Source organism: Amphibalanus amphitrite, unplaced genomic scaffold, assembly GCF_019059575.1.
Source record: "Amphibalanus amphitrite isolate SeventyFive unplaced genomic scaffold, NRLGWU_Aamphi_draft 000802F_arrow, whole genome shotgun sequence".
Lineage (NCBI taxonomy): Eukaryota > Metazoa > Arthropoda > Thecostraca > Balanomorpha > Balanidae > Amphibalanus > Amphibalanus amphitrite.
The window spans coordinates 120832-265010 of record NW_024882296.1 but is presented as its reverse complement, the minus strand read 5'-3'; the positions used below and the strand labels follow the sequence as shown (position 1 = coordinate 265010).

Genomic DNA, 144179 nt, shown 5'->3' with positions numbered 1-144179 from the left:
CACAAGCGATACGCACCAAGTGGGAGGACACACAGTGAGACATTCTCCGGGTAGCGCTGCCGAGTTCAGGGTCACTGAGCCCCAGGCAGCGGCCCGACCGCCGCGCCGGCTGCCGGGCGCCCGGCGCGGTTTTATCGGTAAACACGCGTTAAACATGGTAATGTTTCTAAGAGCCTTGATGACTCTGGAAATACTTTGGGTAGATCTGATCAGAAAAGAATGTTCTTTCGATGTATGGTAGTTTGATTGGCGGGCCACACGCCTACATTATCAATGCATTGTGACTGTGTAAAGATGAACATGTCCGTTGAATGTAAAACTTGTTATTTCTAAGCGTCTTTTTATTATAAAGGTGTGCACGTGGGTCGTGGATGACCAAAAACTTGCTTTTCTGGAAAAGCCACATGTTCTTTTAGTCTATGGAATGTATCTCATCGCATTCCAATGCATTGTTTATAAATGCTGTTTTCCTGAAATGTACCAAAAATGGCTGATTTCTCAAGATATAGACTATTTCTTTCCACGTGACACGTGATTAACAAAAATGCTTATTGGATACGATGTCTCTGTTCTATCGATCGAGCTGGCAACCCCGTGTCACTGCGGCCCTCTGTTGCCGTGATGTAAGTAAGCACGGGAAGCGAAGAATATCGGGTCAATATTCGGCCGGTCGCCGCGTTTTTCCGCGCCCATGTTCTTTTCTGTGCCCTGCTCCGCGCCCCATCACAGCATTCGTACACACGCACGGCTACAACTCCGTATACGAAAAGTATAGGGAGACGTTGGCTCAATCTACACAGTCCATTCAGTAGTGGCTCCATCTCGACGGAAGTGGCGGAAGACGTGGGTATATTCGTAAATATTGAATGTGCTTGGGGCTCAGGCACATGGGAACGACGTGGTCAACACCTGTGGTAAACAAAAACGGTAAAATAAATCAATCACAACTCAGGCATTTTGCAAAATGCCTGACCCGCCAGGCATTTTGTAAACTGCCTAGGCAGTTTGCAAAATGCCTGGTGGGTCAGGCAGTTTGCAAATTGCCTAGGCATTTCGCAAAATGCCTGGCCGGTCAGGCATTTTGCAAATTGCCTGGGCATTTTGCAAAATGCCTAGCCGGTCAGGCATTTTGCAAATTGCCTAGGCATTTTGCAAAATGCCCGAGTTTTCACTTTGCCTGTAACATATTCATGGAATGTCTAGCAGGATTTTCTCCATTATAAAAGCGCTGGCGCAGTAAATGCCACAGCATTGCTTTAATTTCTGGCGCTACACTACGCAGGCGCATTATTTAACAATAACTTTAACGCGTAAAATGCGAAAATCCCGCTATGTCTGCCATTAGCGGCACCCAAGTGGCGCACAACGCGGTGTCACGCAAAAACTCTGTCCAAAATAGAGCGCAGCCAAGCCGGCAGCTGCTTTGCAATGTAAATTGCCATAATTTCACCGTATAATTATCACAGCAGCGCACGAATTAATGGGACAGCACTGAAGGTAACGTGTTCAAAGCTCGCAGACGGCAGCTGAACAGCACAAAGACCACCGAACTCATTACAGGCGCGTCAGCGCGCAGTTCTCTGCGCGCCAGAGAATCCCACGCGCATGATGCCACGTGCATTGTTCGGATTGATTTAAGCGCTCGTTTCTGGACCGCCGAGATTTAGCCCGAGGCGATATGTAGCCATGTGTGTGGCCATTCTGCGACTAATTTGGGCCGCGGTGAAATAAGGGAGCGGGCTAGTGCACGCGCATGGGGTGTGTCCGCCTCTTAAGAGTAGGGTAATTTGGAGGGCGGTTTCACAGACCGCACAAGTGGAGCTTTTTCACTGCATGTAGATGAGTTTGAAACTTCCGTGAAGGTAGCAAGCAGTGCCGTTGTTCAGAATAGCACGGGAGCAGCATGCGTGGCGAAATAAGCGCGCACACCGGTCCGCCCACTTTTAGTAGGGTCTCGACGGTTTGATTCGTGCCAGTGCACTATCTCCTCTCACCAGCTCCCCTGGTAGCTTTACTACCACTCCTTGGGTCAGTGACCTCAATGTAAATAATACCCGGCTGCAGCCATGCATCACAGCAAGACATTGTTGATATAAATTCCGATAGCAAAATGCAAACACTCTGGACATCTGCCTCGGTGTTAGCGTGTCATCTCGAGCACTAGTAATTTGCACCGAAAGACCAGAGGCGCCAAACAAACCGCCTTCAAACACGCCACTCTAATTAAGCTGATTGTACGCTTTGCAGGCCGTACTACCGATAGATACTTATCGAGTATTTGAATTAAATTAGCGTAACCTTCCATGAGAAGCTAACTTTGCGAGGGGACCGATTTTCCTGAGCGGAATGGGCCGCCAGTAATTGGGTCTATCGGTGGGTGTTGACGGGCACCGAAGATAAACCAATCGATGAGGTTCCATGTTGCCATCTAGTCCAGTTTGGCCATGCAAATCGCACCTTCGATGAGCCGTTAGTGAGAAAAACGGTCCGAGGCTGGCTCCGTACTCCGAACCGACTAGTTCGGGTGGCTTTGAGCCGCCAGCTTTCAGCTCACGTCGGAATCTATCACATGAGTGTCAGGGCAGGGTACGTTACATTTCAATTTACATAATTGATTTGCATTTGCCGACCAGCCGGTGACCGCAGGCAGTGTTCAGGATGCAGACATGGTTCGCTGGGATGGTGGACGCGAGGCTTCTGGGCCTTCGGGGTTCAGAAGTCCCCGCTAATGTCTTAGACTCACGCGCAGATGAGGTGAAGCATCCTCCGTCAGCAAAATACTCACCTGGAACACAAGGGAACACAGGCTAGCACTCCAAACATAACGTCACAAAACATACGGCTAGTAGAAGATTTGATACGGTGAGAAGAATCATGGCAATACTTGATTTAGACTCGGATTCTAGCTCGAACAGTTTTGCGATGTAATACAAATAGCTAATCCATCCCATCGGGTCATCCACGCTCACTGCATTCCTTTCTTTTTAGTTCATTGTTTTCTTCTTCTCTCTAGCTCCCCTATTCTGGCGGAAACGTTACGTGTCACCCAATTGGCTCCCATCTGACCCTAGCAGAGGCGCGATCGGAGATATTTCTCGGTCCCGGCGATATTCCGCCCGATAACATTACTCTCGCCGAACGTGCTCGTATCGTAATATGCACGTGCGTGGGGGATAATGTGCACGTGCGCAGTGACAGATAAGCTAACAGCGAACGTGGGAGTTTTGAATACGGAATAGTGAGGGAGTTTCTCCATTCTAATGTCACGAATGGTTCCAGCTTTATGTACGGTAATTAATTTGCCCCAAAATAGCAGTTCGTGAATTTTGCTTTCCTTTACGGTTTTCTAAGAGCGCATAGAAGGTTCCATAACCGATATATTCATCTACGGTTGTATCCTTTACCCACGAAACACCCAGCCTGTATAAAGATAAATGGAGCGTCTGCGGCCCAGCGTGAGTTCAGATCAGATCTCCTCTTCAAATACAGACTGTCATCCGATCTATTATAGCCATAACCGGGCAGCCAATCGTGTAGGAAGTTCAGCACCCGGCAGTATCAAACACAAACCGAAGGACCTCGGCCTGTATTTCGCACGTGATGTGTGTTTGTATTGGTATTTGTTCACAAGCTGTGCACTCAATGGCTCCTAGTGCTGCTAAAGCAAAGTCATCTATTTTCGGCTTTAGATGCTATCGGGAGAGGACCAAGCCACCGAATAAGAATGCCTGAGCCGCATGCATCATTCCATACTGTTTATATACGCTGTGGTCGTTGACACACAAACCAGCAAAAACTCGTTGTCAATTACCCACCAAGCGTCCCTATTTCCCCGAGATGAAACTCCCGTAAAACTGATCGCGGTCATTATCACAATGATGTTCCCACCCGAGATGCCTTGAGCCAGTTCCCACACACACTGTGTCTCATTTCAATGCGTCATGCTTCCCAGGCTTAGGTTCATACATGGCCTATGAGATACGGTAGACTCCTGTCTCGGCCTGGCTTTGCCAACAGCTGTGGTGACGGATGGCGCGCCCCGGGGGCTTACTCTGTCTGAGGTGCCGACGGAGGGGTCGCTACCCGTGGCCTTGACCCCATCAGCTGATCGAGTGGGGGAGGGGAGGGAAGGGAGGAGCGGACCAGGGGCGGACCGGGCTGCACTGGATAGTCGTGAGGTGTGTAGGCTTTCGCTGGTCAGTGTCGAAATTGGAAATTGATTTTTCGGATCACGAGTATCAGCTCGTGACTATTTCTTATCAATACTGTTTTGTAGGAGGCATATCTGAATCTAAATCACCCAACCACACCCAGACTTTGCTTGATTAGAGAATGCACGTTTGCTTTCCATTGGAGGCTTTCTCCTAAGATAGCGACCACAGCCAGCTTCAAACGATCTCAAGTGAACGCCAATCGAGCCTGAAATAAATACCAGGTGAGGCGAACATCCACTGAACACCGCTCTTTTGTCGGATAGCTCCAAAGGAGGAGCGCGAACCGTTTTCACGATCGAGCAGGTGTCGGTGGCGGCGGCGCTAAGAATTCATCTGATCGGCGGTCCGGGGCCGGGATGCGGCGCGTGATTTATCGGGGTTATTTATTTTTCTATTGAGTCGGGCAGCTCCCTTACGCGAGACTGGGATGCCTGGCCTGATGCGTCTGATGTTCTGAATGTTGGGTGGTAACTGGAAATGTCTTGTCTGAAAAAAAAACTAAAAAGACTGCGAGCGTATCTAAGTGTTTGAAGATGTTGCGATTTTTGTCGTCTCTTTACAGGTTCCCTCGTCAAATAAAGTGTCAATACCGTGTAGCACACAGTGTTCATCGCTTGAAACAGTGCTGTATTTCATCGCTGTGTTTTAGCTCCACGAAAAAGGGTGTCCTGTGATGTTATATCATCTGCGCTATCTCGCCTGTCTCGTTCAGTGTCAATGCTGGCTTGGGTTGAACCAGCCAGACCCAATACATAGAGGATCGATTTACAGACTCCCGGTGCAAGCATTAGTCATCTCCCTCTCAGGGTGGGTGCCAGCTCCTCGAAATGACGTCACTGAATGAGCTGGTCGGCGCTCCTCCAAAAACAACAGCCCGTGCCCGGGAAAACCCCCTCCACTTCGCACAATTACTGTGAATGAAAACAGCAAAATCGCAGGCGACGCTCTGCAAATTAATTATTAATCAAACAGTAACGATGACTACGCAAGATCAGCTAGTAGGTTTCACTGTCGCATTTTGTTTATTTTTCTTTTGACTTGTTTCATAGTTAACAACAGTGTCGGTTCCGCTTCTCTACCCCTGTGCTGACCGCTGTCTAGGTTTCGGCTTTACGAGTTTCAGAGTGCTGTAAAAATGTCGTCTTTCGTCCTCAAGCACCAATGTTTATTCATTCACATTTGGTTACGTCATCAGCTATTGTACAGATCGTGACTATTTGGTATTTTTGTCCGCCACTGTGGAGAGCGAACAACACAAAAGAAAATATATTTTGAACAGCACTACCGCCAGCTGTGGCCAAATGCTGGGAATTCCAGCCAAGGATGAGCCTCTAATGCAGGACTTGTGTCAACTGATATAGGACAAAATTTACTCTGTGCAGGTATCAACCATCGCTAAAATTTCACTCTAGTGTTAGAGTGAGGCACTGCACAGTGCACACCGGTATGAATCATGTGCAGATGTGAAAATCGTGTTCGCTGCTTTTTACAGTGTTCAGCATTAGGGAACCTGCCGATATCGACCAATATTAGCGAACATTTATGTATCGTAAGCTTTGTGCGCTACATTGTCTATCACGCAATCCATGTACTTAATTGATAGTATATGCACGCTCACGCCCATGTTCCAAACCGCTAAATTCTCTCCACCCAATTTCGTTTCAGCCATTGAGGCCCTGACACTTCTCGGAGTGAGAACACTGGCCTCCTAACCGTTTGACACTTTACGGAGGCGCTTTTGTAACGGATTTTGTGGAAACTGTGCTGCTGAAACCAGTTCGATTGGTTTTACAGCGTGTGAATGGTCAATTTCGGTGGGAAAGAAAGAAGGCAGTAGCGTTGTTTTCGTAAGCAGCTAGCGACTTAATTCAGCATCCTGTCGAACCGAAAAAAAAACGATTTTCCTAATTACTATTGTTGCAAGATACAGGCTCCAAAAATAAAGAATATGAGATTTCTAAAAAGCATGCTTAGAGGAAGCGACCATTAAAAATATAGCCTAAAAAGCAAACTCATGTTGTGGTTTAAGGCAGAGATGAATCAAATAAATGGTTAGAAGTACAGTTCGAATAATGCAGTAGTTGTATACTGAGCTGTGCATCAGAGCGCCCATCCCACTACTCCGTTTGACCCTGCCCCCGACCCAGTAGCTCTCTCTGAACAAGCCCCGCGCTGGCATACATCTTCCAAGGGCGCAAATTATCCCAACTAATCGGCCAATGCACTGCTGATATAGTATTCTGCTGGCCGATGGCCGAACTGCAATTAACAATAACAGCCATCAGTTGCTGATGCAATGACTGCAGTGATCAGACTGAAAATGCATTCATGAAAGGCAGCCTAAGTGCCGGGTAAATGCTCTGGGTGGTCCCACACCAGCTTGATCACGTGCACCAATGTAAATGTCCTGTGAGGTGGTTTCAATGTTTCGCTGCATAGCTTCAGAGGTCGATGATCTTGTCTCATTGGCAGTGTATGGTAACTGCACTGTAGTGGATGCCCCTGACCTGGTGTGACCTTCGAGATTGGCGACCAGAATAAAACGATCCACCAATAGGGTATACCTACCTCTCGAGTGACGCCATCAGAGGTGATTAATGAAAGGAAAACTGATGTCCAAGGCGCATTATCGGCGCCGCATTGCTATTCTCTGTATGGGACGTGCATCATGTGTCTGACGATTAGGGATAGATTAACCAGCTCAAAGAAAAACCGAATTGGCATGATGTAATTAAATCAATGTAAACAAACAGTTGAAGCTAATCGAGGAAACTCAACACAGTATTCTTATTGCTTAGCCATTTGGTCATATTTTTTGCCACATTTTATCTCATTTAACTCAACATCATACTGTCATATTAATTAATTCAAATATCAACTAACAATATAAAGGTGATCCAATAATTTCGTTTTCCCTGAAACTACACAAACCTCTTATTAGCTCCATATCTAGCTACCCCTAGCTACCACCCAGCCCCTCTACCGACCACTCCACGGCCCTGCCTAACATATGACGTCACATGATGACGTCACGCCGGCTGTGAGGGCGACGTCCGCCGGTGGCCATCACACCATCTGTCGCTGTAACGTCGCCGGTGTAGCGGCCGCCGAGGCCGGCCACTAAGGACGGCCGCCGGTAGCGACGACCGGCGACAGAGCGATCGGTGGAGAGAGAGAGAGAGAGAGAGAGAGAGAGAGAGAGAGAGAGAGAGAGAGAGAGAGAGAGAGAGAGAGAGAGAGAGAGAGAGAGAGAGAGCGATCGGTGGAGAGAGAGAGAGAGGGGAGAGAGAGAGAGAGCGAGAGAGAGAGAGCGAGAGAGAGAGAGAGACAGAGAGAGAGAGGGGAGAGAGAGGGATTGAGAGAGAGAGAGAGAGAGAGAGAGAGAGAGAGAGAGAGAGAGAGAGAGGGAGGCTGAGGGGGAGGTGTTAGGAGGGGGTGTTGAGAGAAAAGAGGAAGAGGTCTAGGAAGTGCTGTTGCTAAGGATTACACATTAGACCAGGGAAAACAATATCACCCAAGATTGAAATGTTTTAAATAAAATAACATGAAAAAATGTAGCAATTTAGTGCCAATCAGAAAAAAAGAAGTTGCACTCGTACACACATATCTAATATTCCTGTTCCACAAAATAATGTGCATTACATTTCAAGAAATACGTTACAATTCAGCGTTAGGAGGCGACCAATTCCATTACAACTTGACAAACACAATGCACTAGGCAGTAGGCATGGATATATCCGAATATTTACATCCCCGACAAGGCATCAAGCAGCCTAACGGAGTCGCGATAAGCTCTAGAGAGGATACAAAAGATATAAAATCACCATAAAACGCCTGCACCATGATAATCAACCAGCAATCTTAGCTGATCAGACATGATGACACCGATTAAAGGGGAAAGTAGAGAGAGCAGTAATTGCTGATTTAGCACGAGATGTTGCTGAAAGTCTCACCGTCAAAGAGGCAGCGACGATAAAATTTTGCATACAAATGACGAAGCAAATCAGACTTAGAAGAATTGATCAACGTGATTGAAAGGTATTTGAACCGTACTTCAACCTTATTTTAAAAGCTGGATACAATTTGAGATAAAAACTGAAGCACATGGTGTCTCCGTTGCAATGAAAAATCATGTGAATTATCATACATGCAAGTTAATTTTTTGGGCGCCTCGGTTGGCACTTGGCAGCCGTCCAACTCGCCTCTGCCGCCCGCTGGCTCGTCGCTCGGCCGCTGATTGGCTGTGGCCAGGTCACGTGATGGGTCCTCCGGCCCGCCCGGGGCGGTGGCCGGGTGGCCTGTGATTGGCTGTCGCTGGGTCACATCACGGCGCCTCAGGCGTCTCGTGACAATGGACGGCCGGCGCAGCGGAGAGGGGCCGGGCCGACGCAACGTTATTACAATATTTTAAAGTCAGGAAAGTTTTGAAGAAAAAGTAATACAAAGGATGGAAGATAGCTTGAACGCATCGATTGCGATTTCTACAAAAGTTGAAACATTTTCATGTTTTATGCCACATAATGTATGATAAACGTTCAATTAATTTTTCCTACATTCTATTCGGAGTTGGTAGAATACCAGATAGATCAAAACTGGCACCCTACCAATCAACAGAGCGGGCTCTACAACTCACATTGCGTCCCTTCCTCGGCAGTGGCCCTAAGCGTCGCTCACAGACTCAGTGGCGGACAGTCGTCCTGACAGGAGGGTGGGGGGAGGCGAGGGGGAGACACCCCAGACAGTGACTGGTGTCTGGGAAGGACCCACTAGACGGCACAGACAGCCTGTCTAGAACACGATGGATAGCGGACATTGGTGCGGATTTCGCGGGCAGCTCGGATGGAAGGGAATGGGTTGGAGGGAAGGGAGGGGTGGGAACAGGGTTGGAATCTTGGAGTAGGGAATCGGCATGCTTGGATCGAGGGGCATTTGAAACTGGGGGTGATATATTCGGGTTAGAATACGCATCCAATATCTCCATGTCAATAAATATGCACCTAGCCCTAGCCACGATGACTTTGTCACAACCAACCCCGTCACCCCGGGCCATTGCACCCAGTCACCGATGCCGCTGCCGGCAGCAGAGTGCCACCGCCGGGCCAGCCACGCTGACCAAACCCGCCCCATCACTGCCACTGCCCGCTGCTGTGAAAGGCTTCATTACCGCGGACAGTCGGGGGCCGCAGCGCGGAGAATGTCACATGACAGTCATGTGACTGGAAGGGGAGATCAATATAAACCGTCACGTGACCAGGAGAGCCGTGGCATAACCTTCACGTGGTCAAGACCAGTTTTCTCAAATGATCGTCACGTGACCACAAGTGGAGCCCATAAGACCGTCACGTGACTAATGCAGCTCCAGAGACTGCAATAAAGCGAAGGGAAAATAACCCGGAGACTTCAACTGACAAGTCGAGAACAGAAAGATAACACCACTGAGTAGGGAGACTGCAATTCAAAACAGCACGATAACCAGGGCGACAAGCAGCGTCGCCTTAGCTTCGGGAAACGATACCGCTTGGAGCGGAGACTTCAACGCTGAGTAATAGGCCAACACGGAACAGAATAAAACGCAATGCCTCAGTAAAACCAGGGGACCAAGGACGTGAGAGAACCCCAGCCACTTATTTACATTTTCACTGACTGAGTCAGGTAATGCCTCACGTGCATGGACGTTGTACAAGGTCACAATTCACCACGGCGCAAACCCTAGTCCAGGCAAGAACAAACTAAACTTCTGTACTAACCAGAAGCAAACCAAACTCCTTTGCTAACCAGAAGTCATCCGTCACCTTGCAGGCGATTCTCTCGAGCAAACTCATCGTGCCATTATCCATTCAGCGGCGGCCAGCCTCCTCAGAAGCAGCGGCCGACCTTTTTAAATCGGTCCGCTCTCGGCTGCTAGGCAGCAGTAGACGACAGGTGCAGTTCGGGGCATACCATCCCCCTCCCCTCCCCTCCCCGCCCCCCCGCCTGGTCAGACGCCCCTGAACGACCTCTCATCACAGAGTCGGCGGAGCGCCGCATGGACAAATATCGGGGTGATGCTATTACAAATGAGGCGGGATGCTTCTGGTAGCGAACATGTGGCACTGGGAACTGGCGACTCGCATTGGAAATCTTGAACTTTTCATAACGCCAGGGAGAAATAAACCAGCAGCCAATATTAATATTAATCTTGTGTTATGTTACTGGAGGCAACTTAAGAAAAAAAAACAGCCAACAGTTATCCCGATGTTTTTGTTCGCTCCGGTCATAATAATCCCGTAAGTGTTTGACAGTCAAATCACACCCTGGTCACTCCTCCCTTCAGTGTGAGCTGATCGAACGGGGCCCGTGGCGCTCCGTACACGTCAGAAGCCGGGTCGGCTCAGGCTGTCAGTCCTGACCACCCCGCCCTCTGCCCAGCCGCCCCCGCCCTCTGCCTGACCGCCCCCGGTCTCTGGCCTCTCCGACGGCACTACTTATCAGAACGCCCGCGGCTGACGGGAGCAGGAAGAGAAGAGGAATAGAATGAGAGGAGGGCCCGAATATTATCCTTACGAAGAAGTCAAACAACTAAAAGTTGCCTCTGTAAAAAAATATTACCAAGTTGTTCGTTTTCCCGCAGCAGTATGCAAGGCAGTAGCAATTTTGAAGAGCTCTTTAGAAACAGCACCCATTCTAATAAGTTTCCGACTGCAATTATGGGCACACGTCTGCCATCACCTAAATCACCGGGCCCACTAACCGGCACCCAAACGACCTCTCATGTCGTCTGCACGCTACTGACCGGGGCTAAGCGGTGCCGCCGACACTAAGTGTGCGTCTAATCGCTTATCTCCGGCCGGCCGGCGGATTCGCTCGGACACTCACCGGCACACGCGACGTTCTGGTCGTCTGTCTGTTCGGCAGATTCGGTGATCATCTCTCCGGTGGCGGCGTCCAGGATTTCGATGGGCTGCGGTGCGGGTTTAGCGCGTCGCTGGGAGCTCCTGGTGCGCCGCCGTCGGCCGGGGGGAGACGGAGCGATGGCGTCCTCCCCGGTATTGGCAAAAGCCATCTCGGTGGTTAGGGCGGTGGTCGTTTGAGGAGCCAGCTCGGAGGATGTGGCTGCGAGAGCCAGATAAATTCTTCAGTGAGCTCCTGTTCCACAGCACTAGAGTTCAGAATGCCACTTCTTCAGTAGACGAAGACGGAAGTCGAACAGTTTCCAGTTGCGGCCTTGGCAAATCACCAGCGGCAAATCAATTAAACGCTGCGGTAAGCAACCTTCACCGACCACCCAGCGGCTCTCCTCAAAACTACCACAGTCCTCTCTAGTCCAGTCCTCACTCCCAAATCTCCTCCAGTCGAGAGCACAGCTCCTGCGCTCCGCACGCACTCCCGGCAGCCAGCAGACTGTGCCCGGCCGCCGCCGCCGCCGCCGCCGCCGCCGCCGCCGCCTCCGGAGGACCGCTGCCCGCGGCGGCGGCGGCGGCGGCGGCCGATCGCTGCTACCATTATACTGTCCGCCGCCACCGGATGCGAACATTCGCCGGAAGCCAGCGAGCAGGCGTATGGCGATCACTGAGAATTGTGTGAACACAGTCGTGGATCAACAGTATCCGCTCACAGGGGACGGCCAGGCACGTCCTCACGAGCTTGTCATATTTCGGCTGATTGCTGGAAACGCAAACTTTGGAAACACGAGCGGTGGTATGGATTCGTTTTTAATCACTGAATACCCATTATTGACAAAGGAAGTCTAGCGAAGCAGCTGTTTGTAGGCCACTTTGGGAGCGGACTTTGAACAGGCGACTGGCGTTGTTTGGATGAGCGTCTAGCGATAGACTCCGGCTGGAAGGCTGCTGGGCATTGTCAGCTTTAATGAGACATGTGACTGTCATGATTTGACTCGGCGTCGAACGCTGGATGGGAGGTGGCAGAGACAGATGGCGCACGTGATTGGATGAATGTGAGACGGCAAAATGAGACAAAACGCAGCGGCAACAAAGTAAATTGGACATCAAAGAGGTATTAAAAATGATGAAATGTAATATTCATGATCACCGATTAAATAAAACCACATGAAATAAATTATGAAAAGAGTGGGTACGTGTTTAAGCATAGTCATTCTTACAAGAACACGACTTTTACAGGAGGACCAGTCTGTGATTTCGACTGAAATCTGTACGAAGCCGGGCTCACGTCCCCGTCCAATGAGACACCACCGCCCTAACGATAGTCCTGGGACACTGAAAGGCGCCGATTTCGCCGCGTCCGCCGAGCCTGAGGCGAGGTTCGATCGGAAAACTCACACGACCGATGGCGCGGGAACGCAGCCGGGGACTGAACGAGGACAGCCGACGGTCCGCGCGCGGCGGGCGTGTAACGCTAACGCCAGCTACAACGCGAATATATCCCGGCAGTTGCTGGGGTATTTCGCCACCCACCGTTTGCTGGGGGGGGGGCGTTAAACGCCCCCAGCCGATAACTCGAGAACCAATAGGCGCAGCGAAACGCACGAGGCGGCAAACGAAAGAACGCGACGAGACGCTTCAGATGAGTACTTTAAAGTTGAATTTTGAGGTCACAGGTCAGGTCAAGGTCAGGTCAAACACCTGAAATCGGGCTTTCAGTAGCATGGACTTCAGGACTTCGCAATGGGCGCCTCTCGTCATAAACTCTGTCAAAACGGTGCACAATCCATCATATAAGGCCTACAAGAGTGTCAGCTCCATGCAGGGGTCAGTCAAGCATAGGTCAGGGTCAAGGTCAGGTCAACCGGGCAGGCACATATCCCCGAAAATAAAAACTGATATTCGCAGCCTGTGACACATGTTTTATGGGTAATTTGGGGCGTAGAACACGATGGTGACATTCATTTTATCATATGTGTACGTGTTTGGCTAAAAAAGTTCAATTTAAGAAATTCATGTATCATGGTCGTGAAGTAGTCACGAGAAATTGCCAAGATTCAGTTCAAGATTTTGGAAAATGCGGAACGATAATCAATAATCGAAGATAGCCATTTGATTATCCATGGTATTGGCAGTCTAATGGCGTTTACGGCATGTCTATATGTCTATTCTGTGATTTTATATGATTTTTTGAACATATGCTGTTTTTGGTCGAAAACTCAGAAATCATGACGTCACTAAAACCTCGATATCTCAAAAATTTTCCGGCCGATCTTTTTGAAACTTTGTCACAATAAACTTCAATCAATTCCCTACAGGTACCCAAAATTTGGCGCGCCTGCGGCGCGCCGTTTTTATGCTATGGCCCGGCGAAAAAAGTGGGGGCGTTTAACGCCCCCCCCCCCAGCAACTCGCGGGATATAACGTGTGTTATAGCTGCTTAGGATTTCTGGCAAGCAGAACGCCAGGGCTGTTTACTATTTTATAGATGAAGGACATAGCAGAGTTGAGCTTGCATCGCCAGAATCTTGTAATCAGTAAACTGGTATCCAGCAGCACTCAGCAGAAAACATATGTCTGACAAAAAGAAAATACTACAATGGCAGAAATTGTACGTCCAATTTTCCCTAGCGATCACATGATGACTATTGTAGCATCGATGTACAACAGAAAACAATGGAAAATTACAAAGGTTAAATAGCCACAAAATCCAGAAGAAGATCTACCAGAAAATCATCCTAACGGAACGGACAATGATGTGCTATTAAATCTCAGGTTCATCGATTGTAAAACCGCTAGTTTTCCCCCAATAAAGCGCTGGGCTGCCGGCCGCAAGCCCAACTGTCAGGCGCTAAAACTCTGGTCGGCTTCCCCGATAATTTCCTGATCGGGGGTCGATTATTATGTCATAAGAGTGGCTCGTGGTTCTCTGAATTTGTGAGACGTTCGATAGCTGAACAGTCGAACGCCACCGCTCTGCTCCTATCGCCCAGTGATCAGCCAAACTACTAGGAATCACACATGGAGAAAGTGTAAATTCACTTTACGTGAACACTACTTTAGTAATCTGTCAAAGATGTAAGAATCTGGCTTCTGCGAACAGCTTTACATAAAGGCGCTGGCTCAGATGCATTGCGTGAAATGCACTTTTTCACATAATTTAAACATAACTTTACATAAACGTATGTTTGTTTGTTTAATATCTGAATTGCAACAATGCCAGTACATTCAATAAATGCCTAACCAATAACTGCGAATCTCTGAGAAATCTCCAAGAGTCGTGCTCTACAGAACGCTCGTAGGTGTTTGTTTCACCCCAAAACAGCCATCCCTGGAAGCTGGCCACCTCAGTGTAAACTCCCTCCTGGAGGTCAGTGATGTCCAGCGGTGCTGTCAATTATCAGGGTACTCCCGATAAGGGGATAGTTGTTACGCACGGCGCGGGACGGCGGACACACAATTTGGCTCTCGCGGCGGGCGAGCGTCTGTAGGTCCGCCCCCGCCCCCGCCCCCGCCCGCACTGGTGGCTGAGCTACCCGGCAGACGAGATTGACTGACCGAGGACTGAGGATTTGATGCCAAACAGACTTGATCTCACCAGCCTCATTGGGTGTAATTATCCGCGAACTTCAATAACAAACATGAAACGCTATAAGAAAGCCTTCCCAAAACTGTAAGAGCTTTCTGGTAGTTGTCACCTCTTATTAACATGAGGAACCGAACAAAAAATGTGGGTAATGCGTACAAGTAAGCCCCACCTACCAAAATCAAGGGCGGTGACTATGCGACCAGCCCACCCGCGAGCTACCGACCTTTACCGAGACAGGGTCCCCATCACCTCCCTCCCGCCCCTGCTGAGAGCACTCCCGGTCCCACGGCGAGAGATCAACTGTTAATTACGAGATCATCTCACCGAGGATGCAGCAGTCAGTTCGGTCGTCCCATTCCGTCAATGCGGACATCAGGAGCCCGAGTTACGACAGACCACCCTGATACACGTCACTTCTGAAGGCCGGATTTGGCGTCAATCTACAGGCGGACGACGCGCGCAAATGAGCGTGGAGGAGCTACCGAAGGCAGCGCCGTGTGGGGCTGCTCGTGTCATAGCTTGGAGCCGAGCTTCTCGTCTCTCGGTTGTTAGATGAACAGACTTCACCGAGCTAAGGAGCCCGGCGTCCAGGGTAGAGCCCAAACAAAGGATGAAACTGGTAACTGGTCCGGACGTTTTGATTTGATGTCAGAACGGAATGCGTCAGAAGTGTATGTCTGTAGATAAATGGACGTAGAATGTCGGCGTGGTTGATTGGAGGTCTTCGTAATAGCTACCACCAACGATGGTATGATTTATAAGATGGGATCAAATAGCAGAACGCGGCTGAATGGATTCGACACCGCTACGCCAGAGGCTGAAGTGATTAATGTGTCCAGCTAAAGCTTCTGAGGATAGCTATGAAACACACATCGTTAAGCAAATCAATGTCATAGCTTCCCCCTTGCTGGCATTGTATATGTGTATCTCGAGTACTCCCTAGCCTTCCAAGTAGCACAAAGCTGACCTAGCATCACACCATTTTCCCATAAGCACCCACAATGATAACTACCCAGCACCAACACCTCACGACCTTGGAAATCGCCGGCCCGTGTAAACGGAGTGTGTCTCAGGGCTCTGGCGTCAGTGCTGTTCGTCCAAGGTCAGTTTAAACCGCCGGCCGCTGGCCAGAGCCAACTGATGCATGTCGAGGGGCAGCAGACCGTGCCCGGTCGACTGGGGCACTGGACCAGCCGTCACGGACCAGAGGGGACCAGAGGACCATCGCGGGCCCAGGAGAGGACCAAAGAATCTGAGATATCCGACGGGCCATGGCTAAGCGCAGCGAATGGCTGCCCGAGCGGAAGGGAGGGTGGACAAGAATTTACGGCGCATAGGAGTTGAGGTACCGACGCCCAAGAACTAACTGCAGGCAAAGACATGAAAGCCAACTAAAGCATCATCACACCGAATCCTGCGCACCCCTCCCACTACCCTCTCCCCCCCCCCCCCCCGAGGTTGTCCAGGACGTGTTCGCCAGCCGGCGGGGAAATTGGCCGCCGCCGCCGCCGCCGCCGCCGCCGCCGCCGCCGCCGGGACTGCCCGCTTCCTGCAGCTGACGGAGCGGCTTCCGGCGGCTGGCAGAGCCGCTCGTCGGGGCCGGGTTTTGTTCGCGGGGCGGGGCGGTCGCCAGGAGTGGGGTGGTAGGGAGGACAGCGTCCTGTCTGGTGTACCCCACCCTCCCAACTAAGGCTATTAGGCGTGGGTGGGAAGTGGGAAACGGGCGTATTTTGCGCAACCAGCTTTTCAAATCAGCCAGTATTTTCCGTCCTAAGAATGTCTTACAAATAATAAAATGTAATACAAGTTCCATAATTACATTACTTGCAAATAGAAAGTCCAATGGGACATACCCAAAGACTGCCGACACAGCAGCATCACTCGCCCGGCCATCGTCCCCATGCAGTAATTTCCAGCCCCTCAGCTGCAGACTGACGGAGGGTGCTCCACGACGACCATTCGACCGGCGCTCGATCGTCTTCACCTGGGAGACTATCGAGAGTGCATTAACACTCGCCGTAGAGGACACACTCCCATTGTATGATCCGACAAAGCGGTTGGTTTGCGCCGGCGCTGGTAGCGCAGGCGATGACTGCGATGACAATGATGACGCTGGAAGCTGGCAGGGATGGACAAAGCTCGTGACGCTATGACAAAGGCACCTCCTCGACGCCACGGCGGCGCTCAGAGCTGCCCGGCAACGAACTTTCGTATAGTGACTTTAGCTGCATCCTGGTTCTCGAGTTCTACAGAGGATCGACCGGTGACGATTGAAAAGGTGGGGAATGGGGATATTGAGGATGGCGGACAATGGATGACAACCGTAAGACGACGGATTAATGGCGGACGGTGCACGGTGGACGGTGGATCATGGACAGTTGATGGTTAAGGCTAGAGGGCTGATGACCTACGGTTGACGGTTGTGTACGAATCCAGGATGGTGGACGATAGACGGGGTAGGTCATGCGTATGAATGAAACGTGTTTTTTATTAGAGGGTGGAGCCAAACTACGGATAACACGCAGAGAGTAGTGAGTGGTGATAAAAACAACAGGAGGCCTACCCGCTAAGGCATCGTCCAGCGGCAAGGCCGGGCCGATCGTCCGTCTTCCCCACGAATTTAGCCCTCCAGACACCACAACTGTCGCGTTCTAACACCACCCTGAGTAGTGGGTAGCTCTGGCACACTGTTCTAGCTCCCGGGCCGCCGCGCGGACTCCCGGCCTGCCGCGGACTCCCGGGCCCGGACGACAGGTGCGCTGTGTCGGTTGGCCGCCCCGTCAGACCGCGGCGGGGCTTAGTCAGCGCACCAGGCGGCGGCGGCATCTGAGGGCCACCTGGCCGCCAGAGTCCAACGACACCCCCCTCCGCGGACACCACCCGACAACGGCCGGCGGACGACCGATATAGGCTACAAGGTCACTGAGATACCGTGTAGAGGCTATGGGGGAATGTGGGGAAATATTTTTAGTCACCGTGATTTGGTACAAAAAGACCTGCTGCATATTGGTTCAGTTTAAAGCATATCGACTAATCTGCCTGTCTAAAATACCCTTATTATTGCTGGCCAATTACAAATTACACGACTATCATTACACGCAATTCGCCTATCGTTTCCCATTATGCCATACTATCATACAACCGCATCTTATACGCTAAAATATCGCGTAATAATTGCGTAATGATAAATTAGTGTCCGAGCTCAGCGGTCGCGGGTTATCAGCATGCAAGAGGGGCGCGTGGCTTAGTGGCACACGACCAGCGGGAAAAACCGCACATTGGTGTCTGCCCAGGGTGCCCTAACTGAGCGATAACAAACTCCAGTGACGTGTACATTACGGTAATGGAGTGCTTTAGTGACGTCATCGGAGGTTAGTTGCCACCTCAAATGCCGCAGTTATTTGTGTCGAGTATCTGGTTCGTAATGGTTATATACGGAGGTGCTTTATGGTCATAGAGCTGCGCGAATCGCTCTATAATTTCATTTCAACGGCTTTTGTTTTCTTTGCAACTCTATTTAAGTGCATTACCATATGTGGGAGCAACTTGCACCTTCCCAGTAACAATGCTTACAAAGCCTACCTTGTTATAAACTACCTTGTGTTCTGAAATGAATTCATGAACCATGTTGAACAAGTCACAAAGCTCACCCAACAGCGTCATTACATCCCCAGTAACAACCAAGCATTACAACCATACATTTGTCCCGCACAACACTTTGCATCTCAAGGTTTCGGTCGTCAATTTAGCAGCCAAGCCACCACAGCCATTAACACAGCCATTTAATCGAGACCACACAACCAAAGTCTAGCCCATTTCAACCCAGGCACAATATCTCACAGTCTAACTACCTGCATACCAGAAACCTTAGTCATTCGGCACCTGGCTAGTCCAGCATAGCACGGCAATACCATCACATCTTATCCCAGCCCAGCGCAGGCGTCCCAACCCAGCTTCACAGCGTTCTTTCTCAGCGCTCGCTGCCGCCTCTCAGACTAGCGCCAGATGGTAGCCAGCCGACCGACCAACGCGACCGACCGGCCCCGCCTGGAACCCCGCCCGGCCGCGCGCCGGGAACCGTCCGACACAGCAGACCAGGCACCAGCCAAAGGAGGAGGAGGAGCTGTCTTATTAACGGCCAACGTGCAGCACTGCTTACAGAGTAGCCGAGGTGAATACTGAATACACAGGTGACGTCATGAGATGGTATGTGTGACGTCATGTGTATACTGCAGACAATTGGTAACGTGCGATTTTACGAAGAACCGCGGGCATTTGCATTAAAACAGTAAAAATAAACCTACATAATGAGTCGTATTTTTTACATTTGTTCTTCCTTTCTAACCACTTTTTACCAAGAGTCCCTCCCCAATTAAAAAAACATATCGTAAAGAAGTTCAAAACAGGAGCGCCCCTACCACTATTCATGTTCCATTACCTCTTAACACACCCCAACCACCCATTAGACCCCACATACAACAGTTCACGCCCTGCCTCCCTCCCTCCCTCCCTCCCCTGACCTAGCAGCGGGTCCAGTTCCACGGCGGCACGCGCGGGCTTATCTCCAGTTTGCTGCCGCCCCACCTCTCCAAAGGGGTGCCATCAGATAGTGGGGCGCGGGATGAGACGCCCGACACGCCCCATGCGGACGGTATCGCAGCTTTTAGTCTTGATTGCCGGCTCAGGCGTCAGGAGAGCGGGTGTGGGGCTGTTGGGGGGGGGGGGAGGGTGGGACCATGTGCCGGTGGCACGCGGCGGGAGGGGGAGGGGAGGGGAGGGGAGGGGAGGGGAGGGAATGGGTGTGGTATCTCCGCTACATGGGAGGAGCGGGGAATTATCACGGGCTACCGCGCGCCCGCCGCGCCCGCCACCGCTGCCGCCGCGGCTAGGCTTTGGTGCCGCACTGGACATGATAATTAGTGGGTGGGGCTCACTATCGTAAATGCGCAATACGATAACTGCCCTAGGTCATAATTTTCATAGACATTTAAGTGTTGAATGTTTGATCCACTGTTTCAAAAAAAGTCAGCCGGATGAGCAGTAGGCAGCTTGACAATGCCTCTGTTACGATTACCTATAAGCTTCTGTGCTACCAGGAATCACAGAACCTAGATAGAACACCCAGTAACGCGGAGAAACGCCACGGCGCCGCCGCCACATCTATCCATCTATACCCTCAGGGCGCGGGTGCCTAAGTAGCTGCCTCCCGGCCGACACCTCCGATTAGGGGAGCGCGCGGGCGCCGGCGCCGGCCGGCCGGCCAGCTCAGTAGCCGCCACATCCAATTGGTCCCTGTTCGTGTTCAGGCCGCGATTGCTGTGGTTAGTCGCTCGAATTTCGGTGAAAGCGGCGCTCTGCGCGGCCTTCGGTAGCGCGAGGGTCGCCGTTTGCGGCACAAACGGCGCAGTGTGGCGAGCAGTGGCGCGCCGGGGGAGGGGAAGGGGAGACCAGTGACTGCAAGTCATCGGAAAAGGCGGGGATATGGAACGGAGCTGGGGTTACCGGCGTGGCTCTGTCATTACGGTGCAGAATTACACAACCCTCAACTAACGGGTTGAGTTGCCAACAACGGGTTGTTTTCGGAAACAATGTTTTATTTTCCATTGCCATCAACAAATAATTCCATTATGCTTTATACCCTTGTTAACCCATTCACAACCCCATCTAAGCCATCCTGATCCTCGCCTTCCAATCGCGTTACATCTCTAAGCTCCTGTTGCTGTGTCCGTCCCTGCCAAACCCACCGCTCTCTGATTTATCCCTGCATCGGTCGACCACAAAGCGGCACTTCACTGAGCTGCCCTTCAATCGGCGTCAAGCAGGGCCCTATGAATATGCCGCTCACATTAGCCGGACACTGTGAGCGTAATGTGCACAACGGCAGGCCACAGTCTGCCGGGCCGTCAGACGGCGGCATTACCATAGCCGGAGGCCGGTCTGAGAGTAGTCTGAACCGAACACAGGCTCCAATCGGGCGTCCAGTGGTGCCGGGCGGTTAGATGTGGTCCGACCCTGGCGTGGTCCCACCCGCCCGGTCCCGGCTGGTCTCCTGATGGTCCGGCGTGGTCCAAACGGTCCCGTTTGGTTTAATTCCGTTATTTGAATTGTCACCTGCGAGTCTCACATTGCTCTCCGATGGGATGAATTGATCGAGCAACGGCATGACGCCAACCACAGAGCGAGAAACAAGGAGACGATGGCACGTGACCCAGCTTCCCATTGGAACCTCCGCTGCCAATATCCGGCCAACGACAGCCGAGAAATCCAGCCGCCAAATGAAGTCATTTCGGGGCGCCGTTCCTTTGAGAGCCGGCCGAATCTGCGCGCCACACGCTGAATGGTCAATGGTCATCCCTGCTGACGTCATCAATTATGTGTGACGTCACGGGGGTGTGTGCCCGCTCTAGCGTGAAATTCGGCCGAGAAGTAAGCCACTGTTCAGTGAACCATGGCTCGGACAATGGGCAGAATACAAATGCGCAACGGGTGGGCTACTGGCTTTATCAATTAGCGCAGAGTTATTGGGCCGATTCAGACAGATAGACGAGTGAGTTTAACACCGGACCTGTGACGTCATAAACACACCGCTGGTGATGATTAACTACTGTTGATTATCCCAAACACCGTGCATAGCTTCCCTGCACAGGTGTTGGCCAGCAATTTGTCACCAATTCACCGGGCCCATCTCAGGATAAACAAGCGAATTTATGCAGCCAGCGCGGGTCATGGCGTTCACTTTGGCCCGTTCGTTTGCAATACATCACCGCTGAGCCGAGCTTTTGATAATAAGAGCTCGTATGGCTGAGCAGCCACCGGTTGACGGGAGCAGTAATCAGCAAAGGACGGACATTGCATAATAATGCGCCGCGGGAGCCGTTCTGAGAAATATCCGGCTGCATGTGTCCCATGACCTCAGCTCCGTTCGGTGAAACTCTCACGATGTTTAGTTGCTGAGGCACTCCCACTTCAAAGACACAGAGGCGCCGCTTTGACACAGAGCCAGTCCGCAGTCCGGGAATTTCGGAGAGTTTTTGTGTCAGGGATGCAATGTGTTCAGAAAACATACAACAGCCGGACCATGATATCCACATTGGTGTCGTTAATTTTGTCGCGGCGGTGGCAGCGGCGGCGGTGGCGGTGTAGGGCGCTGGGCGGTGGCGGCAGAGACTGCGTCTGAGGAAGCATTGGCAGCCACAAGTTTATAACCACCTCAGAGCCGTTCAGATTTTACAGCACACCGTTCGCGCTACCGTGCAAACGTCCCATTCTCTGCTGCACGCTCCAGGAGCACTCAACGCACACAGCCGCCCACGCCGCTCATCCATTATTAAACACTCGCTCAGTTATCTACCGATCGCGTGTTTTGCGTTTCGATCTGCGCGCATTATATTTGCGGGCACGTGCGGTTGCCCGGTGCCGCCCCCTTTTAGTAGCAGACCATGATCAAAGTCGGAGGGATCATCAGGCCACTTACCGGCCCAGTGGAGAGGCGATCAAAGATCTGCTGCCGGGCCGATCGAAGATCTGCTCCCGGGTGACCTGACCTCAGTGCTGACCTGGTATTTGCAGAGTTTCTCTGTGCACATGTCCTCAATAGCCGGAGACTGGATACGCTTCGAAGGGTATATAGGCACTCAACTGCTACATATTGCATGATCAAAAACATCCATCACACATATGCCGCCTTTCCCCTTGAAAGCTATCCGTAGCGTTTCTTATAAGTCTTTGATTTTCACTTAATCGCTAAGCTAAATTTGTGGAGCCTTTACTTCAATCCCAAAACCAAACAATTTTGTTTTCGGTTGTAAACGTTTCTGTGGTTTGTAGCTAAGTTTGTGCTTAGAATGGCAGAGTGAAGCCGATAGATTAATTTGCATTTACAAATACACTGTGCCAAGATAAACAGATTAACCGAAGGTCAACGTGTGCCTTCCGTGGGTCTCTGACCTGCAATGTCCTGTTTCGCAGGTCGCTGACCCCACACCTACGATTCCCACCGCCCCCGCCGGGCACTCCGTGCAATATAACTCATAATCAGCGAGATCATAGTAAAATCGTTCCACATGATTGAGTCTCGGTTCTGTCCCTCCTCCCCCCCCCCACGGCTCTCCGGGAGCGTTACAGCCACACCCAGGCCATCTCCGCTGTCAGGAAGATGAGATATCCTTGGTTACTAGCGGCTCAAGGCGTATACAAAAATAACGCACGAGGTAACCGCTACTTTTTAGGAAGTGCAACTATCCGTCCCCCAGCCAAAGGGAGCGAAGCCTAAAACCCCTAAAACTGTTCAGTCGGAAAGGTCAAAACATTGCTTTGCTCGTGATTAAGAAATGAACTTTGCAGCCAGACAGCTGTCATATGTGTCAGAAGACTCTCCTGTCATATTCTGACGTAAATGCCAGCATCATGCAAACATTTCTCTTACCCTCCTGCTTACAGCAAACTGTTTACATAATTTGATCGTTGAACTGGGAATCAAGATTATCATTTTCCTGGTCGTATTGTAAATCGTGACCACCCATCTAACCTGCCATCAGAATCCTGTCAACACTGTCACCAAACTGCCGTCTAAGCTGTCCGCGTACCGTGCCTTTACTGTCACCCCCCCCCCCCCTCCCGGGCCACCCCCGCGTCCTCCTCGAACTTCTTCACGGTTGAACTGCCGGGTCAGAATCCGCAATCTGTCGACGGGTCAGCCGGCTGCAACACGATATTGTTCTGAGAACAGGTGGTGGACACAGGTCTACATCCTAGCCATATGGGTTATTATAATACCACCCGCTGCAGATAAACCCTAAACCACGTCACTCGGACAGGAATACAGCCGATAAAATCACTCAAGAAGCCCGGCGTAGTAAGATACGGGTTACTGTTTATTACGTTACAGTTTTGATCATTAACTGTTTGTGGGAGTAGGGAGAAATTCGTAGGGTTATTAAGCTTTTACGCTGCTCATGATGAGAGGAGATAGCCCAGCGTTATCGGTTGGTAGTTAAATCAAGCATTTCGCATAAAATCGCCGCGAATGTGCTGCTGCATGCCAGCTTTGTCATATCTCGTACCAATCAAAGTCATCAAATCGAACTATTGCACGTAATTGCATATCCATAAAACACTAAACAAAGAAAGCTTCTTGTTGCACACAGTACACCAACTTCGCCACGAAGTTTGTTTCGGAATACCAGTAGCATGTTTCCCTTCCCATAACTGCGACCAAGGTGCTCAGACACGTGCACAATCTCTAAAAGGACCTTCTTTACGCATTGGTGGGCGTTGATCGCAATGCGAATCGCCTGTCAGCCCTTCCTATCTTCGATCGTAAATGTCCCGTAAAACACACCAAATCAGCCAATACATGTCCATCTCGCTACCAAGAATACCACGAGAATATAGCCGCCAAGGGTCGGAGCAGAGATGGACAGCTGAAGACAACTGTAGACAGCTGATCGATAAAAGAATGGAGGCAGCTGGAGAGGATTGATGGAAACTTTGTGTATGAGGAGAGGTAAAGCGGCAAACGGTTTGTTCATCGCTCGGACAGGTGGAACTCATCGAGATAGCGTATCCCAGATGAACAATGCAGCGGTCTAAATTTAGCTCGGTGGTCAAGAGGGTACATCTCGTGACCCCTTGATAGCTATGTTGTGCACGAAAAAACAACAACAGCGAAAATGCGTCATGGAAACGGCTAATAAGTCATCAGTAAGGTAGCTAAAAATGCGTAAAGATTTAGATGATTTATCGCAAACACGTAACCCTAATAAATGGGATCCAAAGAGTCTCTACCGCCACCGACCTCCCCCCCCCCGCGGTGTCCAGTCTACCATGGCGACGGCGCCAGTGTCAGGATGTCATGGGACGGCCCCAGTCGAGATGCCGACCCAGATAGGCGCGGAGACACCGTGTTCACATGATACTGGAGGCGGTGACACCGGGAGACTTCAAACTGAGGCGGGAGTTGTTTTTTCGGAAAGGTGTTAATTGGATACATCTAGATTGTACACGATCAAATCACTGGGGCTTAACTTGAAATTTGATACGAAGGAATCGCATAACTTGAAATTGTTAAAATTAGACGTTCTTGAAAATGGACGAAAAAATAACGCTACACTCCTAAATAACAAACCTTATCTAATATCTAACGTGAACTCGTCTCTCTTTCATCGCCAGCACTTCACCCAAAAGTCATCTGCCTATCCCCCCCCCATTCGTCGTCATCAGAGGCCGTTTCAGAGTCCCCACACCTACCCCGGAATGCGCGCACATCTCCTGAAAAGCGTCACCGCCGTCGACACCGGTGATTTGTGAGTTTGCCGCCGCTCCGAACCGCTAAATACCGACAATGCCAGCGCCGTATCGGCTGAATCGGGAGCGCCCGGGTGTTTTCTTCTCGTGACATAAAAGCTCACTAACCGCGCCGGGCCGCCGCCGCTCGCGTTGTGCCCGCGTTGTGTCCGCCGCTCGCGTTGTGTTCCCGTTGTGTCCACGCGCTCTGATGCTATGCTAATGGCTGCGCTGGGTCGTTCTCATGGCTCGTTTGGACTCGTCCTGAAATTCTATCGTCATGCCGGAAGTCAGGCTCGCCGGCACCTGGCGTTGGCCCCTCCCTGCCCCTGACGGGCCTCACCACCGGGCCGGGCAGGGCCGGACCGGGCCGGGCAGGGCGGCAGGTGCCACCCGGGCTACATCCGGACCGCTGCACTACTGCACCGGCCGCTCTGCAACTCACCCTGCAACATCCCCGCCGCCCGGCGGTGGACGTGGCACCGACAGCAGAGTCCGAGAGTCCAGAGCATCCACCGAGCCGGCCGACCGGCACCTGACCTCAGCAATCAGTCCACCAGACATGACCATTCATCATGGGTGGCTAAACAAATAGCGCCAGGGGCTGCCGGTAGCAGAGGCCGGCCAGGCTATTTGACCGATCAGTCGGTCGGTAGGTTGGTTGGTCGGATAGTTGGTCGGTCGGTCGGTTGGCCGGCCTACCACCCAGATCTAACCACCCTTGAGTGATCGGTCGGCTCGGAATGCACCTCGTCAGCCTGGGTGAGCTAATTGAGCCCCCGTGAGCGGCAGTAATCACCCTGGTGAGACGCGCGCAACGACGGTGATTGTATGATACCCGCACGTGAATTTATAACGTTGCATCTTCTCTGATGAGTTGAATGAGCGGTGTGTTTTGTAAGAGAGGTTTGAATCCGGCTTGAGACGCGAGAATGCAATGAAGAATTTGTGGAGTCCCCAAAGTTTGCTGACCGGGGGTGCCAAGAGGCAGACGGGTTCCGAGTCCACACTCAAACATGAGCTGTTTGCACTCGACAAACAGTAAACCCTCTCGCTAATATTTTCACCGACCAAGCTGACACAAGCATCCGCAAACAAAAGCACGCGCGTGTTTTAGCGCAGCGCCTTCTGTTCCAGAGAAACCTCACCTGTCGTCGCCAGAAGGCGGTCGCCGGTCGCGGGGCGGACCGGCAGCGCCGGCAGCGCCCCACTCGGCTTTGTTCGACCCATCTTCCCCCGGCGGCACAAAGCCGAGCGACGGCGACGCCCTTCCGGTGCATTACCGCGGTGTGGGGCGGGATTTTACTGCGAAAATGTCATTCGTTAGTCGGGCCGGCGGCAGTGCCGCGGGCGGTGGCACGGCGGTGCGGGGTGGCGGATTAACGAGTTACAGCGGAGCCGGCCGGCCGGCCGGGGTATCTGTCTGTGTGTTTGTGTGTCGGTGTGCCGAGCGGAGGGCAATTTTCACCTGTTGCTCGCCAGGGAGCGATCCGCGCCCCTCTGACGAAGCACGTGACGTGACCAGGGATAATGATGACGCATCACGGCGCGGCGGCGATTTGGATTGACGCGGCACGTCCTGTGGTCGCTCTGCGGAATGATTGGGAGCGCCTTGCTTTGAGAGAGCGCCAACAGCAGACTCGGGCAGCCGTGGTGTAGAATTACCTTTGATGGATTTCATTCGCACCGTGCCACTACTGGAAGGTTAGGATGTAATCAGGCGATTCAACGCGCGCTTAGGACTGAGACAGATTATCGAATTAGTCCAGAAGAATAACGGTGCACGGTCGGGACCTAAACAAACCGCCACTTAGCTGTGGGACATCAGGATGCCATCACGCGCTGCTAAGTAACCTCGGAAACCACCAACACCTCATCAGTCGCTGGCGTTTGTCACAAATGACAACCGGCCTCCCCGGCCGGCCGGCATCACTCAGCGGTCATAAACTGTTCACCTCTGACCCCGGCCTGCTGCCGGCCATCACAGGGGTCAGAGGTCAAGCAGCGGTAGCCGCGCGGCGCGGCGCGGGTCGCAGGTCAACCCTCATCGTTCAAACGCCGGCCCACGGCGGTTTCCCAGCGCCCCTTCGAGCGTTCACGACTCAACAGAGGGGTTTTTGTGGACTGGAATGTTTGTCCAGCAGCCTGATGTGCGCACGTGTTCTGCTTTTTGCAGACTCTTCACCGGATGAAGCTATTATAGCTCTTCAGAGATCAAACGACGCAATGACTGAGCATAGACGCAATCAGTGGCCTGGTGATGATGATTGCATATTGCCTCCAGCACTCAATAATCACTAACTCCTCCAACGGATACCTCAGCGTCTCAAATCTTTCCAGTCTGAGCTCTGAGCTATGAGCTCTGAGCTCTGAGCTCTGAACTCTGAGCTCGGAGCCATCCCACGGTGGCGGGCTGAGGGATGGTCGCTCTGGCCTCCATCCCGCTCAGCTTTCCCACTGAGACGACCAGCGTGGATGACATTCGTGAGAGTCGCCCCGGCCGTAATAGCCGCACGGCTAAGAGGAACACCTGAGGCCTCCGGACGCACAGAATGCCGAACGGATGCCGCAAGAGATCGATAGGCCGTGGTCGCAGCGAGTCAGACTGCTCAGTGCGTTAATGACCCGTGTAAATCGACACTACTGGAACAGAGAACAGAGGCATTCGTGGCAGCTCTGGTGTAGGTAGCTTCGTGAAATTAAAGCAAACCCTTCCTCCAAACTGTTAGTGAGCCAGATGAAAAACACATGAGAGTTACGCCACATCTCTCACCTACCATCTCTCTCCCTCCCCCTCTCTCTCTCTCCCTTTCTCCCTCCCTGTTCATCATCCCTCTCCCCACCCCTCTAAAATCACTGCAGCCACGCCTACCTACCGTTCCCACGCCACAATCTGCGCCCCGGAAACTGCGAACATCGCTCCAGCCGGGAGCGGCAATCACTCTGCCCATCTGCCGATAACTTTTAGGCCGCATCCCTCTCCCTCCCCGCCCCGCCGGAGATTTAAATCCCGTGCAGAACAATCCACAGCGCAGTGGAGAGGGTCAAAAGTTAACCGCGAAAGGCCTGCCGAATTGCGTTCATTGATTCATCCACGCTAATTGTGCGATTGCGTTTTGAGGAGCCGTTAGCACTTGGGTCACGTGGGCCGAGTGAAGACTTCCGTTGCGTTCACTCGGGCTACTGCGCCTGAGCAGACGGTCATTTGCGATGATTGGTAAGCGAACGACACGGAATCGTTTTTCGATTCGGCATTACACGAGCGTTAACCACTGTGATACCTCTGAGAGAAAATGTAACCGCCGCTCATGGCGGCCACAATCGCGATGCAACTGCTAATGCCGTCGATTTGCCGTGCGGAATACGAGCCAATGACGTCACTAATCAACGGTTGGTGATTATTCCGGTCACGAGCCGGCACCAATGGCGGCTGAGCTGACAGTCACTGTCAGCTCTGAGCTGGGCTGACCGCCGAGCCGCCGACCTGACCACAGCCACCGCAGGCGTCGGCGTCGGGCACCGAGTCGTTTTTACTGAACTCTGTGTGCCGGTTTATGATTGGACAGTTTTTGTTGGTGGTTTCTGAGCAGTTTTCTGATTGGCCAACAGGTCGGCACGTGAACAAACAACTCTTCAGTTACTGGCAGCAGCGGTCTATAGAGCCTACCGCACAATCCAGCGGTCTCAGTGGCGGCGCCCATAAATTGTCATATATCGACACAGCGCTATAAATGACCCTTTAAATAAATATTACAGCCGGAAAATATCATAAAAATGTAACAAGTTTCCTGTTCATTGAACATGCTTTCAATGGAAAATATCCTAAATCAGTAACTAAATCAGATTTCTTTAAAGCATTGTAAGAAACGCAAAATTAGACCTAAAGTAGCCAACCCAATTCACAGCATCACTAAATAACAACGCACCAAGCTAAAAAAATCCTGCGGCCTGGAACCTACATCACACTCCCGGCTCGCCTCACTCTATTGCACCGCCCTGCCCTGCCACGCAGCCAGCTCATCGCCCGGCCGGCGGGGGACCGGCTTACCACGTGCAGCGCTGCAGGCGTCCCGATGCGCCCATGACCGCCGAATTCCGTATGCAGCCGCGCGGGGCTCGGACGCGCCCCGCCCTTGTAGGGATGCATTACCCGTTCGGCTCGGCTCGCCAGGCGAGTCTCTGCAGACAGCTATCTCACCGCAAGGTCGCTCAAGGCGCTCAGGTGCGGGGGGTGGAGGGGGGGGGGGCAGCGCGGGGGGGGGCAGCACGTGACGAGCGGCTGGACGTGAGGTAATGGATGGGGATGAGACGGTTACTCAGCAGGTGGAAGGCAACGGAAGGGAGACGAGGATAAGGTGGATGACCAAAAGGCGGCGACGGGGAGTGGAGTATTGTGAGAACCTGAAGCAGAATATGCTAACTTCTTTGTATTAAGTAGTTGTAGTAAACCCTCTAAAATATCAGCTTGATGAAATTTAAATGGAACCTTTTCGTCAGATCCTGTTGCTCTTTCTGTCCGGGTGTTATTCATGCAGCTACAAAAAGTGCAAGAAAAAAAAGAAATATTACGCTTTAGGTACATAAAATGTACATTCATAAAATGTACATAAAATGTACATTCTCCGATTACAAATGACAGAGATTTATCAGACAAACGCCTATTTCAACAGTAAATTGATGGGATTTTTAGCTTGTGTACCGACCATTTACGCTTCCTCAAATTACATCAAGAAGAACCGCAAATGAACGACTAAAATGTGTTTGTTCACAAGCCACGGCGACTACTTCACTCATTTTTGAATCGGAACGGTGTTAAATGCCACCTGACCTCTTCTCATGCTTTGTCCAAAGGTCAGTGACACCTTTCCACACCAGCACTGTATTCACGGCATCAAACTCGGCGCCTATTAACCCCGAGTCGTCTCTGCCGGTCCCACAAACCTCAGATCTCTTCATCAACCGTCTCTCCCACATATCCGGAAATCCCGCCAGCCGCCTTTGAGTCTTCAGCTGAGGATTTCTGAGAGTCGGTGTCCGCCGCTGATCGGTCTCCGCCACAACACACCGCTAAGCCACACCGCGCCGCATAGAGCACCAATTTGGCGGCAAAACGGCACGGTCACCGCGCCAAATTGGTCTGTATTCACGTGCGCCGGCCGATTGGCGCCCATTGCTTCCGCGTCTACAGACGGCGCCGGTGCGGCGAGCTCGTCGCCGCGGCTAGCGCGCCGTGAATGTCGCCTTTGAGTGGCGCTGTTGCGGCGCCGCGGCGCTGGCGGGGCGTTTGTGGCGCGGTTTCTGCGAGTCTGTGTCGTGGGTTCCCCGCTGGGTGGCTCTAAGGCGCGGTCCCCCGCGGCGTGGCGCCCAATCCAGGCCGAGTGACGGCGAAGAGACGATTTCAATCGACTTCGGACCGCAATGCTCGTTAGGCGAGACGTCCAACTTAGCTGTGTCACAGGTGGATGGGACTGGCCGCGCTGATGGCTGGGAGACCGTCCAACTGACCGGTCAACTGTCCCGTACAACTGAGCCATCAACTGAGCCATCCAACTTGCCCACCGTCCCGTCCAACTGACACACCAACTGACCCATCCAACAGTTCCATGTAGCTGATCAACTGTCTCATCAAGCTGACCGGCTGACGGCTGTCCAATGTCCATCCCATTGTCCCAATAACTGACCCACCGTCCCATTCCGTCCCATCGTTCCACCGTCTTCCCGTCTCCCGCCTCGCACCGTGTCTCCTTCCCGTCTCCTCCCTCTCTCCGTGGTGTCTCCTCCCTGTCTCGTACAGTGTCTCCTCCCCGTCTTGTACAGTGTCCGCTCCATGTCTCCCTGTCTCCGCCGCCACCACCGCCGACAGATGCTGTTCAATTCGTCACACCTCCCCATCCACTGACAGCCCGGCTCGGCTTTGGTCATTAGCGTTGACAGCTTCAAAGCCGCGCCGGCCTCGGTCGGTGTGACAGCTGTTGTCGCTGTCTGCGGCTCTCGGCTGCCGGTCTAACTGGGCTAGGAGGAGCCACTGCCGCCAGAGCGCGTGAGAAGAAACTCACTTCCGTTCAGACTAAAAACGAAATCCACGAGCTAAAAATCTCTGATATAAGCGCAACTTGCTAATATGACAGAATATTCCCGAATATGACCGAATATGACCGAATGTGACGATATGACCGAGTATCTACACAACATAACATCTAGTTCTAGTTATCTGTCTTTCGTTAGCCACCTGGCCTCTAACTACCAAAACGCCAGCGAATAGTCGCTCGATGCAAACTCAGTCCCATCGCTCTCTGAATAAAGCAGCGATGGGTTTTCCGATACGCGGCCTGAGAGGTCCAGAAGCCCGCAGGTGGCTGACAGACGTCCACAACAGAGACGACGGATGGCAACGGTAGCAACAGGCCGGTCAGTCTGCGTTCGCGGCGGTCGGTTTTAAGGAGTGGAGAGCGTCGTCGGCTGAGAGCGGTCAGCTCAGCTCAGCAGCAGCCAGCAGTCAGCAGTTGGTGGCCAGAGCAGCAGCTGGTTAGACAATGGATGCACTCGACGGTGGCACGTTGGCATGCGACGGAGCAGAGCAGCACGGATTTAAATGTCATTAGTTTATCGCTGGAACTCAGAGTGCAGGGTAGTGTAGGGAAGTTCGCAAAATCGTCTGAATTTGAACTGCAAATGAATGAGTCCTAATGCAAATAAACCGTAAAGGAGTTTGGTCTTTAATGCATTGTTTATGAAACATAACTGGATTTTGCTAATTTTCGTGAACATAAACAGCTTAGGAAATACAGGCAATAAATTGAGCATATAAATATAGCAAAAAATGTTTATAATTGCTAAGAGGCGCGTCGATAAAAATATTGCACAGTGTGCGCCATAGATGCACCAAACCCCCTGTCACAACTGACCATGTATCACGACCCCCTGCAGGAGAGCGGCTTCTCACAGCGGGCTGCCCTGTGTGTGGTAATTCGCCGGCCCATCCCGCCCTGAACCAACGGACAGTTAGATAGGGGCACCGCTGCACCTGTGGTGAATCCCCGAACAATGGCACTGTGATCACTCATCCTCACTGGCAGATACATAAAGGACAGGTGATCGGTTTCTAATTTGAACTCGTTTGTTGCTGACTGCTAGATCATATTTATAATAATTGCCTGCTGAGCTTGTAAGGTGTAAATCAGTCAAAATTGAAAATGAAGAAACAAAATGGAAATATCATTAACATGAAAATAAATCTTCTCCACTCGAAAGGCTGTTGCTGTGACAGTCTAATATTTACGATTTATATTCTGTTATACATTGGACACCATCAGCAGGTGATAATTTGATAAATGAATAAAAAGCAGCTCTAAACCCCTACTCCACTAAGCCTCTAACCCCTCTACTACACATTCCTCTCCCGTTCGTAGCACCCCCGGTCGGTAAAAACAGCAGACGGTAGCGGTCCGCGGCTACCGCGCCAAACTAGCGTCACATTGAGTGGCGCCGCGCCGAATCAGCCACGCGGCGCCGCCGCACGCCTCACGGACGGGTACGACCCCCCAGGAGACGGTGCATTGACTTTACTCTAACTGACCGGTGGACGCGTGCATATAGAGATATTTGCACGACGCCCTTCTCTAGAATACACAGCATTATGAGCTCAACTCAAAAGGCGCGCGTATGCATACAATATTGTAGGTATGGGGTAGTTGTCAGTCTCGAGAGTGATACAAGCCGCTTCCGTTAAGCATTCACTTAAAATGCATTCCTCTGGATGTCTAAGAATGTTTTGCCCTTTCTTGCTGCCTCTCAATATCTGCAGAAATTTCAGCCCCAGTTGCCGAGTCCAGTGACACTGCACAGTGCACTGACCCCCTGTACATTGGTGCAGGCTCGGCCCCAGTTCTCGAGTCTAACAGCCCTTCACCGGCACACAGCCCGGCTGTGTGCGGCGGTGAGGGTTTTCGCCCCACTCTCTGGGTCTAACGACCTCAGCGAGAGACCACCTCCCGGACCAACAGCTGCGGGACGGCCGCGCGCCGGCGCCGGCGCAACAATTACCCAACAATTACTCACACACGCTGCACTAATTGCTCGGCAATGGCTCATCAGTTGGCCATCAGTTACTCTAACAGTTGCCCATATCACTTGCAAAAGTAGTTTGCCAAGTTTGGGACTTCCGACACTCCAGTGTTTAACGTGGCTCGAACGCTCCTGATTCGTCCATGGGTTTAACCTACAATTCCAGCTCATAACGGTTTTCTCCCCTCCCCAGGGTACTTCACCCGAACGTGCTCCTTTCCGTTTCCCCCTCTGCAGCTGTTCTTCCCTCTGGCAGGCCCCAGGTAACGTCCACCCACCCAACCACCCCCATGGTACTCCCAACACCTCCCCGGCCCCACACCAGACGTCCAACACTGAACAACCTCCCGAGCCAAGCCTCCGAGCCGAGCCGGGCTCCATTCGTGGCAGCACGCTATTAGCTTCCCTAACCACCTCCCAGCCGGTGATCTGGCTCTAACCGCCTCTCGGGCCCTCCGCTGCCCGCCTAACCGGCCATAGGCGCACCGCTTCCTTTGTCTTCACCGCCGCCGCCAGCGGAACATTAATCCAATTTATCGATACTGCAGATATATCAAGAACACCTAGGTTTTCGCCCGGGGGAGAGTCTGGTGGACGGTAAGGAGTGCGCGCAGGAGTGCAGTCTGCCGCAGAGTGGAAGACGCCGCCGCCAGCCGCGCGCGCGGCTGGTCGGAGCCCGAATTTATCGCCGCGGAAGGGTATTAGTGTCTGGGGATCAAATTAGGATTCATTACCGGGTTTTATGGGCGCCGTAGCTCGGGGGAGGTGGTTCTGCGGAGGCGGCCCGCTCTCGGGCCGGCCGGGGTAGCCGCGGGTGTCGTCCCAGCCCGCTCATGGAACCGAACCCTGATCGGTATCAGACCAGTGGGTAATCCGCCACATTGGGATGTCTCTTTTCTCCCCGCTGTGGCGGAGGGCCTGGCAAATGGTCCTGTTGGATCCCAACCGCTCCCAGACTAGTGTCGTAAACCGGCGAGCCGATGGTCCGGACCAAAATCAGACCACCAATCAGAGTCGGGTCAGCGACCCTGCAGGGCGGCCGGCCGGTCAAACGGTCTCCTCAGAGAGTATGACATAGTGGGGCCATACGGAACCACGGGGTTTGGTTTACAGGGGCAGCGGGACCCTGGCGGCGCACTCGAGCGGAACGGCGCCCAGGGAGGTGCTATGGGTGATTCATGTCTCACCCTGTGAAATCACCAAACGGCCTCCATTTCTCACACAGATATTAGCCTCTAGACGTGGACTGCAATTCAACACTGACCTATAGCATTGCTACAGGTCTTGTTCTTCTCATTGAGCTTCAAAATCGAACGCATGATGCATGGAAAACCAAGCACGAGATATAGCAAATCAATGTAGAAAATCAACGCATTGTAGTTTCAGAATTGTCACACATTTTAAGCGTATTTTCAATGGATGAAATTCTTTTAGCTAGTGCAGTGTTAGCCACACATCTTGCAACAAATATTCAAGCAATTTTCCACCCAAGACTACCTTCTCACAACAGCCACCAACCACCGCGCCCAGCTCTGATTATCCCGTCGCTGACCTCCTGGAGTTCTATTTGGTCTCCCGCCGGCAGCGTCAGGTAGCGATCAGCCGACGAGCCGCGCGCGCAGAGCGCTCGTCGCCCGACCCCGCCCCCCACTCGGCGCCGCGCATATCATCGCCCAGAATCACCGGCATCGTTCATCAGTGCTGGAGGATCACCGAGACAGGCAGCCACGTGCCGAGGGAGGAATGGATGAGAAGCGAGGGAAAGGAGGGTGGAGGCAAGGGCGGGGAGGAGGAGGGGTGAGTTGATGGGAGGGAGAAAGGTGAGCTAAATAGGGAGCAAAGGTGGGGCGATGGATAGAGGAGAAAAAATAGGGTAGGAAGAAAAAGAAGGGAAGAGAAAGGGGATAAAAGCGATATAGATGAGTACAGATAATGATAAGGAAGCCAGGATTTTGGGGACATTCAGAAGGGACAGTGCATAAATGCAAAAGACGTCCATAATTTGGGAGGCGTAGGTCCGATAATAGAAAAATGGTTTCTAGACTACGTCATAATCGGCGGAACGTCAGTTTTCAATTATTCATTGCCCTCCGCTCATTCCAGTAATTTGAGTAATTCATTTGTCTCGAGTAATCGGTACATCTTGAATATGCTTTGGAACACTTAACGGCCACGACTGGCCCGCTTTAATTGTTCACTAGCAGCAGAGTCGCGCCTAAATCAGCGGCTATCTAGCCATGCATCTGCTCGGCGGACCGTCAGCGTTCACTAATAGTGAGCCACTCCACTAAACACGATTCAAGACATACCCCGACCGGGACCCCACGCCGCGCCTCGGAACAGCGACGTATCTGGCGCACCGCCGCGCCAGAAGCGGCGTATCCGGCGCGTCAGTGAACGGCGCGCCCGGATTCCCGGGCTGCCGACAGCGCCACAATTGTCGCCACAGTCCAACCGCGCCGTTTGTGGCGCATTCCGGGGCAGCGCCCGAGCGGCACAGCACAAACATGACGCGCCGCGGCGACAGTGGCGCGGCGCAGGCGACAAAAGCGGCGCAGTGATGGATACGGGAGCGGAAGACTCAGAACGCTATCCTCCAAATACACACCGACTTATGTCAACAAGGTGGCAGCATCAATGGCCCAACGAACATATCAGCAAAGCGGTATTTGACAAATGTGACAAATTTGATAATCGAGAGATGTGTTCGTGAAAGCGCACACAAACCCCGAGCGTCTGGTTTGGCGGTGATTGAGTCGCTAAGGGAAGCAGCGGGGCGCGGCCGGGGGCAGATCTCTGACATACGAGGACCGCCTCCTTCAAGGTCAGCTGAGGCCAGCGATCGAGGTCACTGACCTAAGAGAGGGAGCTCCCGCGGTCTAATAAAATTAAACGGTCTTATAAACGGAACAAGGCCCGGGGACAAGGCGATTAAATATAAATTGTTTACATGTTATATGAATTCAAGTGTACTGACGAGAATGCTAGAAAGTGATATCTTAATAGTTTTTGAACCCTTGCAATAGACATTAGCGAATGCCACAATGTCCTAAAACATACCACTGTCTTTCAACACAGCCAAATCGTCTCCCCTGAGTAAGTCGGGATTCCAGAAGCACGACAATGCCTGCATTTTATCGTGGCAGCGTGCGCCTCGTGTCAGACCGCTCCCGATGTGAGGATTTACGGCGGCGGCGGACATTCAGTCGTGATTCAGTTGAGGTGGGTCAGTTGAGTGGCTGAGAGGTGCGCCAAGTTGCATACAGGGGATGTCCCACGGCAAGGGTGCTCCTACTAAAACCGGGAAATCCTCCCGTAAAAGAAGATTCACTTTATGACATATGGATGCACCAAGTGAACACTGAATAGACTCGGTTGCATGTGATGCCCACTCATCTAAGCTCTACTGCTATACTACAATCGTTTTCTCCCTAAACAGCTAAAAATTATGGAAGTGAAAAGCTGTACCCTCCTCCCCTGTCTGTTTTTGTCGAGTCAACTCCAGCTTTCCCTGTCCCTCCCCTTTCCTGACCCATACCCATCCCATGACTGTTCGTCCCCCTCCCGGCCCCACCCCTCCACGGAAACTGCCACGCCCCTGGGGCCTGCGCTGCGCTGAACCGGGCGCCCAGTTCCAGCTAATGGCGCGCCAAATTGTGGATATGAGCGGGAAACAGGGGCGGTGGTGGCGCCGGCAGGGGAGAGGGAGGTCAGAGGAGGGGGCAGGAGGGGCGGGAGGGCGAGCGAGGGTGACGGGCAGGAGCGGAGAGAGAGAGAGAGAGAGAGAGAGAGAGAGAGAGAGAGAGAGAGAGAGAGAGAGAGAGAGAGAGAGACTAGAGAGGAAAGAGAAAAGGATCTGCCAAATCTAATATAACTTCTCCTAATATAATTCCTCCACGGAGAAGCCGCAGAGTCCATCCCGCTACCACTAATAGACACTTTAAATGCATGGCCGGCGCTCCGTATCTGATAGTGTGGAGCTGTTGTGGGAACTGGTCAAAATCTGGGGACCAGCCCATAAAATGGTAATGCACCGGGCACCGTTGTCACTGGGCTGATTATCAAGTCCCTAAACGGACAACACAAAAAAGTCACAAAACGAAGCACTTTGATAGAATGCGGAGTGAAAGATGGTAGAAAAATAGCAAAAGAGAATCGAGAGCCAGAGGAGCCACTACGATAACACTCACGTTTACGCTTTGAAGACTCCTCGCTCATCTGCATAAACTGCTGCTGCTGCTGCTGCTGTTGCTCATGCTGTTGCTGCTGATGGTGCTGTTGTTGCTGCTGAGAGGCGTTCATATCCATGACGATCATGGGGTTTTGTGTCGGTGCCGGTGATTGGTCGTAGTCGCTGTAAAAGTCCTCCTGATTGGACGACAGCGTGGCGCCCGGAGAGTTCTCGGACTGCACGGTGGGGGCCAGGGTTGCCAGCTTAGACTGAAACACAGAGATAGGAGAGAAGTGTAAGCTCAGAGCGCACGGTGGGGGCCAGGGTTGCCAGCTTAGACTGAAACACACAGAGAAAAACAGAGGGAACTGTAAATGGCAGAGCAATCAGATGTACAATCAGATGTAGAAGTGGAGAGGAAAGCTGCTATCCAAATTATATTTAATTTATTTAACGCAATCACTTAAAATAAAGAAGATCCACAAGCCAAAGATCAGTTTACTTTTATCAAAAAGGTTCAAAAATTGCATTTTTGTTATCTCGACTGAATCAAATTTCCGAAATGAATTAAATGATAGCATACTTCACGACTGAAAGCAGCTCAAAGCAGGCACAACCATGCAAATATCTCGCTTGGCACCACCCAGAACATTGCCCAGGCGGCCAGTAACGAACGAGGTATCATGTTCAAATAAAGTCAGACGAGCTCCGCCGGAGCAGCGGCACCGAGTCTCATTAACACCAGACCGGCTCCCTTTGATCCGCGCTGCTCCGCCTCATGAGCGTATTAAAATAAGCGCCCTTCTGTCACCGAACAGAGGCCTCCCTATCATTTGGACACATACATTGCAGTCGGCTAAATAGCGGCTGCGGTAGAGAACAAATGAGAAAGCTTAGCCGTCTCGAAAAGACACAGGTGCGGTCCTAGGGTGCGATGTGGTATAGTAAATCGTTCTGACACCACCCGCGCAGCATTGTTCTGTTATTTGCCACAGCTGTTGTGAAATTAATGGAATGAATGGAAACATTCATTTTAGTTTGCTTATTTACAAAGGTTGAGCTGTAGCAAGTAAACGATAGCAGTTCAAAACAAGCGCTAGGTGCTACGCTCACATTCATATCTAAGAGTACGATGTCGTCCTGTGCCGCAATGAAGTCCCCAAACGTCTTCCATGTTACTTTTCTAGCCCGCAATGCAGTCACCGGCCGCCTTGGTGTTTGTGTGCTACTGTATTATCCCGCAATGCAGTCACCAGCTGTCTTGGTGTTAGCGTCTTGTGCGAGACTGCAGTTCCCGGCGAGTCTCGGGCTAGCTTTCTGTACGAAACTGCAGTCTCCAAGTGAATCGTCCATTCATTCATTCATTCATCCATTGAATTGGACACAGTCGTCAGGCAGAAACTAACGCATTCCAGCGCATAAGTCTCGCGCTGAGTATCCAACGGGCACTTTCGATCCAGAAGATCACACCTGCGTGCGACAGAGCCGACGCCAGAAAATAAATGGCGCCTCGAACTGACGCGTCTCGGAAAGAAACGGCCGCAGCCGCCGCTTCCACTAACTCGGCACCAGATGGCGGACGAGAGGCGCGTTACGTCACGGACCGAACACGCGACAACGCACGCGCCGTGCGCCAAGACGCGCACGCACCGCTGTGAAACTGCGCTAATCTACAACAGTCAGCGGGTGTTCGAGCAGCAACCCATTATGGTTTACACGAGAACAATAAATGTAATGGTAGTGTATGAGGCTGTAGGTGTATTTACATAAGTGCCGAGTTACATGGATTAACATCGGCATTAAAACTGGATTATGCTCTAGTTTTTAATGTTGCTGTTAATCAAAGGTTATTATCACAGATGTGCGCATTGTAATTATGATTAGTAGTAAATCGAGCAGAGTCATGCTGAAATGGTTTTTAATATTGAGCAGGGTATCGCTATATAGTATAGCAAAGTATCGCTACACCATTTATTGCGACGTAAAATCACGGGTAGATATTATAAACCGCACTTGATCCGCCTACGGGTAATTCCATGGATAAAAGAAATTTGTCGCACCTAGCTTTGATCTTAGCTACTATCCAGCATTTACACACTTAGGAACAAACTACTTTGCAACCAAAATTAATATCTTTTTAAAGCATAACGCGCCTTTGAGTCCCTTTACCGGCCTCAATTTGAGCTACACAGTACAGCAAGTCTCCAAGACAGACAGCCGGCGTCATCTGTTCAGCGGAGCAGTTGAAACGGCAGGTGAAGATGACAGGAACTGACTCCAGGGGGCCACCGGGGGAGGGGGGGCAGGTGCGGGGGCGGGCGGACGGGCAGGTGGACCGCCGCCGCCGCGGGCGCCTCTGACACGCGCCCCGCAGTGGGCAAACAGCCACTTGAGCGGCGGAAGCGTACCGGAAAATAGCCCCGCCGGTGAAAGGGGAGCAGCGGCAGCGCCAGGGGCGAGGTCAGAGCGGGGATCGGAGGGGACGCGCACGCAAACTTTGAGTCTGGTTTTGGATCAGCTATTTCTGTAGATGTTACCTCCTACAAGGTTTCTCAAGCTTCTAAAAAGAATCGGTTTCGGCCATTCTTCAAACTACTTAACAAACACCCATCCTATCCACCCGTCTGCCTCCCAACATCCTCCAGCTGGAGGCGCCTCTGGTACTGTCTCACGCACCCCGTCTGTCAACAGCATAACAAACGATTACTGCAGCGGCGGCCGCGGCGCCGTCTGCCGCTGTATGTGTGTGTGTGTGTGTGTGTGTGTGTGTGTGTGTCGCGGGCGTCCCGCCGAACTTCTGAGGACCTCCGGACGATGGGAGGCCGCGGTCAGCAGCGCGTGACGCCCCAGGGAAATCAGGCCAGTCTCCGGCGCACGCGGGCCGCTCTGAAGGGTTGGCGGTGTCTGAAGTGGGGAGCCACGCGCCGGGCACACCACCGCCGGATGTGGGCGGCACGGGCGGAGCCAGGTGTGCAGACGCGGGGGTGCAGGGAGAGGTGCCAGATAGTAAGACTACACAATAATGCGCCCCACTTTCTCAGTACTACTGTCTGAGAATACCCCTTAAAACATGGTTACAAAATAAACATTAGAATGAGCATCGTTGAGCTAGATAGCGCTCAGTGAGTCAATGCCATAAAATTCATTGCAGACCCGTTTGTTTGTTGGTTTGCAAACACCGATGCAGCAATGTTCGACACATCGTGTTTCACCAATGTGATTGGAATGCGCCGGGCGCCGCCGTTTCACATTGTTTATCAGTATAACGTGTTATGATTCGCTACAATACATTGCGACACTAATATCGTCAGTTGAAGTCCCGAGTAGCTGGATGAATGTAAACGGCCATCATAATAGGCAGTAGCTATGAGCCAGTTCGACATCAATGGCTGTCATAAACCACATTAAGCGTGGTTCCCATCATTATTGTACACATAAGTTGTTGTTATCATCTACTGGGACGAGACTCTCTAAATATGGTAGCACTACAGCAAGTTTATCCTCGTGTTGTGCCTCCTGTTATTTTTAGAAGTGACTTTACACGTTATGCCATCGTCACCGTGCCTCTGTTGTCTCAATAGCTGGCTTTATGGGCGGAAAATTGCGCACTTTCGCCCATCATCTCGCACCGGGGGCCTGACGCGCCGTCTCCGCAGATGTCTGGACGGTTTAACGCGGTCCCCGTCAGCCATAAAGCAGACAGCGCCATCTGTCGGTAGCAGAAGACCACGCCTGCCAATCACGAACTTTTAAAATGGTCCGCGCAATAGGGTGGACATTACTGGAGTGCTGTGACATGATGGCAACACGGCGAGATGTCGTCACCTAAATGCATAAAATTTAGCGGCACGAGGCGGGTATTCCCGAGTCTGCCGAGCCACGGGGCGCCAAAACGGCGCGCCAATTTTGCCGCGGTAATGGGGGCAGCTGGCGTACTTTGCGGCTATCTAGAGCGGCCGTAAGCAGCCAGTGTGGCAATCACCGGGAGCATTTACGAGGCCACGAGACAAGTGTTTTATGCGGCCTGTTGGCTGCTTAGTTTGGCGATGATTAACGATCTCACGGTGCTGGGAAACCGGAAGGCCGGTCGGCAGATGCCGCGGAGAACTGGTCGGCGCCTGGCTAATTTATCGTTATAGATATTTATCACGAATGGTAATAAAATCACCTAAATGGATAGTCATACCTTCAGCTCCAGAGAAGACCACCGGAGCGCACACGTCACATGCTGCTATTCCGATTTTGCAAATGTAATCAAATGTCAAACATAAGCGAGATAGCCAATAAAAAACGACATCAACCATTTAACGCCGTCACGCCCTGTTGAGACGCATATTCTCAGAGCAGTACCCTTGGCGACTGGTTACCAAGGCAACTGTTCCCTAACGAGCTCGGTCGGCCGTCAACTGACTCAACATAAATCGCTGAACAGTTCGCTGGGAGCAGATGGGTTGCCAGATGCGCAGTAGCGGCCACTAAGCTCTGTAACTGGCAACCGAGGTCATATTGCTGACAGTGGCGCCGAAAAGGCACCACACCTGTCGCGCTATACATGTAAAGGAATACGCAAACTAACTCTATACACTGAGCTGCTCACCCTGAGGTGGTAAGCTTCTCAGCTCACCCCGATGAGAAACTGAATGCTCCATATACTATTATGTGTCACAACCCAGTTTGAACAGCTCCGGCAAACAGCGATAGCCCACAACTCCGATTTCATGCTTCAGGTCGGTCACATGTTGTCATGCGTTACCTAACCTAAACGTGCTATCAATATGTGTCACGTCAAACATCCGTATGTGTCAATCGGAGAAGGCACTATCATTTCTTAGCGTCACCAATAGCATATACCATAATCCATGGCAGAGCACCACCTCTATACCACGAAGACACATTCGGTGTCATGTCTGAAGCACCCTAACCAAGCTACCAGCTCTGTGTGAAATCGACCGATCCATCTTCCTCGACTATCTGTCCGCAGTGAGATGATGGTCACACCGGTTTGGGGCGACCCAGACACCCAGACATGCACGCAGTTGACCGAGCGTCAGCGTGTGCATATGCTCCCCGATACGGCGAGCAGGGGATGATGGATTCGTGTTTGTGTCGAACCCAGAGATCGGTAAAGCCCGCCTGGGAAAAATTCAACGGTTTATGCAACACAGGTATGCCACTGTTTGAGGAGGTCGGGTGCGACGTCATGCTTATTTGAACATATCGCCTGAGCCCACACACCATAGAGAATACGCTGGAATGATGGATCTTTTCACCGGGTTTGTTCAACCAACAAAATTCACGGATAACTGAGAGGATTTATCAAACACGATCTGGGAAATGATATAAAGATTACCATAAAGGCTTTGAGCGGGTAGAGAGGCAGGCGAAAGGGCTCAACGAAAGGCCGTGACTGCCGGTTTGGAGCTCACACTAACCACTTATATGCGCGACTAACTGTACACGACACCGCTTCCATTCACACAGCTGAGTCTGGGAACGACGAATCAAGCGATCCTCATTCAATTCCAACGCGACTCCCAAACCATCGACAAAGAATCCCGGCACAAAAAAACATGTCCCGTTCACACCCGGGGCTGTGGAAATATGGAGGGCACTTCAGCTTGTATCAGCCTCCATTATTCGCCTGTTTTCTCAACATTTCCTACTGCTATTATCTTTTTATCGCTTCCTCCCACCTCCTCTTCTCCATTATTACCAACGTTTTCCGAGAGTCCATGTTCGACGTGTTGAGGAGCACCGAAGATTGGGGAACACTGTAGACTCGGCGCCGAACTTCGAGCTAATTTCTCGTCCTCCGGGACGGAAGAGTCCTAATCGAAGACGCGTGTGCATTCCTGACCATGACCGATTCCGTCCGGCCGATCCGTGGGAAAACATTTCGAAGATATGCGGAAAATTTGCGAACAGATAGATGCTGAAGAACGAGAAGACGCAAATGGTCACAAGTAGAACGTTGGTAATCACCACCGAGCCCATCCCAATCAGTTAAAATCATTTTTTTACTGGAGAAGAAATATGGCCTTGTCCTGCATAAAATGAAAGCCAGCAAATAAAACATTCTGCTTAGCTCTACTCAGACATTCCATTACACATCCCACCCGGCCTATATGATCGCCTGGTGTCCCTGCCGCCGCGCTCGCCGTCCGTTCGTCCGTCCCCCGGCGGCAGGTGCACCGTCCATCCACCGGGCGACACACCACGCCGCCGCCGCCTTGGACGCCAACAATAGCCCTGTGACGCGACTTCCGGTCAGCGGCGGCCGCCGGTGTTGCAGCCCCTCTAATGACCCGCCGCCGGAAACGTGCAGTAATGAACCAGCGCCGCACCGGCCACCGTCCACCGGCAGCGGCGCGTCCACACACGGTATCTACATCCGTCCACAGGAGGTCCACAGCCGTCCACAGGAGGTCCAAGCCTACCCACGGGAGGTCCACGCCTACCCACAGGAGGTTAAATAACCCACAGAGTTACCGACATATTCTATTTCTAGCGACCTAACTGAATTGAAATATAAGGGGCCACCGTTTTCTATTTTAATTACATAGACACTCTGGATAATTTGTCGCCCTGGATCATAAGCATTAGATCAATTTTCTATTGAAGCTATCTCACGTCATCTCTGTGGTGCTCGTCAGCTGACCGCACTATCAGCTGACTACACTATCAGCTAACGTCCGTGAGATTTATCTCGCCACCAATCGGCCCAATTTAACCGGAGACTCGGGGGCGTATCCTCTCTAAAGCTCCCTCCGCCATGTGTCTGGCGGCGGGTCTCAGAAAAGGAAGATGCGCTGATAAAGATCGCACGTTCTCCGTCAAAGTCACACCGACCGTTTGGTGTCGGCAACACAATGCCGTGTAATAAGACGGGACCAGTGATGCCGCCTTGTGATACTCTCGGGAGCGGTTCGAGCGATTACTGGCGCCGGCAGATGCTGCCAAATGAGCTGCCAGATTAGCGGCCACCACAAAAGAGGCCGTCCGAGCGCGGGTGCTTACCGCTGCCGACGTGAGGAGCGTGACTCCGACTGAACCAGCCGAGAACAGATGCGGTGGGCGGGTTTCATAATTGACGGAGGAGCCATGGTAACTAATCAGCGTGTGGCTGTTCAAATTAATCCACCGCTAATTCTCATTGAGCTTATTGGCGTCGCCGTCGACGGATTGTCTGAGAAAGTTATGTGGTCAAAATGTCGTTCGCTGATGCAATGAGAACGTTCAACAAAAGCGATAGTGTTCTAGCGTGCTACCGCGAGCCTCAGTGACATTATCGGACCAAACAGAAGGGCGTCGGCTCGGTCGGGCCATCAGCTTGCAATTGCTAGCAACACAGCTACGAGGAATTCCGATAACGAGGGTGTTGACCAGGGGTTAACATTAGGTGTCGTACTACTTCTCAGCGATAATGTCCTAGAAAACGAGTCTTGGCAAAGGCAGCCGCCAGCCCGGACGGACGGATGCATTGACGGGCGACATAATTCGACGTCGGTTTTATCGCTCGTCGAGTGTTGCCGAGTCCTTTGTGAGCATTTAGTCGCGCTGCACTACCAGTGTTGTAAATTTGTCACAACTAATGCAGCCTATAATCAGTATGTAGAGTGCAGCGCTCTCGGCGCAGAGGTCGCTGATAAGACATCCCGCCACATTACTCAGCAAACTGTTATTATATCGCGCTCCTGCACAAGCTAGACCTCGCAAATCAAGCTGCACCCATGTTTTGACCCCTGTCGACCACCTGGGTGCCTCTGTAACTCTCCCTAGCCTTCTCACGTCATCATCTGAGTTTCATCCTCCCGGTGACAACTCGAATTTCTCATGGTGCCCGATCGACACCTCAGCGGGCGGCCGAGTATTTAAACCCGTCGGAGACACTGAGACCGGTTCTACTGTTGACAAAGCACCGACCTCGAGCGAACACCCCTCAGCACACACAGACACGGGCGTCGGCCCCCGGGTCGCGCATGGTCCATTAGAGCCCCGAGTCGGGATGTGCCGCACGAGAGGTCAAACCGGCGCGCGAGAGAGCGGGTTACAGAGCCGTGCCGGGACCGTCGGAGTATGAGATCACTGCGCAAGTAGGATTCATCGGTAGTTCTGGTGTAACGGTGGGCCAGGTGGGCGGTGGTTTGGAACTGTTAGCAGAAGAAGACCGGGGCAAGGCATGGTATAAAGTGCCGTAATTGGACAGAAAATGATTATTTATGTCCCAGCACGAGACATAATTGCGAAGCTACCTTTATCATTATATATGCATTATTTTAAGTAGTCGACCGAAGGCTCGTGCACTCCATCTTTGGGGTCACGCTCTGCAAGTTAGCGCGACTGCAGGTTACATTTGACCACCTGCAGGCACTCGGGTGTCATTTAAACGGACACGCGGCCAAACATAACTGCAAGAAAATATCATCATTACTGTTGCAACCGATAATTTAGAAAGCTGAACTAATAGATGACACAATCAACAACAAAATGTCTCCTTTTCATATGTACTCAATGCATAATTAATGAACTTCCTTTAATGCACACTCCCCAATAAATACCGTAGATAAAGTCAATAAAACCTTAAACCAAAACTAGCGAAGCTATTGTAAAAACTAATCTAATAAAACCAGCAAAGCTCAAAGCACCGCCACAAACAGCCGCAACAAAACACACTCGAGCACCTGGCGCATCCCAGTGACGTCATGTGAGGACAATCAGCTGACACATCCCGGCGAGGAGCCTCGTTCGGCTGTCAACAGACGAGCGGAGCTCCGCGAACAATCGGCTCTGTTAGATATGTGGCCGATAGCGCCGGCACCTTGGTCGGGTCGTGAGCGGTCGCGCTGTTCAGCTGGTCACAGGCGGAGGGGTGGTCCGGACAGGTCACACTGCTGGAGATTCCCGAGCGGGGGGGGGGAGAGGTCATAGGACTGAGATTGGTCTCAGTGGTGGGGCCTCTCGTGGGTTAACCTGGAATAGTAAATTGGAGAGGTCCTGAAGGGGATAGTAGATAAATTGTGTCAATGATCAGAGATTGGTAACCTGAGAATAAAGTTGGTGTTTTATACTTCCCTATGTTCAGCATTTCCCATCAAACGCCATAAGGATCAGAACTAAGACAAACATAACTTGTTTCAAGTTTCCTCGCTAGTTTTCTTCAGAACAAACTGGAAAAACTCAAACAAATAATCAGACAAGACCTTGACCTTTATGTCTACGGGCCAAAAGGTCAACTCCGTCTCAACCTTATTTCTGAACGTCCTTACCACCTCGGCTACAGCCATTTTGGGCATGTAAAATCTGCCGATTCAGCACATGTATAGTCAAGGGCTTACCTGCCGATCACGGAGCTACCTTCTACGTCACAATAATCAGATAACCTGGGGATTAGGCCCGGCGCCAGCTCATTACTGCAGGAGCGAGTGTCAATGAGAATCGCCGCACAGCCACCACGTGGCCGGTGGAACCCGTGACACAGGTCCATAAGTGGACCAAAATTGCTGTACTTTTCCCGCGACCTTTGACCCTCATCTGCAAATGAATATGCAAGCTAATAAACAACATTAGCACATAATCTCAGGCGGTGACCCCTGCAGTTAGATAGACCGCTCTCCGCTTGCCGTGACGACACTAATTTAAAACCCACGACATGATCTTTTGCGGCCGACCATCTTCACTTAGGGCACAGCGGGTGACCACTAACTCGGATAACTCCTAACCGAAATCAGCACGTGCCACTGTGGCTGAAGTCTCTGCCGGTAGAGACGGGTGAACAGTGGCCGGCCGCAGTCAGCTGACCGCTCAGCTGATTGCCACCGTTATTAGAGTCGGCAAAAGTGGAGCGCCGCAGCGCCGCATCTGCCCCTGCTACCGTCAGTGAATGGGACAGCGCCTAGACAAATGGGAGGGTGGATAGTTTCGAGAAGCAATTATAACTCAGACAGTAATGATGCCATGAGCTCAGCTTTGCAGCGTTTGGAAAGGGAGATTAAGTAAGGTAAACAATTAGTGTTTACGATGAAAAAATTATCAGAGATGACCAGCACATGCAAGTTGAAAGTTTCTCCTTCATTGAGCAAACTAATCTCGATCTCATGAAACATATCGACGTAGAAACAAAAAGAAGCACCAGCCTCCACCACGTCTGGAGCTCAGACCGGCGCCAGGCCGCGCCAGAACGGCCTCCAATGCGCCACTTCTGCCTCCGGATGGCGGCGTCGGGCGTCTCCCGCCCATTGATTTATGGCGCGTAAACCATTGGCGCCAGCTTCTGGTTATTCTCCGACAGCGACGGACAGGAAAGAGGATTGAAAGAGGGACAGGAAAGAGGATTGATGGAAGGCGGATCGTGAGGGAGCTCGTGAGAAGAGCCGGACGAAGGTGAAATTGGAGCGACGTGATGTCCTTCGGGCGCTCGAGTTGAGTTGTGAGAAGATGTGAAAGAAGTCGAGGAGGATGCGTTGGAACGAGAGAGAGAGAGAGAGAGAGAGAGAGAGAGAGAGAGAGAGAGAGAGAGAGGGAGAGAGAGAGAGAGAGAGAGAGAGAGAGAGAGAGAGAGAGAGAGAGAGAGAGAGAGAGAGAGAGAGAGAGAGAGAGAGAGAGAGAGAGAGAGAGAGAGAGAGAGAGATTGGTGATAAGGCAGTAGGCATGCATCCGTGCTACGTTGTGGCACACATCACGTGCCATTACTTTTAGCTCCCTCCCACGAGATGTGGGACAGTATGCTACTTCCAGCATGTCAATCCCTATCGTTGGAATGATTGAGCTGCATCTAACTCTAACTCCTTCATTGGAGCTCGGCCAGCAAACCGTGCCAAGTATTGCACCGTCATCGTGCGATCGGTATGTCTCCAGACTGGTCAGAAACTGCTCGCGCAGCCGATCGCTGGACATTGTCGGCTGTCCTGGGACAGTCCAAGAGCTGAGCTGGGGTGGCCCAGTGAGGGAGATGGTTGCCGACTGAGTTGTGGACTAGCGAGCAGACCATCAGTTAGGATCTGCAGGGGAATACCAGCACAGAGTGATGTGGGGCGGGGCCATGTAACGTTCGGTGAGCGATTGGCTGGGGTGGAGCTTTGAGTCAACTTATTGGTCAAACGAAGAAAAGGATGCTGGAAGGTGTTTGACTATCTCATAGCAATCTAGAATCTTAGAAGTTAAGGTGCTTTTCGTACGATGCATCAATACCCCTAATGTTTCGCATTGCGAATATTATTACGAGCGAGCGAGCGCAGCGAGCGAAGCGAGTCTTTTCAATATAACGGGAAAATCTCAGTATGAGCGGCCCGGCTCGGCCCGGCCCGGCCCGGCCCGGCCCGGCCCGGCCTGTAACGCTTTTCAGAGGCTTATATCTCAGCAACCGCTGGACCGATTGGCCTGCGGTCTTTTTTGCTGGGTAGCCCCATCCCTTCTACCACGTAATTGACTACTTTTGATACATCTCAGTGACCATCGTGGCACGTGCCACGTGAAAAGTCAAGGGTGTTCAAGCTGTTTTGCAAAAGTAGTGATTTTAAGAGGCTCATATCTCAGCAACCGCTTGGGCGATTGACTAGCGGTAATTTTTATAGGGTAGCTGCATCCTTTCTATTAAAAATAGGATACTCTCGATGCATGTGGGTCACCCCCAGTGCACGTGCAAAATACAACAATAAGAGGTGTCAAATTTGTTCCCATTTTAATAACTCGGTAATTACTGGGGCGATTTCGCTGAAACTTGGCATACAGGTAGGCACCCACCAGGCAATGCATTCCCATGTGTTGCGGTTAAGGTGCTACTGCACGTGCGCACGTGCAGGGGGCGCTTCCAGATCTCGAGAACGGCTGGGCCGATTGCGCTCAAATTTGGTACACGGTTGGAGACCGGTTAGTAGGGTGCCGTGCAAAAGTCAGTTTGAACCCCGTTTGCACGTGCGCACGTGCAGAATGCCGCTTCCAGATCTCAGAAACGGCTGGGCCGATTGCGTTCAAATTTGGTACACCGCTAGCGACCGGTTTGAAGGGTGCTTTGCGCAAGCCCGTTGGAAGTACCCTCTCGCCCTTCCGCACGTGCAGGGCTCACTATCTCGCTCGCTCGTTCGTAAAACTCTGGAAACGAGTTCTTCCGATGCATCAAGATAAAACATACAGCGTCCTCAAGTGCTAGGTCAATAGATGATCGACGTTAAACGACCCGTCATGTTTTCATATCCGTCCTCCAGAGGCGACCACACACATTACGTCACGATCCGTTTGCTTGAACAGCAGTTAACAAGCGCTCGTCATCCCGCTCTGCCGTCGGCATCTAACGACCGCACGGATCAGTCTCACGGGTGCTCTTCTCAAAGCCACCGCCGCACCGTCCCGCAATGAACGTCCCGCTCGCGGTAGCCGCTCCGCACAGGGGCTTCCTTTCACTGCGCGCATATGCTCCACTTGTCGATCTAACCGCCAGCGCCGGGGGCGGGGCGTCTGAGATCCTGCAACTCATCGCGTCGTCTCGGCGAGACTCAGCTCGTCTGCGTTCGTCGGCGACTATGCGACGCGCGACATTAGTGGAAGATGGATGACGTGATGACATGATGACGCGACATGTGGAGTGTGCTGGCGGACCGAATCCATCGCAGGTCCGGTTAGGTAGTTAGGTATCCTAATTACAAATGGGATGCGCAAAAACACACACAACGGTGTCCATCTATCTAAGAATGCGCGTCCCACTGCGAATAGGAAGGTAGATTCAAACGGTGTTCGCGCAACTTACCAAAACTCCTTACATCGGAACGAGGCTCCTCAATCAGCACCGTCACGCCTGTCCATCTGCCGCGGCGCTGTGGATCGCTCGTCGTGCCATCACGTGCCGTTTCCATCTCGGGTTCCTCTGGGCGGCGGCGCCACTCGGCGACAATTCATTAGCGGCCGGCACGTGCTGCCGACCGGTCTGCCCGCCGGCCATCCCGAATGGAGTACTCGTGACGAGCATGGGATAAATACGCGAGCATGCGGGCGGGCCGCGAGGCGGGGGCGTCACCCTTCTGCAGGAATGCAGGACAGAGACGAATCGAGCCACGGAGCGAGCTACCGAGCTACCTCGAAGGAGCTACAGTGAGAGGGCTAGCTGCTCGTGCAGCGGACGGGTGCGATACGAGAAGGAAGGACGGACGACAAGGGTTCCGTCAAGGCTGCTGTCGACTGAACACTGTCTCCACGCGGCGACGAGTCCAGTGATTGACAGTTGTGATCGGCATCAAGTGGTGAACAAATTCGTGCCGAGTTTACTCTGAGTCCGACTCGATGACCGACTCGCCATCGGCCTGCGATCCGGCTGTGTTTTCGGCTGAAATGCACTTTCTCACGATGACTGGAAACCTCGCGATTCTCGCGCGGTATGTATCCGTTCGCGTGGTGTCGTCTCGGCTCACGTCGTGGTGTTGTCAGCTCGTTTTACGTCTCGTCGGCTCGTCAGTCGACCAGAGGATCTCTCGGTCATCGAATCCGTCCGTGTGTCCGTCCGTCGGTCCGTCAGTTGTCGGCCCGTACCGTATGCAGACTCGTGGCGATACGGGGCGCCGATGGGATGCCTTCTCGTCTATCAATCAATGGTAGTGGGCCCGACATCGGGTGCGCACCAGGCACCTGGGAGCTCATGCCTTAACCAGGGAGAGATCAGGGTGCCGGTGGCCGGTGTGTGACTACTTAACGCCCGTCACAGATAACACGGCCAGCGCGTGAGACTTGCAAATCGGGCGCCATCTACAAGTCCAAGAGGTGGTCGGTTTAGCGACAGGGCTTTTAGGGCCTGTTTGAAGTGACGGATGGTGTAGATTTGAGCCATTTGGACACTCACAATGACCCGAGATTAGAAGTTCGACAGGGCTTGTAACAATTACAATCAGCTCCACTGCTAAGGCTACTGAAAATCAAAGAATTGTCCGGTATTACCCATTCCTCCAAAGGGGCCATTTTCCAGTCGAGGGCAGCTCTAAAATACCCGAACTGGACATTTACTTCCCAGTCAGTATGGGTTGTTGGCAATAAAAACCTGGCTGGTCTAACCCAGTAGCAACCGCATATTTGAAAGATAACGGCGTGGATCATCATAAACTAGTTCATAATGGGGTAGATGATTCTCCCTAAAGAAACCTCGCCATCAAAGTCAACATGAGTCTATGAGCCACATCAGCACAACATATCAGGAATTCCTCCGCATTGGCTCGGATGAAAAATGTCAAACTAAAAATACCCCGTCGGTGCGGGCGCCACTGTGGCACATTTCACGGTTCCTCTTAGCCATCTGGTCCGGCGGGAGATACATAAATCAATCCCCGGCGCCGCCGCGTCCCTCCGCGTCCCTCAGTGACTCCGACTCGAGTCATCACAGTGACACCGACTCGAGTCATCTCAGTGTCTCCCGCCAGAGGAATCCGCCGCAGTTGAAGTTCGAAAAGCGACGCGCCAGGCGCGCCCGGCTAGTTATAAATGACGCAGCGTGTTCTCAATGGTGCGCCATGTCGGCCGCAGTGGCGAACACGGCGCGACGCTCCTAATGGCGCGGCGGCGGCATTGACGACGCGCTTTCAGCCGCGCCGCCACTGCCGCACGGCGCTCGAGCTGCGCCACATTCGTGTATTTACAATGTTCAATCAGCTGAATGTCGATGCCCGGCCGAGGCAGAAAGGTCGACGGAGATGGCTCAATTAGAAATAGAGGCACCGTCAGACGTTGGGTTCGAATCCCATAGGACCATTTTTTCATTGTTATGATGTTCTTCTGCGGAATTTATTCCATAAATCACGTGGATCTATTGATGTCATCCTCGCAAAATTTGAAGTAGAATACAATTACATAAAACATATTTCAGTCCATGCCCAGCATTTAAAAAAGTGACCCAAATTCGGGCTAACTTATAAATCAAATCAAAGCCAGTTGTGTTTCACCCTCTAACGGTAAGTATAATGCCCTGACGTGAAACGCCGGCCGCCGCGGTCCGGTCCGCGGCAGAAGGAGGCTGCGCAAAGTGGGCCTGTGACAGCTCGCACTCGAGAGGCCCCTGACCGCGCCATCGAAACGCCACAGCCTGCAATTACACAGGATGACACATAATTTCAATTACTCGTCACCAGAACTGTTCAGTTGGCACCAGATAACTCTTGCGGCTTTCGCACAGCAATTTCGCTAATTAAATGAGCAATTTCAACAGCACTATCAAAAGGCTATTTGAATACGTAATTAACCAACTTCAAATGCTGCTCAGGTCTGACGCACCATTTGCTCTTGGAGTGCCGACAGCTGACAGCGCGAGAAAGACAGAAAGACAGACGCACCGGCAGACAGACACTCGGATGGACAGACAGACGGACGAAGGCGGGCAGTTTTTCTACAAACTTGTCGTGTGCGCGTCCAAGAATTACTCGGCCGCCCACATCGGGCGCCCACACAACATCTTGGCGACAGCGAGACGCCCCGACAACCCATCAGACTCATACCGGCATCTGTCGTAAGGGTGACATTGGCGCAATTTACAGCGCCATAACGACCCTCTTAGCATTCAGCCAACAGCCCACACTGAGCCATTTTCATTTGTTGTCCCAACACGGCGGTACCCCGTCGACTTTTGCACGAGGAATAGCAAACGGTTGGCTATTCGTTTCGCGGCATGCCATCGAAACTAAGAAAAAGATCTCAGAAAGGAGAAATAATGATACCGTCGGACATAGACGGAGTGGCGCACGCGGCGGGACCGCGCGTCTGATAAAAATCACACAGAGGGCCCGCAGTGCGCGCGGCAGAGTTACGTCTCACTCCGGTCTCACGGCGCGGACAGGTGGTCACCCACAGACAGACGGAGATTCTCTGCCACAATGGAGACACCTCCCGGTGACATCTGTCAGAAATGGGATCTGTTAACGGAATGGAGTCTCAGATGTTTTAGTTAAGTTGTTTATATTCTGTAAGGATGTTGTGACAAGAATGGTTATTGGTTGCTCTACATTCGTAGCAGACTGACCAATTAGAGTCATTGACCCGAGCAGCCGACAAGGGAATAACTGCCCCAATGGCAGCAAACGCGTCTTATCTCATTCAAACTATCACATGAAATAAACAATTAAATTCTTATCACTTCGCCAGATAATTGCATGTCATTATTCCAGTGCAAAATCGGGGCCAATAAGAGTGAATGAACATTTTCCTTATATTCTATTGCGGCACATCAACGCTTTGGCATAACGAGTTCCCCACCCACCGAGCCTTCCAACCCGCTGACCCTCAATCCAATTCCGTCTCGTGCTCACTGTACCCGGGCACCCCCCGTTCGCCGCCCTGGCTGCGCCACTGACCAGCGCCTCTCCACATCTAACAAACAGGCCAGATGGCGGACCGGCGCCCGTGCCGCGCTAAATGACGCCCGTGCCATGGTGGCCAAATTGCCTTCACTTGCCACTAAAAGCGGGCGACAGCGCCAGCGTCTAGCGCACTGCAATTAGAACAGGCGGCGGCCGCGGCGGCGAAGACAGCGCACCGGCGGCGAATAGTCTCTGAGCGAACGACATCTGCCCGGCAGGCGGCCCGCCTCAGGCTAGAGAGGGCGGGCCGCCAATACATTCTCGGCGAGACCGAGCGACAGAAATTGGCGGCCGGCGGACCCGGCCGCGACACAGCACGTGTCAGTGAACCAGCAGAACAAAAGGAGAGAACTGACTGGCAACGCCGAGCGGGATTCATTAGGATAACGCCGAGGGTAAATCGTGAATCGCCACTTGTTGTGTGTGACGAGATGCAATGCATAGAAGATAATCGCATTCCTTCGCCTGTTTTCATGAATCGTGCTGCAGTCTGCAGTATGCATTTGGGTTACCTTCTATTTATGCGGGGACATTGTCTGACAATGTCCGTCATTATTCATCTTCAAAGTCGCAGCGTTGGCCTCCTAGTGTAGCCCAAACTCGCAGGACATCGGTACACTGCCGGTCACTGCCGACACATTCGTCTTATATTCTTCTCACCACCCGTCGGTAAAACAAACAGGTTGACTATGACACCTGATGCCTGCGGCTGATGGCTCAGTATTGCTATCGATTCTCTCACACCATGCCTTTAGGTTAGCTCATACCAGCGCCCATTATCCTAGAAGTGAACACTTGGACAGGGCCCACATGAATCTCACACCTCACCAGCCTCTCACGCCGCTGTGCGCCGCGCAGTCATGTGCGCCATTTTTGCCGTCCGACCCGCCCACCCGCTCGCACCGTGGCACTGACAACTCACGTAGAGCTACTGGAGCGTCGTTTTTGCCATCCTCTGGGCGCCTCCGTAAACCATTGAAGGAGCTGAGGCGTACTCCCAGCTGAGTCTGATGAATGCACTGCTCGCAAAAACGACGCAAACGGACTCGGGTGGGAAAACAAGCGCCGGGGCGCGAGACGGTGATCTAGAGAGGGTTCAACTGAAGGACTCGTGACTTGAGAGGACTCGAGCGTCGAGAGGGCTCCATTACAAGAGGACTAGATGTGAAGAGATCTCAGTCGTCACTCAAGTGTGGACATAGTCCGGCTCAGTGTCACATCACCTGTCATCACAACTGTCCACAGCGGACCGGCCGCGAGGGGGGGGGGACCTCACCCTCCTCACACCGTTCCAAATTGGCCGTCATCGCAGCCGCTCCACCACACCTCCCCAACAATACACCGGTGCAGCCGGCGCGCCCCAATCTCTGTCATTGTTGTGATTATTTATCGTCCCATGCAGCGGCGCCGACCAGCGGAGGCCGCCGAGACGCCCCTACCGCTGCCGGGCCGCCGTCCGTCTCTACCGGGCCCGCTCGTACTGCTCGCTCCTACCCCGGGTGGTCCACGGGGCCGCCTGCGAACGAGCTGATTGCCTCTGCAGCTGCGGAGAGCGGCACCATTCGCGGCGAACCAAACTGGGCTGGTATCGGCCCATAAACTGGAGGTAGGTGGTATATGTGTCGGCTTCTTACATCTTGTTTGTAGTGTATTACACATCAATTGCGTCTTCGTTTGAGAAATGAGTAAAACTTCTGACTCTCGCGCTCTCTGCGCTCGTTCTCTCTCTCTCTCTCTCTCTCTCTCTCTCATTCCCTCTCTCTCTCTCTCTCCATCTGTCTCTCCCTCTCCCTCTCCATTTCTTCTTCACCATCCCTCTCTCTCTTTCCCTGTGCTCTCCTCCCATTCTTTTGCACCCACTGCCCTGCCTCCTTCGTCTCCCCTTCCTATTCTTGTCTATTCCTCTCTTCCCCCTTCCCCCTTCATCCATCCTGTCCCCTACATCCCCTCCGTCTCTCTCTCGTCTGTCCGTCGCTCCGTCGCCGCTGTCGTCGACTCGACTGCAATGAGATAAGCCTGACAGACGGGACGGCAGAGCGAGTAGAGACGCGTCACCGATCCTGCCAGCCCAGTGGACGGCTTATTGGTGGAGCCGAGACCAACTGGTCACGAGCAGTTGTCGAGCAAACGCCGCGGAAAACCGGCTGATCGGAGAACAGTTCCAGGATAGGGCGCTGCACTGACAGAACGGTAAGCATGCATTTGTAGACGGGAATAATTCTGCCGAAGTGCCGAACGATTGATTGTGTGCAGGCGTTAGTTCGAGGAAAATGAGTGATGGAGGAGTAGTACGATACTATAGGGTGCAGAGTAAAGCACTAAACCTTCCGCCAAATATCTATCGCTTGGAGAAACGAGATCATAGGCAAGAAGAAAAAATATAATTAGGTATTAAACTGAACCAGTTTAAATACGCTAACATGCAGGGATAAGGAGGATATATCTAGTTCGGCTCGCTGAGGCGTTAAATGAGGTGTATAATATCCCCACCCGGAGGGTTTAGCAGTGTAGATCGTACTGTGATATCTACAAACAATAACCATCATTGAACAGCTAGGTGAGATGTTCCCGCGAAGACAGCGACTGAAAAGCTGCGAAATCATACATTAGAGGTAGCTTCTGGAATAATGAAACGGCCAGGTGGCAGGTCAGGTGATTGAGAGAGATAAAACAGTTCATATTAGATGATGAACGGGCCGGCCGGAATTACCATAACAGCTCATTCACGGCCAAAGCTCGCGGCGAAATTCCGAATTCTGGAAGACCAACCCGGTTTAGGTTTACTGGAGTTCGACGGAATCAGAGACGTTACGTGCTACTAACAGACAGATCTGGGAAAACATTATCTATTGATCCCTTCACTGCAGCCCTTCACAGCATCCGTGTTTTGGTTGCACACGGCAGACTTCATTCCGCGTCCGGACCTCATCCCTCGCGCCTACTGTTCTATCCACCCACCAGAGGTCGCATTCTCCCGGCGCCTGCCCCGTGGCGGCCGCGCCCGTGTCATAAAACAATTACGCCCGGCCCGGCCGGCGCCCAGTCAGTCGTCTCCCACCGGTTTAGTGTTCGCCCTACCTTCTCGGATTAGGGACGGAAGAATAATGGGAGGCCACGCCGGTTAGCGGCGGAAAATCGACACACCGCGCCGGAACGCACGCGTCGGACCTCACTGGGGTCCGCCGGCTCCACGGAACTGCACTGGACCTCAGCGGTCCCACGGGTCTCATAGCGGAGTAACTGACTCCTCTGAGCTACACCGAACGCCAATGAGGTCCAATACGACTTTAGGTCATGCTTCTCTGCCAGATTTCGCTTGACGATTCAAAGCATTAAAGTTACATGAAAAATTGGAATAGTAATTTAGGCGGACATTCAAAAGCAAACGGAACTTACTTGTACCCGAATTGAAACGCAAACAAGGTGATAAGTTATTAATGTGACGAATGCATCTGAACATCTGCTTATGAGATGCTGGCCCGGCCAGTCCTAGCTCATACAGTCGAGCCCATATCTCCTGCGATCTAGTGAACTCCGGCGGACGTCAAAGCCATCCAGGAACCAGAGCAGAGTTTCGTCACATCGTACCAGCAAGGTCACACTCATCACCATACCAGTTGGCAGTGTGCCAGATTTTCGTCAGATTCCCGGATGTAGCTGAGCGTCACCAATCAGCCTTTGTTTGTAACCATGGCGACCTCGCCGCCCGAGGCAAGATCAGGTCGCTGTCGCCTGTCGGTTTGTCTAAGCTTACACCGACATACTGGTTCAGCCATCGCAAATTTTACCGACTTCCGGAGTGTCACTTGTTTGGTTGGCCAATGTCCAAATGCATGGTTATTGGGAGGCGCGGAAGGTGATGCGTCTTGATCGCTGGGTGGCAGAATAAGCTTATACTTTACATTAAATCAATACAATGCAAAGGTCGGCTACACTGAAGGATGTTGGTTTGCGGACATCCGTCCCAGCTCCTTCACCAAGCCCCAGTAGCACGTCCCACCGACCGGGAACCAGCCGGGAGTGCTCTATCGGTATGTCGCCGACCAGGTGCACGTGGTCTGAAGCGTTTTGCTGCGGTGTCCGTCACGTGTTTTGATGCAGCGGGCGCTTCGTCGAGCACGACTGTTGTGTAATTGAGTTGAGAACGCCGGGTAGATCTACTGTAACAGCCACAAATGAGCCTGTTAGAAAACATATTGAATTTAAATTGAACCCCATGTTAATTGTATTCAAGGCCTTGTGTTTCATTGCGGTCGTTTATAAATTGCAGTACTCCCTAGTACTTCAGATAATAAACATCAGAAAATATGAAGCTGGTGTCTCTCCCCTCTTCTCTATCTGTCCCTACCCTCCTCTCTCTCTCTCTCTCTCTCTCTCTCTCTCTCTCTCTCTCTCTCTCTCTCTCTCTCTCTCTCTCTCTGTCCTCCCTCCCTACCTAGCCCACACATCACCGTGGCGCCACTCCGATCCTATCCTCACCTCATGTCACACACCCTGTGGTGCCGCAGGAGCCACTGCCGTCCCGACCCCGCCCGACCGACCCGACCCGTGCATCGCAGCCATCTCTCTTCTGCGGACCTCCCGCGCGCGAGGACACGAGTCCGAGTGACACGCGAGCACTGTGTCGCCGGCGGGAGGGCTTGTTACACTGCGCGGGAGCATGGTAAAACGACATGACACCGCTGCTGCTTGAGGAGTTACAAATTGGTTTGTCAGAGAGTCATGGCGGCTTCTTGGGGAGTCAGGGCAAATGAAGCACGCTCTGCAATAGAGTCATGTGGAGTCACTGTGAGCGCTGACTCGATATTGAATACACTTTCAGGAGTGGCTATTCAGTGGAGTCGCAGAGATGCTAATTCAATCACCTGCGAGTGATAATGGACTAGGCGTGAAAAACTTCAGGTAGCGAGGTGCCGCCGCGACATTAGCATTTAATTGAACTGGCGACAGCCAGACAGAGATGAGAAAATGTAGCCCAAGTGACGAAGCTGACGAACAGTTCCTCGTCTGGAACGACGTCACGAAAAGGTCACCATCATCGTGTGACGCGCCGTCACGGTGAGCGTGACACGGAGAAGGCTGACTCAAAGACGCCGGTCCGTCTGAACTCCGCTCCCAGGCTTCTCAAGAAGCCTCTTCGCCTCATCGTGACACACGCTACCATCTCTCTCGGTAAATTACCCTTAATCTCGGCACAAAGACTGCTCTAAGACGGCGTGTTGATTCAAACAGAGTATACGACACCTCAAACATCGCTCTGACATGTCGGCAAACGCGAGATCGTCCGGTGGCTAGGCTGGACGCGCGCGGCATACTTTATCGGTGTAGGGGTAGCTCCGGAGTCGGCGGCGGCGGCGGCGGCTGCATCTGCATACAGGCCCGCCGCCGCCGCCTGTCGGGTCAGTGTGCGGAGCAATGTTCGTCGCGCATGGCTGCCTCCGCCGGCGTTCCTTACTGCGGGGCCGCCTGCCAGCCCAGGTGGAGTACAGGGCGCAACCTTGGCGGCCTGACCCAGACCCGTGCCGCCTAACAGCACGACTGAGCAGCAGCCACAAGGCCAATTTGGCGTGTTATGTAAACAGCAAAACGCACGTATGAACAATGAGTGATAAGGGTGAAATTCGTTCGTCGGTTGTTCATGAACGAAGGCTGTCCAAGATTGAGATGCACGTGCGCTGTTTGCCAAGGCTCCTGTGTCGCTACCTGCCCGAGATACCAATGAGCCTAATGATGCATGAGTGAGTGTTCTGGGAACCAGTGCGCCTCAGTCGCGGGTACCTGCCCAGTGGGGACAGGTCATGCAATTAATCGATCCCAAATTATAGTTGTCGACCAGATGTGGGTCTTTGGCCGGCGCGGCGGACCGGCGGCCGGCTCCTTTCTCGGTAAGGCACGAGGTAGATACACATCAGACCTGTGGTGGCGGGTGGCAATGACACGACTCCATGATTCGGCGCCTGTCGCGCAACCAGTCACAAACATTAATTATCCTTACGCTACGCTTTTCGCCAGCACGAGCACGACACTTTCCCAGTGAATCATGAGGGGCTACGCCGGTTTGGAGGGCGGCGCTGTGGCGCAAGCGGAACAATCTCGTCAGCGCGAGCCACGAGCACGGTCCGTTTAATCAGAGCGTGTCTGTGGCTTGGGCGTTGACTCAGACTGGGTGATTTCCACCTCAGACTATACCCAGCGCCCCGCATTGCGCCGCAGTCCGTTCAACTAATGGCTCCAAGCATCCTTGCCGGGGGCAGTAGCGGCGATCGCTGTCGGGTGAGAAAAACCTCCGGCGCGTTCTCAAATCAGTCCGCCCAAACGCCCCTGTTTACCTGGTCGAGCGGAAGGACGGAAGAATCCATCACGGACCGACGTGCTTTCGGCGGCCGCTACACCGACCCAGTTCGACGCGGCTTGCTTCCGCGTCGATATTCCGAGCTCAGTCGATTGGCGTGGGGTTTGTTCCCACACGATAAAACGCCGTCTCGCCGTGGTCGATTGGAGAAATGAACACCGCAGTTGGAGTGCCTGGCCATCAGTCATTCGTACCCAGGTGTCCAGTATTAATTACAGTCGGAACTACAGACTCACACCGGCTTAGTTAGCCTCGGGGGATGAGCCACAGCGTCGCAAATACGCGTTGACGAAGTCAGTAATTAGATCTGAAATCAAATTTTACTGACATCGTTCTATATTCCATGAGAAACACTATAGCGCCTTCCCCGTAGTTAACTGCTCGGCCATCCGGTTTCCCCGAGACATGGACAGTCTTGGCTAGACTCTTAGTGGCCACAAACATGCACACAGGAGTAGCTGGTTGACCTGCACACTACAAACCCAGTTCCTGCAGACAGCGCGCGGCTCCCCAAAAGGCAGCGCCCGTCCCAGTATGTCCGGCCATTATGCAGTCGCGCGGGTTCAGCAGCCCGCACGGCGGCCTTGGGCCGACCCTGGGCGTTTCCCCGTTCGCGGCGCGTCCCCCGCCCGTCCCCCACCCCTCCCCCGCGTGCTGACTCCGGACAGAGTCATTATCGGCCGGACAGTCACGGATTCATGGCCTGGAAACTCGCAGCCATAGACGTGTTGGGGTGATACGTGGACTGCAGAGGTGGCATACTTGGAGAAACGGCGGTCAACGTAGATGTCACCACCAACAAGAATTCCTCCAGAAAGAACAATCACGCGATTCGCCATAACCTTTAGTCCCCTGACATCTGGGTGATGCCATGAACACTACTGATTACAGAAAATACGAATGGATGAGTAGACGACGGAACGTCATCGCAAACATGGGTTCCATATCCGCCAGTTTTGCTGCACCCAGCCCAGACAGCCTGTCGCCTTCTGCCTTGCAGTCTGGGCCTCGCAGTGACCCACCTACCACCCCCTGCACGGAACACCACGGATACACCACTACCCAGCGCCCGTGCCCCTCCGCCGCTCCGGCTGGCACCAGCACTCCCCAGCGCTGTATTTGGCCGACACCGGTGTAAGCGACGTGTTGCGGCGCGGCGCGGCGATACCGGCGCGGCCAGGTGCGCCACTCTGTGAGTAAGAGATGAGGCTCCGAGCAACCACACGTCCGGGTGGCGGCGCATATTAACAATATCGTGGTCGGCAACGTGTCACAGACCGGGTAGCGTATATGATTAAGACAATTCAGAGTGTACATGCAAATGAGGCTACGACACACAGTGTTTAAAGATGCAGCAGGCTCGTGCTGGGTACAGGAGTGGTTTTCATTGTTGATAAATGTTTCAACGGTTATCCTTTTAGACGGTGGTGTTTGGGGTAGCGGTCAATATTACGTCACCATTCCGCAGATTCTTTTCGAGTTACGTCTTCGCCGCGCGCGCCTGACGCGGTTACAAATGTCCTCACGACGCATTCACAACAACCCATCACGATATCCCTACCATTGTCGAACGATCGCTCACTCAACTCTCCCAAAAACCATGAATCCCAAAGGTTCACCGTTCAGAAAGTCGTCGACTGAGCTCATAAAGTGTCGATATGACAGAGCTGTGTGCATTTATCGCTCGCTGAAACGCGCATTATATGCGGCAGCGCCTCCCGTCAGCAGACAGACAGTCGTAAAAACCAACCACTCCATCGGCGATACATAAGAGCACAGGCACGAATGAATCTCGACTCACTCAGACTAGGGTGAGAGCCTCAGGTCGAAGGGCAATGTTCGGGGCAGGTGTCGGGCGGCTGACCCTCGGGGGGGGGGGGGGGGTTGGCAGTGTTTGGGTGGAGCGGGAGGGAGCCTGTTGCTACCTCTGCATGATACGGTGGGCGGAGACTTGTTGCACGAAGTTATTGAGCGGTGACGCGGGGTGGCAAATGAAGTAGCTTTCGCGCTGCTACTGATACACGATTAATGTGTAAGTCGCGGCGAAGACCGCAACTCATGAATTAAATGTTTCATATTTTACTTAAGTTGTTGGGAGCATTTAAGCGTTATTTTCTACTCATAAAATGTACATATTAATTTGTTAGTGCTTGCTATTCCTTGGGCAGTTTTGCCTCGTTTAAGTTAGCTTAAGCTTTAAGTTCAATGCAGAGCATCCAAAACCACTTCGATGATATGCACAGTGGACACAGTTACCCGAAGCGTGTCATATTTTCCAGGAAGAGCGAGTCCAGAGCTGCGCGAGCCAGTTTCCATTTGTGGATGAATGGCATGCTCCACATGTGTCAGCAAATGCTAATGCTTCATCTGCTTAGACCCTACACTGAGAAAACAAAAAACACCCTTAAGACACTCCCGGCCAAAGTGTCCGCCCTGAAACCCCTGTAGAACACCTTTCTCGAACACCTTTAATGGTGTCAGGCTGTTGTACACCCCATGGGTGTTTATCAAGTGTCGATTACACCTTATTGGTGTTGTTCGGGTGTTTTGGTCAATAGACACTTCGACAAGTACCCATGAATCCTGTCTTAAATCCCTCTAGAATTCCCGTGGGGTGTTCAGTGGGTGTCAACACCCCATACACCCCACAGGTATTAATGGGGTATTTCCGGCCAAACTGTCCGCTATGAAATTCCCGTTGGGTGTTTAATGGGTGTCAACACCCCATACACCCCACAGGTATTACTGGGGTATTTCCGGCCAAACTGTCCGCTATGAAATTCCCGTTGGGTGTTTAATGGGTGTCAACACCCCATACACCCCACAGGTGTTACTGGGGTATTTCCGGCCAAACTGTCCGCTCAGAAATCCCCGTTGGGTGTTCAGTGGGTGTCAACAGTACCTTTATTGTTGACACCCACTGAACACCCAACGGGGATTGCAGAGCGGACAGTTTGGCCGAAAATGCCCTTTAGTAACACCTGTGGAGTGTAACAGTGCTGACATCAATTCACCCAACGGGCATTGCAGAGCGGAACGGGCATTGCATAGCATTTCAATAAGGGCATTTCAGACAGTTTGGTCGGAAATACCCTTAACGTAACACCTGTGGAGGACAAGGGTGTCCCGAACACGCATCAGGTTTGCGACGTTTTTTGATCAATGGCTCATTGAAAACACTCCGTTTAAATTATACTTTAGAAGTTTCCTTATGGATCGCATATGTTAGCGTAGCCCGTCACACAGCTAAGCGTTTCGGCTAAATGATCACTGCATTTCCGGCGTTATCTTCTCAGAGGGTTGATGGATCAGAACGACGATTCGAGGTTTGAATGACATTTGGCGATGACACGCAAATCCGTTAGGAATATATCGAAGAAAAAAATCACGAAAGGGGTGCTTGAAATTGTACTGGAACATATCCACCGGTAACGCACTTAGCTTGATGGTAACTTGTCGTTTATGGGAAGCGGTCCAAGCTGCCCAAAAAAAGAATGCTCCGCGTTTGATAACGTATATTTAAGAACAAACAATCTTGAGTAAGAACGGTGGTCATTATGAACACAAAGCATTCTCTAGGCTCTATCCAACCACCTCTCCACTTTCCTCCGACTGCACATCAGTACTCTTCAACTATTTAACCCTCGCCCGGCCAAGGGGTTGATGCAACACCCTAAGAAAAATGGCAGTGCTATACGTCACCAGGTTTGGCATACTTTATGGAACATCCTTCTGGCATATTCCCTGAAAATTAAAGTTCCAATTCAATAATTTCAGGTCAGGTCACCAGGTCGCAAAAAAACGTTATATTGTCAAAATAGCCATGAAACTACACTATATATTTTCTATGAAGCCTGAGTTTTCCATTGATTTCATTCAAAGTTGCAGGGTATGCTAAGCTCACCGAGTACCATAACATGTATCCTCGTTTTTAAAATTGTCTTAACCTGAGATCATCCAAATTCTAGAGCCAGGTCATGACGAGTTATTAAGAACAGCCGCCTCGAAAGATATGTTATACTGACGCATTTTAGTAAGCCTGTGAACTTATGAACTTGCTCGTATATATTGACTTTATGAACTTATATATTTTGGGTGAACTTTAAAAGGCCACTCAACTGGTGTAATAGTAAATCACTCTATGTAAATTGACGTGCTGAGTTCACTGGTGCTTTTATTTTTGCTCTAGCTTTACTAGATTCAAGTTACTCGTATAAGCGAAAAATTTGTTGTGTTTTAGCGATTTTTTCATTTATTTTATACACCCATACGCACTAAAAATTGATCTGGAGTAGCCAAATTTTAACGGGGCTGAGATGTCCATATGGTTCCACCTACTCTGTGAATTTGGTATTCCCAAGTGCCATAGGAGTTAATCACCAGGGGTTCGCACCAACCCCCCTTCCCCTGGCCGTCCGCGTTATGAAAAAGGCCCTGGCCGGGCGAGGGGTTAAGTCCCTCCTCCCTCACACTTCACAGTTGGCACTGCAGTCTGCCGTAAGCTCAAGAACGATTTGTCTTGAATGATAGCAATCGCCAATAAAACAAAAACATGCTCTCTTGGATCTCTCCCAGGTCCCTGTCCTCCTACCCAGTTCGCAGCAATATTCTCTCAAGCTCTCTGGGATCCTTCCCTCCCCTCACACTTCGCAAATCACTGAATCCTGCCGCTAACGCTGAGTTTACGAAGAGCCTAAGCCACACATGTGCACGGATCCGAAAAAAATGTATCTGGGATCTGATCCCACGTACCTTGACCTGGAATTTAAAGGGATCATAGATAATAGATCCCTCTCTCAAATTTGTCGAGAAATCATCAATTGGGGTCTTAGATCCAAACCTGTTTGCCTAGAGATCTGGTGAGATCATAGATCCGTGTTCACTTTTTGTCAACATAGACATATTCTAGGATCACTTGTAGCAATTCGCAGTGGTTCTATTTCAGAGATATCATGTGGTCACACATCACAATTCATAATTTTATTTATGGCACTTATTTGTCATGAAGTCGCATGGAAACATGGTTTCATTATAGGTTGCATGTGGTGGGATTCAATCGGATCTCAGATCCTGATTTTGGTTTGTTATAAGATGCAATGAGATCATAGATTCAGAGATTCAGGATACATTTTCTACGTGGGATACAATGGGATTATAGATCCAAGCTTGTCGTTTGCTTTAAGATCCACTGAGATCATGGATCAATCACTCGGATCCATGCACATGTCTACTACATATCAGCCCCCCTCCTCCCTCTTAAGTCCGTATCAGTTCAGTGTTCACCGAGGTCGCCGTAGGACGCTAGCTCTCTCTAGCCCTATTCACACACTTCGCAGTTCATAATCGCCTGTCGTGCCTACCCCCCCCCCCTCCCTCGCCACACACACCTTTTACAGCTCTGTTCACTTCAGCGCGGCCCGAAGCTTGATCTCTGAGCCCTTCTATCTCTTTGCCCTTTGCTTCAGCTCTTTGAAAACGGAGCGCACTTGAGTGGGTACATGGCAACTGAGCTCCACTTCGAAGACCGTTTGCTCCATGAAAATGTTTATGTTCTTGGCTTTTGGAGGCATATTCTGGAGAAACACGAAAGGACGACACTTAGAAATAGAAACACGTACAGACTACAGAAACAAGTACAGGATGACTCCGCGGCGGGCTTGAGGTGTTTGAACATGAACACCACTCCCCCTCCTCCGGTATTTCGCAGATCTTAAAAAACGGCGGCGCCCTGCCCACTTTTGTCCAAGATTTTTGCACATGTTAAAATTCATACCCAGGTCGCTCAAGGTCAGGTCACCAGGCCACATCAAGTGACCTCACCTCATCCCAGAAAATTAAGAGTTTGTTCGCCAATGCTACACTAACTGAGTGATCACTTTCAAATTTTAGGCGATTGATAAGATTAACAGCATGAATAAATACGTATCTCTGGAGCTTGATATCTGTAACCTGTAAGGTCAAGAATGCAAACATTATGCATAAGTCAACGGGAACAAATTGAAATGTGTTCTTTTGGACGAAAGTCATACTTAACGCCCCCACACATTGAATAACAGAGAAACATTACACACTGAATGGGAAAATTGCACCCGTGACTCTATTTATACCCAAGACGTGCTATCAGGTCATGACATGTATCCACTATCCACTATTCAGTTTTTTTTTTACAGTAACTTTTTATAGAGCTAGAGCGATGAAAACACATAAGATGTGTTCAGCTCGACAATACTAATCGACTAATTTGTAACATGACCTTTCTGGTCGGGTCATCACCATAACCCTTGGTCAGATTTTCAAAATCACATTTGACGGTCATATTATTTTTTAATTAGACGCGTCTCAAATCGAGGAACACGATGCCGGAACATTAAATGTCGTGTCGGTTTTGAATCAAATGAATTGCTGCAGAAAACAATTTCTGTAAAACCGTTTATTTCATGGGTTTTCTCCTCTGTAGGGCAATTAGTTGATCTTAGATCAAATCTGAGGACGCATTTCACACCCACAAAAAAAAAACGTTGAAAGAGCTACTGGGTGTACTTTTCGGCGGCGCTGTAGCTCTATTCGTTCACAAGTTATTCGCCGATTCGTCAACAAGTGGCGTAAGAGGCAAAATTTGTCCTTCGATGAACTTTAATGACCTGACCTTTGACCTAATCTAAGGCTCCCTTAATATCAGCTTCGGGTTACGTTGTTTTTAACGCCCTTTGGAATTTAAGCTCATCCTTCAGGCGTCCATTAAGGGTGTACTTCAACACTGTTAAGACACCCTAGTAACACTCGTAACGGTGTAAAATTGATAACAAACACTGACATTGCAGGGAATGACGCTCACATGTGTGATAAACTGAACACCCACTTTCATCATTGGTGTTATTCAACCTTGTTATTACCAACAATTCATTTAAACTACCAGTGATACATTTGTACTTGACACCCTGTACCCAATGGGGGAATCAATAAGTTGTATGCATACCTATATGATACAGCGTTATGAAATTACACACAGAATGTAGGTTGCAGGGAACAAATGCCACCACATTGCATCGCAAATCAGTCTAGCAGCACGGATACGCGGAGCATAATAGAAATAAGCAGAATCCAACCCCCTCCCCCTCTCCAGTGGGGTTACGAATTCGGATAAATACCCAAGCAGGGTGCGTGTTAAATTGCACACCAACACAAGAGAAAAAATCTGAGGATATATTTTTCGGATATTAAAGAACCCCTATCGGGAGTATGCCGCCATCCCCCCCCCCCTGCAGCGGCCAGTACCATGTCTTTCGGAATCCGCAGCAGTGCCATTGCTAGCCAAGAATAGCTCACCTTTGCTAAAACTGGAGCTCTTCGAGTACCAAGACACCACTCACGATCACTTCTAACTCACTTGCACACACTTATACTCCCAACACACCGTAATCCCACCAGCGCCTCCGCCCGCAGTCGCGCACGTTTCAAACTAGTATGGCGGCCGGCCGCATGGAAGCCAACGCGGTTGAACATGGGCTACTAGGGCTGCATTATGTTCCCAATATTTTCCCGACGCGTTTTCTTTGAAGTATTGTATATGAATTTATTTATTTATTATCGTGGATTTGTTTATTTGATGTAGTTGAAGCAAATCCATTAGAATATAAATGCAAACTCTGTACACCATACAGAAACTCTGTATAAACTCTGTACGCAGCGCCATCTACCCAACTGCACCCAAGGGAATTTCAAGGGTGTCTGACACTGCAAAGACAGGCTGACGAAGAAAGACGAACGTCTTTCGAAAGCTCCCGTAACTAATAAACGAAGCTGGTGTTTTGAATATTTCTATGCTAGAATGTCTCTGTCCCAGCTAACCAATAACATTTATAACTACATGAAGTACCAAGAGAATACGAACGGTGTTAGTCATCCCCGAAACACCATGCGCACTATAAAAAATAGATTTTGTTTCGGAATCTTTCCATGCACCTTCCAGATACCCGTAAATTGTGTGGATACTGCGGATAAGTTACATAGGTGTCATTCATCGAGCCGGAATATCCATGGGGAGTCTAACACCCCAAATATCCTCCTGGGGAACTCTTAAGGTGTCGGTATCGGCAGAACGTACACTATTTGAGGTGTTTCAGGGGTGTCTGACACTGCAGATGTTCACCACAAGTGTTTTACCATTATCTTTTGACACCCTTCATGGGTGTTACCAAGCGATTTACACCTATAGGTGTTGACACCAAACAAACACCCCGGGAACTCCCAATGGGAATCTTTTGTTTTTCTCCAAAAAATTTCAATTGGGAATTCACGGGGTGTTTGTTTGGAGTCAACACCCCAAACACGCTTTTAAGTGTGTCAACGAGATAATTGAACACCCCAAAACACCTCTAAGACTCTGGTGAGGTGTTCCCGAAGTGCATAATGATGCATAATGATGCACTTCGGGAACACCTCACCAGAGTCTTAGAGGTGTTTTGGGGTGTTCAATTATCTCGTTGACACACTTAAAAGCGTGTTTGGGGTGTTGACTCCAAACAAACACCCCGTGAATTCCCAATGGGAATTTTTTGTTTCCTTCAGTTACACTTTGGGAACACTTCACTGGAGTTTTAGAGGTGATTTCGGGGTGTTCAATGATCTGGTTTACGCACTTAAAGGCGTTTTTGGGGTGTTGACACCAAACAAACGCCCCGTGAATTCCCCATGGAAATTTTTTGTTTTTTCAGTGTATAAGGACTGTGTCCTTTGCTTTTCATCTTAACCGTTGCGCATGACTTCACATGAGGTGTCTTTTAAAAGCATTGGTTATTTCTTCAGCCATCTAAAATTACTTAGCGAGAAGCGCTGAAAACATTACAGGCTATTAACAGCAGGTATTTGTGACCTCATTTCCTAGGGGTACTTTTCGTGCTTAAAATAAAAAATGCATTAAATGTCTGCGTGGTAGTTACGTCTTTATACTTTGAATTCACGTCTTACGTGACATTTAACAATATTTATGTTACCTGTTGCTTCAACGCCTGTTACAGAGATGTGTCACTGGTCTTGTGCAGGTGTCTGGTCGCTCATTTGTCAATTTCAGCAAAAGAGGCCATCGATTCTATTTACGATAGGATTATTACGCTTCCATTGTGTCTTATCTAGAGATAACAGTATCTAATGTAGAAGGCTCGGTACTTCATCCTTCTTAGCGGTGTGAATTTAATAGGCAACACCTGGGTATCGTCTTCACATTAGATCTTCATCTGAGCTTTTGGCATCTCAACATCTTAATTACTGCAATGAGCGCCGGTGTCGTACAAACTAAATCCAGTCCATAGCTGCATTTTTAATTGCCAGTGACTGAGCGACGCATCATTTTGAAATGTGTATTTTGTGAAATTTGTGTTTCGTTTAGGGCATAATGGCTCATTGGGGGTTAGGAAATAGCACCGCTCCGCACCATAGCCAGAACGCAGGGAGGTGATCCCACAAACATAACAAATCCGCCACCGGAAAAAGTCAAAGTTCACACTCACCGCTTGTGGAAAATCCGTCATCAACCTGAGCGCTGCGCTCTCGCCCCGCTCCGACACTGTCCGGCGGCAGCCACAGTCGCTCGCGCGCTACGTCCCTGTACGTCTCTACCACGTCTCTAGCACGTCCTGCGCACGTCCTCAGCACGTCCTCAGCACGTCTGGGCGACACGTCCGTCGTCGGCGGCACCTGGGAGCGGTGTTCGGCCACGCGTGGCACCCGGCTCGGTCGGACGACTGAGCGGCCGCGACGCCGCCGACGGCAACCCTCGGCCGCCGGCGGGCCGCACCGCCCGCGGCGCTGCCTCGGGCGCCGCCGGCCCGTCGGCACGCCGCCGCGCGACGAGCGGGCGTGCCGCGCCGCCGACACGCCCATTGGTTGACGCCGAGACGTCACGCGGCGGCCGTCGCAGCGCGCGTGGTGATTGGTGGAGCGCGCACGCGCGCGGCGGCCTGCGGGTTTTTGCGGGGGGTGATCAGTTGACCCGCCGCGGCGGCGGTGGTGGCACGCGGGGTGGCGCGCCGTACGCGCGAAGTTGGGTTAGATGAGGGAACTGGCGCGGAAGTGACCCGCGAACAATGCGCGCGCAGTCAGCGGGGCGCGAACAATGCCGCGAAGGGTCGCGGGTTGTCCTGACCGTAGCGCGGCAGTTTTATTAGAAGGAGTTAATTGGAGGCGGCCGGGCAATCCGCGACCATTCATTGATTGTGTGGGTTTTGTGGCGAGCTGGTTAGAAAGGGATCGGCGGCTTCCCCTTCTTTGGAAACACGAGCCACTTGCATATAAAGTAGCGTAAAGCGGTGAAGTTAAATGAACGGGTGTCAATGCTGGGTTTAGGTTTTATTTCGGGGTAAGGGGCCTATTCATAAATTGGAAAAAGCGACCGACTAAAAACACTCGAACGTGTCAGAAGCTAGAAGGACGCGCTAAAAGCGCGACCATTTCTGTTAAATGTGTTTTTAAAGCGATGCCAACTTTAATGCGTCTGAATATACCGAATGAGTGAATAACATCTACTTTAAATGCTTCCTTTTTCTCTTTGGTTCTGGCCATTTTGTACATCATCCTTCAATCACTATGACTGCAAGGATGCGCCCTGACGGCATACAACATTTCGTCAGAGGAACGCACTGATAGAAATTCCCACAGTTACATTACACAACACGAGACGGCAGACCGAGCTGAAAATTGCTGCCGCATCAGAAGCTGCGGGAAAACGGTGTGTATTCCCAAGTTCTCTGTACGCTGAGTTACGCAAATCTCATTTCCACTCAGTTATCCACGCATTTATAAAATCGCAGTGATTAAAGGAAATTAGTAGCGTATAATGCATGTTTCTTCACCTGCTGAGTAAAAAAAAAATATTTCAAATAGAATTTAGAATCAGCTTCATCTAAGTCATCGACCCCCTCCCCCCAATTCTTGCGTAAGTCACCCACTGTGTGTTTCAATGTTATCATTTCTGCAGTCAGAGTGATCTTCAGCCACCTTTGGCGAAGGACAGACCGATATTCAGTGTGGGACTAAACGAGAATGACCACTGGAGTTCATCCTCTGCGCGTCGCCACCCATGTCGGCGGCGCCTCTCGACAATAGCCGCCCATAACTACGGTCACCTATAACTCCAAACCGCCCGGGGGCATACCCACTAACGGGCACCGCGGCCACCCAGACAATTAGCGAGGGCCTCTGCTGCGTCTTGTGATTGCGGGCCGTCGTTACGACGCGTATAACCGCCAGATAAGCGCGCCTGATGAGACGCCGCTCGGCGCGCTGCACGATAGGGTAGGGTAGGACGATTTGCATATTTATTAAGGATAAGGCTCAATGATATGGCGATAAAGGACGCAGGTCTGTTGACTTAGCCGTTACATCGCTTATTTGAGCTGTGCGCACTAAAATAGTGAATGCACAGTCAGCTGAGAAGTGGGTAAATAATTTGATTACATATAACATCAGCCGATATTCTTCAAGCGGTGAAGAGCTTCTGGTATAGTGATAGTGCATCACTCCGGCGAAGGCATGCGCTTGACGAAAACAAATACGGTCTTCGGAAACAGTGATGCAACCCTTTGCACAGGTATTTTTGATCATGAACAGAATAATCGACCGGATTGTTGAACGATTTACTCGCTATGCATTCTGATAACGGAAATCGATCAGGCCTGGTAAACAAGTCAAACCAGAAATACAAACCAGAAAAACAAGTCAAACCAGAAATACGGGTTTCGACCAGCTATTCCTTTTTAGCTGAAGGTTGTAAATGCCTTCATGTAAAACTTTGAACGGTCATGTGTATTTCAAAGGAGATTGCAAAGAGTCAACGAAGCACAAAAGGCATTGAGACCCTTGTGCCACATCTCATTCACGCTTGAAGGCGGTCATATATTTTCCAGTACAAACCCTCGGTGTAGTTGTCAATCATTCCCTAATCACACGACATAATTGTAAATGAACGTAAAATAATAGAGCCGCTTATCGAGCCCATCGAACCTTTAAAGGTTGCATTTAGAAATCAAAGCAGCATTGTAAAAAAAAACTGCCACCAGGGCTAGGTAACCCGTCATCTGCGAGACAAATCAAAGCAACAATGATTCATGAAACGAACAAATGTGATATTTTTTGGGGACAACTTTTAAGCTGCATATGTAAATATGTCCAACAAACCTATCGCCGGTTTCTCCTTTGAAGTGCAAAAACGGCAGCCGTACGGCAGGTGCTCCTACGAGCCGACAGCGGTGGACCTTGCCATCTGTCCAGACGACCAACGAAAAAGTGATGAATCGATGAGCTATACCATTATTTTTCATATCTGTCCAAGCACCAAGGCAATCTGTCCGTCCTCCACTCTGCATTGCTGTAAAACAAAGCCAACTAAATGTAATAGCATTGCATTATGCTGGTGCTCACGCCAGTGAAGCTGATTGATGGTTTAGTCAAAACTCTGCCACGTGGTACATTGAAGAAGCAGCTGAATTACAAAATAAATGCAACCCATCGGTATCTCGGGTCGATTTTCTTCTGAGTCTGAACGGTGGATATCCAATGAACAGCACGTGCCAAGCTTAACAAATATCCGCCGTCATTGCTGTATATTTCTTTAGATTTCAGCAGTGACGGTGCGATAAAATGGCAGCCAATCGGCTTAGCTCGCGCTGGTATTTTGTTAAATAAAATATACTGAGCTGATTACAATGTAATACTGTTGCGTTGCTCGAGTATAACGGTTTGCTAAGGATCCTCCAAGTCCTGTAAGGATTAGCAGACATTGATCAGTGGCGGATAACATGATCCTGCACCGGCACTGCAAAAATATAAATAGAAAATAAATGACCGATGTACCTGAATTCTTCCCTCGGTGAAAACGCTATGGAAGGTTTTTTTAGGTTAAAATTGTCATATTATGATAGTTTCAAAAGGCCTTTTGTAATTCAGCATGCTATATAGTAGAGTTCTTCACGGCTGCAATTTTCCACAGCCTAGCCACCCCGCAGCCGTGGCTCCACAGCCACAGCCGCCCACAGCCGTGGCAAACTGTGGGCAGCCAGCCGTCAGCCGGCCGTGGATACTTTCAATGAAATGCAACCAAATAGTATATAATAAGTTGTTTTTAGTTGAAACATATAGCCAAAAGCACATTGCAATGGGCTATAGGTTCTCAAGCTCATGAAGCATCATAGGTTAAGTGGTTGTGTATATGGCTTTAGGCCGAAGGCCTCAAGCCTGATCCACAACGCATGCCTACACAAGCCCTTGCAAGGGGTTAAGAAAGATGGGTAGGTAGGTACCTACATCAACAGAAGACATAAACAACGAACCAGAATAGAAGCACTAGCAGTGTAGACATCTAGGTAATGCCAAATCCTGAAGCATGGTTGGGGGACAGAAAAACAGACCCTGATGCTTTTCATTATCAATGTTAGGTATGGAAAATGAAACTGAAGTTGATGGACTGTGAAACAGAGATTGTCTAGTCAAAACTCTTGCTTCTGTCATGTTCTTTCTTACCTTGCATATTTTCTGGCGTGTGATATGCCAGGCTTGAAGCAGCCTTCTGAGCAAGTCTCAAACTAATTTGATATGCAAGGCATCAAAACACTAGTGAGCATCCAAGAAAGAAAAACGTACATCTATTTTGATTTTTCCAAATAATGATCTTCGCTCAAATCCCCAAGGACGTGCGAGCCACATTTGCCTCATTCAATACAAATTTTACTTGAGTTTTTAATGACGTCAATAGCAAAGAAGTGGCAACAAATTGTTTTTTATCACTATAAACAGCCATCAAAATATTAATTAATAATTAATAATGTTATAAATTAAAAAAATTGCTCTCAAACAAAGATTGTGTATCAAATTTTTACATTTTCCGAAGAAGACGTCATTTTATTAGTAAAGTCAACAGCTCGCGTAAGAAATATTGTGTTCAGGGTTTTCATCGTCATGTGAATTACGTGTTCAGGGTTTTCACCATCATGTGAATTAACCGTAAGTAAGGTTCATGCTCACTTATAATCTAATTCCATTGGCTTCGTCGATCAGCATTTTCTGTCAGCGGTCACTCACACACCAGTTAGAACATAAAGCGCCAGTTTTATATTATGTAATTGGACTTGCCGAAAATCCAGAAATACATCTAAGAGTTATTTTAGATAATATTTATGAAGCCTTTACCTGCCTTTACCTAGGCGTGATTTCTTGTTCTATTACCTGAAAGAGTTACTGAATGCTCGTCTTCAATAGCTGTCAGGTGCTCTCCTAATGACCAGGTGAGATTGATTTGAGAGGGATGTGACAATGTAACATGTTGCATTTTCTGAAACTGTCAAGCTCTTGATGATGAAGGAACAATTAGTACCTATAATTAGTATTCTGTACCAGAGTGCAAACTCCCCTACAGCAAATGGTAAAACCATTACAGGTTTTAAAGGCTTCACCACTTTCAATGTTGCTGGGCATCCTTTGCATGATTTTTACAGGCTTGACTGCTTATCAGAATGCAAGATTAAGGATTTAAAATTTTATATTTGAGTACTTAAGATTGAGCTTGAAATCTCACAGCCGTGGCTACAGCCGTAGCCGTGTTCTTGGAGATATTTGCAGCCGCCCCGGCCCACAGCCGTGGGGCTGCAGCCAGCCGCGGCTGCAGCCGGCCGGTGCAGACCTCTACTATATAGCAAATTAAAATACAAATAGTGCTTGAAAGAAAGTAGGGAAAAGTATCGTCAGTTAAAGCAGAAAAGTTCATGGGCCAGTTTTAGGGAAATAACCTGCCTGAAATTTATTAGCATTTGGTGTAAACTCAAGAATAAATAGTGACTGAAATGGCCAACAGCTTAACCCTATTAGTGGCAGGCTCCTGGCTACCCCTATTAGTGGCAGGGGGGGGGGGGGCTGTTTACGACCCCCCCTGATATCTCGAGATCTAACGGGCCGATTTTCAAAATTCAAACGGCATTCGATTTCGCTCAACGTGATCTACATTTCTAAAAAATAAAAATTAAAAAACGTCAACAGGGGGTAGAGGGGGGTAAAAACGGGCAAATTGCAGATACATTTTAGACTGTTTATCACGGCCAGGTTTCTGAACCAATCTTAACGCAACTTTTGCCGATCGATAGAGAATGAACCAGGAATTCACATGGATCCTAAAAATATGCATTTTCAAAAATCATAGGCGGATACAGATAATTGAGATTGGGGGTACACAAAAAGTATAGTAAATAAGGTTTTTGTTGGTACTGTTTCTAAAAAGGGTGGCAATGGTCTTGTTATGTTACAATTTTCTTATGAGAGAACGACTACAATTGTATTGGTCATGCATAGGCGGTGTCAGGGCACCTATGTTGGGAGGTAAAACATAACCCCCCTTTTTGGACGCCTGGATCCGCCTATTATAGCAAAAACGTGTCAAAAGAGGATGCACAATAACTTTGTATATGTTATCACATGATACCTTTCATTCACTGTTCGTAAAACTGGTGCATACAGTTATAATACATCAGCATCGTGATCTTCGCCCGAATGACTCGCTTCACGAATAGAACCCCCTAATTCCCAGTGCTCTGGAGCCGTCCCTGGTAAAGTTATGAACTTGAATTTTTCAGGGAATGTGCCCAATTTAGTTTTAGGAAAAGTCAGAAAATTTCAGCATCGTAGCTTCAGCGGTTTCGGAGATATTCCCGAAAAACCTGAGGGGTGGATGAAAACAACCCCCTGCCACTAATAGGGTTAACATATTCTGTAATCGTTCGGTTGATAATGCGTGCTCTTTTCCGTGGCGTTACTTTTGAAGCCAGCGAAAAGATGTGCAGAGGAGGCACCTGTGGTCGGGATAAAACTAATCTAATAAGTGAACAGAAATAACAGTGATGTACACAGCGAACGGTTCATCAACACGCCTTTAGGTAGCACTCGGTGGAAATATATTTAGTTGAAGTGATCATTGGCACCTTGGACTACTCATTGACCACTACCTAGGACCACTTATGGCAGCGCCGATGTCATAATTGGCTCTGACCATACCCTGAAACCCAATAACCGATACGCCCGACTAGCTCCGATACTACAATCCAAACCATAATCGCCCAGGCAATGTTATACTAATGATCATCGCTTTTAGCTAAGAAATCGTAAACCCGCTCTAAGACCATAGCTTCTTGCTTATCACATCTTTTATAGCATAGAGGAATGCCGGTTGAAGGTATTAACCCTGTCATATTCGCGATATAAAAATATCCATAAAAGCTTGCAGATAACGAGTTCTTAATGCGCCCATTCCCGATATTGTAGCGAGCACATTCAGCAGATCCATGTAAATGGTGCATAAACAGGATCAGAATCTGAGAACCAGACCAAAGGCTCATCAGACCGCCGAAATCTGACACCGAGTTAGCATGCAGGCTGAATGGTGAGCCGGCAGCTGAGGTAACCATCCCACTCGTTATCAGATCATTGGAGGAGGTGTTAAAAACGCCGCAGCACGAGCGAAATCGTTCAGATTCACGCACGAAGCGATATCGATCACGGGATTGTATTGTTTTATCACACATTTTAGATTTTAGGTCTATATTTAGTCAATATTAATACGGTACAATTAGGCTGCGTTCTCCAAACGTGTGATAATGATCACATTGGCTTATCAATGAATCAGGCTCACGGCTGGTTAGAAGCATACACGCAATTTTTTACATTCCTTCATTATAAGGCAGCACGATATTCATTTTCATTGTTGACAGTAAAAGCATACGCTAACGCATCTAACGGTAGTTTTCATTAGTAAGCCTACTTTTCTTTAATGCAATACCAGCAACGCAGAGCACAACTTTACGTTATAACTACAACGCTCGAAACTCTGAAAATATACTCAGCGGCATCATGTTGCATCTGATCGGCTGCAAATGTCAGCCTGCATCTGGCAGAAACCGATCACTCTGCAGGCATGTCTGACATCTCAGCAGATATTTGAGCGGTTCAGGGAGCACATGCTGCATGGCCTGAGGATGCAATGGGTACGCCTGTAGCAAATCCTATGTGAGGAATATTGATGAGCCTTGTAAACATCCTAACTGACTCAGAGACAGCAACAAAATGTCATCGAACTTTGGCGCACAGATGTGGTCATGGTATGGGATATGAAATGCCGCCATGTCATGGAAATTCCACAGCGCCAGGTGTCCTTAGAGTTGAAGGATGGTATGATGCCTAGGGATTATATCGTGCTAACCAAGAAATGATGTAAATTGTCTACAAATTAGATGATGGATGTCACACAAATCAAACAATGCAATACCAATATAGCATTGCAAAATCATAACTCGAAAAAAAAAACACTCATAGTACAACGAATTATTCTCAAGGTCGCCTTTGCGTCAAAATTAGGAGGATAGATGAGCAAAGTGATATGCTGCAAACTCAACGCAAGTTATTTGAACCGCAGCTTACAAACAGGGGTCCAGATATCGAATTCATTGCCTTGTTTTACGACTGCTTCTATACAAATTGATGCTGGGCATGAAAAGCAAAATTGCAGCGCATAAAGTGCAAGGCAGACATCACACGCTTTAGGTTATGTAGTTAATGCGTCATAAAAGTCACTTCATCAATTAGTTGTTATCTTTAAGAAATGTGCGATAATGTCTATACCGGCCGCTTATCAACCAGTAAAATTCCGATTTAAGCAAACCATGAACCATTCTCCGAACCACCATCCATATAAAAAAGGCAGATGCCAGATATGCCTACAAATAAATGCCACTACGCGAGTCAAGCTTGCAATAGGTATGTTGAATTACTTTTGACGACGCTCTGATTCTTTTACAGAGGTTATCCTACTGACTACATAGCAGGGGCATTGGATATCCAAATGCCAGTAATTTGTGTCTGCTTTCGATTCAACAGATTGAAACAGCCATCACACAAAATTTGAATTCGTTTCTCAAAATTGTACACATGCCACCTAACAATTGTAATAACTTGGCACATGACCCTTTCTAAACAACGTCATGAAATTGCCAGAATCAGAATTGCAATAAGTGCAACTTTGCTCCATAACGAATGCTCACCGTATAGTTTTTCTCACACCTAATTAGAGCGAATAAAAGATGTATACAAATTATCCAACAAACCGCAGATGCTATCCAACCAAACCGCACGTGCTATCTTACAAAACCGCAAGCATAGTTGCTGCCAATCTAAACACCGTGCCGTTCTCTTCAAAGCACCTCTGAGTTCGGGATCTCCCCAAGACTCCTTCACATGAGTCGCAGCCCATTCAATCAACACCTCAGCTGCACATCAGGTAAATTGAGCACCCAGAGAGGCCGCGTCAATTGCGGCCGTCAATTATGACAGATTGGGTATCGATAAGCACACTCGTCTCGTCAGGCCGGTCAAACGTCCTCTGGTCAGCGATCTCGGCACATTTTCGATCAGTGGTAGCCCGTTATCTGCGTTTCGTCTGCCCTCGGGGTATTCTACTCCTTTCGGCGGTCGGTTGCCAATGATGTGCGCCAATTTGGCTGACAGATTAGACGTCGTTATGGGCGGGTAAATGATCGACAAGGTGTGCCATTAGAGCTATTTTGACGCCGAGCGCCGTGCGAACGTCCGACCCGGCGCACCCTCTGAAGGGATCATTGCCGCTTCCGACGGGAGTTCAGAGCAATGCAGCCGCCCTGAATTGACCGAATTGGTTAGCAGATGTCTAATTGTGTGCTTTAGAAATGTGTATGGCAATGTGCTTTAGAAGGTTGGTATTCCCGGGCGGCAAATCGGGTTAGAAGCATGTGAAACGGTCGTATGTCTTACCAGATGTGTTTTCCTACGCCTTTTTGTTTTCTTTTTTATTTCAAGAAACAACTAAATGGACACGTGTAATCGTTTGGGTAGCAAATTATTTCTTAGTTCATTGCTATTTAACCCGCGCACCGACGGGGGTCTGCGCCAACTTCGCACCAACGGGGGGGGGGGGGGCGGATGACCGCCCCCCCTGAGATCTCGAGAACGAAGCAAGATAGCGACAAGCGGTAAACGGCATCGGATACGCACGGTCAAGATCTACAATTTTTACTGAGGTCATTTTCAGGTCAGGTCAAAGATGACGTCACAGGGGTCGAAAAATTCAAAATGGCGGCGCTAGATATGGAGAGTTTTTCTCGAATAACTTTCGAATTAGTCAAGATAGGAGCAAACTAAGAGCATCATCGTGATCCTCTCGTCAATCCGCATCGAATGATATATATGTTGACCTCGAAAGGTCAAGGTCAAAGGTTGACCTCAGGTCACGTGACCTCGAGGTCATCATGTATACCATTCGATGCGTCTTGACGAGCTGAACACAATGATACCATCCACGCGGCTGTATCTTGTTCCTGTACGGAGTTATTGGCCAAAAACCTTTGGTGACCTTTGATGACGTCACATGACCTCACAGCTGCCCAACAGCAAAACAGACCTCAAGGTAGTGAAGGTTGACCGTATATGAAGTCATGTATGGTATATGGGGCCATTCCGACCCGTTTTAGTGGTAAAAATAGGGAGTTGATTTTTCCCCCATCATTGACTTATAATTAATGGGGAGGTCGCGAAATTGACCTGACCTTAGGTCACCGATATCAAAATTCCGAGATATACAAATTGTAGCTACTAATGACCTTATAACATCCTACGACTTTCAAAGGCCTCCGCCATCTACTGTAGCTCTGGCACGGTGACAAAGTTGCAAAAAAGTGACTTGAGGTTGGGTCATTCAAAGTGACCTGGTGACCTAACCTTAAAAGGTAGGAAGTTCAAACTTGCACACCATATGTAAAATTGATGAGGAAATAGTCGTACCAAATTTCGCGGCGCTACGCGCCGCGGTTTTCCCGCTATTCGCGAAAAACCTCAGGGGGGGGGGGGGGCGGATATCCGCCCCCCGTCGGTGCGCGGGTTAATATAGGTATAACAAAAATATTTTAGATATAACGACCGAACAAATATCTGCAGGACATACGTACTTACATATATATCTACGTAAGATCTATTTATATCTACGTATATATAGTACGAGCCTTATCTTTGTCGATCCATTTTGTAAGAACGGCGCAGACCGTGGGAATTACACATGCCGTCTCAAATATCATCTTGCCTCCCCCCCACCCCCAGACCAGACAGACCAGACAGACAGACAGACAGACAGACAGACAGACAGACAGACAGACAGAAAGACGACCTGTCTGACAGAAATGCCCAGCGGGGACAGGCTGTCGTAGATACTGCGGCCAGTCGGGACTCTGCTCGCAAAGCGGTCTCAGGAGACACTAGCCGTTTTCACGGCAGGTTATCCGGCGAATGCACCTAATTTGACCAAATCCGCACCTAATCACTTTTACAGCAAATATCTTTATTTTATGAATTTATTTAAGTGTTTTAGCCGATGATGCTCTCTGATAATATGACAAAGAAGGCATATAAGCAATTAGTGCAACCCTAGCTGATAGCTACTAAGAGACACACTGAACTTAGTTTGACCAAATCTGCACCTAATCTGCACCAGATGTGCACCAAATGTGTACCAGATGGCCGTCGTGAAAACGGCTTCTACTGGGAGGGAGAATCGATGGAGACAATTCGCGAGACATTGCTCAGAGACATCTCGGGGGATTACAGACAGACTGTGAGACAGTGTTTGAGACACAGCTCCGAAGGAGCCAGTGTAACAGCTAAGACAGCGAAACATATGAGGCAAATCGAGCGATAGGTATAGTTCAGGCACACGAAGACAATAGAGCTGGAAACACATTGATGAAGGCTGACATGATACCAATGGATGTGTTCCACCAGAATAGGCAGAGTGACGACAATTTTCCTTTAATTCCCTCGGCCCACTTCACTGATGATATAGTGACTTTCTAGAAAAATGCTGAGCTTTCAAACAAGATATAAGAATGTTTTAGAATATGACCAATATACTGCTTCCCTCACACAACCTTTCCACACTGTGCGATCAGCTATATGTGGTCTGGATGGAACACGAGCAAACAACATTCCAGCCAAACCCGTCTGAGCAGATCAAGCCTGATCATTCCGAGATATCATACATCATGGCTTCCGACCGCGGCACATTTTTCGCCGCTCACTTCTGCGCCCCGGTGATTACAGCGCAGGCATAAATTCATCGAAGGCATTTAGTTCAATTACCAGCTTTGAGGGCTGTATATAACTCACACTGGACAGGTCGATGAAAGCAGGGCGCTTTAAATGCCCGGCCATCGATGCAAATTATCGGATAATCTGCATTAATTTTACACGATTCATCCGACACCGCAGATGTTGTCGGAGGTTTTCGCATGCAACTGAACAGTTTCGTACTACTTCTTTAATTTAGATGTTCACATTGGTCTACTTTATCAGCCATTGAGTGTCAAATAATACGAAAAAGGCACAAGACAAAAACTGTTGGAAGCAAAAAATTAGAACTTGTGCTTACTAGGCAAAGGTGAAGGTGGAAACTAAGGGAAAAGGTAGCAATAAGAGACTGGAGTCAATAGGCATCAGACCGGAGCGGGCGGAGCTCATTCCATATCTGTTTATTTTTTTAGGTAGCTGCATGACAGATGGTGCCATGCCCATCACTCAACAGAGAACCATTTTGTTGTGTCTGCTTTTTTTACCCGTTTCCATGTCGAAGAAACGCATTTCTTTGTCGTAACTCTTCGGAGCTACGCTCTGCCCTCAAGTCAATCATTGAATATTTCTATTTGCTACGGTACTATTGAAATAAATTAAATTGACTGAAATTAAAAACAATTAATGCTAATTAAGCGAGAACTCCTCTGCTCCACATCTTTACGGCAAAGTATCACGCGAGTTGCCCGGTGCGTGATAAACTATATCGAACGTAGCAATTATGCTTCATAACATTCAATATCAAGCCGGAATGTCTTGTAAACATAGGCTGTTCAAAATAATGCCGAACAATTCGAAAAGCTTCGCTGAGCCGGTACAGACAACTATCTGGGTGAGCCGTCTTACAGTGCACAGAACATGCGGCGTTTCAGCCATCTGCAACATCGGGAGAGTCAAGCCATCAGTCAGGTCACATGTCGGGGTAGCGGGGTATGACTCCGGTGGTCGCTGCAGGTCAGCTGAGTTCTGCGATCTGTGGCGCACGCGGCGCTCGGTACACCTGTTTCATGACACCTCACACAGCTCAGACATACAACGAGCGTGACCGAGTTGAGACCCGGTCACGACACGCGCGAGCCGCCTACCAATCACACCGGGGCAGTCCGAGGGGGACTGTCTCGTGTGTGACACCGGGTCAGGCTCGCGGGAAATGTCTCTTGTCTCTTGACGGGCCGGGAGGCAATGTCTAGTTAAGGACAACGGGTCAAGATAGGAGGGAATGTCTCGTGTATAAAAGGCTAGGAGGTAATGTCATGTGTATGACATGCTAGGAGGCAATGTCTCGTATATGACGGGCCGGGAGGCAATGTCCTCGTATGTCACCGCGTGAGAACAAGAGGTGCTAACCCATCCCGGTCATTCAACGTTCCAACGAAGCCGGGAGGTAATAGTCCCTCGAAGGACGCCACCAAGCCCCGTTTGGCTATCAGAAATGAGCCTTCTCTGTGCCGAGAGCACATTAAATCACAGGTGTATCCGGCGCCAGCGCTGGTGATCATTTACAATCCGAAAATGGACACCACGTATCACCCATCGTCACTAAGGACGACGATGAAATATATCCGTCCTGAGTTATGACCGGTCCGTGATAAATGAGGTCTCTGAAGGCTGAATTGAAAACAGGACAAGAGTTCAGACAACGCCTCGGCAAGGACAACTGAAATGCTGTAAAATCGCCAGATATGAGTCCCATGATCATGTCGCTTCCCAGCTAGCATTTACATGACTTATCTTTTCCTCGCCATGTTAACCAGTTGTTTACATGTGTCTCCCTCCAGCCACAACTCATTTTTCTATCACCACATCACAAACCTCGTGATTTTCACTCGGTACCTCCGGTCACCGAGCTCACTCGATCCTGTTCCCTTCACTCAAACCACCTGTTCTCTACGAACTCCCTCTAACCGCAGGGAACTGGGTCCTTTCGAACGAGCCCATCATTCAGTGGCGAGTCGCGCGCCGGGCGCCGGACAGGGACGAATGACCGCCGGCCCCCACCTGGGTGACACGGGAACCACGTGTTAATCGCAGTCACGACGGCTGCGCAGCGCGACACGGCAGTTCATCCCTGCCCACACCCCAGACTCAAGAGAGGGCAGCCCGGTCACATTTCGGGGAATTATCGTGTCGTGCAAAGGCAAGGCGCCTCATAAACATGTGAGTTAGCGGTGGTTTATTAATATTTGATTCGGAGAGGTTTTCAATCGGTGATTGGGAATTTTCGGTCGATGTGAATAAATAATGCGATATCAAATGTGGCAAGTGGGTGTACTGGTATGTGGATTAAATCGCGGACATCCATACAGCTTGGGTTGGTTCTAGGGTTAATGTTTAAACATGATGTACCATAATGAGTCCTGCCAAGGGCTCTTCTGCAACGAATACATTTAGCATGACAAACGCTTGTCTTTAGACGAGAAGTTCAGGAATGCAGTCCCACTTACTGGATACTATTCAGTAGGTCGTTATGCTAAGTTAACGAGTAACCAAACATGCAAGAATGTAAACAAGGAACAACTCGACCTGCCACGATTCATCCTTTGGCGGAATACAAACTCTATAGATGTAAGAACATAGGAAGCAAGGATATAAGACATTCATGGAGCGTAAAGTCAGGAGACAATCAACCGGAATGCAGCCAGTTCACATGAGTTGCGTAGCGACTGACATACGTCAATTAAAATTAACAAATGTTGCCCCCTAAGGGCCTATCTCCTGAACTGCGCCATCATTTACGAGGGTCTTGGTAGTCAACCTTTCCTGACCTTTTCAACATACTCAGTCTAGCAGCCATCTCAAAGTCGATGCTTCTTTTTGCACCACAGCTACTTCACAACTGCTTCGATGGTCCGTATAGGACAAATGTAGGCTGACTGATATTATCTCTAGTGCAGTGAAATCAAGGCTGCACTTCAACCTTTGATGGCGCTAGAACTAATGCAATGCGATGCAATCTATAAACAGCTGGGAGTGGAAAATGTTGTTGTTGCTGTTTTGTGCCCTCTCTAAGAAAGGTCAGTAAACCTGCAGGAGAAAGCCTGCCCTGAAAGCCACATCCATCTATCTGCCTCAGAGTGCTTGTTTTAATTAATAATTAAACAGTCCAACCTTGCACTTACCAGAACAGAACCAACCTTGGTTCTGTTCTACCTTGTAACAGAACCAACCTTGTAGAGAACGGTTCAGATAGCTTCACGGTGTATTAACCTTCGCCCTGGTGGGGGGGGGGCCATTTTGGCCCCCCCTGTGGTTTTTCAGCGATAACTCAGAAACCACTTGAGTTAGCGCCCTGAAACTTTGTATAGCTGTTTATTCAACATTTTTACATCATGTCCTTTTTTGGGGGGTTCGGGTCAGGTCAGGTCAGGTCACAAGGTCACCAAAACTGACACCACCTCTAAAAAAGTTCAAAGCTCTCTCAAAGGCACAGCTTTTATCCGATCAATGTAAAATTTACAGTACTTGAAGATGTCACCCAGCTCTACAAAATGGCTATCTCGGATTTTTTATAAATGTGACCTAAGGTCAGGTCAGGTCATCGCTGCTCCCCATTATAAGTCAATGGGAGAATCGAAAAGTAGTTGTTTTTCAGCTAAATCGGGCGTGATTGTTCCTATATTTCGTTATTGAAGTGTCTTGGGTCAGCAAATCACAGCCCATGTGAAACCATTTGCTTGTGACCTCGCTGAGGTCACGCTAGGTCATCTCCCTGGTCACCAGAGGTCACCAGCGGTTTTTCTGCACTTACTTGTTATTGAATAGAGATAGAGACTCCGTTCGACGTTTATCGTGTTTGTCTCGTCAATGCGGATCGAATGATATGCAGCATGACCTATTTCGGTAAGGTCATGACCTTGACCTGAGGTCAAATTTTCAAAATGACCTTTCGAGGTCAAACTATATATCATTCGACGCGTCTCGACGAGCCAAGCACGATGGTGCATGAATCGTTTCTCTATTTTCTCGTGAATGCATGCTATAGTTAAAAATATTTTCAACGAAATTTGCCAAGTTGACCTTGCATGACCTCTGTAGGCCAAACCGTTGAGCTGAGGTCAAATCTGACGAACCTTGGCGAAAGAGCTTGAAAAGAGCTATCGATTGCTTTTTTCCGCGGCTCTCTAGCTCTTCTAGTTTCCGAGCTACAGCGGAATATGTCCGGCAACACCGAAAACACTGAAATTTGACCTATGATGACCTCTAGCGACCTCAATATTGACCTTAGCGAAAAAATGACCGAAATACTTTCGAACGTACTTGTTATGGGCTTTCGTTTGCTTTTTTCCGCGTCTTCCTAGCCCTCTTCGTTTTCGAGTTAGACGGGGGGGGTCATTTTGGCCCCCCCCCCACCAGGGCGAAGGTGGCTCAGACCCACACCAGGGCGCGGGTTAAGTATTTCATCCTTATTTGGTTCAGTGATAATCATGAATATAACAGAGTCACAAGCCATGATAAGAAGGCCAGTTCCTTCTATCGACTTATGCATGTGATCCTTGTACTGCTACATTGATTACGAGAACAGAAGTCGCCTCAACAAAGGCTCGGCTATCACACAATAAGAGTGATAGCTCTCGGTATTTGCCCTTTTTAACATTCCATTTGAGTGATAGCTAGGAATTTGCCCTTTTTATCATTCCATTTAATAAGCATGAAAAATAGCATGAATAAAAATGAGTGAATGCCAAGTGACCTCATTGTAAGGAATGCTTGCCTCTCAGCCTATGCATTTCACTCCAGCCGGATCGTCGACCAGGAGAAAACATTGATAAAAACAATCGATAGAATATTTTGTTAGGACAATACTGTGACAAGTGACAACCAAAGCATAATTTCAAGCTAAACTACATAATTTGTAAGCATTATTACCTATTTTTGTAAAAAATAGCTGTTTTTGTTGTTAACCCGCGCCCCGTAGGGCTACTTGCAGACCCATCCACCCGTGAGGGGGGGGGGGCGTTTTGGCCCACTCCCCCTAATATATTATAATATTTACCGGCCGATTTTCGAAATTCAAACGGCTTCGATAGCCCCACCGGGGAACTACCTTGTGACCAAATTTCATTGACCTCGGTCCAACCGATGACGTCACAGGTCTGGTCAAAGGCCGGGCTTTCACCGTTCACAGGCATTCCAAGAAAGGTGTTGTGAGATCGAGTAAATTGGTAAGTTATTGAAAAGCATCGATGGTAAATTGTTCGTCAAACACATACTTGCTATCTGAGGTCACTGATATCAGGTCAGGTCACAGAGGTCAGGTCGCTGGGGGTCACAATATGAAAGTGTCGTGTGATACATGTTTTATGGTCCATTTTACATGACTAATGCGATTATGTGGGTCAGGCAGCCTTTGGGGCCAGTTTAGGCTACGTTCTGGTGAGAGTCAGGTCAAGGTCGGGTCAAATTAGGCCAAATTTCAAAGTTGATATTTTTGCATAAAACGGGTATCGATTCGAGGCAGCTCGTCACGGGGAGTCTAATGGTGATCTTTGTTTTGCGCTACGTCGTCTAGAATTGCCAAAATTGTCACCTGACTTGAGACGTCACCTGACCTGTGAGTCATTGGTGACCTCGAGGTCAATGAAAATATGCTTCGCTAGACGGTTTTTCCGGGGCTAGCAGACGCCGTTTGAATTTTGACGATCGGCCCAGTAGATTCGGAGATAGGTGGGGGCTCTGGAGAGCCCCCCTCCCCAGTCACTCGCGTTATGGAAAATACCCCAGTCATGCACGGGTTAAAGAATGATGTTTTTGTTTCAGAGTGGGTTGCGAATATCACATCTTTCATTAGCCGCGTTTACATAGGGCTTACATATCGGAATTCCACTATCTGGCAACTAGCCCTATGTAAACGTGGCTATTGTGGGCTGTGATATATAAATTTACCTTCTCAAAACTCAAAAACTTCACACTTACAACCTAAAATTCTTTCTTACGAATCAAATGCATCCAAGACTCAACTTCTGCCCATCTATCCGTCTGTCTACCTGTCTATATTTCTATTGGGCCGCTCCCCACGTCGCGGAGACCCAGTAGCTGACCGGGCACGTGCACACAAAACCGATCAGCGTCACTGACGTGTGCAATGGTGCGCGACTGGATGTCTCGGATCGATCGGGCAACACGTCAGTGGTTCGATATACACGGGTGACGTCACTGGTTCGACACACAGCTGATGATATGGGTTCGACAGAGGTGTGATGCTTAGAAAGCTCACCTAGACAAAGTCTGTTTTTACCCCAAACAGCTCTAATAGGTTACGAAAGATCAATAGTCCTCATGATTGTTTATATTGATCAGTTCGTACCCGAATGACTTGCGAATTTAGTTTCAACCAAAAGAATACAAGTTAGGCCCAGTTTTCAAACCACTTGTCAAGTCCATCTACTAAACAAGAATGAATAGATTCAGCCCCAATCTTCTGTTTTACTGATCAACGCCTCCAAAACATGTTGCCAGCGAGGTCAGACGGTCAGGCAATGACCCCACAGAAACCAGCCGCGGCACCTTGACGGTGTACAGCTGGGCCTATGGATAATCATGTCATTGTTGACCCCTGAGCCTGACACCAGATATGCACAGCCCAGGCAGCTACATGGACAGAAGCAGCTGAGCCTCCGTGCCTGTCAAGGTTTACATAATCATACGGGTGTCAGTGTCTGTAGGTCAACGGTCAGGAGAAGGGAAGGAACGTGATAGGTCAGGGAAGCTTAGAGCAAATAATGTCTAAAACTGGTGGTAATTAATGAATGGTAAACGACTTTGGGCAGCGCAAAACAATATCTTATCTGATTTGCAACGTATGGATTCGACAGATCGCGACTCAGTAAGCAGTTAAAATCCTTCCCGTTTTTTAGTTTTTAAGTTTCATTTTTAATGCAAGTTAGGTACTTACTCATGATGACAAGTGTCAGAAAAAGTCACGTAAACCAATGATTTGCGGAAAATAAGCTTCTATGACGCGTTGCATATGGTGAATTCGATCTGCGTGCTACAGACCACGACACTAGGCAGCGTACATACTACTGAAATTTCGACAGCGACCCTAAAACGCGCACTACAAGCCGTAAATCAGCTCCGTCCTTGGTCTGAAGGGTTTGACAGCTTTACCAGCCACCAAACACACGCCATCTCCTCGAAACGTGCCAAATCTCTGACAAGAAATGGCACAAACCACTCCGGCACATATCCTGTATTCCATCTGTACCGGGTCTCACGGTCAGGCCGCAGCCCACCAGGCTCGAGTCTCCACTCTCCACGCGGAATAAACCCACAGACTCACGAGTCCATGATATGACCCAGGTGTAGTGTGAGGTCATCGTATAGGGGTGGCGTCACTTTCTGCATGTTCCAGTCACAATATGGGCACGCGGTATTAGTCTTATATCATGTCGTAGACAGTGGCAGATCCGTGTATCTTTCCAGGACGGGTGATCCTTGTTAGTGTTTGCTCGAGGCTGACAAGACTTCGTGGATGCTGCACAAGTGCTGCTGGCATGGTAGGTGGCTGGTGAAACATGCATAACACGAGCTAAGCAGTATACGAGTGTATAACCTTCAGTGAGATGTGATTTTTAAACTGTTGCCTTGTGATAAAGAATTGTGCAAACATGTTACAATACAAAGTCATTTCCCTGCTTCTCCCTGCACGGAAATTAATACCTACACGATCTCGAACGTCCCAGGAAAACATTGTGTGGTGTTTTCAGAAATAATAATACAGCTTGTATCCACTCTGCCATAATATATTCATCCGTCCTAGATATAATTTAACCAAGCATCATAAGCCTACGTCGCGTTTCTTTGACGACCTCAGCCTGAGAATCTGAAGTTGGATCCGGCCCTGGGCCTGGCCAGGACACAATAAACAACACGGACAGCGCGGACAACCTTACAAAACACACACCGCCCTGATCAGATGCTGCCCGCCTCAATGAGCAGAATTCCACGGGTATCCAGTATCGATCGAAGGCCCGCGAATCAGCAGCTGTCATTAGCAGCACCAATGTTAATCAGTGAAACCCGACGCCACCGAGCGACTGGCTTCAGGTTCAATTAGAATTGCACACGGGATGGTTACTATCAGTGATGCCAATCAGACAAACGCTGCAACAATCACCCTCCCCTCCCCTCCCCCAGCAGGCAGTGCCGACACCCGTACCATGAGCATCTCCCCTCCCCCCCCCCCCCCCCAGTGCCGACACCCTTACCATGGGCGTCTCCCCCTCCCTCCTGGTCAATTCATCGGGCCGCCGCTGCTGACGAGTTAGGTCAAAGGTCAACGGGCGCCCCGCCGCGCCGCGCGGGAGCCACCACTCCCTTTGAGGCCGCCGAGACCACCCAGAGCGGCACAGCACACTCACAGGAGTTCTAACTCAGCACCGGGAGTCTAACCTCCCCGGCACGGCGCGGCTAGGTCGTGGCCCGCTCGTTAGACTGCGCTAACCGGAGCGTCAGAATCGCTGATCGCCGGGTGTTGATTGAAAACCGGCGCCGGTTGAGCGTAGTACGCGAGAAGTCTATCGCGGTTTATCGGCGTTGATTCGTCGGGGATTCAATGCCCTCGGACAAGGATGAAACGGGACGTAATTAATCGGCTCAATTGTTTGGTATTCTGTCCTAATATACATACAATAGCACTTACGATGCGCGCCTTCATTGGGCGAAGTTTGCGTCATCTTTTAGGCTCAGAGAGCTGTGGCTGGTCCTTCCAGGTATCAGGATCATGGCACCATTGCCACAAGGAATATAATAAAATCACGAGATAAATGGTATCTAACCTAAATAACGGGTTACCGACACTGCTGAAAATAACATATTCTCTAACATATGAAGCATCTTACTCGTGCAATCTGCCCTAATTGCAACCACCGTATGATACCACTGAGGAACAACCAAGACCGGTTTCTGGACCAACGGCCTCCAGTAGACGTTCTTTATTTATCTAACGTGCCCCCACCTGCGTCATATTTCGGCCGGTGCACCTGCTCTGGCTGCGAGCTCGGGAATATTTAACCACCGTCCAAGATCCCGGTGCATCTCTATAGAAGAACCGCAGCTCTCGGGGCCTCTCGCTGGTAGCTAGTCAGCCTCTCTGATGACAAATTAACCCCGAGCAGCGGAGGCAGTCCAAACATCTTACGGTGCATGTCGCTGGCAACACGGCAACCCGAATTAACGTCTCCCTAAAATGGCATACATGACGTTTATGGGAGAGTCGGGTGGCAAAAGTGCACGGTGACCTCAGAGGTGCACAAACCTTCCTACTTGCCTACAATGTAGGAGACAGGAAAGAGCCGAAGAGGGTAGCCGCGAGACAGATTTCAGTTTGTGTTTTCTGTACAAAAATGACTATAAAAACAGCTAACTGGTAGCAATTGGTCGGTACAATCAGCTGTCAACGGCATTTGGTCATTACATTTCTTTACGTGTCTTCAAAAACAGTTCCTACAAATCTCCTCCATGAGACACCCACGAGACAGTTCCCATTGGATTAACATTGTGTCTCATGAGACACCGTGTAGGTAAAATGTAGGATGAAAAACTGCGAAAGTGGTGGGCATGTTTCGAAAAACGGCGCACAAATTCTTGGGGCGCCTTAACAAAACTCCTGTTCGAAAATGGGCTCTGGTAAAGTTTCGTCAGCTGGTTTCCATAGCAACCGCAATTCGTGGGACAAGCTGACGCCATTTGCTAGCGCGTTGCGTGGTAACCAGCTATCGGTGTCAGTTGAATTTGAAAGATAATTGTAACAGTGAACAGCTCGCTTCAGTTGCTGTACTGTGCTGTGGATGTGTGTCTTGTGCAGTGTAAGCAAAGTGTATAAGGACTTTCACATTATATTTTGTGATGTGATGGTGTGGTAATAGAAGGTTGTGAGCTCCAAGTGGAGTTAAGGAATTGCCAAAGAAATGAAAACTCTGCATGGGCCGGAAATCTGCAGCCTGCACTTCTATAAAGTCTTCATAAGAGGTTCGTGGCAGGGGGCATTTTGGGGAGCGAGTAGGTAGGTACCCAACCTAATTGGCTTGATGAGAACTGAAACTGAAAGTCAAATGAATTGTGAAATTGCTTTACCTATCCTATCTGATCACTTCTACTTATTTTTTTAAATTTTCCATTCATTTTGATTGATAAAGAACAACATTGAAAGATGCTAACATGCAGGTAACTACCTACCTAGCTCTAATGTAAATAGGTACCTAATAATTTCCTTCAAAAGAATATATTATGGCTCTTCAATGTACTGGAGATTAGTAATTGAAGGCATCTCACTTCATTTTGAACATTACCTAGGTATAACTTCCCTAAACTGCATGACAAATTTTCAATTTCCTTGTTGTAACACCAATACCACAAACATTCATCTGGGCACAAGGCTCACAACATCAAATTATTCATGTTTTATAGACAGGTACCTATACAGCAAAAATGCAACAGATATGTTATTATTTTAAACATAGGCTTTGTGTTCAGTTGTGTATATAATAATTTTGTGGGTGGAAAATGTGTCATGAATTGTCTACAGGTCTGTGTAGAATTGTAATTAATATGATTATAGAAAAAGGAATGGTCAGTTAAGTAGTCAACATGTTTACTCAATAACAAGATATGCTGGCATGGAGTTTGCTCATGAGTTTGCTCAAAAACCTTTCAGTTAGTGTGGGAAGCATAGAAATTTGAAGCATATGCTTATAAAACTGATTTGTAATGGGGTTTGTGAAGTTCTCCATAAATTTCACACCTAGCAACGTCCCTACCTAATGCATTGCATTACTTTAAAAAGAGGGAGTCCATACAAGTTGTCAGGTAGGTATAGGCTTTGACATTGATTTCAAGATTTCAAGGTGATCTGTGCTTTTTGCTTATAACTTGTCCTCATTCTCTGACTAAAGGAGTGGCAATACAATCTGACTTGTTCTATTTTCCTCTTGCCTTGCCATTTTTGACATAATCCTTGCCCAGGCTATAGGTATGTTGGTATGATGAAGGTCAATCAGATGACATATTTCAAATATTACAGTCATGATTTCAGTTGAATTTGCCTAACTTTATTTAAACAATATAAGATTACACATTGCATAGCTATAACAGCAATATTTGAGCCACCACTGGCATAGAAATTAATAGGTTGCAAAACATTACTCAGCAAGAAGAAATCAGTCATTGACAGTGGAGAAAACACATCTAGACTTGACAACAAATTACAATTGATTATTCTTCTAACATTCATGTTGGCATAAGTAATAATTCAAATGGATACTTAGTGCATTTTTCTAAAGATTTTAAGCACATGAGATCCATCCAAAGGCACAGACTCGGAACAAAGGCTGTGTTATAAACAAGGATATTGCACCTTTTTGGTATCTTAACATGTTGTTATATTCCGACATCCTAAGAAAAATAATATGGTAATCTGCCCTGCTTCATTTGATACGTATCGATGAGTAATTGGATGTTGCGGGAATGCAGTTAGTTTTCCGGCAGTTGTCTCCAGCAGCGACAAAATGGCCGCTTACTTTCTGTCAAACATTTGCTTACATATGGCTAAGTACATTAATTCACTTAGTCTAACTTTGTCTAGCAAATCTCCAGTTTTACTTCGGGAAAACCGGCAGCGTGTTCCACATTGGTGACCCCGCCAGGCGAGGCAGTTTCGTCGGCCGTCGATGTCCTTCGGTCATATAAGTACCCCCAATAAAACTAGCGCGTCGAACGATCGGCAGCATGGATGGTCTCACACCATCCATGGCAGGGACCGACCTCACAGAGCCACGCAGAAAACAGGAATATCGGATTTATCTGCCTCTAAACTGTAATGTATGAATGCGTCGTGAAAATTTTACAAGACAGCTGAGGTTTGCTAAGCAAGAAAAAATAGACCAGGATCTGTATAAGCGAAGAGATTAGCGATGCACGTGAAATGTGTATAGATTGCAGTATAGATGTAGTCAGCGATGGATTATAAAAGGATTTAAAGCCGCTTCTTAAAGCCTACAGTCAAAACGTTTTCTGAACGTTTGTGGTCCTCAATATGATAGGTATTCCATAGCAATTTGATGGGCTTCGCCCCATTAGCAAATATTGCAAAATCGTCCTCAAATAATGTTTTCTTACCTAAATGAAGTAATGTTGATCCAGGAAAAAACTTGTTACACACTCCTTAAAGTTTCATATTCCTAAACAGAAACACTGATGTGCACCGTACACTGCAGCGTTACGTCACTTCACCTTCAGCCCGCCAAGTAGTAACTGCCCCACAAAACGGGAGAGGGACGCTATGGGACGGCAGATGGACGCCCGTCTGGTCCATGTGGAACTGAACCCTCATTGGATGAGAGGAATTAATTGAGCGTCCCGGTGGTTTTATGAGGGTAGTTCTTGACTTTCCAGTATTTCCAGACACATCCAACAACCAGACCACCTCACTCTAGTCTATTTATACACCACCAGTATGCATTTCAGGTGGAGGTGTACCAAGTCCTGCCTCGCACTTTGCCCAAATCAGCGCATACCGTATGTCTGTCGGCTTCTTAAAAAATGACGATATATCTGCGGATAGCTTCAGAAATAAAAACACTTCAGGAATAGCGTTTACGTCCTGTAAATATTAATAACTGTAATGTAAGTAACCAGCTTTACTTGAAAGTATAGATATGTTGGGATATACCTAAGGATGATCGGTGAGACAAACCGGAGCCATCGGAGACCGTGTAGGAGACAGACTGGGCTATTTGTGCACCTCTGGGTGACCTGCCATTATGTCTTGTGACCTGACACCAACAGCAAGCCGTATGTGGTACAGGCGAGACAATGACACGAAAAGGGCTGGAAATTGACGGAGGATGTGTTATGAGCATGAACATTCGTTTGCAATTGCATGGAGTTGAAAGAGGTCAGTGGTGACAATGGCTTTGCTCTCCCACAGTTAGAGGTGAAAGAAGACACCACATCACCGTTTTACAGACGTTATGGCTCTTGTCACCTGCTATACCGTGACACCGAGTCCACTTGACATGACGATATGCCGATGTTAAGGCTCGATCAACGAATGACAACTATTTATGTTAGCTGTTTGGTAGGTAGAGAGGTACACTAGCGCAGGTGCAGAATATAAAAACGAATAAACTTATCATCTTTGACGATTCCATTCTCATGACAACAGTCACTTGGGGTCACGCGAGTGAAACATTGTGGCTTTTTGCATAAATGTCATGAAGCTATCCATAAATGTTCCCCCTGACCGATAGGCGTTATCACAAGTGTATTCGTGGCCTTTGGGGCGACGTAAGAAAAGAAGAAAACAACTGGCCCCAAGACCTTTAAATTATCAGTTAGCATGCATCTTTTCCTTGATCTGTAGATAATTTACCATTAATTGCTAGAGAAAATTGCATTTAAAATCTTCCATCTATGTTTTTTTCATCGTTTGCACAATATGTTCTTTTATTAATCTAGAAACACTAATTAGAAATAGTTCCCGCATCATCAAGAACAATAGGGAAGGCTTGAAGTGAATACAATAATCTAAACGGTGTTGTAATCTATGTGAAGACACTTCTAAAATTGCCTGTAGAAATATTGAAGGCAAAAGTTCAACTTTTTCACAAGACGGATGTCTATAAACCTATTCAACGTGTGACAACTCAGCCGGTATTTCGTCGCCTACAGCCCAGCTTTCCCTAGTGACCGATAGAGGCGCTGCTATCGATGTCCGCCCGTGCCGCCTAACGCTACCCTCAGTGCTGGCTGACTCCTGCCCTCCCCCCTGTCGTCTGTGTACCCCTCCCCTCCCTCCCTCTGTCTCTATTTGTCGTCTATGCATGTCGCTCAAATCTGTCCGGGGGGTCGCTCCTACCAGCAGCTGGCTCGGCAACTACATACAGGAAGGCAGGCTGAACTTTGACGAGCCTTTGACGCTGCCACAGCCGAGACAGGCGGGGTGGATCACTGTCTACGGCTCCTACGGGGCCGATAGAGATAGAAGAGGGAATGGCGATGAGAGAGAGACAGAGAGAGAAAAAAAAGATAGAGAGAGAAAGTTCAGCAATAATCTAAAAATTCAAATATTTCAAATTCAAATTTCAAAAATTGTTTTGGGGGAAGGTCTCCACCCAGCTCCTTACCAGCCATCCCACACCCCAAATCACTCCATCCCCTCTTCCATTTTCTTATCCTTTCGACACCAATCTACTGGGTCCCTCCGATTAGGGCACTCTCGACAGTTTCAAGACATTGTCATAATGATACCGAAATTGCCTAAAATGTAAACAGAATTAACCTATCCAAAGACTTAACTATGCTTCTCGTGCATAGGTACCAGTGATCTACCTGCCAAATGCCTGAAAGTGATAACACATCAGACACGATCTGGTGGCCGATATGAACTTATGTCAGTGAACACAAATGACTTGCAACAGTTACCGCCTGCAATACAGAGTACTAATGTCGATTACAAACTGATAAACTTTCTGAATCAACACCGCGATAATAAAACAACAGATGGCAATAACTGAAGGGGGTTCCCTTTTGTAACGAACACAGACTTATTTGCTTTTCGAAAGTCAATAAGTTTGTAATAGATAAACCAAAGCTCATTGAACATGCTTCTTTCCAACATAACAGTATCGTTTCTTTTTATTCAGAAGGAATATAAATTACAACACAAACAAACACAGGCCTGTTAAAAAAAATGTTCAATGAACATGGCTGGGTAGGTACGTAACAAAATAGAATATTTGATGCCACCCAAAACGGATACAAACACAACGTGCCATCTGGCGATCAGCACTTCCAAAGGAGGATTTGCGAACAGGCAGTGGATCAGTGGAGCGTGAACCGGGCGAGATGCAGGTCAGCTAGCTGGTTAAACCGGGGAAGAGTTGAGACGTCTGAGGCAAATGTGAGACCACGGAGACCAGTGGAAGGAGAAACGTCTCCCTCCAGTTCTATAAGCAGACAGAAGAGCAAGGCGAGTTGAATCAATGGTCATTAATAAGGAGACTTACCATCTAGTCGACGGCCCGTGAAATTTGAAATTATTCCTTAACTAAAACACCTCATCACCTCGTAACCGGCTCAAGGCAGTGCTCATTTTATTTGCACAAACCAGCTTTAAGCATTGTCCTGACGCGAGGTAACTAGTGGTCTATTAAAAAGTCAGTTCATTTTCCACCCACAATACATAGCCCACTTTATGGTCGAGTTTTATCTCCCCTACAAGGGTTCGTATCATCACTTTGGGCCTTCGCTCATCATTACATTTTACGGGCAGGAATAAACTTTTCATGCTCGCCTGTACAACAAAAATAATTCAGCCACCCAAGGGCCTAATGGGTTGATTTGTGAGTAAACGAGAGCATGAAAATCTTAATTGGCAAGATAATGGCAGCAAACAAGTACAACAGGAAGCTTCAACGGCGCCCAGCCAGATAGAATCATACTGATAAGCCATCTAGCAGCCCAGAACATGAAAAGTTTCAAATGCACCTGTCATGCTTCATAATATCTTGCGCATGGTCATGGTAAAAATGAATAAAAAGCTGAATCAGGAGATAATGAAAATAAAAATATACGGCAATGACATAGCACAACCGGACACACAAATGGTTCTCCTAACCACTTGAAGCTGGATATTTACATCCCAATTCTGAGAAATCACTCATATGACCTGACATCAGGCCCCAATTCCAACACCTTTCAGCCTATGCATCCCTATTGGTTCCCAATCACCATGCAGAGTTCATTGTTGATTTCCCACGGACTGGCAACGTGGGGGGTTCGGTCGGGACTGGGTGGGGTGGTTCAGCCCCCCCCGGAGGAGGAGGGGGTAATGACGAACTGATAGGGACGCAGATCATCCCAAGGCCGACCAATCACCACAGACGGGTTGTCAATCAGTTCATCTCGGGCCGGTCCTATCAGGTGTCTGAGCGGCGCGGCACTGTGTTCGAAGGACGGGCGCACAGAGGTCGGAGCACACACAGCACTGAGCTCCGGGTGGGGTAAGGTCGCTGGTAACATGAATTTGATATCGCTGGTGCAAGCACTGGTAGTGTGATATGATGATTCTATTGGTTCACAATGCGACTGGTCCTTGACGTCCCAAATCTGAAATCAGGGAAGTAGAAAGTTGTGGAATCGTACTTACCTAATACCTTGATTCCATTGCAACTGGTCTTCGTTATAATCAAAGCTTGTTTTATCAATAAAGTAAAACATAATATTTGATTCCTGAGGAAACGTTCAAACCAATAGATATAATAGAAAAAAAAATGGGAAGGGATGCTCAAAAGCCGTAACCGTAATGGAAATCACACGAGCTCGGAGACTGCAGAACGGCACATATGCGTAGCACCAGAAGCGAGAGATGGAGACTGCATTCTGGCACGTGCACATAACACCAGCATATTCAGAATAACGATAGCTTGTTGTTATTAGGGCGGATCTCTCCAAGAGCTCAAATAAGTTATGCACGAAGCGAACAGAAGTAATGAATATACAGTCAAATAAGGAAAATGACATCGGATAGGTTTTTCTCGTGCGCTTTTCATCAAAGCACTCTGCACTTGAAACGCTCCGCGATCGATAAATACGGACTTTAAAAAATGAGAATTGGTGTTGATGATATCTCAAATAAAGACACCATGTTTTGTCAGGTGTCACTATAGCAGCATAGCATATGTATTTGTCCCTGGGCTACAGTTGACCGCATTTCGCGCTTCGTCGACAGACGAGACATGGCTGAGTGAACACGATCCACAGAGGGACTTCCCTCGCCTGACACCCAACACTAAGCATTAGCAGCCTCTTGGAAAAACACGCACGAGCGGCACGTGACTTGGATATGTTTTTCCAAAATAATGACATAATCTGTGGTTGTGTGGCTATTTTCGTATGACTAATTCGTTCTGTTGATTAAATAATTACAGAAGCGGAACTGCTGTATCTCGGGCACGGATAAATATGACCATACATGTTCTTCAGCGATAGAAGATGAAAACGACGATGAGAAAATTAACACCGCAATTAGCATTGTGCAAATCTAATTAATACTCAGCATAAATGTGAATAACATGTAAATATTGCATCAACATTACCAACAAAGTACCGAGAACAGTGCGAGATTTCCAACAACAGTCTCTAATTTTCAAGATTACACTACCTTTGCCAGACTATAATAACCTGATAACAAACAGGTATGAAAGGACATTGCAACTCCTCAGGCTGCATTGCAGGTAGTCAGTCCTCGTAATGTTCCTTGATTAAAATACTGCTTTGATAGCAATGTTTTTAACATTTTAAAACGAGGTAGTAATAATAAAGAAATAACCCTTATAACGGGACTGGCTGGCCTGTCGTTCACCTCTCTAAAGCAGCGGGATTTTCAGCAATCAGATATTGTGGCATGGGTAATATTCATACAGCCTTGAGCATTTCTTCGAAGTAATACACGCAAAATGAATCAGTATGTGCTTGATGTGAAAGCTCAATACAATATCAAGCTGCACAAAAAATATTCAAGATTAAAACGACCATGAATATTTTATTGGAAGATAATGTGTATGTCAAAATGTAACCGAGGACATGTTATGATGCCAAAATATCATCTGATCAGTCGCGAAGCATCATCAAGACCAGATCCCTACAAATCCAAACATCCAACCATGACTCAGCCCGCACTCGCGCGGTTTTTAAGCCGAACCAGACGGTGTCTGCGCCACATACTCCTACCCGTCACCGTGCGATCAGCAGTCGAATCTCCGTCGTCACGCGCGGTTTTCCGTTCAGAGGCGGCATCTGCATACAATACAGAGGCGACGCGTCATCGCCGGTTCGCTCCCACGCTCCAGGTGCTCTTTTATCAATCATGAAGATCAATCCGGCGATCATTGATCATGCACATTGCATTTATTCATCGGCCTGTCGGCGGGCACTTGAGACGCCGCCGGAGCGGGCGGAGGAAGACTTCTGTACGGGCCAACCCCAATTAACGTGAGAGAGGCCGTAACGGGCTCAGGGAGATCACCAATGAAAGGTGGACTTATGAGAGCCGACAGAAGCTCAGACGAAGCTGAAGTGTTGATTATTTTTTTTTCGAAAGAGTTAGGTTAATGATCCTTCGGAGGTTTTTCCGCTAGAAGAAGACAAACAAATCATGTTTAGTTATACTGTCTGTTGCAAATGAGCTAAGAACTTCAGGTTCACAACTATCGCTATATAAATGTTAAACAGGTGAATTTCCAGACCAGTAGAAAATGTCAGTAGCAGCATAAACTCTTCTAAACATGCTTTTGTGAGTTGTGACCTGACATAGACAAATTCATCTATCACATTATAATGAAACTGTGCGGCCTATATAATAATTGAACAGCAGAGAGACGCTGTTGGGAGGTCTGTCAATATAGTCTGATTAGAATGGAGCCGGGAGTACTGACCGTCACTCGGTCACGTTTTCTGTATGCATGTGTGTCAGTGACATGCTGCATAATTCAGCCGACCATGCAATTTAAGGCGAGCCTGCTCCAAATCAACTTCAATTTTTAATAGCACAGGAAATCACCATCTGTCAATATAGTTTATAAGCACCAGCTGCTAACTTTTTTTAACACATGATTTGCATCGAAACTGATATTAAAAAGCTACTAAAATATACATGGACTACTGTGAGCGGAGGGACAGGAATGTAACCCGCAGAAAAAATGGTTGGACAATTTCTTCTATACGCTAAAAGTACGATATAAAACATAACACTGCCATCGGTAGAGAAATACACATCTTTTAACAATAATATTATACATCACGTGTAGAAAGAACGAAAAATGTGCTACCCGGATAAGGTTCAGTGTCCCGTTACGGCCAAAATCTGTGTCAACGTTCTGGGTTTTCCGTTCAGGGGTGCTCCTGACCACAATGTCTCGAGATTTCGCGCTGCATTGCGTTTTCACCCAAGCTGCGTCATTGCATATAGAAAAGACCGCGTCATGCATGCATCTGTAATATGCAAATCCTCTAAATGCGTACGCGTGTACGTTTGACTCGATAATGGACAGTGAGCTAATTTATTGACTTGTTTGTGATGATGGGTATTTTTCAGAATACCGAATGAGAGATGCCATGATATGATAATAGAATGCATTGCCTACTAAGTTTCTCACCTCTCGCCTCTGCATTTTTTGAGAATGAAGATTTTTCTTAGGTAGGTTTACCGTCTACTTTTTTTAAACTGTTTGCAATCAACAGCCTATCTTCATGCGCTCTATCGATATTATTGTATCTTCGCTAATTTGCCAATTGTAGTTGCTAATTTGAAGATAAGTATTGAATACCTCAAGTGAGGTAATGAATGAGCAATTGAAAAAGCCATTGAAATAATTCAATTTGCTAAAGATCAAGTGCAAGCAAGAAAATGACTTTCAATTTAGTTAAGTTTAGTTATTTAAAATCATCGTCGACGGGAACACCCCATTTAAAGACGAAATCCTACCTATAATAAAATATCTTCGAAAAGAAAAGAAAAAAGAAAGAGCTCCGACCATAGGTGACAAATGTATTGTTTTAAACATGTTTGCGCAAAAGCATGGCTTATGAAGGCATCTTCTATTCATGAGTTGTTAAAAGCCACATAATCAATGGGCCTCTTTGTCTTTTGCATTTTATAATACTGATAATTAAAGCAGCTGGACAGCCATTAACCCTCGCCCGCACATGGGGGAGGGGGGGTTGCCACCCCCCCAGGTAGTCTTTCTGCTCTGCACTCGACATTTTTAAAGCTAGAAGGCTGATTTTTCGTATAGCCGCTCCTCTATCATTTCTTGATGTCCACTGAAACTTTCAAGTTTCTGTAGTTTTTGGTTTCGGAGATATGACCTTGTTTTTCAGGTCATGTCATGACCCAAATGGCCAATTCTCAACATCTTGCGTTTGCTATGGGCCTTGTGAGCTTTTGACACCTTGATTTCGGCCTTTTTTGCCAGTCTTACCTCCCACCTATCATGGAACATGTTGTTCGACGATGTATAGGTGTCAAGGTCAGGGTCAAGGTCAACCTAGGTCATCTAAGATAATTGCGTTTTAGGCAAGCTGAATTTACTTTTTGTGAAGTTTTTTTGACTGCATTTTTGGTAAAAGCTTCTCAGATCATGATTTCATGTAATATGGACACATAAACAATCGGTGCACACATCAGTATACACACAGACACACACAGACATACAAACACATATAATTGACCTTGACCTAACTTGACCTGAAATGACCTCAGCAGCAAAAATCTGGTCGGGTAGTGTGACAAAGAGGTTCTAGCTGGCTTGGCACCAGAAAACGGCATTGTCATCGGTATATGATAAGCAGCGCACTTGATATCCAACGGTGACCCAAAACAGCAACATTTTTTAGTTTGACCTGACCTGGAAGGTCAATGACTGACCTAAGAAGGTAAAACTGGGTAGCATTGGATTCGTCTCTTCCCAAAGAATCTTTTTGGTCTTTACCGCTAAGCTCTATCTCCAACAGGAACGAAATGGCGCGGGGGGTGGCAACCACCCCCCCCCCCCATGTGCGTTCTAGGATGGGAAAATGGCATGTGCGGGCGAGGGTTAAAATATCGCAATAAACTGTCATGGTCTGACCACATCTGTTCAGTGGTTATATGAGCAGTTTACTGACCTGCGCCACTAGAAATCGGGCCAGCTCTGGTCCGATCGCTCCGCACACTCCACATTGTTCTCCGTAAATAATGCGCCACCTGTCCTGCAATTACTAATTATACCCGCGGGCAGACGGCCGAACTCGACTGGCAACATCGGACAGTGACCTTTGACCCCCCCCCCCCCGCCGGTCGACGTCGGTTCATGCTGACTTCGCGTCATATATCCATTAGTCCTGACGTGAGTCCCCAGTTTTATGTTCATATTCTGAGCTTTTTATTCTTGTTTCTCCTGACATTATCAAACATCAAACGATGAATTTTGCTCTAAGCAGGAAAGTTCTAACAGGATCTAAATGTCTTAATCTCCTACACGAAGAGATATGCCATTCGAAATAATGTCTTATGATAACAATTCGTTACTAAAAATATGGCTTCCATTTCACAATCACATTTAGGTCAGCAAGAGGTTGCTATGTGCCTCCAGCTCCAGAAGCAATATCCCCTTGTTCCATTTAATTGATCCCGCCCTAAAACAACCAATTTAGGCCATTTTACTGAATAATGCAGGCATCATCTTGTAAAAAGATTCCAATGAAACCATTGGACCGAGCCAGCCGAAGAAAATTCTGCATTGCTCGACAGCAGCGCATGGAACTGCCTCCCATTCTGATCCTACCCCCATTATTATCATGTTCGACAACGTATCAACATACTTGCTATCTATCATAGCGTGTAATCACATGTAATGTTCCGGTCGGACACGTGATCAGTGGCGTATTTAGGGGGGGGCCATGGGGGCCATGGCCCCCCCTTTCCGCCCAGCCGCCCAGATGGCGCCCCAATTAGCGCCGACTAGGCTGATGCTGTTTTACAGAGGGAACATCAATTAAAAAGTGATGTGCAGGCAGGGATCGAACTCAATATCTCTTTGGGGGTGCCTGGACACCCCTATGTCCTCCAGGGCACCCCCAAATAGGGGTTCTGCGACACCTGAGCGAGCGTCATTTCAGCGAACGACATTTGAGCGAAGCCTTTTCAGCGATTATCAATTTAAGCGATTGACTTTTTCAGCGATTGTCAAGTCGGCGAATTCAATCACAGCGATTATCAACTTAAGCGAGGACCAGAATCAGCGAAACCAGATTGAGCGAATATATGGAGGTCAATGGGGGACCAATTGAGCGAACAGTTACAGCGAAACCGAACGCGACGGAAGTCAATCATTTGCTACTTTTCGGGAAGTCTTGCCCTTGGAATACCCGCTTGGTATGTGCCATGCTTCAAGCTGCGCGCGGCAAATTAAAAATTAAAATTAAAATTAAAAATTTGGAAACCACAAAAATATCTGGCCTCATTCTGCAACCTTGATCTGGAAATGTGGAACGTGAGAGATAGGACGATGGAAGGAATGCCAAGGACCGATAATAAACTCGAGGGATGGCACCGGGGGATCCAGTCTATGTTTCAGGGACCTCACCCAAATATCTGGAAATTCGTACGTTGCTTGGGGCAAGAACAAATTTTACAACATGGGGAACTGATCCAAATTCAAGCGGGGGAATTTCGCGAAAAACAGCACAAGCAATATGAATCTCTGAACAAACGTTTGGTCATCATTATTGGCAAACAGCAGGGGGGGGGGGGGTGAAATCGAACCGCTGGATTTTTTGAGAAATGTGGCATTAAATTTGGAGCTTATTGTCTGAACTTTGAACGTGACATCCGCTATCCAGTTCCGGATAACCATGAAAAGTTCCAGAAACATTCGTTGTACGTACCTACGCTCGCAAAAGAAAAAAAGAAGAAAAAATACACCGTTACGGGACGATGGAGTGTTTCGCTGAAATGACAGTCGCTCAAACTGTAGTCGACGAAAAAGATGTCGCTGAAACATAGCTTGCGCTTAAATTGATAATCGCTATATTTGATAATCGCTCAATTTGATATTCGCTAAGTTGCCAGTCGCTGAAAATGGTTCGCTCAAATGACGTTCGCTCAAATGACACTCGCTAAAGTCGCTCGCACCGCCAAATAGGACCTGAGCCCCCCAATGTTGAAGGGCGCCCCCCCCCCCCGGAAACCAGAATATTCCGAACCCCCAGGGTCGATGGCGCCCCTGAAGAGCCGCTGGCACCCACCTGAGCGGAACAGTCGCCCCATTAAAGGTTGATGGCGCCCCTCTGAAGTTCACAGTTGCCCCATTCGGCCCCATCCAAGATCGATGGCGCCCCCTGAAACCACTGGCGCCCCTCTAAAGCACCTGCATTCTTCTCAAGATCACAGTCGCCCTATCCAAGATCAATAGCGCCCTCAAGAGAGCCACTAGCGCCCCCCCCCCCCTTGAGACTGAAGTCGCCCCATTCAAGCCCAATGACGCCCCTCCAGAGCGTCCGGTGCGCTTCTGAAGATCACAGTCGTCCTCATCCGAGGTCGCTGGCGCCCCTCAAAAGTCACTGGCGCCCATCTAAACGGAGATCACATGGCTGCCCCATCTTAAGATCGATGGCAACCCTCTGAAACAAATGGCGCCCTTCGTACCCGGCGCCCCTCTGAAAATCATATTCGCCCCACCCGAGACAACGCCCCTTGAGACTACAGTCGCACCACCCAAGCTCAAGGCGCCCCTCTAGAGCGTCCGGCGTCCTGCTGAAGGCAACAGCGGCCCCATCCATGCCCAATGGCGCCCCTCAACGCTCTTCTAAAGATCACAGTCGCCCCATCAATCCAAGGTCGCTGGCGCCCCTCAAGAGCCACTGGCGCCCACCGGAACCGGGACTTCATTCGCCCCATCCTAGATCAATGGCGCCCCTCTGAAACCACTGGTGTCCCTCTGAAAATAACAGTCGGACCATCCGAGATCAATGGCGCCCCTTCAGAGCGTCCGACGCCCTACTGAAGGCAGCAGTGACCCCATCCAAGCATTACACCCCTCTAGATCACCCAGTGGCCTTCTGAAGATCACATTCGCCCTATCCGAGTTCGTTGACGCCCTCCAGTAGTCACTGACGCCTATCTGAATGGAGACTTCAGTCGCCCCGCTCCATTCAAGATCTTAGCGCTCCCCCCCCCCCTCAGAAACCACTGACGCTAGGTTATTATTTGACAGTGGGGCTCTCTCATCGACACCAAGGGCCCTTTTGAAGATGCAGCAGCCAGGCGGCGCCGAGCTGGGCTAGGATGTGCCAAGCGTTTCTTATAAGGCAGCCTCGTTAGTGCCACCCCTCTTTGCGATACCGCCCCTCAATGCGACGCCGTCCCTTCACCGTACAATGCCACCCCTCAATGCAAGTGGTGCGTCTCACCACAGTGCCGCCTATTATTGCGATACCATCCCCGCCTAGCAGTGCGGTGCCGCCTCCAGCGTATGCGTTTTTTTTTTAATTGAACCTGCTGGGGGTGTTTGAACACCCACTTCTAACTCAGCTTGTGGGCCACGTTGAGACCCGCAATAGGCGGCGTTCGAAAGAGCGTCAAACACTTTTGCTAAACTACTTAAACCATTTTTAAGGTTAAGTCGAACTGGTCGAAGGTCAGGTCACCAGACAACCGGAAATCGAATTTCGCCGATTTTGACATTTTTCGACAAAGCGGCGCGTAAGTCAGGATTCAGAAAGAGATTGAGCTACAGCCCCGCAGCAAAGCGCATTCGATAGCTCTTTCTTATTAATTATCTCAGATTTGACCTAAGGTAAACGTTTTAGCCTCAAAATATACGTTTTCGCGGAGGACGTTCATCTGTAATACCTTTTGACTCAGGCCTGCACGAGATTAGTTTAACCGGCATCGTGTTCCATTTTTCGACACGAATCAAATGAATTAGTATTTGACATTAAAAGGGCATTTTGAGAATTTGACCAAAGCTGAAGGTCATCACCTAACCGGGAATGGTCATATTGCATATTAGTCGATCCGTATTGTTGAGAAGGAAAATAATTATATAAGGTGTTTCATTGCTCTACCATATCTCTATCAAAAGTTATTGTCCAAAAACTACTGAAGACCTTTCATGGCCTGATATAACCTCAGTAACATAAAAGGGGTCACATCACGAGTGAAATTTTATGATTATATGTGTCATATTTACCTGTACCCACATGTTTGAGGGTGTTTTCGTTCAAAAGAAGAGCATTTCAATTTTCTCCCATTAACCCGCGCCATGCTGGGGGAGGGGGGCGTTTTTACGCCCCCCCCCCCTTAGGTTTTTTGCGAATATCTCCAAAACGGCGTCGCGCAGCGCCGCCGTTTTTGGTACACCTGTTCATACATATTTTCCACACATCTTGTGAAAATTTCAGACCCGGGTCGTTCAAGGTCAGGTCACGTCAAGTGACCTTACCTCAGAAAAAGTTTAAAGGCTCGCTATAGCTAAACCGACTGAACGATCACTTTTCAAACTTTCAGAGATTGATAAGAACAAAAATATGGATAAAATGTTTATCTCGGACTTTTGATATATATGACCTAAGGTCAGGTCAATTTCGCAACCTCTCCATCATGTCAATTGGAGAAAATTGAAATGCGCCTCTTTTGAACGAATGTGGTTCAAAACCCTCTCAAACATCGGTTCATATAAACACAACACACTGAATCGTAAAAATGCACCTGTGACCCTTCTGTGTGCCTCTGAGGTCATCTCAGGTCATGAACGGTCACCAGCAGTTCTTTGGCTATAACTTTTGATAGAGACGTGCTAGAGCGGTGAAAACACGACAGATGTGTTCAGTTCGACGATACGGATCGACTGATATACAGCATGACCGTTTCCGGTCAGATCATGACCTTGACCTGAGGTCAAATTTTCAAAATGACCTTTCAAGGTCAACGAATAGTTCATTCGACGCGTTTCGACGAGAGGACGACGATGCTGGCAAAATAAATGTCGTCACTGTCTTGAGTGAAAAGTTATTGCAGAAAAATACTTTTAATTAAAACTGCAATTTTTGGAGTTTTTGCCCTCTGGAGGCTAGTGACAGTCAGTCACTGGAGGCAGTCATGCATGTCCACAAATAGGGGCTGCACGCACTAGACATCAAATTGTAAAGGTGATTTGTGGAGAAAAAATCCAGAACGTATGTCAGCGTTCGGTCGCCTCTGACTGCAGTCGCTGCTGGTATGACAATGAGTTGGGATCTCATGGTGGATCTCATGGTCTTAAATGTTCAAGTCTTTCCTTGATCCCAATTTAGGCAATGAGTCGCAGCGTGAATCCTACATACGTGCGGTTTGAGATTCTAAGCAAGGCCACCCCGGTCGACCACAGGCTGCAGCCCACAGGTCACTTTGGATCAGTGAGTAAGCCTGTATTTTTTTTTTTTTGCAAAGAATATAGATTGTGCCTATCGATCAACGTATACCTATTTTACCGCTTCGAATTCGCATGGATGCGTATTTTGAGAAGAAAATGTCTGTAGCCTGAGCTCGCTTCCTATATCATGCTTAAAATTTATCAAGATTAAGGTTTTTTGATAAAAAAAAAACACCGGGCTGCAAATTGCATTGATTGGATTTTATGAAAAATCGGCGAAAGCTGGTTCTTATACTCGCATTTTGCAACACCTAATAAACCAGTATAACGCCTTTTGGGGCGACTAACGGAGCGAGCGAGAGGGTGGGCCTTGCACGTGCGAAATTGCGAGGGGGTACCTCCAACCGACTTGTGCACGGTACCCTACTAACCGGTCTCTAGCGATGTGCCAAATTTGAGCACAATCGGCCCAGCCGTTCTCGAGATCTGGAAGCGGCACCCTGCACGTGCGCACGTGCAAAATGGGTTCCAACTAACTTTTGCACGGCACCCTACTAACTGGTCCCTAACCGTGTACCAAATTTGAGCGCCATCGGTCCAGACGTTCTCGAGATCTGGAAACGACCCCTGCACGTGCGCACGTGCAGCAGCACCCCAACTCTGGCACATGGATGTGCAGTGCCTAGTGGGTGCCTACCTACATGCCAACTTTCAGCGCAATCGGCCAAGTAGTTACCGAGATAATGCAACAATTACAAAACTGACACCTCTTCGTTTTGCACGTGGCACGTGCATAAGGGGTCACCCACATGCATCGGGAATAGTCCAATACTTGGTAGAAGGAATGAAGCTACCCTACAAAAATTACCGCGTGTAAATCGGTCAAGTGGTTGCTGAGATATAAGCCTCGCAAAAGCATCCGCCGGCCGAGTATGAGCGTATGAGCGGCCGGCCGGCCGGCCGCTCATACTCAGAAATTTCCGTTAATCTAAGGAAAGACTACGCTCGCTTCGCTCGCTCCGTAATCATGCATGAACATGACGTTACATTTTAGACTGACGCCCCTGTCACTAGCTGACAATGGCGCCCCTCTCAAGGGAAAAAGTCGCCCCCTCGAGCACCATGGCCCCCCCTTTCGCTGATCTCTGGCTACGCCACTGCACGTGATCACAATATTCCGAGCCGGAGCCGCCCAATACAGCAGAGAGCCAACGCGTGTCGAGTGGCGAGAGCTGAGGAACCGATCACAAATCAGATGTCGACAGGAGGGCGATCGCTCAAACAAGCCCGGGTGCAGAGTGTCGGATGGAAGACGGGGACATGTCAGCGGCTTCATTAACAGAGCTAGAACTGACCTAGTGAGAACTAGCTACAAGTAGGCGATTCGTTGTGACTCATTATTAACCCGCGCCCTGCTGGGGGGGGGGGGGGTGTTTGAACACCCCCCCTTGTGGTTTTTCGCGAATATCTCAAAAACGGCGGCGCGGAGCGCCGCCGTTTTTGGTACACCTTATCATACATCAATTCTACACATGTTGTGAAAATTTCAGACCAAGGTCATTCAAGGTCAGGTCACCAGGTCACTTGAAGTGACCTCACCTCATAAAAACTTTCAATGTCTGTCATAGCTACACCGAGTGACCGATCGCTTTGAAACTTTCAGCGATTGCTAAGGGCAATAGCATGTACAAAATGTATATCTCAGAATTTTGATATCGATGACCTAAGGTCAGGTCAATTTTGCGACCTCGCCATTATAAGTCAATGGGAGAAAATTGAAATGCGCCTCTTTTGGATGCAAGACATTATAAACACTCCCAAACACCGAATTACAAGTGGTTTAGACACACTGAACATGAAAATGGTGTCCGTGGCCCTTGTTTATGCCCTGAGGTCATCTTAGGTCACGAATGGTATCTAACAGTTTTTCGCAAATAACTTTTGATAGAGGCATGCTAGAGCGATGAAAACGCCTTAGATGAGTTCAGCTCGACGATACGGATCGACTGATATGCAACATGACCCTTTCCGGTCAGGTCATGACCTTGACCTGAGGTCAAATTTTCAAGTTGATCTTTCAAGGTCAAGGTATAGTTCATTCGATGCGTCTTGACGAGAGGAACACGATGCCGGTAAAAGTAAGCTCGTACAAGGCTTGGGTCAAAAGTTATTGCAGAAAAACTGTTTTCGAAAAAATCGGCTATTTTTGCAGTTTTTGCCCCCTGCAGGCAAAACCGTTGACGTTAGGTCAAATCTGAGAGAATTACTCAGAAAGGGCGCTAATAGGGCTATCGAATGCGCTTTTCCGCGGCGCTGTAGCTCTATTGGTTCCCGAGTTATGCGTTGGCTTCTTGGAAATTTTGGACATTCGACCTGGAAATCGGCGAAATTTTGCCTTCAATGACCTCTGGTGACCTGACCTTTGACCTGACCAAAAAACTGACCGAAGTGATTTCTTCATTATTTTTGACGCTCTTTCGAACGCCGCCTTCCGCGTATCGCTACGTGGCCCAGGAGCCGAGTTACAAGGGGGGTGTTCAAACACCCCCCCCCCCCCCAGCAGGGCGTGGAAATCCAGGACCCCCAGCCGGGCGCGGGTTAATGAAGGGGATAAGCAGAATTGCTCACAACCGGGTAAGCAGTATAATGGCTCTTAGCTTTACAGTATTCGTAAAACACCACAAAATATATCAACACCGGGGTAGTTTCTACAAACACAGGGGTAAACAAGACGTTCAGAATTCAAGTTACGATTTTATGGCTACTGTTCGTTAATCGTTTTCGTTTGACTAAGGAGTAGCAGAAAAAAACGTCACATGAAATAAGATACCTATTCGTAAAAGCTTGAAATCATACAAGACATTCGGAACATAAATAGTGTGATCGGCCGACGAGCCCACAATTGACTTGTCCCCCCTTCCACCGTGCCCCCCCCCCCCCCCCGGCTCGGACCCCGGTCGCCGCCGCGGGGCACGTCCACACCTCCCTGGAGGGTCACTGCCCCCGTCAAGGTCACCACCAGCTGCCTAACGGTACGGTAAATATTTATTGCCGCTGCCCGCGAACGGCCAGAGATGAGAACTCACTCAGGCGTGACGACACATGGATGACGTCACTGGGATGGGTGGGGCCGTCGCCCAATCAGAGGCGAGGTGACGACCTCGGGCCTGAAGGTCGTGTTTTGAACTGGTCCGGAGCAAAGGATTAGATTGGACTCGAGTCAACTTTACTGCTAAAATGCCATGACATATTTTATGACTCATACTATGACTGTAAATGCGTCATGAGTCAAGTGGAATGCGCCAAGCGGCTCTGGTCTGTCGCTGACCCCATATATCTGGCACAAACCAGACTGATAGTTAAACGGTAACCCGCAGGCCTATCTGCGTTAAATTGATGGCTTGATGGCCATGAGACTTATTGCTTACGATGCCTGCAGGCTATGAGTGGATGCACGAGTTTATTTCTCTGCTGCTAGGGTTCCTCCTAAGGGCGTGCATTAAATTCCAATCTGAATGGTGCTAAAAAGGCTATGAAATATGTGTGCAGCAGTCAAAATACTTATTCGTTATATACGTCATTCGTTCCATATTTCACTGAAGTATAGTTATGTGAGCGATGAAAAGTGTACAGGAATCGGAAATGAATAGTCGTCTCTAAAAAATGTTTCGCATAACACCATCAAATTTACTAAATGCAAAGACGTTCGCCGACTTGTAATCCGTGGTTGATTTTGAGCTATTTCGCATATATGACGACACCACTCGTCACCGCTAGCTCTCCGTCTGACCGAAGTTCTGACCGCTGCTAGCGAGCTCCTCCCTGGCACTAACAAATGTTCATAAGATACGATGCACCGTATTCCCATGTATCTAATAGTTGCTTTTAAGATGGTCAGCCTGGGGATCTGATTAACTTTATCCACATCAGCATGCCGCATGAATTACACATTCTCCGTCGCAAAGCTGTTTATCGCGATGAGCAGTTACTTTTTCACGCCGCCGACTCTTGTTCTAGGGTCACCAGGGACAGAAGATGTTCCCTGCTAGGTGTTCAGCATTTTATATCCACTTAAACGGAATGCCAACTAGCAAACGAACTCGGTAGCTTTCGTCCAACAAAGACCAGTTGTGCTGTTTATAATCGTACAAGTCGTCTCATTCTCTATGATCCGTGATTACAAACGTCAGGAGCCTTTTCCTAACGCGAGGCACGTCTGAGATAGAAGTGATACACGTCCGCATCAGATGTCTCGGAAAGAAATTCCCTCAATAGACTGCCGAAACATTAGCTCTGCGTCATGCATGAGCATAAGGAGAAGGAAATAAACGATGGAATAGCTGAGCAGCACTCAGTGCAATCAAATCAATTAGAGCGACTTTATCGGGGCAGCCGAGTTTTGTTTACAATACAGAACCGCCTGAATATCAATATGGATCAGCACACTGGGGTTACTGCATCGATCACGTGGACTTTACCAGGTGACGAGGAAGTGTCATAGTAATAGATAACGGCTATCAATAACGGCACTATGATAGTGTCACGTGAACCGAGACGGTAAGAGCGCAACGGAAGAGCTGAGTTTATGAATCACGACGAAAAAATATTTTACAAGAAAATCAAATGTTGTTTTGTATGTCTTTTTTTTTTTTTTTTTTTTTTTTAGTAAGGTTTGTATATTGCACATGTTGTTGTTCACCTATTTTCAGTCAAAATGAGTACACAAAAACCGAGCACCACACGAATTGTTTCATTTTATCTCCGCCACAACAGCACACACGGAATCTAGCGGTCACAGTGTCACCAAAACACGTCAAAATGTCCCAGATGAGCATTTTAACCGCAAGACATGACGTCATTTTTACCAAAGACGATGGGTAGCTCACTGGCAGTGGCGATCCCTGATCAGTGGCGCCTCCCTCTAACATCGTCGACACTCACACTGACTATCCCAGCCCAAGGAACGGTACCTAGCTCTGTCCTTCCGAGGCCGGCACAGTCCGTTACGTCGTCTCCTATATGCGGCGCGCCTCAGGCCTGCATCCTGATGCCGCCGTCGAGCCGGATGACCTCGGCGTTCAGCATGCGGTTCTCGATGATGCTGCACACCATCTGGGCGTACTCCTCGGGCCGGCCGAGCCGCTTCGGGAAGGGCACCGTCTGCGCCAGCGCAGTCTGCACCTTCGGCGGCAGGCCCTCGAGCAGCGGCGTCAGGAACAGACCTGGCGCGATGGTGACCACGCGGATGCCCTGCGGCGCCAGGTCGCGTGCGATGGGCAGCGTCATGCCGACGATGGCGCCCTTGCTGGCCGAGTAGGCGGCCTGGCCGATCTGGCCGTCGTAAGCGGCCACCGAGGCCGTGTTGATGATGACACCGCGCTGGCCGTCGGCCTCGTCGGCCGCGTTGGCGCCCATCACACCGACCGCCAGACGGATCACGTTGAAGGTGCCCACCGTGTTCACCATCAATACTTTGGTGAAGTCCTCTAGTAGATGTGGCTGATTCTTCTTAAAGTTGTATGTCTTGAAAGCAACGCCGATGCCAGCGCAGTTGACGGTGACGTCCAGTTTGCCAAACCTATCCTTGGCGGTGCTGACGGCTGTCTGAACGTCATTTTCCGACACCACGTCGGTGGGGACAAAGACGGCGTTGTCTCCGAGGCCGGCGGCCAGGTCGGCGCCGGCCGATCCGGGCAGGTCACAGATGACCACCCGACTGCCCTCGCGCACCAGCCGCTCGACGGTTGCGCGGCCCAGGCCGGACGCGCCGCCCGTCACCAGGCCGACCAGACCCTTAAACATATCTTAAAACCAAAAAATGGTACCTCCCGGCACCATCGGAAGGAAAAACGGGAAAAGTCAAGTTTTGTATGTCTTACAAAAATATTGGGAATCAGAACCATAGTAAACATATATTATTGGTAACTATAAGTATAGTATCATAGAAAGCTGGAGGACTGAAAAGCAGCTAAGCTCTTCATGACGAAAGAATTAATAACATTATTTAGCGAGCTCACAGACAATGTTTTCCGCGAGTCCAGGATAACCTCTCTATGCCCTTCATCTGAGCTGCAAACGGCCATTGCACCGGCTGGCCAAGATCGATCACAGAACGGGTGCCGGCTCATTATACAATATTACAACTAATTATACTGATTCCACTAGAAATATCGTAACTCATACTCGGCGTAATTTGATCCGCCTCCGATCCCGCGCCTCGTGCAGCAGCCCATTTTGGGGCCGCGCCCCCCTCGGATACCGCGAGGGCCGTTTGGGAGTTTTGGCGTCATTTTCAGGTACCGTTGTAGTAATGTGCGGTGGAGGGCATTTTCGCGTTTGAACAGGGGGATTTTCCGTATAGGTTATGCATGAAGGACCCGAGCCACGTAGATCGGGCACCGTTACTCGTTATGCAAATATTATGAACAGAAATACAGTGTAAATGAAATAATTAAGTTATTATTTTTTACCAAAAATGTCATAATTTAGCATGTCTGCTTTAGAAGTTAGTGTATGCTTGATCACAATCACGTCATTTACCTGATGAAATGCGTCTGCACCCCATTCATCTAACAACCGGCTCTGAAAATTACCCACCCAAGGTGTTCAAACCGCTCGCGTTAACCGTTGCCGCGCCTGCGCGCCCCAACCCTGCGTTTATCTGGGCGCCCGAGACCGCTGGCTGTCATTAGATACCATGAGAAGGCGACGTTCAATGGGTAGGCCGCGCCCCGAGAGCCAGCCCAGCGGCCACCTGGCATGCCGGCGATCCTGGGGTCTGGGCGCAGCAGAGGTGGGAGGGGTTCGGGCCACTCACGCATTTTTTGTTACAGTGTCTACCATGATGGCAGCGTTGGGGATGACAAGTTTGACAACAGGAGCAATTTGGACTCCAAAGTGAGCAACGACTCAACAAGGACAGCGAGGAAAGGTAATGATCACATTGGATTACAAAACTCCCTGGGTGGTATTCATCGACCGTTGCATTCGAATTTATACTTCTCAGTGCCGTCTATGTAATCATTGTCGGCATATATACGTATGCGCATGGATTGAAATGATTCAGGGCAAAGTCGAGATTGGATGAATGTATGCAAAGGGGTTCTAAATATCTTGTATTTACCGGCAGTTAACGTCGAATTAACGGCAGTTACCGGTCAATGCTGTGAAATCCTGTTACGTAAAATGGCGCTCAGAAAGAGATAACAGGAGACCGGATATTGATGTTGCAGCTTTCTTGTCGTGGGTGGTCAGCTCTCGAAGCTTTTCAGGGGGATTTTTTATTATGGGGTCTAAATATCTAATAACTGGCTCTAAACTGTGTAGGGAGATGGGTGAATGAAATATAGGTCAGAACACCTGTGAGGAGGCCAGGTTATAGCTGCTCCAATGCTCACATTAAGGTCACCCCGGCTAAATATAATGAACGGTGAGATTCAATGTATCAAAATATATTTCACCGATTACAATACAAATAAAAAAAATCGGAAGCTTGTTTACCAACCCCATGAATCACTACCACTCTGTTAAACTCCAGAAAACTCCAATCGGTAGCTGCTGGGCCTCCCACTAAGGCGCTAATTACAGGAGAATATTATCCAAATTAGCTCTGCTGATGGGTCGACCACTTGTTTAGGATCACCTGCAGTTGTTGAGCCTCTCTAGTGGCGACCACACCCGTCAACCGGCTGCGCTGTGCACCACAATGTCACGTGATTGCAGTGCGATTTTGCCGGAGGCTCGCGCTGCCGTGCCATCGCTTATTACCCCTGGTTGCGTTGGTAATTAGCCACCCCGGAATGACTGTATTTATACGGCAGAACTGCCGATGCGACAGAGATACGCGGCATGAATCATTGCCACAATGGTGTTCTAATTCTCGCCGGAATGGCCAATGGGTTCCGGACGCCGGGGGCGGCACATAAGTTGAAGTTTGTGGCACCGCGAGAAGACTAGATCGGTGCTGCCTGGGCGACGGAAAAGCGAATTGGAGGCCATGGGAACGAAGGACGGACATTTTATCGAAATTTCAAACATGTCAAAATGTTTATCGAAATGGCAATTGTATCGAAAGGATTTTTAACTGCCTCTAAAAATACCTTAATAACTATGAGGCTAATATATTTCCTATTCCTTTTTTATTTGTCAAAGATGATTGAAATTGGCAGGGCGGGAAGAGAAGGTGTCAAACCTGTTGTGGTTTGTCCTAGATTATGAAACTATAAAAATTGGTATTTTTTAAATATAAAAGAATAAGTATAAAAATTTATCGCAAGTGTTTGATGTGCACTATAGCAAATGTTAGCTGTATGCTTTTTAGCATGCCACCAGCTGTAGGTGTCCCCATCCCACGATCGGGTTTTACATGGCCTGAATATTATTTAGCAAAAATTTTCATCATAAAACCAAGTCGGCCCGGCCCCTCTCCGCCGGCCGTCCGTGGTCACGAGATGCCCGAGGCGCCGTGAGCTGACCTGGTGACAGCCAATCACAGGCCGCCCTGCCACCGCCCCGGGCGAGCCGGCGGACCCGTCACGTGACCTGGCCACAACCAATCAGCGGCCGAGCGACGAGCCGGCAGACGGTAGCGACGAGTTAAACGGCTGCCAAGTGCCAACCGAGGCGCTCTCTAGACAGACGCAAAGATCCTTAATTTAATGTTAAGTATTTCTGCATTATGGGTATTCTATAGAGTATTATTACAAAGCTATACCGCTTATGACTTTCAACTGTGCATATAATTGATATGACAAAGTACTTAAAAAGCTATGTCGTGGATGGTCTTTCAAATTTAACTGAAAGTCTGTCTTCTATAATTCATGACATCTTTTTCAATATACGAAGTCGAATATATATTCACATATTTCAATCAACAGAAACCATATTTAAATCCACTGCAATATGACAGGCAAAATATGTAACTATTTTTCAAATACACAGTATATGTATAGCATGGCCATAAATGCAATGACATTTTACATAATGCCGCTACCACTCTTATCCAGTGTTCGCCACGGGCCCCAAAATCCCCAGCCCAGCCCGGCCCGGGCCCATGGGTTCAGAGCCCGGCCCAGCCCGTAGCCCGCTCTTGGCAAATATGTCCAAGCCCAGCCCGGCCCGGCCCGTCAAAAATAGCAATCTAGTTATTGTCTTAGTCTATTGCTATAATAAGCATGACTGATTACACTATTTTGAGAACAATTCAAATTGCATGAATATTAACATGGCAATCATGACTCCCTTCTTTTCAATGAATATAATGATTTCAAGTACCTATGGCACAAATTTTAACAGTAACAGCAAGCACCTCAGTCAATTAGGTCATGATTACACACCTATAAAAAGTTAACATAATTATATAAACTACATTCTATGAGTAAAGTTATCTTGCAAGCTGATGTGTGTGAACATTATCATGCATAATTGGTGACTCTAATGCATACTTGAAGGAAGTATTTGCAACTTACTCTATACTTCCCAGCACTTACCAGCAGAAAAAAAAGCTTGACTTATGGGAATTGATGAATCTGTCTGGGATTGACCTTGCTATTAAATTCACTCCATTGATGCTGCAATATCAAAAGCCTGAGAAAGCATACAAAATAGGTGACACTAGCTTAAGCACTGTCGTCCAAAAAAGAGAAAATCCATCCATTTATCAGCAAAACTGATTTAATCTATTTTCAATTCATGCCCACGTGTCAACCGAATCTCTGTGGACAACTATCTGCTGCTTTCCTTGCTATTTTATGTTAGGCTCTTTTCAAGATATGGATATCGCTAGCAGCGTAAGCAGAAAACATGGTAAGCTTGAAACGTCATTGTGTACTTTTGCGACTTTTACGCATCATCATCATCAATTGAAAATGAGCGACCACTTCTTGATTGTCGCAGCTGCAGCAGGTAGCGATTCTGACGAATTGTATAATAAAACATATATGATCAAGTTTTTATTTTGTTTTTCGTTCGAGTTTTCAGGCTTCGTGATTTAGGTATTATTTTTTATTTGTTTCATTTTGTTTTTCACCTTGATACTTACTAAAAAAACGTATTTATTTGATATACTGTTGTGTATACTACCTAGATGCCGCCACATAAACATAGTGCCATGATCGCAAATTTTGTTGAGAAGGGGCTGGTGTGTTGTTGTTGTGATTTATTTTGACCAATTTATGGACATTCAAAGAAGCTTTCATCGCGAAATACTCTGTAGAATTCCTCGTTACTTACAGTGTGTTTCGTGAGTATCCTTTTAAGGTTCTGTTCGTTAAAAAGCCGTCGGTGAAGGAAAAAAGACTGTGTTGGAATTGTCTCACTATCGCCATATATAAGTGTTAAACTTAATGTAGCCCTGTGTAGCCCATCATTGTTGAGTGGCTTCTTAGTTTTTGGAGTTGTAGTGCTAAGTAAGTTATTCTGATAACTACATTTTAACTTATTAACAAACTAATGATGCTAGAGATTCTCTGATCTTTTTGGTTGCGGAATTTTTATGAAAACCCTCCTATGTGTGACATGATGTGATATTGGATAATTCTCAAGAATTCCAAAATTCAATATCAAGTAGGTTTTCTTTCACATTGCTTAAATTTGGTTTAGTTTTAGTATTTTCCCAGTGGGTTTTGTTTGCATCAGTTTCCAAATTTTCTTAAATTGACATTAGTCGCAAAACCCATAGTCCACAAAGCTCTTGGCCCGGCCCGTCCATAGCCCGTTAACTAATGATATTTGGGGGCCCGGCCCAGCCCGTAGCCCAGCCCGGCCCATGGCCCGTTGGGCTGGCCCGGCCCGTGGCGAACACTGCTCTTATCACAATGCCAAGAGGCATCGCCTCAATCAGCGACTCTCAAGTCTCAATCACTTCAAACCCACCACATATTAGGAGAGAGCAAGGGTGTGACTCTGCAGACACAACAACAGCAGAAGTATCGGACAGGCAGCTACGGATATGGACAGATGGGACGGGCAGCGGCATAGGGCCAGGCTTGGGTAAACCCGGAGTAACGTAAGGCAGGACGACAACACGTCAGGGGGGGATGGGGAGGGGGCGGAGAGGGTATGGTGAAGAGAGGCGAATGTTCAGTGGGTGGATTTGATGAGACTCCCGGCATCTCCAGAGACTCTCCAGAGACTCCAGGCATCTCCAGAGACTCCCCAGAGTCTCCAGCATCTCCAGAGACTCTCAAGAGACTCCAGCATCTCCAGAGACCCTCCAGAGACTCCAGCATCTCCAGAGACTCCCCAGAGACTCCAGCATCTCCAGAGACTCCCCAGAGACTCCAGCATCTCCAGAGACCCTCCAGAGACACCAGGCATCTCCAGCATCTCATGCATCTCCAGAGGCGACAGAGAACAATGTTGTGGTGGGTAGAGTAAGGTGGAACAGCGGAGATGGCAGAGTAAGGAAGAGAGAGAGAGAGAGAGAGAGAGAGAGAGGGATAGAGTGTGAGAGGGAGAAAGAGAGGGGAAGGGAAGGAGGGAGAGAGAGAAAAGAGAGAGAGAGAGAGAGAGGGAGAGAGAGAGAGAGATGTTATTTCATCAAATTACAAATAAAGTCGCATACATAACATAGGCATTTGGCAAAAAAAGTGTTATGCAGAGAGACGAAAACAGGCAAAGGTAGAGAAAGAGAGGGAGAGAGGGAGAAAACAGAAAGACGAGCTGAGGGCAGTGCTTGAAGTCCAACTGACCAGTATCGATTCGTCCCTACCCACCGGCCACCATATCTCACTATACCGGGGTGGTCCCGGCCAGAGGACAGATGATGCGACACGGCCGACTTTTATGCCCCCTGAATGGCAGAGCTCGTGATGAAAGGGTTTAGGCAGAGCAGAGGGGGCGGAAGGGTTAGCTGGGTGGCCGCCGCTCGGCCGGCAGAAAACGACCCACAAGTGGCATGTCCCGGCAGTCGTAAAAGTTTTTTGTGTGTCCTCTCAGTGATCCTTTTGGTAAAAACTATTACATGGTGAAGCAGATGCGGTCAGAAGTGTATCTTGGTCAGAAGAATTGGCTGAGACGAATTCAAAAAAAAAAAAACAAAAAAACATTGAGATGTTTGACATTGAAGCAGCGCTGTTTTTATCAGACGTCAAATCCAAAGGGGAAATAATAATGTCAATAAAAATGATTGGCTGAATTTCGACTAAAAACTAATGCAAATTTCAACATTGTCTTCCCTCAAACAATGCGTAAATGACCTAAGGTTTCATGATTTTATTTTGTCAATTATTTACAAATATCAAGCTCAACTGCCCCGCCCAGAAGTTGTTAGTGGAGCGGTCAACACGAGGAATGATGCCAAACATAGCTCCGAAACGACCCCTAATGACACCTGCATGGGTGGGGCACATCAACGGCACGGGGCACACCCAAATTACGGAACACTCGCCCTCAATTACGTAACAAAGCCGGCCACAGGTCTGCTCAATGTGAGAGGGTGAAAATGTCAGTGAGAACATGAGGAGCCGCTGCGGTTTTGCCAAGGAGCTTACGCTCCATTTGCTGTGGTAATGAACATGGCAGACTCTAAAGGGTAATCAACGGACACACCTTAGTTTTGCCGTTGGTTTAATTTTGCATCACGTGCTAGTTATTTAATAAACACCAGTGTTAAACATGATGTCATCTTTACAGAAGTGCAAATTTGAGGCCGGAACAGATAATAACAAGCTATACTTGGTTCGAAGTTTAGCAGAGGGCTTCCACTGTGGTCCCTATGTAAAAGCCAGTTGTGTAACATTTGCCAGAGGCGCTGGGATTTTCTAATAAGCTGTATGCAGCTCGCCGCTGAGCGGTTTTCAAACAAAAGTGCACACTCAGCGGAACAAATGTGCACTAATTAACGCTAATGGTCTGCAATTAATGTGCGGAGCATTGACCGTGTTTCAAAAGAAATGTGCGCTGGTTTCAACGCAGTCATTCCAGACTATTCACTGGCTAGCATATCATACATTTTGTTACTCTATTACGCAGCTATTCGCCAAACTCAGAATGAATGAGGCTTAGAATGATGAATATTATGGATAGCCCGTAAAATTCATCAGTGACTATGGGTTGTCCTAATCGCCTATCCTTACATGAAACAGGCTAAGTATTAACCTCCTTCCGCCATTTACCGAAGTCACATAACATCCCTCACTTTACCACTATAAAGTCTTTGGGCATGTAATCACACTATTCTTCTGCCTTCACTTCATCCAAGTAGTTAACACATTCGTTTGAACCTTCCGAATAGTACAAGAAAAAACTGCCTGGCTCATTTGTTAGGTCTAGTCACCCATGTCGGTTTCCCGTGGCCGTGCTAATCGGCGTCTGTCGCTCCCCTCTCCCCTCGCTCTCTCCCCTCTCTCCCCTCCAGTAATCACCGGAGGTAGGTTGACTTTACCGGATACCAAGTGGCGGCTCATCCGCCCCCGTCGGAGCCTTATTGCCCTCTTCCTTCCACTCCGCTCTCGGGGCTTCCTTCCTACCCTCCTCGCCTTCTGTCTGTCTTTTCTCCTTCTCCCTCCCTCGTCACCATGTGTACACCACTCTAACTTTCGTTTCTTTTCTTATCTCGATTTCACACTTCTACCCTAAATTGGTTCTCTCTAGTCTCTTTTTACTTGCTATTCTCCTTCTCCTTTCTCTTCTTCATCTTCTTCTTGCTATTTCTACACCTTAATATTTATTCTTTTACCACCATCATACACAGTACACATCTTATTATTTATTCTTTTACCACCATCATACTACCTCACGGTGCACTCTTTCCTAGCCTACTCTCCCCCTCTCTCTCTCCCTCTCTCTCTCTCTCTCTCTCCTTTTCTCTCACACCCTTCTTCATCCTTCTCTTTCTTTCTATCTCCCTCTCCACCATTCGCCGATCCAGCTTCTCCGCCGTATAAACCACTATCGGCAGCGACATGCGGTGACAAGACCTCCTGGGTCGTCCGGCGATAATCCACGGCTCAGTGGGCACGCTCGTGCCCTCCGCATCCTTAGCAAGCCTCATAGGGTCACCGAGGTCAGCCCGGGGTCAGAGGTCGCGACAGATGGGGTCAGGGGGTCAGCCGGCTGACGTGGGGGCAGATTAGCGATATTGAATTAAAGCGCCTCGTGTTGACGGAGGGTAGTTGGATGATGGGATCGAGGGGTGAGGGGTCAGCGGGCGGGAAAATGTTGCACGTGCTGATGAGTAAAGGAGGAAGGATGGGGTAAAGGTCAGAGGTGAGGGAACCAGTGGGTGGTATGATAAGCAGGGGAGGAAGTGAGACATCAAGTACCTATGCCAGTGGTGTTGGGGCGGTGAGTACGATACCAAAAACAGCGCTCGTCGACCTCCGATAATCGTGCAAAGTAAATGAAAAGATTATGCACAAATTTTGTGATAAAACATCGGAAATACAAAAGAAAAGATTGTTATAAAAATAGCTGTGCTAACTGTCATAGTAAAAACTATCTATGGTGAGGTAAGTCATTTTGTAATAATTTTCGAGCACGGCGTGACAATAAGCTTCAGAAAGTTCACAATCTACGAAAACCTGCCAAAATTTAGTTACTTTTAGTTTCAGAGTCACGTTTCTGCTTATAAATTCATGTTAAGTCCACGCTTAGTAACCATGTAAGCTCATGAATTTTGTTGTGACTGTAATGCTCCTCTTAGCAGAGTGGCACGCGTTAGTAGTTCGACAACCATGCATGCAGCACACACGCTCGAACAACTCCCGACTTAATTCAAACAGAGTTGCAACGACTCAAACAATGAAAGCCGCCACCGGCCACAGTTGTCAACAGCTGTTGGTGAAATCAGGGCCAGCAGGTTTGAGCACTTCCAACCACAGACAATGCCTGAACACTCAAATTAATCAATCTGCCAATCACTCAAACCACCTGTTGTAAAATTTAGCCACCGCCGTACGTCAAGCCCCGCACATATCACAACCGAAGACGGCATCTACGCATTATAAATCACGTTCTTCATCTCGTCTGCGCGTTGGGCAGTCAGCGCGGCGCACATAACTCCCGCAGCCGGCCTGAGAGTCTCGTTTGTGGGCCGTCACCAGTTTGAGCTATCGCCACCGTAATCCCTCGTCAATTAACGGCCGTCCAGCAACAAATTACCATCGGAAACCGGCTCATGCGACCTCCGCTCGCCATAGGCACCGATAGAGGAAAAAAGACACGCAGATCACTTCATCTGGCAGCCCGCGCGCGAATAAACAACGTGCTGCCACACTAATGATGTCGTAAAGCATTCCGTTCCGTAACTTATCACCGTCTCTGACTGGTAATGGGCGCGCGAGGGACGGGTGCAGCTCGCGCGCGCGCGGGAACGGCGCGGGATGGCGGGAGCGGCCGTCTCTGATGAATGCCCGGGTCGTTGTCGGGTCATTTGGTGACCGCTCACTGACACAGAGCACGCGATAGGCAGGACGACGGAAACTGAAGGCCGAGATGGTTGAGTGTTTGTTCTGGGTTCTGGGATGGCAGCGCGGCGGGAGCGATAGCTGATGCTTCAGTGGGGTGATGGGTGGATAGAGTTCAGAGCGATATTAGGCGAAGTAATTCTAAAGTAGTAGAATGGTAGTTTATGAATGTGACCGGCAGCATTTTGTGCATTTTGTGTTTGCAAGCAATAAGTGTCACGACCCCTATTAGAAGCGATCGGTTCTTTTATTTATCTCACTAACAGTCTAGCTCCCATTTCTCTTTAACTAAGCGCTTGCCGCTAATGCGTCAAAACATTTTACCTCGCTAACTCGATACTATTTCGCACAATAACCAAAGCGGGTAACTGCAGCTTCCTAGTACAAGGTCAAAGTGCAGGGGTGCCCACGCCCATGTCACGGGAAAATTTCTCATCGAGCAGCTCATCCACCCATCGCGTGCAATCGTCACCCTTCTCCGCGACACCCCGTGCAAAGTGGCGCGCGTGAGCCCCCGATTTCATGTTGCTCCACTTCCGGTCGGCACTTCCGGCGGGCGCGGCGTCACTTCCGGTCGCCTGCGATCGAGACGAGTCGTGGGAAAATCGAGACCGGCGTGGGAACGGCACCAGCCAGGGCGGGATGCGCGTCAGAGGAACACCAAGGCTGCGCCGGAAGTGACACATAATCGCGGCCTCGACTTGGAGCGGCGGCGGGCGCGGCGCTTTTGTCACCGGCGCGTCGCCTTTGTCACCGGCGCGCCGCCACAAGTGTCTCGCCCACGTGCTGACTGGTGAGAGGTCACGGGCAGCTAAACGGTAGCGGCGGTGGCGGCCGCAGTGACGCCCTAGTTAGTCGGAGATAGATTACGCTGAGGTCCGCTACCGCACACCGCGAGGGGGAAAAGGATGGCAGTATGCAGTGCGGCAGTCGGTGGCACAGATGAGGCGAAAAATGGCGCGTGGTGGCGCCCGTTATGTGCGCGTGCGTGGGAGAGGGGAGCGGTAGAGGGAGAGGAGAGGGAGTGGGAGAGGGGGCGGGTCTTACGGCCTGCTATGCATGCGTGGATGGACAGATAACACGAATTAAATTACCGGCGATGAATGGTGTTGGAGTGGGGGAGAGCGAAGAGAGCGAGAGCGAGAGAAAGAAAGAGAGAGAGAGAGAGAGATGGGGGGAATAAGCCTCATTCATTCAACGAGGGACTTACTTGATGTAGTCAATGTCCTTGGATATCGCCGAGGTGATCATGATGTAACTCTCGCCCCTGAAAACAGTTATTTTTATATTAGAATCGCCAAAAATGGAATATTTCAATTCGAAGTAAATTGACAGATAAAGCTAAATAGTGTTAGGGCGACGCTTCAGCCGTCTGTTTTCGAGCATAGAAACCATAACCTTGTAGTCTAGTTGATAGTCACCTCACGCTCATCCCCCAGTTGATTTCATTGGCTTTCTCCGTCCTTCATCAAAAGGCGGGTCTTTTCCAGCTAACATCTGAATAGCCGCACCCATCCCAGGCCAATTAAAACTACCTCAGCGAATACAGACCACGCGGCGAATAGCCCCCAATCTCAGATGGACACTCGGACAGTAAATTCAAGAGCGCATGCCATTTACACACCTAGGGCTGCGCTGATCCGTGCGGCTCACTTCAATTGGATTGAATTATCGTAATCCTCGGCAATCCCTTCAAAAATCCGCCTAATGCGCCGTAAGGTAAGCACCCTCGCCGGCGGTGAGGTCCCTTGATCTACCGTGGCACGTGCGAGAGGTGTTCTTTTTTGTGCGAGCGCTGTTCACGGATGGTGGCGACTGGCGATACGATCAGAAGTGGAGAGGGGGATTACTTGGGGATTACTGGGGAGGGGGAGGGGAGGCATGCGCCGGCCGGGGAGGGATCAGGGAATAGGGGTCCCCAGTCGGAGGATCACGACACGGGCCCGTGGGCTGATCGTGTCCATCGCTGGATAACTTCAGATTTGATTCCCGATTTGGCTTTATGTCGCGGCTAATGGACTGTGACAAGAATGGTAACAAGGCGAACACTTCTCGACGGAATTCGCTGACAATGGCGTGTCATAAATGCTCCAAATTGTTCTGAGTATTAGTCTATGTAGGTACGAGATTTGTCAATGCTTGATATCGTCTCCGCCATCCCTGTCTGACGATCTTATTGGAACTAACTACGCGTGACGTTTTTTAAACTACAAGCACGAACAAATGAATGAATATAGGTACGAGTAAGACGCATATTACGATTTACGATTAGGTTCGTCGACCAAAGATTAACTTTTGACGGCTAGATACGCCAGCACTACTAAGCATATTACACTTGACGGATTGAACACAGCCAGGCTACCTCTACGTTCCTAACCACCACTCTAACACCTAAATTCATTTTCAACTCATCTCCCATCACCTCCAATTGACGATGGTTGAGTATCAAATGCGAAGGAGCAACGCTAAGAATTGCAATCTCCTGTCGAGGAGCAGGGGCGCAAACAGGGGCATGGGCAAGCGCGTGAACAGGGGCGGCTTCAGGACTTCATAAGGGGGCGCAGAGGAGGGCGTAGAGAAATGGGCTGAGACAGGAGCACACAGGGGCACCTTCAGGGGAGAGATTCAAGCGTCTTGTCAGGGGCACAGAGGGGTAGGAGCGTGGAAATCGGGCAGGAGCGGGTTCAGGGACGGCCTCAGGGGCACTGTCATGGGCACAGACAGAGGCGCGAAAAGGGACACACAGTGACACCTTCAGGGGACGCTACAAGGGTGCCGTTAGGGACATATGCAGAGGGGCATTCTCAGGGGCGCCCTCAGGACGCCGTCAAGGCGCACGTCTGGACCAGTCCGGTCCGTCGGCCCGTTTTTACCACCACCCTCGCCGCCGCACCCACCGAGGCCCTAGTGTCGGCGCTCCGACCACCAACACCTGCCCCCCCCCCACCCCCACCCCCGCCAACACGAAGCGGCGAACCGGCGCGCCGGCCCGCAGCACCTGTCCCTGCGGTCAGCGCCCGCCTTCCTGCCCGGCGCATGGCCGGTTATGAAATCGAGCAGGGCCAAGAGTCAGGCGATAGGTGAGCTGGAGCAATGTTCAAAGTTTTTTTTTGCGAAAATTATTGCGTAATTCAGTAATCAGTTCTGCTATTTAATTATAATCAGTTGTTACTCGCTCAAAATAAAAACCTACCTGCGGCTTCAAAGCTGACATAACTTTTATTCATTGTTAAATATCATACCTTACGTAAAATTGCTAACTATACAGAAAAAGTCGATAATCCTCACCGAAATGGAAGCAAACAATTTAAAGGCGTAAGGAAACCGAGTTAGCTTGAATGACCACTAAGTAGATTAGAAATGGAGCCATTTCAAAAAGCAAGAAGGCTGAGTTAGCTTCAAGCTTGATCCACAAATTCCCAATAGCTACTGCCTTACCGCCCTTCCGTATTGGTATGGGAGCGGATCGCGGGGAGGGGAGGGCCGCAGGGGAGTGGGCGGTATGCCATGGGGCGGGTGCGGAGGTGGGGGTGGTGGGGGTAGCCCACGGGGGCGGGGGTGGGGGTGGTGGTCCGCGGGGCGCCTTCCGTTCGAGGCGGCCACGACTGAAGGCGCGTGCCGTCTACAGGCTGCACCTGCTTCCGGTCCCGGCGGCGGTCCCGGGGGGAGGGGGGGAGGGGAGGGGAGGGGAGCGGCAGGTGCGCGCGTGCGTTCGCCGTCCGCCAAGACACCCCGCCGGCACAGGTAGAGAGGGGAAGGAGGGCAGGAGGTGCCGCCAGACGGGATATGGTTTGAATCCAGCCAGGTGGGCAGTGGGTTTGAATACAAACGCACGTGCTGGATTTGAAATGGGCGGCCGGTGACGTCTGGTTAGATATCGGACGGTCAAATAACGCAGAAAGAACGATGGAACGAGTTAGCACTACGTCAAGCATATTATAACTGAAATAAATTCAAACAATGTCGCATTGCCACTCACCCTGCTCTGTTCTTGAACCACAGCTTACAGTCCGAACACAAGTATGGCGTGTCAACTGCGTCCCGGCCCAAGGTCAGGTCGATCAGTCCGAGCCCTGATTGGTCAGAATAAGCTGCGTTCTCATTGGTCGAGCGGCGGACGGCCTATTCTGCCATAGGACGTCCCGGGATTAAGACGAGAAATCGTTCGCTGAAGTTTCAGCCGAAGAACTGAAATTTTGAAGAAAGATAACTGCGCAATCATATTTTCAATATTATTTAAATGTTCATGAACAACCAGAGCATTCTATTTAGGTATCAGGAGCCTATGAAATTCATGAAAGTAGGCCCATCCGAAAAAAACGAGGAGTTATGGAGTCATGGCTGGATACGATCAGCTCAAAACATAGAACTAAATGCAAAATTTGAATAAAGCAGATGCAGCATTCCACAATCAGCGACAATGGAGTGCTTTCTTCTCTTTCCCATGCATCATCAACATCAAGCCCGCATTTCTACGCTCACCTGCGCCGGTTACCACGGTGGTCCTCTCCTGATTTGCTACGATACTAGACGGACGTAGACTTTGATGAATCGTCCCCAGCATCTAAATACTCTCGTGATAAGACTGGCAAATGCAACTCTGCGTCTAGGATACTTGTCATTCCTGTATGTCTCTGTCGGCGATTTTTCTCTGTCGTCCCATGTCGCGGTCTGCCGTCATATCGTGGATATCGCGGCCTCCGCGGCCCCCGCAGCCACCTGGCGAACCCCGCGGCGGTATATACGCGGCAGGTGCTCATATAACGCTCACCAGCACCCGAATATGTCATCGTGATATACCCCCGAAAGAGGCCGTTCTGCCAAATACGCAGATGTTGGGCCGCCACCGCGTCCCATGTGGCCTCTGATGTCTACTTTGGTAGTTAAGTCGTGAGTTAAATAAATCTTTGACATTTGTTCAAGTTGGGAGGGCATAGAGGCATATTGATATCGGCAGTTCAAAGGCGAGGGAAGTGAATTTATCGTGAATAAATATCAGAAATTTCTTATCGATACGACATTTTAGAGAACTGGAGTATTGAATTGTCATGTTGAGAAATGCAACGAGATATCTACCACAATGAATTTACCATAAGAAGCAACTCGTGAGGTTATAAATGTTAACACGTTGGACAATGAAACATGATTTTGACATCTAAACAAATTTTACGCATGCTCATGACCTTCCAGTTATGTTTCAACTTTCAAACATAAAATCAAATTAATCGAGCATAACTTGTAGAAAACAGATCACATCGAAACTGCAAAGGCACATGGCGATGCAATTTCATGCGTTCATCAGCAATAGGTCTCGTGGCTTGTCGCATAGGTACTTTGATCACTCATGAGCCCCTACATCAACCATAAAGACGGTAGGCAATTGAAGCAAATGTCAGTTGAATAAGATGCTCACAAGAATATACCTATTTCATACAATCGGTTTTTATAATTTGCAGATGCAAAGAATAACCAGTGGCGGATTCAGGGGGGGGGGGGCAAAATGGGCATTTGCCCCCCAAACGGCATAATTTTAACATTACACCTATGGACGATGCATGGAAAGAATCGATAAATTGTTATGGTTTGCCCCCCCCCCCCCAAAAAAAAACTCTGAGCTGGATCCGCCTCTGAGAATAACATCCACTGAAAGCAGACAAATGGAAATTGATATGTTATGCTCGCACGGAAAAGGCAAGTCCGAAGTCTTTTCCACCGTATTTGCTGTTCCTCTGTAAAATAATTTGGAACACATTTTTAGACAAACAAATTCATAAACTTCTCCCTAATTCTTCGAGTTAGGAGTCAAGTCAGCTCAGAATTTGCCAAAACGCCCCGTTTCCTGAGTGCCGGCGGCGTCCGTTGTTGCCATGGTAACGGTGGGCGACGGAGCGGATATCCGGTGGCGGCGGCAGGTGGCCAGGCAAACCGGCGGGCACCTCCGCGCAGAAGATGCCGAATTCGCTGCCGCCACAACGCCTTATTATCGTGATGGATGAGATCCAGCCACTCTGGGGGCACGCTTCGGCCGGGTCACAGAGGTCAGAGCACTCGGGGACGCCGTGGGGGGGGGGGGGGGGGGCGGATGGGCGGGGTCGAGGGACGAGGGGAGGGCATGTTAGGGGGCCGGCGGGAGGGGAGCGGTGGGTACTAATTGCCCAGCCCATACGCGCCAAGATGAAAGGGAAAGCGTCCGAGCGGGGAGTCAAAGGAACGGAGCTTATTAGGAGCTACAAGTGAGCTAATTGGGGCTGATGAGGGTGCCGAGACTATGAACAAACGACGGCACTGAAAATTGATCACCGCCGCCCACCGGGGAGCGGGCAGCTGAGCTAGAAACGCTCGTACACAGTCATCACATCATATGGCGGCCATACTGTATCGGTTTCAGCTTATAGTCATATTGAAAAATTGGTTAAAAGAATCATCAACCGAAAAAGAACGAAAAAGCATGAAATCACTGCAAATGGAGAAATGCTAAAATGTTTAAGGTGCGTTGTTGATTATCAAACTTATTTATAGTTCTACGACCCAAACTATGAACATGAAACCTAACTCCCGGAAACTACGAGTATTGGGCTCTCATTCTAGTTCGAAGAAAAGGAACTCCCAAACAGCTGGACTCTCGGAGGTGTTACTGATTGCTCAGGGCAATACTGGCGCGACTGGCACTCCACTAAAGTCAAATGCTGTTTTTGCCAGTCACCGCGGCACTTATACCAAATAACCTCACGAGAGCTTACACAAACAGCATCAAATGAAGTTTTCGTGTTGTTTGCGGGTACAGCTGTGGCCGATTTTGTTTCTTTTCTTTATAAAGGAACAACGTCCTTCCATGGTTGAGCGCCTCCTGACGGTCGGGATATGATAATGCGTGTCTGATGACGGAATATTCTAATTTATGATCCATTTTCAGCTGTTTCAACAGGTGAGTGTACTCTGACTTGCCATGCAAACATATCTACAGCATTATAGAGTAACTTACGGAGACGAACACCCGTATTTTGCTGCGTATTTCTGAAGCGTTTTCAGGTACGTCTCGTGTATATCAATTCAAAATCGACGCTAGTTATAACTTATACACTCTGAGTTGCAACAAATATGTCACATCGAATGCACAGTGCATACGTTGAGCTGAAATTGAGAGTCGCGAAAACGGGGACTGATACTGATCGGCAGGACCATCAACAGACAAACTGTTGAGTCCAGCGTCCAATTCAGACTTGTGTAATAAGATATGCGTAACTGAGCAATAAAAGCACAACGGTGACGATCATTGCATTTTACCAGCAAATTCTCTTCTCCTCCCCCCCCCCCCTCCAAAGGCAAAAAAGCGCGGCGGCATTGTCAGTCAAAACATCAAGGCTGCAACATCCTTTCATCGTACTCATGACTTGGTCAACTCCATCGTCAACTCCTCCAAACTCGCCACTCCTAACTCCGCAACTTCTCACCACTCTAACTCCGCTGCCATTTCGCGGTCAGAACCGCCGACCCCAGCCGGCGTTACCCTTTGTGCCGTGACCCCAGCTGTTTAGCCGTGACAGGAGCGGCTGATTCAGGGCGGTGCATGGTCGTTCCCCGCGCCGGAGCCTGCTCAACTGGCCCACAAAATCTGCCCGGCGTCGTCTCTCCAAAGCTGTCATACTGCAGGCCGAGGTGGTCGGCCCCGCGCGGGCGACCGTGTGCACAGTCGCGCTCCCCTGCACACACCCGGCACGTGGTAAGTGCTGGTGAGGAAAAATGCACGGCGAAGTTGTTTAAAAGTCCGCTGAACGGGGATTTAGATCCGGGGGAGCTGGTGCCAATGTGGTCAACATAAGGTGAACGACATGTACGATATCAGATTGCTCGGGGCTAACATTGAAATATAGATAAATCTGACACATGAAATGTGTGTAAGAGATTTTCGTAACAACAGCTAGAGCACACGCTCTCATTCGCTCATAAAAATGATACTCTTAGCAAATAAATCATATTTACACACAAACGTTTACCTATTAACGCCCGTTCAGGAAAATTCGGCTTACATAAAAGTCAAATGTGTGCATTTTACTTACTAGTATTTACTGATTGACTCGATGTTGAAGACTCCATCACATCTCACCTCCTTAGTAGATCCAGTAGCGACGTTGATACGCCACAGTGTGCTCCTTTATCTTACACGATGCATAATTCATCTCACCGCTCATTCATCTATCAAAAGTGATAAACGTTAATGTATTTTTGATACTGCTTCTCCCAAGGAGCCTCATAATAACACATGCAAAAATACTAATGTAGTCCTTTGAAACTAGAAAGCATAACATGCATCTTAAAGTTCACAAGATCATTCACCTGATGTTCATTGGTGTTTTTGACACTCATTGCAAACACGTCCTATGATTACAGTAACTCTTGAACTATCGAAAGTCAAGAGCTTGTGGTGCATGGCTTAAACGCAAAATGCCTACACACAAATGTTTAACGTTTACTTCGAAGGACATTCAAGTTTCATGGGCATCGCTGCGCACCTTTTATTGTTTAGAACATCATGAACGAAATGACATAGGAAAATAATGCTTTTACCGCGTTGTCAATGTATGAACGATATTAACTTTTTTATTATTTTGTCGCACAAAATAGCGTCATGAAGATGATCAGGATTCAGGTATCAGTATGTTTGCACAGTGCACACGTTTAAGCATAAAGTAAATGACCGACGACACCAAACCGGTTTAATATTATCTCAACTTCATAAATTTTATTCAGCATTATTTCTAACAACAAACCTCGCGCCAGAGCACAACTCTGACATTAAACATATAGTAGATGAGCACGATATATGGGGTAAATAAACTCTCATCAGACATCTCATTGGCTTTTCATAAGTCAGCGCGATAGCATTTTCCAGCGCATAAGTCAATGAGATAATCGAACTATTGTTTATGAACTTCTGTGGGTGCAATCTGCAAAGAAGGAAGATTCCATGATAAGTTCAGCACGAGGTTCAGACTAGCAGAGACTGCAGCGCGGGCTCTGCACATAACACTACTGTAATCGGCGCACTTGAGGCACCATGAGCACTGTCCAACAACAAATCACAGACTGCGATGCCGGAGTTACGATAAGGGCGAGACATTATTCAAACTGCACGGCAATGGATCACCAACTGTTTTCTCAGTAAGGTTTAGATCGAATTAGAGCAGCACTATGTCTTGCGGTGTTGAGAGTACGCCGGCAATATCTCACTGGGTAGTTGGTGGTTTAGCTGCCAAAGTGATTGTTTACGGCTTAGTAGTCTGATTTAATGATTAAAACGCGAACTTCGACACTTAACCAGTGATGTATGTCGATAACTTTATTACTGAGTACCGTTTTACTTCTCGTCGATGCACGCTCAAAAGATGAACAGCCACTATTGAAAGGAAGCAGATGAGCTCCAGAAGTTTCTTGGGACAAGAGAAGTTGTCAAAAACTTATTCTACTCTATTACACCTTTTTGCGTTAGCCTTTGACCATTGGGCAAAACATTTGTACACATTCGCCATATAGGTGGCGCTACAAATGGTCGGTTGGTCACAAAGAATCACCATTGTGCAAAACTATTCGGCGATCTTCCCGTATAACTCTACATTGGACAAATGGTTCAACATTGTGCAAAACAAATCGTCAATGGTCGAAACTATTCGTCATATGCCGAGCGAGCTCGCTCAATGCCGAATTCTGGCGAAGTGTTAAACTGTTATGCGGATCGCTCATTTCAGTGTTCAATCTGTTTTGCTGAATGGCTGAAATGAAACACACCACGCCGGAATAGTTGTGCTCAATGCCGATTGTCGAAATGGCTCCTCAAACAGTTATGGCGAATGGTTGAATTCAAATGCAAAAAGGTGTAGTATTGTTATAAACCTCATTTATTCGTTATCTATATTTATAATTACCTACACTTACCTATTACAAATATAAACTGCTGGCTTATTTATCTATTGTATTACCAGACATACATTGCCGCTCCTTTCACCACAAGCTGCCGGTTCGTTCCCGTCCTATAAGTACCAATGGAGAGGCACGCGCAGCTGTCACTACGGGCGGCCTCCGGGGTGCTGAAACTTAGTGCCGCTCACTGACAGCTAACTACTCGGCAGCGGATCCCTTATCCCAGGCACACAGCTGGGCTTTGGACGATCGTATCGACCGCTACAACAAATGTCTTAATTACCTGAATCGGCGCTCAATAACTTTTGCCATGTATTCATAATTTTAATGAGCCCACTGTATGCCGGTCAGCAGCAGCCGATAGGCGATATCGAATATTACGCAGAGCCAATCAGTGCAATCATGCAGTGAGATCCATCAATAGGGGCCTGCTTGCCCGTCATTAACAAGCCTCACAGAACAGACCCGCCGTTTAGGTTATTGTAAACCGATAGAGATGTTAACCCAGCGAGCATGAATTACATAAAGCAAGCGTTTACAGCCCGCGCTATGGGCGGATCATTTGTAAGCTGTCTGACGGTTCTCGCCGAGCCGATAACCCCCGATACCAGCCTATATTCGGTGTTCATATTAACAGTAATGTGGCCCACAAATCGACCGGCCGCCCTTGCTACACTGCAAGAGAATATAAATCAGATTGATCAGCCAGATCCTATCAGCCGCCGACTTCTCTAAGGTCCAGCATATGCACAATACAACTCAATGCACCGTCTTATCTGCACAGCGCAATACTCGAAACAAACCTCTGATCTCTGATCTAAAAACGTGCGCTGTGTATCGCCGGCTCCCCGGGTCGGAAGATCGGCGGTGATTTTCTGGAGGTCGTCGCCGCCGTCACATTGGCCGTCGCAGCCGCGGCGGAACCGCCGCAGTCGCGATGGTGGCGGCGCGCCACGTCGACACGAACAATGGAGGGTTGTATGGCGGACGCGTGCCCGGGTCAGCGCCTTAGCAGGTCAGCTGACGACCCCACCGCAACGCTCCAGTTGGGACGCGACGCCACCGTTACCATGGCAACGGGCAATCACGGCAGCCGAGCCGCTAGGTGAGTTTCGCTGCGCCAGAGGAAAGCGGACTACACATGCTGACGTGGGATTTTTAGAGTTTCTAGTTGCTCCACATACTCGCTTTACTGTCTATGTACTTTGTGATTTACTTGGCTAAAGTGGGAGCTGGTAAACCATTCGCTTTAACTCACAATCGACACGTGGGTGGCATACTTTGTATCTGAGACCTTTCGTGACAGAATGCCATCGCCATCTCGGCTACCTGTGTTCTATCTGTAATTGTTCTCCACGGTGATTTATACGTCACAAATTGCCGTCTTGTAAGACATAATAATTTATGAATCAGGTAGGACAAGCATACAATTGAATTCATAAGTAGAGGGTGTTGCAATGCTTGCAACAGAAACTGTCGCTTAAAACAGCTCATCTTCAATCATCTATGACGCATTGCCCCCAGTTTCCCAAAAATAGACCCAAGAAACTGTTCCAGCTAGAGAAGTGTTCCCGTTTCCTAATGGTAAGGCTATGGCCCAAGTATTTCCTCTCTAGCGCTCGGTATCTCAGCCTGCTAATTTAAATCCCGCTCCCGGGGCAGATCACTGCTCTAACCGTACTTCCTGGCACTAATAGCCCTGCACATCACTGGCGCACGTGGCAATGATTCGTGTCTATCCTCTGAACAGCGCGGAGACCTCACTTAACCAGGTAATTTTACCCCTGACTGCACTTACGCTGCTAATTTCCAATCCCCTCCCTGAATCCGACCTTTGCGGTCCCGTGAGGAGCCTCGGGCGCTAATTTCAAACTTTAATCCCCCGGTGCCACCCACATCTGGTGGTGTGTGCGGCCTTATTCGGCCCGTATTATGCGCCGCCGGAGCTGTTAGCGGGGAGGCTGTGCCGGTAATTGATAATTAAGCACTCGATGTCGAGTCACGCCAGTCTCGTGTGTGGCCTTCTAGGGGAACCTCGTGGAGAGGAGAATACTCCTGCGCGATTATGTCATTGCAGAATTGATACGTTCGTGGTGGTGCTCCGGAAAAGCAATCACGAGTTTGGGTGTCCCCGCGCCCAGAAGGCAGACGCTATTGAAATAAGCCTGCAAGGCAATCAAGCTGAAATGTAGAGCAACGCTACCAAGAGCATCGAATAAGAGCCATTTGTAGCTAAAATTTAAACTTCTACACACACTTATTCTAAGCAATTGTTTGAATTTTCCTGGTAAAGCCAGAGTAGGAAAACCTCGATCAGGCACGTACCCAGGATTTCGCCCAGGAGGGGGCCACCTGCTTTCGAAGGGGCCCCCCACAGTGTATAGGGCCCCCCAGGTTCCCCGGGGGCCCCCGGGAGTCATGAAGAACCTTTCGATGGTGGGGGGGGGGCATAGTGGGTCCTGTCTCTCCTGCAGACGTAGGTGAGAAAACGCCACGTGTGTGGGAAAACGCAATTCAGTTCTTTACAAGCTAATGTAGCATTTGGTTGTGATTTCTCGCGTTCAACTTCATCAAAGTCAATTAAAACGGTCTCTGTAACGGTCTAAGCCTTGAGAAAATGTGGAAAATTGGAAAGTAAAAATATTTTTGCTTGAGGAGTGTGCATGAAACGCACGGCATTTTATGAGCGAGCGCCTCAATTACTGAACATCCTCCAATTCCGGATATGTAGGTATATAATATAATAGTGGGGAATAAATGTCTCGTTATCGGAATTCCACTATCTGGCAACTAGCCCTATGTAAACGCGGCTGTTATATGTTTCACTAGGAAACGAGCGCAATTGTACTTTTAGCCAGAAAATAAATGCTTGGGTAATTCTGGGACACTCTGTATTAATTGGAGGAATAGGACTTAGGAGGAAATGCGATTGCAAATCGACCCACATCCCTGTGTTAGCCAATGACGCCTTTGGGGCCAAGGTTGGGGGTATTCAGTTTAGCCTTTTTGTTTTTCTGTGATATCTCCGGCACCGTGAAAGATATTGGCTCCTTCAGATGAGTGCCTACTCCAGTCACTACTTATATCCAGTAGCCAGTAGCCACTCAGATGATTTGGGATCAATCAGGTGATAAGCGTACTTTCAGACGACCAGGGGCCCCCAGTCAACCAGGGGTTCCCAGGCGACCAGGTCCTCCAGATGACTAGGGGCCCCACTGCCCCAGGCGACCAGGGCCCTCCAGGCGACCAAGGGCCAATGCGATCAGGTCCCCAAAGTGATCAGGGGCCCCCAGGCGACCAGGGGGCCCCATGCGACCAGGGGGCCCCATGCGACCAGGCCCCCGGCTACCAGGGGCTCCCAGGCGACCAGTGGCCCTCTAGGTGACCAGCGGCCCTCAGGCGATCAGGGGCCCCCAGGCGACCAGGGGATCCCAGGCTACCAGGGGCCCAAGGCGACCAGGGTCCCCCAGGCGACTAGGGGCGACCGGGGGCCCAGGCAACCAGGGGACCCATGCGACCAGACCCCCCGGCTACCAGGGGCCCCCTGGGCGACTAGGTACCCCCAGGCGATCAGGGGCCTCAATATCATGCAACCAGAGGCCCCCCATGCGACTAGAGCCCCCTAGGCGACTAGGGGCCACAGACTATCAGGGGCCCATACGACCAGACCCCCGGCTATCAGGGCCCCCTAGGCAACTAGGGGCCCCCAGTCGATCAGGGGCCTCATACGACCAGAGGCCCCCCATGCGACCAGGGCCCCCTAGGCGACTAGGGGCCACAGGCTATCAGGGGCCCCATGAGACCAGGCCCCCGGCTACCAGAGGCCCCCTAGGCGACCAGGGGCCCAGGAAACTGGGGGCCCTTGGATGACTGCAGGGGCCCCTCGGGTACCCAGGGCACATAAATGAAACTTTAATATCAATTTTTCTTCTGAGTAAAAGACGTTTTATCCAGTGTTTAAAAAATATCCTGGGGCCTGAGGGGCCCCCTGAGCGCCTTCGGCGCTCAGGGGGGGCCTTGGCCCCCGTGGCCCCCCCCCTTGGGTACGTCACTGACCTCGATTCATTAACAGTACACACAAATTCCTGCACGAAGGGCAAGCAAAAATATTATTTCTGTCGCCATTACTGAAGTGGTTGCAAAGCGACAGGGCAAACATTAATTAACAGCTGTCAGTGAGCCTTTATCGTTATGATCTTGCGTTGCGAACATTTTATAAAAAGCTACAACAAAAAGAGCATGATAAGGCCAACGGTCGGTAGTGACTCTAGTGTCATTCAGCAGCCAACATATCCCCACTTCAGGGCCCAATCTTACCACTGCCGTAAATAGGATTTGGCAGCACTGGCCGTAGTTAGCGGCACTGATATCAAAGATATCCTTTTTATTTACATCCAGCTAATCTTGTTCAATGATTTTGATAGCGTGAATGATTATGAATGTTGACCGAAAGAATGAATAAATGAATGTTGAATAGTTCTGAATGTTACCAAATGCTGTGAATGCGCATTCACGGCATTTGGTAAGATTGGGCCCTGGAATGATTTAGGCACATGCGTGATAGTTTCAATGATGAGTAGCACCCCTTCGATTGCGCTCAGCATGAGGCCAACTTCAATCTCCTTCTAATCCTCTACAATCACCCAGTATGTATTTTAATGTCCCTTATCATCGCTAGAACGTGCCCACAGTGTGAGACATGGCTGCACTACGGCAGATAGATGCGCAATCCCGTAACCCGTACCTCGTCATTACGAGCAGCACTCAGTGCGTTTTACATGCGTCCAAACGTCATCATGGTTCACCCCATTCACGCACATGGAACCCCTCCCTTCCCGCTACCCAACCCTCCCCTCTAAAGCACCGTTACCGAAACCACGTCGATCTGGAAATTAAAACCACAGGAAATCTTCCCGGGGCAATTTGGTGTCGTGGCGGCGGTAGCGGCAGGTGGGCGGCATTATATTGCGCCTCGAGCCGTGTCCAATTGCACTGTTTTCACTACACGCTACGTCGACCAAGGGGCAAAGAAGGCCATGACCGGGCGCGCCCGAGTGCTCAGGGCACGCGCCGCGGCCATTCAGCGGATTCCCCACCGGCGGCCGAGCCTCCAATTCGAGCCGCGTCAAAATGGAAGCGGCCACAATGGCACGGCACGTTGGGAAAACTCTTATGGGAGTCATGACCCGGATCGAGAGAGAGAGAACCGCGAGCCGGCGGATGTCTCTTCAGAACGGCACGTGCCGGCCGCGGATTACAACGATCCGCGGGATCATGGAATGCGCACGCATTTGGAGCACGTGGATAAGAGGCGTGTCTTTGACGAGGAAACGCTTTGAAATGCCTCCTAAGCTCGGATTAGATCAGGTTTGGTAAGCTCCAATGGACACGGTGTTTAAAATCTCCAACGTCATCCGTCGTACACGTTACAAATCATCACAGCGTGACCACTGCCGTGGGGAGGTTCCTGGAGTAGTCATGTTTATGTATTGTCACATGCAGGGCTGCGGAGTCGGAGTCGGAGTCGGAGTCGGAGTCGGTCGGAGTCGACAGTTGTGACCGGAGTCGGAGTCGGAGTCGGAGTCGATTTTAGAAACCCGAGAAGGAGTCGGAGTCGGAGTCACCGAAAATCTGTCGACTCCGCAGCCCTGTTAGGTCTGCGGAGTCGGAGTCGGGAGTTGGAGTCGGTCGGAGTCGACAATTCTGCCCGGAGTCGGAGTCGGAGTCGGAGCTGGTTTTTGAAAGCCGGAGTCGGAGTCGGAGTCGGAGTCGCCGAAAATCCATCGACTCCGCAGCCCTGGTCACATGGCCGCGATAAGTGTGCATCCTCTTATAACCCTAGCCCAGAAGTAACGCTTGACTAGCCGGCGAAACGTGTGCACGAATAATCACCAGCATGACACCGTGAACGACATAGAAAAACGGCCGTAACACCAGGTGACCCACGCTCTGCATCTACAACCACTGGAACGAACTCCCCGTGCGCATACAATCACGTGCGCCATAGCACGTGAATTCTCTCATCGCACGACTGATTTTACACACCGTACAATCACAAGGCCAGGCGATAAATCAGCTGTGTAAGAATCATCAGAGGAAGAGTATTGACCAAGGATCACCACTGCAGTGATAAGGGATCACCAACCGCTGGTGGCGTCATCAACACCAGCAGCGCATCATTACGCACCAGGACGCCATCAAAGCCGTCACCGCGCCGGAGTCATCAGATCAGCCCGTCATCAGCGCCGCCGGTGCTGGGCGCATCCATCCCCACTCCGCAGTACCTCATCAAACTGCGTGCAGACGGGTCTGTAATCAGCAGTCCTGAATATCGGCACATCCATCAGCGTCAGCACCTACACCAGCGGTCAGCGGCGAGTATCAGCGGCCATCAGCGGTCATCAGCAGACACCGCGGCAGCAGTCAGCGGCGCTGACGGGATGGGCTGAGAGCCCCCAACTGACCGTAGGTCGGTGGCAACGCAGAGTACTGGCTAATGTATAATCCGTGCGCAAGCCATGGTATTAGAAGGACAAACAATTAAATGCCTGAGATACCTACATGGACACAGAAAATAAAACAAAAGGCAGTATCAGAGGGACAACATTGTGCTATAGTTCCATTCATAGATAACATGAATCATGTTATCTATGTTCCATTCAATGGAATAGAGATAGCGATGCAAACCAAGTAACCATTTCAATATAGGAAATGGTTTTACTTGCAGCTCACGTATAGGCACCTGAAGTTCGAGGAACATGTTGGGGTGATAGGGTCACAACTAGTTCAAGTTACTTCTTACGAGCATATGTTGTCCTCGATGCAGATATAATGAAATAAATCCGACATAGGAATACGACGTGAATAGAGATCAGAGTGACGCAGTCAATCCCAACTGCAAATTGAGTGCAAATAATGGGTCGCGGATAGAAAATTAAATACAGGACTGAATGATTTATTACTTTGGGTACATAGCCCTGCATCCCTGATTCTGTCATGGGTAGCTATTAAAACATGATGTTTGCTTTGAGTCAAACGAGACACAAATTACCCCAGAAAGAAATATTGTTGAAAAACATGCAATCTTAGGACCATTCATAAATATTGTCAGTAATCACAGTACGAGAAAAGAGATAACGTAGAGAGCAAGATCATACCAAGAAACATTTACATACAATAACATTGCGTCCAAGCAGAGCCAAATACATGCCCTAAGTATTTCATCAGTTGTGATGAAATGAGTAAAAAAGAAAAATCATCTCAATATCATCTCCCCCTTTCTCCTCTCCCTCTGCCGTCTCGCTCCCTCTCTCGTCTCCCTATTTCTCTCTCTCTCCCTCTCTCTCTCTCACTCCCTCTCTCTGTCTCTGTCTCTCTCTCTCCCTCCCTCTCCCTCTCTCTCTCTCTCTCTCTCTCTCTCCTCCGTCCTCTCTCTACAGTCGATAGGCAGTGGGGCCCAGCAGTTTCACCAAAGTATCATCTCGCCCAGGTCTGCTCTCCTCGCCCGGGGCACACCGGGCCAGCAACGGCACGAGGTCTCGGCCACTAAATTTAACAGTCGCGTCAGCGACGCTGCAGCAGTGTCAGCCGAGGCGATAATCGACGTCTGGAGATAAAGACGACGACGATTATTATTACAGCAACAGTCAGCGACTCCAGTGTCGGGAGTAGAGTCTCCTATGGTGGTCGCAGAGACGGAGGACAGTTCCTAAATCACGACCTGTCGTAACTGTTGACCTTCGCAGTCTATCCTGCAGTCGGCAGGAGGCGTTGATCACAAACACGGGTGGCGACTGTGGGGGTCCCTCGTCTCCGGGGAGGGGGGGGGGGGAGGTGAGGGATGGTGGCGCCGACTCCGCAGGAGGTGAGCTGGGGGATAAAGATGCGTCTGGGACCTCGGGTGGTCTGATAGAACAAACGCTGGGTGGGAGGCAAGGTGATGTGCTGATAGGGGCAGTGCGAGTGCGAGCGTGAACCTCTCACCGAATCATATCGACACTATGAGAAGAATTAGTGTAAAGTATGTGTATGCATTCTTCATTCCTTATTCTTTACTTTTCCTTGTAGCTTTTTTAATATCTAAAGAAACCATTCCATTCGTTATATTTCATCAAAACCTCTTGCACGACTTTGAACGGCACCCAAGTACAGCTCAAAATGGTAAAATTTGATCACACAATAGCCGTTTTCACGACGGCCATCTGGTACACATTTGGTGCACATCTGGTGCAGACAGGTGCAGATTTGGTCAAATCAGGTTCAGTGTGTCTCTTAGTAGCTATCAGCTAGGATTGCACTATTTGCTTATATGCCTGTTTTGGCATATCATCAGAGAGTATCATCTGTAGTTAGGATTTTAAATGACCTTTTCCTCGATAATTAATTGGAAATTCAATAAAAAGTAAATATTATATTGTTTGGCCAAACAATATAATATTTACTTTTTATTGAATTTCCAATTAATTATCGAGGAAAAGGCCATTTAAAATCCTAACTACATATATCAAGATGTTCCTCGCTAGAGCACTGCCAGCACACTATTTCTTCAGAGAGAATCATCGATTAAAACACTGAAATAAATTCATAAAATAAAGATATTTGCTATAACAGAAGTTAGGTGCAGATTTGGTCAAATCAGGTTCAATCAGGTGCACTCGCCGGATAACCCGTCGTGAAAACGGCTAATATAACTGACTCAACTGTTCTATTGTACTAGTGTAATAAACTGAGCATTCAGCCCAAATTTTCTTCTTCCTCCCCCCCCCCCGCAGGCTGTCCCACGCAGGCGCGGCTGTTCACCTGTTGTTCCATCTTGGACAATTGTGACGCGTTTCCGGCGCGGTGCGGCGAGATGCGGCGCGCGGGTCATGCATGGTCGATAGAGAGTGCCAACGGGAGGGGAGGAGGGGAGGGGAGGGGAGGGGAGCCGATGGCACTGAGTGAGGGCGGGGCCGGAAATGAACGGGACAGGATGGGACAGAAGGGACAGGACGGGATGTCACGGAACGGGAACGAAAATCAAAAGATTCCGTGAAATACGAATAATACAATTATAGATCTTAGAAATGTGTTCAGAAACATATAAAACTCTAAATGTTTCAAGGCAAGTAAGATTATCCGGTCTCGAACAATGGAAGCCGCCAAAAAGAGCTTCAATAACTCCGAACCACGCTTCCATTTATTCGAACGGCCTCCCTTCCCTTCGTCATCCCGTCAGCCGATCAATCTGTTTGTCCTTTCCTTTGGTTCACTCTTTGGTCAATCGGTCTATTCTCTGGTCCATCCATTGGTCCATCAATTGGTCCGTCTATTGGTCCGTCGGTCCGTCTGTCCGTCTGTCCGTCTGTCCGTCCTGTGTCGGTACGGTTAGTCCGTTGGAGCGTGGCGGTTCAGCAGCCGCCTGACTCCTCAGTGGATACTGTGCCGCAGCACACCGCTACCATGAGGAGTGGGAATACGGCGGGGAGACTGCAGGGCGAGAACAGGACGCTAACCAGAGACTGCATCACGGGAGTAGGAAGGTAGCTGGAGACTGCATTATGTCAGTAGAGAATATCTAGAGAATGCAGTGAAGAGTTAGACGCTAACACGGGGTTTTGTAAGTCGGGTCCAATGCAACAGTGTCGTCAAATATTGATTTTATGTCGATTTTTTAGCGCAGATGAAACATGAAAAGCGACAAGGAAACACACTTGCAGATTAATTTATACAGTTTTCGAACAATTATAAGGCAGTGAATCGTCACATTTGGCCAAAGATAAACTCCTTTCGAACCTCTTCCGAATGCTTTGAAGCCATCTCACAAAACCAGCACCGGGTTTCACTACACCGCTGCGTACGCTCACCCACCCCCTCTGAGGCTCCCGCGGAGTCCGTTTTGCATATCTGTGTCGCCCTGTCTGCGCAGCGGCCGGTTAGTGCCTGGAAAGGCCCGCCGTCAGACGATACTACGAGCCTCGGTCGTCCGTCCCTCTCGCTAACTTGTCATCAGATGGATGTGAAGATACAGCAGGCGTGATCCGTCGCCACCTGCACGGTAATTAGTTGGCGGGGCTGCAAGATAGCGCCGCGCAATGATCGCCAAATGATCGCCATGAATGTGCTAAATTATCAGTTGATTAGGCTGACGAGCGTGTGTGGTGTTTTAACAGTGCGTGCCATTACGGCTGAGGATGACTGCTAGTTAGGGGATTTGAATAGAAGGCGGCCTGACAAGTGATTTGTTTTGCAGATGATATAAGTGACCAGGACGGCGCGCAATAAGGTTGTCTGCTTGTGACATGATTGCAATGTTGCACGCGCTAATGAACATCTCGGAATAAGGCAATGCCTAACTACCTTTTCCTCATCGACAAATCTGTTTTCTGCTAAGGTAAATTTCCAACTCTATATCCAAATTCAACAGCAGGGCAACATTAAAACTTTCAAAGGAATTGTAAGTAGCATTCCATAAATCGCAACAAATCTAGCCAAAACGCCGGCAGTAATTTCGCACGTTACCCTCATTCCACCCATAGCTCCCCTTCCCTCATGCACTTGCCCCTCCCTCCCCTAATAAGGAATCTCGCACCCCTCGCTCCACCCTCCCCGTGCATAGCGCGTGTGCTCCAGCGCACCTGTCTGCAGTTCGCGGCCCCTGACGCCCCTCCGGCCCATCCAGTGCAATTTCCGGTCCGGCGGCGGCCCCGCCCGCGGGACAATTCGCCACCGCCGCCGGGCAGAGCCACTGCAGTCATCAAACGACGCAACGCAACGCCACGCAACGCTTCAACGCATCAGCGACGCCACCAATTGTGGCGTGGCAGTCAGTCGACGACGCGTGTCGACTTGTCTTCGCTGTCGCTACCGTTTCGCAGTCGCCTTCGCCGCCGCCGCCGCCCCCGCCGCCCCCGCCCACGGCGGCGTACCTCTTCCGTCGTCCATCCGCCCATGGTGGCTCGGCCGGCCTTTAAAGTTAAATCCCCAGTCTGCGGCGGAAACGGGCCGGACGACGGCGCCGGCACTTGGTTGCACTTGAGTTGCTCTTTCTCAGCGGAGTCAGCGCGCCGGAACCGGCCGTTTCCGGCGCAGTTCCGGTCAATGCGTCGGCCGCAGGTGCGCGCGCGCCAGCTCCAATCGCGCCGGGCGGAGCGGGTAGGGTGGGGAGAGACACACAGGTGATACACCGGGCCATGGCGTGGGAGAGGAGCGGGAGGCCATGAGGAGGTGATGACAGTTTGAGAGTAAGAGAGGACGCAGGTGATGAAACTAAGCGTCAGAACAACACAGCTTGTCGCCCGCTCCGACAGGGTGTGTCCAGACTTGTTCGGTTAAAATACAAATACTCACGTTTATAAATCGAGATGTAAGTAAGCATACAAATGATCTTGAACACAGACCTGGTCCGCTATGTGTATTGTAAATGTTCAGTGATTTTACAAAGTTTATATCAAGGGGATCGATAAATCTCACCATCAAAACAGCAAGACAGGTAGATGTGTTATGCTCTCAAGCTTGACAGCATTCTCTTTGCCTTAAGTGTGACTAAAAAACAGACGTATACCTACAACGTTCCGTCCTTGACCATCGCATAGCATGCAACATTTTTTCTCATTATCTCCGACCGGAAGTGAACAGGTTCCGGTGGCTGGCGTAATTGTGCAATGCACAGGCGCCGGAAAAGCTTAATGGCAACGGCAGCCAAATTATTATGGGAATTGCGGAAGAAACGTATTTAGAAAACCGAGGCAGGTGACTTGGTGATTTACCAGAAATTCATTGCTATGCAAAGTGTAGGCGAATTTTCCGTCAAAAATAGAATACAGTTCATGTTTGAAAGGGATTTGCAAGTATCGGAGCTCCTGTGTTTACGGACACGAGTGATTGACAGGGCAATGGGGACGCAACACTGATACACTGATGTGGTGAAATACACACC

The 144179-nt window shown here is 49.2% G+C and overlaps 3 protein-coding genes across 5 annotated transcripts in view; all 3 read right to left on the bottom strand.

Annotated features, from left to right (window-relative positions):
* The window catches only part of LOC122366386 (paired box protein Pax-5-like), an 82534-nt gene extending 70932 nt beyond the window's left edge, over positions 1-11602 (bottom strand). The window contains exon 1 of one of the 3 annotated variants that reach the window (XM_043338596.1): positions 11070-11602. In XM_043338596.1, coding sequence (XP_043194531.1) covers positions 11070-11256 — 187 coding nt within the window. In that variant the 5' untranslated portion in view covers positions 11257-11602. The remainder of the gene's footprint in view (positions 1-11069) is intronic. The other 2 variants (XM_043338594.1, XM_043338595.1) reach the window with 2 other exon arrangements.
* A 14479-nt stretch (positions 11603-26081) lies between these two features.
* LOC122366387 (serine/threonine-protein kinase CBK1-like) lies at positions 26082-69602 on the bottom strand. Its single transcript, XM_043338599.1, has 3 exons — positions 69381-69602; positions 37223-37472; positions 26082-26116 (listed from the first exon to the last, which is right to left on the bottom strand). Exons 1-3 carry the CDS (start codon positions 69399-69401, stop codon positions 26082-26084), a joined length of 306 nt encoding a protein of 101 aa, XP_043194534.1. The 5' UTR covers positions 69402-69602.
* A 42069-nt stretch (positions 69603-111671) lies between these two features.
* On the bottom strand, positions 111672-112763 carry LOC122366385 (3-hydroxyacyl-CoA dehydrogenase type-2-like). The gene has a single exon (XM_043338593.1). The coding sequence runs from the start codon at positions 112740-112742 to the stop codon at positions 111972-111974; it is 771 nt and encodes a 256-aa protein (XP_043194528.1). The 5' UTR covers positions 112743-112763; the 3' UTR covers positions 111672-111971.
* Between the last annotated feature and the right edge of the window lie 31416 nt (positions 112764-144179).

What these genes read in the sequence shown, in the direction of transcription:
- LOC122366387 (XM_043338599.1), bottom strand. Translation starts at nt 69,401, where the DNA reads ATGACGGATTTTCCACAAGCG. An exon ending in TGACGGATTTTCCACAAGCG is followed by an intron (nt 37,473 to 69,380) that starts GTGAGTGTGAAC and finishes TCTGTGTTTCAG; the next exon opens with TCTAAGCTGGCAACCCTGGC. An exon ending in GGAGTCTTCAAAGCGTAAAC is followed by an intron (nt 26,117 to 37,222) that starts GTGAGTGTTATC and finishes TGGCGACGACAG; the next exon opens with GTGAGGTTTCTCTGGAACAG.
- LOC122366385 (XM_043338593.1), bottom strand. Translation starts at nt 112,742, where the DNA reads ATGTTTAAGGGTCTGGTCGGCCTGGTGACGGGCGGCGCGTCCGGCCTG.